Source organism: Odontesthes bonariensis, chromosome 11 (assembly GCF_027942865.1).
Source record: "Odontesthes bonariensis isolate fOdoBon6 chromosome 11, fOdoBon6.hap1, whole genome shotgun sequence".
Lineage (NCBI taxonomy): Eukaryota > Metazoa > Chordata > Actinopteri > Atheriniformes > Atherinopsidae > Odontesthes > Odontesthes bonariensis.
In genome coordinates, this window is record NC_134516.1 from 13,267,079 (window position 1) to 13,380,413 (window position 113,335).

A 113,335-nucleotide genomic window follows, 5' to 3' on the forward strand; every position below is an offset into this window, starting at 1 on the left:
TAGTACAAATTAAGAGGGACTTTCATGCCGTGGCTGGACTGCCAATCATAATTGGAGCACGAGACACATATACGCATCAAAGCACCCGTGCTGTCGTGGAGCGCACTGAGCTGAAGGCCAGGTGGGTGTGTCTTGATTCAGCGGGGGGCAAACTGCTCTACAGCCCAGAGAAGGCATGCCAGATTTGCGCAATATTGCCATGAACGAGGGTCTCCACCTGAACCAGCCGAGGCAGACCAGAAGGTGTGGTGCCAGAAGACCCCCCTCATGGACCACCCCATCAAAGTGCCATCATGATGAGGCAACAACTGATTGCACGGCTTTAGTTGCAGTCATCGAGCGCCTGCCCATGGCGAGACGGTTTTTTTTACATTACGAACTACAGGTGACATTGAATAAACAGCACTCGTAATTGCTTCCCATTTCTTGGCTTTAGCAGGTCCCGTAATTCCACTGCTGACACCGCTAAAAATGACAGATTTTCCTTTTTGGATCTCTGAAAGCAGAACTTCAGTCTCAGAGCCCCTAAAGTTGTTCTTTTTGCGCCTCGATGCTGTTTTCATGACTCAACACTCAACTTTTCCTGGCACAAGAGAGAGGAAGCACAGCCTTATATGGTATCATTTTGGGCGTGGCGTATGCAAATTTACTATCCTCGTGCATGTGCCCCTTAAATACGCACAGGTGTGATTCATCATTTACGCAGGTCGTTTACACACTTTTTCCGAAGATAAGAGCGCTTGTTGAATCTGACGTGGCGTGTTCGTACAAGTCCTTCGTACAAAAAATGTGAGAGAAATTTAGAATAAAAATATGAAAATGTTCTTGCATGAGGCCCATTGAGTGTAAATCCCTTATCCTGCAATCTGAACAAAAAATCTGTTAGTTCCTCTTTTCTGACGATCTCAGAAAACCAGTCCATGCATATTGTTTTCTTAAAGGGATAGTTCGCCTCTTTTGACATGAAGCTGTACGACATCCCATACTAGTAATATTATTTATGAACATTTTCCTACCCCCCGCTGCGTCCTGTGAGCTGAGTTACAGCCTCGTTTTGGCGGTGACGTAAGTAGTCCGGCTAGTTGGCTGGGGCTTCACAAATAAAGCGTTTTGCTTCTGAAAAGAATATGCATTCAAAACAGTAATACATTTGCATCACAAAATCGTATCTTCCGAAAAAGTTACACCTCACAATCGCTTGGCACTAGGAAAATGTTCATAAATAATATTACTAGTATGGGATGTCGTACAGCTTCATGTCAAAAGAGGCGAACTATTCCTTTAAGTAGCAAATCACAAGAGAACAGAGACACTGAGGGTGCTGAAACCTGTCAAATGCATGGAGCGCTGCCATTTTCAACCCATCTGTTCCTACCTTCAGGTCTACCGTGCTCTCAAAGGGCTCCAGGTCAATCTTTGCGCGATCGTACGTCCAGGATCCGAACTTCATTTTGCAGCTCTGCTGGTCGAACGGAAAGAAGGTGACGTCGATGGAGCAGGAAGACTTATAAATGGCCGGTGGCACCCAGCGGACCCGACCGGTGTGGAACAGCTGGGCCTTGGTCATGTGGGTGACGGCGAAGTCTCCATCAGCACTGGAAGAAGAAAAAAGGGTTAAATGGGCAGGGGAAACAATGAAGAAACGATGACAAGACACAAAGAGGATTTTGCTCTGTATCTCATTACGTTTCAACCTCAAAAGGTGAATCAATCAACTTGGAGCTGTGCCCATTTACATAGGAAGCTTAATAACTGATGAATGAGTATTCATGACACCGTATTCATGATGCAAGCTCATGTCATCTACATGCTGAAGGAAGAGAAAGTTTCATGTCCATACTGATAAATTTCAGAATTGATACTTCCTGGAGCCCTGAGGGATGGAAGCTTGCCTAACACCGTATGATGCAAGATCTCCGTGCAGCTGTAACAGAGTCGGGGCTTTTTTTTTTATTCAGCAGCATAATCTACAAGCATAACCAAAAAAAAAAAAAAAAAAAAAAAAGCAGAAATGCTGTGGAGCCATTAAGCTGCATGGCTCTATCGAAATGACCTTCACTACTTATAACCTCTTCAGCTGATGAGGATGTTGTTATGGATCAAGCAGGTAATTGATCCGTACAGATCATTTCCAGCTCCACCTACAGACATTCAAAGACTCCTCTGAGGAACAGTGCATGTCTGCTATTTGCAAGATATGAAGATTATAGAACAAAATCCCCTTTGTTTAAGAAATGAAATTGAGGAAGGTTGAGCTTCTGTTTTTACTTGTTGTACAGCACAATGTCAGGCACCCAAATGAGCTGAGAGGGAACTCTGATGGACGTCACGTTGTCAAAGTCAGCAGGACTCCACTTCAGTTTATAATCCGTCCATTCCTGTCAGTTTTTAAGACACATCCATTCATTTTCCAAGTATTCTAACACTTCACTTCACTTACAGCCCTTATTGAGCTTTGATTAAAGAGTTGCAGTAAAACCAATTCAATTCCTGCATGTCTTACTCACCTGTTTCAGCCACACGTTGGTTGTCATCATCTGATTTTTCTCATCCTGTTTTGGAACCAAGATTGACATAGTAAATGAGCCCTGCATTAATATATATCATATTGTATCACATTATATATCACATATATATATCACATTAATACATATCATATATCATATCCATCTAATAACCAAGTAAAACTGCTTGGTTATTAGATGGAAAATGATTTTTACTGATTTGATTTTGATTATATGTGGCCCTGCGATGGACTGGCGGCCTGTCCAGGGTGTACCCCGCCTCTCGCCCATTGACCGCTGGGATAGGCTCCAGCCCGCCCGCGACCCGATCGACGGATTCAGCGGTATAGATAATGGATGGATGGATGGATGGATTTTGATTGTGTCGAAAATCTATGACCGTTCCACATATTTATCACATGTGTCAAATCAAATGTTCGAACGTTTTGTTCTGACTTTCAGTGTATTTGTTTGTGTGATCCCACCACATCTATCAGCTGTGCGATTGAAAGGCCAAACTTAACGATGACCACGTCGGAGATGTTCTGTGCTGGTCTTGTCCACTTGCGGTAGCCTCCAAACAAGCTCCTGAAGAGGACATCCTCAGTGTGAACTCGAGTCCAGTCTTCTGCTGGCGCTGACGGAAGCAGAGGCGGTTTTGATGTAACACAGCTGTACTGTACTCAAAACTTAATTACATTTTAACTACTGATTTGTATGCTACACATAGCTAACAGCTGTACTTAGCTTATCAAAAACTGCAAAACTGGGTAGAAATGAGCCCAACACTGTCTAAAGACAATTAAATTCACCGACAGGCACATTTAATAAAAATTTAAAAAAGAACTTAAAACTAGGCATGACACCCTTGAAATGTCAAGTTTAGAAAGATGCTGTTCGGCTGACTGTAGCTTTCCCGCTGTTTCTATTCTTTTTGCTAAGCTAAGCTAACCAGCAGCTGGTCATAGTTTTTGACGCTGTGTTGCCTTTGCCATGGAAGAGAGTTTGGATCTGGCAATGACATTCAAGTCGGAGTTGACTGTTGTTCAGTTGCAGTTCAGATAAACTTATGGGATGTGCTCATTTGTGTGCTAATTGACCAGGCAAGCTAGTATTAGCAGTAAAAATTAAAAATAACACATTCCGCTTTTCTTGAAGACATAAACACTGTAGCTGCATTTTCTCTGATATCTAAGACAGTTGTGCATCTGGTTTAATGAGAAACCAACTAACAAAAACTAGAAGTGCTAATATACAGTTTATTATAAATATTCCAGAACTCACAAAGTCCAACTTCCAAGTTTAAACAGAAGACACGAGTGTCATCAGTTTGCCTCTGTGAACTTTAACGAGTTTGATTGTTGCTTTCAAGTCGAAATACGTTTTATAGCTGACCTATAGCTTAAATAAACACATGACGTCGTTGTGTCACAAAGTACAAACTTGCTTAATCATAGCAGACAAAGTCGTCTATATAAAAGAAAAATTTGATGTCTTCAATTTTCTAAAGGTCTTAACATAAACTGGGCACTGCCATTATAAAGATTACAGTGCAAGTTGATGAGATTGAGATCAGGAATGAGCAAAATATCTTTCAAGCAACAGCTTTCCACTTTCACTTAACAACTTTTTCTTTCCCCGCAGGTCATATATTTATCTCCTCACCTTTCTCCCCATCCAGGCTTTTCAAAGAACTGTTCATCACTTTCGCCCTCTACAAAAAACAAAGCACCAGCGATTGATCAGCATTCACACTCTTCACACTAAAGATCAGTCTTGACCGATCTTTATCTTTACCGAAGGATTTGATCTCCTATTCTTGGATTTGATTTTGTGATCCACACAAACCATTAGATAATTGACCTTTCTGGGAAACTTAGCAGCATCTACTCAGGATTTCCAGCAGTTATCAGTCACCTGAGGCATAATTTCATGCTTGGAATTAACCTCTTTAATTCCTGGTGTTTGACCTTTAGTATCAGTCGAGATTTGATTGAACCCGCAGGATAAAGGATCACTAGTGGAGGCTGAATGAGGTAAAATAGCCCTCTTTCCTCACTGCCTCTCTCAGCCCAAAGCTTTGAACTCTGGTGAGCAATCTGGCATCACCAGCAAGCAATTTAGGATTAGCCAGTGCAGAAACAGAGAGCCAAGAGCACAAACCGTGTGTGTCATGCCAGTTTTAGTGATTATATTGGTTATTTATAACTGACAAAATTGTGTTTCAGGTAGGGCTTTGCCAGTAGAAAATAAACTGGAAAATGGGGGATTATACTGCAGTTTGTGCAAAGTATTCAGCATGAAGACCACCCCTATGTCTTTCATACACTAATTATCCCAGTTTAACAATATTCTTTGCTTATTGTGAGGATATGTTGACATATTTAAGTTACTCTGCAGGATTATAGGTTGATCCTGACTGCCGAAATCATTTTAATATGTCATGTCCATAAGCTGTTGTTTCTTCGTTATGAAGTCTTCCAGAACAACAGCTCAACATAAAATGCTGTAATTAAAATGCACCCATTTACCAAAGGCATTTTAATTAGATGGGCCTGTTTCTGTGCGGTTGTTTTTCAGGTGGATCAGCAGAGTAACGGCTGAACGGATTGAAGTGACTAGCAACTGTCAAAAAAAAAAAGACAGAAAGAAAAAGAAAAACATCTTTGATTAAGAATCGTCCATAAACAACATAAAAAGTTTCTTGCAAATATGTACTCTTTTCAAATTCAGTGCCAGCAATGTGCTTCACAGACGTTTGGATAGTGATACCAAACAACCAGATAAGTTGTCTATTACTATCCTGTGGAACATATTTAAGTGGTGTAACACACAGTTGTGCTGAGATCCCTTCTGAGGACAATTAGTTTAACCGGCAGTAGGTCGGTGACATGATTGGGTGTAAAAAGAACAACTTGAAAGTTGAGTGTTCCAAAAATTCAACAATTTAACAATAATTTCTCAGCATAAAATTACCAAGAATGCAGGGATCAAATCATCAATCACATTCAAAGAAACACAGAGATCTCTGTCTGAAAACCAGTATTGATTGTCGGTGGTAACTCTGGTTTTCAGGCAGCGCTGTATTTAAACACGATTGTGTAAAGAAAACACTGTTTGATTAGGTTTTCTAAACCTAATCATGTATATTTGAACATGTCAACTTAATCGTGTACTTTTTACTCCTGATCATAACCGTTAGTAGGTGGGAACGAAGTAGAAAAGTGAAAGGAGTGTGGAAAAGCTTTTGGAGGGTTGGGATTTGAACCCACAGTCTCACACTTAGAGCAAGGGTTTGCCACCACCCGCCAACCCACAACTTGTTCTGTTGTCTTCCTCAGTAGTGGTAAATGCTCATATCATTACCTAACTTAGTCAGAAATGCAAGTTGAGTTGTACTGCAATACAGAACTGAGAAAGTGAAGCATAGCAACTGTACAACCGTTTAGCCTTTATTGTGAAATTTCTTTATATTTTTCAAGGGGCCGACGTGTGTATTCTACAATCTGTCATGAGAATGCATTAGTTTTAGTTCTTCAGTATGTCAACATGTCATACATCTCCGTACATGTTACGTTGTGAATGACCCCCACTTTCCGTGTCTGGCAAGTGTTCACTTGGCAACAAACATTTATTTGAAGAAAGTAGGGGATGATGGGAGTTCTTAATCCCTTAAAAATTGTCACGCCCATGGACTCATTTTCAGTTTTTCATGTTTCAGGTTATGCTTTTGTTCAGTCCATGTTTAGTTTTTGCCTTAGTTTCCAGTCACTCTGTTCATTTAGTTCACTCACGTCACCTGTGTTCTTTCCTCAGCTGCACTCACTCCCCAATCACTCTCACTCCCTATTTAGTTTCCAGTCTCCCCTGTCTGTTTGTTGGTTCCTTATCCTATGTCAGTTTGCAACCCATGCCACGATTCCCACGGTTTCATCAAAGCTAAGTATTTATTCCATGCCATGTCCTTGTTCTTTTGTTTTGCTTATAGCTCCGTTTTTCTCCGGCTCTGCCGCGTTTTATGTTGTTACTTTGCTTTTTGTTAATAAATCAACCTTTACTTTTTGAAAGTCCGCATCCGTGTCCTCCCTACACCACACTCTGACAAAAATCTTCCTTGTGCAAAAGATCGCTGGTTTGGGACTCATCTTGCACCGTTTTTTAACGTTAATTTTTTCCACTCCCCTCCTGGCTACGATTCCTTACTTTGATACTGTACTCACACCAGCAACTGGTTAAGGTTTAAATAAAAGTACATAGTTAGATCTTAATGGCACAAGGTACGCGGTTAGACGGTTACAACAAGCCACATGGTTACATTTACACATTTTTATATTCACGTGTTACGTTTCCTGTCGTGTCACATTCATACTGGCTGAGAGAATTCAGCAACCAAGTGATATCTCATAATCTTATAAAATGGATTGTCATAATAAGTATTAGAAAAGGGGACAAATGTACATATTACACGCTTTCTGGTAAGAGTGGGCTGTTGAAAGCCAGTATTTTTCAAGATATAACGATGTACTGCTCATCTGTGACAGCACCATTAATGTAGTTTTTGGAACAACACATGCCATCCATATGATTCTTTTTTTATGGGAAAGCTAGTTTATGACAAGAACTCAAACCACATTTTTTATGTTTAACCCCAGCATGACTGAAGTAAAATAGTCTGGATGCTAAACTGTCCTTCCTGCAGTTCAGACACATTTTCTGAGGGAAGGGGACAACAGTGGAATACAACTGAAACCTAAATCTTATATCAGGTAAGAATGGGTGTGTGAACGCCTTTCAGGACCCACTACAGTTTGCTTATCGTCCTGGGGTTGGTTTTGATGTACCTCATCATGTACCTGCTTCAGTGAGTTCAGGAAGACGCTGCAGAAAATCCGAGTGGGTGCCTCCACAACCGCTTGAATTATTGACCACCTGGCAGCACAGGAGTACCACAGGAGACTGTGTTCTCACAGTTTCTCTTTGTCATCTCCAGAGATGCTCAGATCCCTCTGTGGTCGTTGAGTGTATCAGTAATGGACAACAGCTAGTGTACAGGGACCTGGTCGATTGCTTTGTGGCATGGTATGGAAAAAGTCAACTCATCTTGAGCACAAACAAAACAAAAAAGATGATTATAGATTTTAGGAGGACCAGTATTAAGCCAAATACTGCCTCAGAGGAGATACCTGGGAATTTACCTGGACAGCAGAATAGACTGGAGATGTAACACAGAGGCTGTCTTCACTAGGGGACATAACCGACTGTACCTCTTATGAAAGCTTAGGTCCTTCATTGCGTATTTTCTATAAGTCTGTAGTGGAGGGAGTCAGTCTGCTGGGCCAGCAGCATCAGAGACAGTGACTCAAAGAAACTGAACAAACTGCTCAAAAAGGCTGACTGTGCTGGAGAATGCTTTGGACCTTGTGGATCTGATTGTACAAAGTAGAATGTTGCACATGTTAATGAATACGAAGAACACTGAACACCCTCTACATAAACAATAGAGAGTTCAGTAAGAGGCTTCTTCAGCTTCGCTGCAACACAGAACAATACACGAGGTCATTCCTGCCAGGAGCAGTATCCATTCATGATAAAAATCTTTTTAGTGTTATGAAAAAAGTATTTTTCATTTAATGTACTTTCTTTTTATTACAAATGTTTGAGAACACTCTGTACTTTGACCGTAAATAAGGTACGTAAAGAGGTACTAATTGTAAAAACCTCTACAAAACCACGAATTATGAGCAGAAAACATGGGCTTATATTTGCATTGTTCCGTGTAACTCTGAAACCTCAGAGAATAAAGCGTTGCAAATTTCATGTTACCGACTGACACACAGAAAAAACCTCTTAAATAATAATAATAAAGAAAAGAAGAAATTTGCAATAGCATTCTCATGTCAAGCCACTTGGATGCGATAAAAAAAAACAACAGATGCTCATTTAATGCTAATTGTAAAATCGTATGAATGACTAGTGTAATTGGGGATTTAAAGGACTCCTTCAGCACACACAATCCCCAAAAGGGGCAGAAAGCCAAAGGCGTAGCATGAGTGGGATATTTTAGGAAAGTTAATGCTCATTTCAACAGGGAATTTTAACCAAATAAATCCCTCTAATTAATTCTCAGTGTGAAGCGCAGCTGTGTGATGTTTCACAGCCTCACTTACCAGAGTTGATGAGGATCCAGCAGCAGAGGCAAAGCTGCGTCAGATGTATTTTCCGCTCCATTAGAAACGCCACCAACAGTCCTGGCTGTGCTCGCATCAAGCTCAGGCTGTCTCACAAGAGTCCACGCTTTGCTTTTCCACCACTCTTGTCCAAACAGTCTGTCCCGGTGGTCTTCACACAGCCAAACTGATCCCAGTCTCATCCTCCCCGTGCTCCCCCACCTCTGCCTCCTGCTGTCATCTGAGGTCTCATCATCCAATTGGAGCTCACAGAAGACATTACTATTCTTAATAAAAGCTCCGGGCTGCATGGTGTTCTGAATGCAACCCCCAATGATTGAGGGAAATGTCTCCTCCACGTAACGGCACAGAAATTAAATGTACAAAAATAACTTAAAACAAACTTAAATAATGTAAAACATTATTTTTTCATTCCATAAGACTACATGTGGTGTTTTAGAGTTCACCTTGACTGCGGGATGAAAATGTTCCAGTAAAGTGTAGCCAAAAACTAAAAATAAAACACGATGAAATGTATCAAATGTTCCCTGAATGTACTTCTTTGTTGAGCGAGAGAGAGGCCTTTTACAGGTCAGAGCCCAGAGGCTCGTTGTTTTATAATCCATTAGTTTGATACAATTTAGCTTGTTTTTTGAAATTACAATGAGACTCCTTTTTTGTCGGATCACTTAAGCGATCAATTATTGCTGAAAACAACTTCAGTTGTAAGATGAATAAAAGAAGCAAAGCATTTCCCCCCCAAAAAAGTCTGTCAAGATGTATTTAAAGTATCCAAACACCAAGTACTAACTATGCAGAATGGCACATTTCAGATTCAGAAAATTTGAACTAAAATGATTGATTCATTGATATGTAAATGTCTTTGTGTGTATCAACTGGAACAAGTTATTGGAATAACTTTATTTGATCCTGGGTTGCTTTATCTACATTGATATAGCATAATTCATGTGTTGGTTTTAGTTGTTAATTAATTAATTTTTGCCATTAAAAGAATAAAAAAAACCTCAGTAAAGGTTATAAATGTGACAAAGCGAGAAGATGTTGTCTCTTTGGCCTTCTTGCAAGCAAAAGAATGATTTGTGTTATGCGTCCGTAAGCTATAAAAGTAAGAAACCACTGTTCCAGAGTTGAAAAAGTCCTGCACATATAGAAAACCAGCATCAGCTATAAATCTAATAGATGGGAGGGAAAAAAAATCACGGATAAATACCAAGGGACTTGTCTTTACCCTTCTGGGGCTTTGTGTTTATGTCCCCCGCAAGAGGAAAGACAGGAAGTTCTTTTTGCAGATTGTGACTAACTGCAGGGACACACACAAGGTCCATCAAGGTCAGCCGTCTCCCAGCCTCAGTCAGGTGGTGTGTGACTTTCTTCCCTGACCCCAACTCTCTGTTTTTACACTTCGTACGAAGTGGTGTCTGGGGTTCGCTGGACTCAGCAGATTAAAAGTGCTGATATAAATGCTGCCTCTCAATTAGTGGAAATAATACCAGGGGAGAAAAAAGTGAAGTGTAAAATCTTAAATCTCAAGTTTGACTTGGCTGACTGCAGAGAGAATGAACACGGGTTTAAAGGCCTTTTGGAGGCCACTAGAATTGTGTCATTGTCTGTTTTTTATTTGTGATCAACTAAATTTTCTTTGTTCCCCAGCTCTTAACTCAGCGTCAACAGAGCTGGGAGCAGAGCAGAGCAAGTCAAAAAAAGGTGCAGAAGCCCATTTATACCACATTTATGTCTCTTAAAGCTGCAGTTCATAACAATAACAAACATCTAAATGTGAAAAATGTTATATAATTGAAAATTATTTTGTTGTATGTAACTGCTACATGAATTGTTATCATTTTTGATGACTTTTAAATAAACCGTTCATATCTACATATTTTTTTGAGCATATTACCAAATGGAGGAGAGGCTGCGTTTCAGTTTTATGCTCCTAACATCTGGAACAGCCTCCCAGAAGATGTGAGAGAGGCCTCAACTCTGACAATGTTTAAATCCAGGCTGAAAACAGTTCTGTTTAGCTGTGCATATGACACCTGAAAGTATTTTATCTGCACTCTTCATTTTTAATTGATGAGTATTTTTATGTTTTAATGATTTTATTTGCCTTCTTGTGATTTTATGTAGCTTTAAAGCACTTTGAATTGCCTTGTGTACGAATTGTGCTCTACAAATAAACTCGCCTTGCCTTTTCTCCTGGATAGGTGGTTTAGCCTTGCTATCTCCAACTTGACCACTAGACATCAGTAATTGTTACACATTTGTGTCCTCAATTTGACTATAGGCTCAACTGATTTGCCTTATCTCAACCTCCTCATCTTTCCTCTGCTATCCTGCCTATGACCTGGAAGTTTTTCACCGCCAGATATTTTAAAGGATGTTTAAAACGCACGTGGAGGAGAGAGAACGCTCGCCGGATGATCTCTAAGCAATGACTCATCAGTGTATTCTTTGACAAAACCTCTTTAAACATCTGTGATGTCTCCGAAGGGGCCGTGAAACATTAATCCACTGATGTAAGTTGTGACTTAAAAGTAACCAAAATCCATACGTTATCGCAAACCGATTTAATCAGTCAATTTAATCAGTCAAAATAAAGCAGAAGGCTACAACTAAACAATGCTTTCAAAGATTCACGTGTCAAATTGAACTGAGAGGTTGATTAGTTCATAGGATGCTTTTTTTTTTATCTCAGCATCTCACAATGTTAACAAATTTCCTATCTTACATTCAAACAATTAATTCATCATCATTTTGTTTTAAGTTAATTTTTGTTAACTGTCGTTTTGAGCTCATAGCTCATCATTTTAATTTTGGTTCTCACTCATTTTGGAGTGTTTTTGAGAAATTACTGAAAACGTTTGATCATGTTTTTTCTTTTCCTTGCAGTAATGTGCTTCAGTAAAATGTGTTTTAAAAAAAAAAATCAGAATGATAAAAAGACGGCAACAAATGTATCAATTACATGTATATTACAGGGGCCCATCTCTTGAATGAAACTCACATGTCTATCAATTACAGATAAACACAACCAAGCAATTCACATTTGTAACACTGCACGTCTGTTTTGGCTTCAATTAACAAGGGTAATTCCAAAGTCATGTTGCTTAATATCATTCTAAAGCTGACCGGACTGATCAAATCTTTACGAAACAGCTCGACCAGTACAGATCTTTTTAAGTTATCATTCTTGTTTACATCACTTGTGAACTAGTATAATTCACGATTTAAAGCCATTAAAATTATACAAAAGTGTTTGTTCACCACTTTAAGCCTTCGCGGTTCTTCTATTATGAGCCTTCTCTGGTTCCGTCGGGTCTGTCACAACAACAACAGAGCTGCAGCTGAGCGGAGACTGAGAGTAGCAAAGAGATAAGAGCTCTTACTCTGATGTTATTTTGAGATAGAGATATAGAACTGGCATACAGAGAGAGAGAGTAATGATGATGAGATTATGGATAATTTAATCTTTGTATGCCGGCTTTGTTTTGTAGATAGTACTTTCCTTCACATTTGGAATGAAATCTCTTACCCTGCTATTAAATCAGTGATACTTATAGGCCTCTGAATGAGTTATTTTGTGTATTCATACATTTTTTGTCTGTTTATGTGTTTTTGAAGAATCCTTTTCACATTGCTATGTATGAATTTGTCTTGGAAGATTATTCCAATCATTTAAAAGTAAGTGTGCGGTACTGTCACTTTAAGACACGCCCCTCTTTTTGTTGGTGCCCTGACCTCACTGCTGAATGGCTCTTCCTGTTAGTAGACGATCTTTGTAGTAAGCAGCTCCCCGTGTGTCAACAAGACGTGAACAACCAACAACCAGCGGCGTTTGGCTGCTAACCTGTTCATAGCCGGTTGTGTTACGGGTCTGTTTAAGTGAGCAGCCGAAGGAGTTTTGAGAAGAACCGACAGGTAGGCAAAATGACGCCTGTTATCCCGAAAACAGAGCTGTTACAGTTGTGGTTTGTGCTAGCTTTTTTTTTTTTCTTCTCTCTTCTCCTTTGGCTAGTTAGCTGAGATGATTGGCTGGCGCTAGCTAGCAAGATTAAAATAACAGATGGAAACAAGTGTCAGAGGCTGACGTTTTTAAAAATAATTTATTAATGCGTTTACTTTTTAAGGGTAATTTCTGTTCATGACGTGGTTAAGCGGGGAAACGACGAGTTTGAACGTTGAGCTCATACCTGAAACTATTGGAAGTCATAACAATCATCCAGAAATGCTTTCGTTTTCTTGGGTTTCCCCCTATTATTCATGTCAACTGTCATGCAAACGGGTATGAAGTCAGTTACGAACATTTTCACTGACAGCCAGATATGAGGAAGTTGGGTTGATAATGTGTGGACTGTGATTTATTCAGGGACAGCAGGAGCAGCAGCCCTGAGTGAACCATGCTGATGGAGAAATAAGCCCCGCTGATGGAAACCCAGAGGAAGAGGTAGGTCCACTCAAAGTCCTCCCCTGAGAGGATTATCCTGCTCAGCGGCTGCTTTCAGGCTCTTTGGCTGGCTGGATGTGACCACCATGTGACATCGCCTACGGATGGAGCACTGCTCACTTCTGCTTTCAGCCTCAAAACAACTGTTGTTCTGGTAAAAGAGGCGCTAGAATACAGAGGAGCCGCCTTATCAGCCACACACCTCTGCTCCTCGGCTGTTTCTTTTCATTATCAAAGCATCCCCGTGATTAGTTTTTCCTGTTTGTTTCATTTGATAACTTTCATTGTGCCTTTTGATGACACCGCTAAAGATCTTCAGCCATTTGTTGGCTGAGTATCGGTTTGTTATCAATAGGAAAGTCAACCTGATAGGCCTCTCTAACCCCACCCTACTTCCCCAGCTCTGAGGACGACTGTGGTGGAGAGCGGGGGCTCCTCCATACCTGGAAGGGCTACTCCTACAGCGTCACGCCGGAGAGGCTGCTCCTCCCGCGGCCGGTCCTTCAGGTCGCCGTGGGCGCACGGCACAGTGTTCTGCTGGCGGAAGGTGAAACTTTATTTTTGTTTAAAAGTCAAAAGTATAAAAGGGAGCACTCAGTAGCTCATATTCATTCGTCATGCAGAAAAATGTACGGTGGATACACCTCCTACTTCACACCCAAGGACTGGAGGACGCAGGAGCAGGAGATGTTTAATCCACAAGCTTTTATTGGAGGAGCAGGAGTTCCCAAAAACTCTCCAAGAGAGAACAAAACAGACTATAGAGGTTATCAATAATATATATGCTGAGAGAAGCATATCTATCAAAATTTATCGAAACAAGAATCACTCCACTGAGGAGGAAAACAAAAAGATTATCAAACTTTGATCTTTAACTTAAAGTCACTCCTGCTTGCGGAAGAAATCAAAAAACCTCTCCTGAAAAATATGAGGCACTACAATATGAAATCTTATCCAAAACAAAAGATCACTCCACTTGGAGGAAAAAGCAAGAACGCTATAAAACTTAAACTAGGCTTAATCAATGCTATCTTATTAAAGTTATCAAAAAAACCAAAAACTCTCTTAGAGAGGATTCGATCAGAACGATGACGTGGAACCTGGACTATGGTTTAGCAAAGGCGAGAGTGAAGCACGTTAGGACCAACAAATACGACACACTGGCACAAGACAAGGGGAGACGCAGACTCTTATACACACAGGGTTAACAGGGAACAGGTGGAATCATTCATGCGACAATCAGACTGGAACACGAGAGGAACGGCAAGTGACCTGAAACAAGAGGAGAGTTAAAAGAAAAACAGGAAATCAAATCAAAATCAAATCAAATTTATTTATGTAGCACATTTCATGTACAAACAGGGAGTGTAAATGACGAGACATGACATGGAGACGAGACTAAAAACCCGCTTGACCTCACCGCAGTGTGACAACTTCTCCATTTTCTGTCACTCTTGAATGTTTGATCATTTTTTAAATGTGGAGTTCTTTTTGACACACGGGATGCTTGATTGTAAGTATTTCTCTGATATGAAATGAATACGATCCTTTGATTTCTGGCTGTGTGACCTCGCTTTCAGGAGGACAGGTGTACAGTTTGGGGGAGTTGCCATGGAAGCAGAGTCAAGCATCAGAGGCAGCGAAGCCGACCCTGGAGAGCGCGCTGAGCGGGCAGCGGGTGGTCGCTGTTGCCGCCGGAAGCTTCCACAGTGGGGCCGTGACGGAGGATGGTGGTGTCCACATGTGGGGGGACAACAGTGCTGGACAATGCGGCCTGTCGGGCCTCAGCACTGTGCCCAACCCAACGCCGGTGGCTCTGGTGGACTCCGATTCCAGCGCCGCTCAGACGGTGCCGGTGCTGGAGCTGGACTGCGGGGAGGAGCACACCCTGGCGCTGTCGGTCCAGAGGGAGATTTGGGCGTGGGGAAGCGGTCGCCAGCTGGGCCTAAACGCCACCGTCTTTCCGGTCTGGAAACCGCAGAAGGTGGAGCACCTGGCAGGGAGGTATGTGCTGCAGGTGGCCTGCGGGGCTTCACACAGCCTGGCTCTGGTGCGCTGCCTGGGCCCTCTGGACGTCCACCGGCCACCTGTGGATAAATGCGGTCAGTGCAATCAGCTGCTGTACACCATGACGGACAAAGAAGACCACGTCATCATCTCTGATGGCCACTACTGCCCACTCGGTGTGGAGCCGACGGAGGACGAGGGCACATTGGAGGCACCTGCCCCCGCACAAGGGCTCAAAACGTCCCCGTCTGAGCCCGTCCTCCCCTCCCACGCCACCTCCACCTCCACCTCAAACTCAGAGTCGCCAGCCCCTGCTGCAAGTGCAGACCACACCTCTGACCCCTCCAGCACTCAGGACTCAGAGGAAGGGGAAGTGTGTTTGTCTAACGGAGTGCACCCACCCTCAGCTCAGGCTGCTGCAGGGGTCAAAGGTTCGCCTTATCCAGACGAGCAGGCAGTGAACGAGTACCTGAGGAAACTGTCGGACACCACGCAGGCGGAGGCTGAAACGGCCGCTGGAGGGCTGCACGCTCTGCTGGTGAGCTGGATCTTTTGTTTTGTTGTTTGTTTGTTTGTTTGAGGGCCAAACTTGACATAGAAATGAAACTTTGATACTTTTTCTTAAAAAAAAAAAGTTTGAGCCCTTAAAGTCTCCTATCCGAATTGCTCACGAAGGAATCTCTCTTTTCCAGCCCTCAGCAGGAGGCCTCGGCTCCTCCACCCCTTCCTCCACGCTCAACAACCTGGTGGCCTCCTGCGCCTCCGCCGTGGGCGAGCGGGTCGCCTCCACCTACGAGGCTTTGTCCCTCAAAAGGATGATGAACTTCTACCTGCCGTCGGGCGCGGCGCGGTCGGAGGGGGTCGTCGGCGTGGGCGATAACGCCCAGCGTGTCCGCGAGGAGGACTCCATGCAGGGGAAGAAGAGCTGCAGCACAGGCGACATCCGCAAGGAGGAGGCGGAGGGTTTGCGACGCCGCCTCTCGCTGCCGGGACTCCTCTCACAGGGTAGATACGCTGTTCACCTCTTATCCTCCTCCTATGCCCTGCTGCGTAAGTACACCTTGCGCATGCAGCTCGATGTCGGTCTGTGTTCGCTTCAGGCTTTCATCACCCTCCGTTGTGGCATGCTCTGGCACAGTTGTGTGTTTGACGCTCTTGTGTGTCACCTCCAACTCCCAAGTTATTGTCCATTTTGATCAAACTTAAGGCACCGCTTTGATATAGGGGCAATTTGTATCCCGTTTCTGGCTGAAAACAACTTTTCTGCTTTTTATTTGCACCACAAAGTCTCCAATTGCCTTCATATTTGAGCGAATTGAACCTGTCCTTATTCGGGTCAGCCAGGACTGTTTGGTTGTGATGATGCTTTAGATCAGAATACCTCAACCTCTAACCCATTTAAGCGTTGTAATGGAATTTGTACATTCGTACAACACTTGAGTGCTTATAAGATAAGACGAATGGGTTGAAAACAGTTAAAACACCGCAACAACAACAGCTATTGACAAATTAAACCAGCAAACCTTTAAAAGTGGGTTTAACTCCACTTTGATTGCAGCCAGCTCCTGATTCCACCCCTTATCACTTCAGAGAGGTCAAAGTTCAACACCTGCGTTGTTAAACATTTACAAAATTGTCCTAATCGATGAATAGCGTATCAAATATCTTCAGAAGTTAAACTCCTCGCACCTCAACAGCATATTTATTTAAAAAGGAAACCTAAAAGCATCTTCATTTCCTAAATTCCAAAGCAGCTGCAGTTTGGATCAGCTGTAAATGGTTGGCAGTGTTTTGGTTTAATGTCATCAGTCAGGTTATTTGTTTGCTATTTTTAGATTAAACTTAATTTAAACTGATAAAACTGACTATAATCCCAGGTTTGAGGAATGCAGACTGATATACAGCTGCTGGATTTGTCGATCGGCCTGAGGTGACGGGGGGCTGTTTTTCTCCCCCTGAATGCGCCACCCCGTCGATCCAGAAAACACCCGAGAGAACGGTGGGATTTAGCAGATTTAATAGAGCAGAATGAAGGTTTTAGATGTGATTAAAAGAGAAGAGTGGGAGAGGCTTTAGCACCCGAGTGTCCCCCGCGTAGGATTGAGCAGTAATGGCAAGATTGGGTGGACTTTTCCTGCGTTCACACAGACAGTCTGACGTGGCTTGCTTTGGATTTCATCATCTGTGTCAGAGCGGGTGCTTGTGTGGGTGGCATGAGGGGGAGGATTTCAGAGTTCCAGAGCATGTTCGGGAGTAAAATTGTGCGAGGAATCCTGCAAAAAACTCCTGTTTGTCTTCGTTTGATCAGAGATGGAGCGTTTGCTGCATGGGGCTTAACTGCTTGTTAAGAGAAACACGTCACCGTTTCACTCAGTTTTAAAACCCATTTTTATTCCCTGGCTTTTAACCCAGCATGAGACTCTGTTTCTGTTTTATTGTTTTAATATTGTTATTGTTTATTATTGTTTTTACATTGTTCTTATGTTTTATGCCTTATATTTAGTGTTGTTATTCATGTACAGCACTTTGTTTCAGCCACGGCTGTTTTAAAGGGCTTTATAAATAAAGTTGAGTTGAGTTGAGAAAAAAAAAATTTAAGAAATTTGTCCTCGGGCCCCGCAGTGTCGCCGCGGCTGCTCAGGAAAGCCGGCCGCCCCAGGATGCGCGCCGTCGCCCTCACCCCGATGGGAGGGGCTGTACCTGAGACCCAGGAGGTTCTGCCCACCCTGCAGACGGAGGTGTGGAGCTGGGGCCACGGCCAGCACGGCCAGCTGGGGCACGGAGACAACCTGGACAGGTAGGGCGCATCTATCATGCAAAGGCCTCTTTTTAAACAGTGACCACTCGTCAGATCGGAATATATCTTTTGCACAAAGCTAACTGGTGTGCAAACCGAATAAGATGTGCTGATGTTGAGAGATCAGCGTTCACCATGTGTTTGTGTCTGTTTTGCAGGCCGCAGCCGCTCTGCATCAAGAGTTTGAACAGCAAAGAAGTTGTGCGGGTCGCGGCCGGCGCTCGCCATTCCGTGGCGCTGACGGCTCAGTCTCAGGTCAGTTGGTCTCATCTACAGGCGCTGCTGCAAGTAGGGTTTCATTTGACTGCGATGGCTTATTAATGCACATTGGAGGGAATCCACAAACACTTACGGGCAGTCTTAAAGCAGGTAAAAGAGTCTTAAGGATCTGAAATCTTTCACATTTGCAGCAGTTTATTGAAACCGAAGAGATGTGACATACAGGTTCGACAGGTTGTGCAGGGATGCCAAGTTGAGTTAAAGAGGAATGGCATTTTGTTGGGTTTTCTTTCATTTGTCACCCTGTCGAACGCGCTCATGAAATTTTATTTTAGTTTCATGCAATAAGGAAGTGAAATGATCATTTCTAGTTTGTATGTACTTGTGAAGTCTATGCAATCTGGCACCGAGGTGAGGGGATGGAAAACAACAGCAACATTCAGGTTTCAGTTCCCACCTAAAGCGGCCCTCTTCCTGTTTCTGTCTGACAGCTGCTGATCTTACTCTCAAAGCTAATACATTTCAAGCCTAAAAAATCTGAGCAAAATCCATCCAATCAAATCTCTGAAACCTGCAGCCATCAGGAAGCTCGTTGTCTCTTTATCAGTCAGTTTCAGTTGAATTAGTTGACTTAAACATTTGTCCATTTCATGTTGCTAATGTATCTTATATCTGGACTGAAACAGCTTGATCCAAGAGATAAAATGTCATACATATGTCCGTGAAACGGGCATTAAGTGTGATCTTGCGTGGGAATGAAAAGGGTAGAAAAGGTCTGAGGATTTAACCTGACGAACAGTGTGTCCTATAAAAGAGAAAATACTCTCAAAAACCTGCACGTTTCCTTTAAAGGGATAGTTCGCCTCTTTTGACATGAAGCTGTATGACATCCCATACTAGCAATATTATTTATGAACATTTTCTTACCCCCTGCTGCGTCCTGTGAGCCGAGTTCCAGCCGAGTTTTGGCGTTGACGAAGGTAGTCCGGCTAGTTGGCTGGGGCCCCAAAAATAAAGCGTTTTGCTTCTCAAAACAATATGCGTTCAAAAGAGTGATACATTTGCGTCACAAAATCGTTCTCCAGAAAAAGTCAGACCTCACAATCGCTTGGCGCTATTTCTCTATACCTTCGTATCACTACGGGCTGTGCAGACCGAGCAGTAAACACCGTAACAGGTGCAGCTATCGGCAGGTGGCTGAACGCATTGATATGAAGGGAGAGAGAAACGGCGCCAAGCGATTGTGAGGTCTGACTTTTTCTGGTGAACGATTTTGTGATGCAAATCTATTGCTCTTTTGAACGCATTTTGTTTTGAGAAGCAAAACGCTTTATTTTTTAAGCCCCAGCCAACTAGCCGGACTACCTTTGTCAACGCCAAAACGAGGCTGGAACTCGGCTCACAGGACGCAGCAGGGGGTAAGTCGATGTTCATAAATGATATTGCTAATATGGGATGTCATACAGCTTCATGTCAAACGAGGCGAACTATCCCTTTAAGCACAGGCAGACATGTTGAAGCGACGCAGGTCAACCAGATGTTGACACAAGTACTCAGAAGAGCTCGTGTTTTTGTGCGTCCACTGTCCAGGTGTTCTCGTGGGGCAGCAACAGCTCCGGTCAGCTCGGACACATGGAGTCCCCCAGCACCGTCCCCCGCCTCGCCAAGGTCAGAAAACCAAAACCCTGCCTCACACGCACACACACACTCATCTAAAACCCGGAAGTTCATCCTTTTGACCTGTGAACTCTCTTGCCTCCCGGTCCAGATGTCAGAAGGGATCCGGGTGTGGGACGCGAGTGCTGGAGAGAGCCACACCCTCCTGCTGGCGGACGGCGACTGCATCCAGCCCATCATCTACTACAGCGGGGAGCAGGTGAAGGAGGGCGAGGAGGAGAGGGAGAAGCTCGCCAAGGGAACAGAACAGCAGGAAGGAGAAGAGGAAGAGGGGGAGCGGGCAGGTGGCTACACTCGGCAGCCTGTGCTGCTGCCCTTCTGCATGAATGTAAGGCCGGAGTCACTGGAAGGTTATTTCTGTGACCTTTTAGGATAAAACTCACTCATTAAGTTCTGCTTTTTTTTTTACTGTTCTGTTAGTACGTGGCCTTAGACCAGAGCAAGTAGTTCCTCACGTGTTGTGGGTCTTTTCACATATTTGGGGGCCTAGCAGCGAAGCTGCTAAGGCACCCATTGTGTTAGTAGCGTTTCTTATTATTGATCCGTTTCTGCTGCAATTGAAGTCTATGGCAGCCCCATGAACGCTATGGTAAAAAGTTGTGAAATTTGGCACACGTATTCAGCAACATGCCAAAGTCAACCTCAAGAATTTTCATGCCCCAAGAGTGTACTCTCTAGCGCCACCAACACATCAAAGTTCAAAGTGCATCCAGCTGCATAACTTTTGACTACTTGGTCCAAAGTAGAGGTACTTGGTCACAAATGAGGCATCGTTGGAATCCTTGGATCATGACAAGTCCATGACGAGTCTATGACGTCAATTTGCGTATGACTAGATTTTCCGCCATTTTGAATTTTATTAAAAACCTTAAAAAAACATTTCAGGTCACAGAGATTGTCCAATTTTCACGGGACATGGCACATAGACTCTTCAGACCAAGCCGCATAAAGGTTATCGTGTGGAATTTTTAATTACCCTTCCGTTTTTCCATAAAAGACAAACAAACTCGGTCGCGACACCACAAAACCGGAAGTGAGGCCATATCTTGGCAACCATTTGATGTTATGACATCAAACTTCTAACACAGACTCATGACCAGTACGGTAAGAGGCCAAAGAAGTTTGGTGATGTTTGGCCAATAGGTGGCGCTATATGTAGCAAAAATGCATCTTTGCTCATATCTTTGGACCTCTTGGTCCAAATTTCACAAATGAGGTACCAATGGAATCCCTGGATGCAGACGAGGTCAATGCACCTCATGACGTTATCTGCACCATCTTGGATTTTCCGCCATTTTAAATTTGATCAAAAACCTTCAGAAGGCATTTCAGGCCACGCAGATTGTCCGATCTCCACGGGACTTGGCACATAGAATCTTCAGACCAAGCCACACAAAAGTTATCATGTGGATTTTTTTCATTTTTGCTTCCGTTTAATCGTGGCAGCCAATCAAACTCTACGCCCACGCGCAAACAGGACGTCAGGACGCATCTCTGCGATGCTTTGATGTATCGATTGCCAAACTTGGTGCATGGACTCATGACGCATTCCTGAGCAGCCCAAGCCTTCCCTATTGTGCCATGCTGCTAGGCCCCCCCATCACTGTTTTCAGCTATATTTAGCAGAGATCTTTCTACTCTTAAACATTAGTTACTTTTACAGTTTGCATCCAGTGACAAGACATTTATGGGTGCCTCTGCTGAGATAAAAGTGAGGAATGTGAGCTCTGGGCCCTCTTCCATGTCACATGGGCCTTGTGTTCAGTGGTTTTTCTTCCATGCAGGATGGATGATGAGGAATTTTTTTTCTCCCAAATCTTAGAGAAGCGTGTTCTGGTGTGTATATTTCAGCTGGGTTACGTTAGCAGCGTGTTAGCCGGCCGCCAGACGTGCGTGGCGCTCTCGGACAGGAACGTGATGGGCTTAATTGCCAGCCTCCACGAGCTGGCATCAGCAGAGAGGAAGTTCTACTGTAAGCTGTGCGGCATGAAGTCGCAGATCATACGCCCCCTGCTGGAGCTGGGTGAGAGCATCGCTTTTTTTTTTTTATTTTCAAACCTGCAACTTTTTTTTTAGTTGTTGTTTCTCTTGGTCTTTGACTGACATCCGTCTGTCCGGCTCTTTCCTCCAGAGTGTCTGAGCGCCGCGCTCGGCCCGGTGGCCCTCGGGCTCCTGCAGACCATGGCTGGCCAGTTCAGCCTCCTGTGTCACCTGACCGGTCAGCACGCCGCCAGCCTCACCGCCAATCTGCGGCGCCGCCGCGATGTCAAATGCCTTCTCATCCTCGACCACGCCAGCATCTTCCTCGACTGTTACAATGAGTATGTGTTCAGAAATCGGCGAATACTGCGGCTAATTGCGGATCGAAAATAACGCTCATCTCTTGATCCAGTTACTGCAGCGCTGTGGGCAACTTCCAAGTGATGGGAGGCTTCCAGGCTCTGACCAAACCATCCCTGTGAGTTAAGCGATTTTTTATTTTATTTTTATTTTTTATTTTTTTCCCAGATTTTACAAAAACAGAAACAGCAGTTGTTGTTTTTTTTGCCACATTATTTTTATTTTCATTTTTAACACTTTTACATACAGCCTTTACATTTGTATATCTTCATTCAGCTTCCATACAAAAAGTCGCTGCATTTGTTTAAAGACAAGTAAAAGTAAAACAAAACATAACATTCAAAACAAGGATGCTCCTCCTGTTAACCAAGGTGATGATCTATATGCAAACAAGTATTATTGATAAATGCAAAATAAGACACAAATATAGAGAAAACATACAAATCTTACAAGGTCATGATCTGCATTGCCCACAAAGATTCGTCATCCACTTCTTCATCTATTAAATCCAAGTCCTTAATGTAGCTGATGAAAGGGCGCCACATGTCTTCAAATAATTGCCGTTTAGCCTTTAATATGTAAGTTATTCTCTCTGATGGAAGGCTTGCTAACATCTGTCTTATCCATTGAGAAGTACTCGGTCTACAGATCTTTTTCCACAATAATGCAACACATTTCTTGGCATAAAGCAAGCTGAGGTCTATAAATGCCCGCTCATTCCTACTATAGTTATGTTTCTCTGGGTATATGCTCAACAAAAAAAGTTTAGGGTCCAATGCGATTTGTTTTGAAATAATCTTCTCGACTATAGCTCTTACCTCTTCCCAGAATGTTTTAATCTTTCTGCATTGCCAAATGCAGTGAAATAGAGTTCCTCTGTATTCAGTACATTTTGTGCATACATCTGGTACATTTCTATTATATCTATTTAAATCTATTGGAGTTACATATGTCCGCATTAACCATTTGTACTGTATAAGTTTAAGATGTGAATTTATAGACATAGTGTGAGCCTTAGATAAACACCAGTTTTAATGTGGAAAGAGGTGACTAATTTACATGAACCGGTGTTTACTTCCCACAGAGATTTCTTTGGGAAAAGTCCCGAGCTGCTCCAGAGGCTGTCGGAATGCAGCGAGGAGAACCCTACCATGGCCGACCTCCTGGTGGCGCTCTTCTACCTGCCAACTCACCACATTCACGACTACGGCCGGCTGCTGCTCAAGCTCGCCACCTGTTTCGAAGTGGTACGGACACGAGCAGATAACGATTTCAGACGCTGGATTAAAGTGGAGTAAGCGGCAGAATCAGTGGTTTGTGTGTGTGTTTGTGTGCCGTTAGTGCTCGGACGACTACCAGAAGCTGCAGGAGAGCTGCTCCAAGTTTGAGGCTCTGACCCTCCTGCTGAAGAGGAAGAAGAAAGAGGCCGAGTACACCTTTCACTTCTGGAAGAGCTTTCCTGGAAAAATGACGGTAAACTCTCAGAGTGTGTGTGTGTGTGTGTTTTCAATCCCCGAAGTGTGGCGCGTAGCTGACCTGCCGTCCTCGTTTGTCATCAGGACTCGCTGCGGAAGCCTCACCGCCGGCTGATCTGCGAGAGCAGCAACAAAGCTCTGACCCTGCAGAACGCCGGCAGGTTCTCCGTCAACTGGTTCATCCTTTTCACCGACGCCTTGGTGCACGCACAGGTCAGCCCCCCCCCCCAACACACACACACAGATGCGCTCTCCTCACCTCTTTTACGTTTGTATTTCCTACACTGACCTGGTGTGTTTTCAAGGGTTTGTGTTTGCTTGCCTCCGTGCTGTCAGGGCGTGGCGCCTTGTAAAAATCTTGTAAGTATGGAGCCAGCAGCAGATAGCCCAGCGACCCCGACTCTTATCCTCCTCTTCCTCCGTCTTTTTCTTCCATCTGTGCGTGCATGAAGGGTTTAGGGCTGTGTGTCATGGGATTTATCTGAGCTGAACAAAAACACACACACGCACACACTTGCAGAACAGCTGTTAGGTTACTCACACATTTAGTATTTATACTTGTTTGATAACATCATGAAAGCATCAAAAGCAGGAAGGAAATATTCAAACTTAAAAACTACATTTTAAGATAAAAGACCATTAAAGTGAGCGTATTTTGTCAGGTAACCACGTTGGTTCGGTTTGAAAGTTTGGGTTAATGACATCACACCACAGACCGCCAGTAAACGGACGGTTGTCGGACCTCACTGACTCCAGTTTTTTTTCCATTGTGAGATGAGTTTAATCCTCGTCCTGTTTTGCTGACGTTCGCACGGTTAAATGACGTGGTTCCTTGGCAAAACACAGAGGGTTTTCTTACTGCATTACAGCCTAAATAACAGAGATTATTCAACTTTTCTCCTCTTTGATTTGAAAGGTCTTTAACAGTAAAGCTGCAGCTTCAGTCAATTTGTCATTTAGATACTTTATGCCTGTTTTTTTTAGTGCACGTTGAGATTTTTTTTTTTTTCTCCCATAAAATTGTACATTTTGCTCTTTGATATAACGTATAAAGAGATGGCGCATTAATGGGTCGTGAAGGAAATGCTGGCATATCAAATTCCCAACAGATCAGCAAGAAAAGCATAGATGTTAGAGCTGTGGAATGCACACACTTAGACGAAATAAAACGGATTCGGGTGAAGTTTCGAAGTCCTGTCAGTGTTTCCGGTGATACTCAGCCCTGTCCCGACCTGCCCCCCCCCTCTGCCTGCTCTCCGCCTGTGGGACGCTGCATGGGAGGATGAACTGACTTCAAACAAGGCTCAAATCCTTTGAAACCCTTTTAATTCATCGCACATCGCTCCCTCGTTTTTCCATTTCAGCCAAATTGCTACTATTGGAAGGAAGTTTTCCTTTCCTTTTGAAGCCTCCGTCTTGATCTGAATGACAAATTCTCCATGTAAGCGTTAAAAGCACCAACAGTTTGTGGTTCACTTCTCCGAAGCAGTTCCCCTCCCCCTCTCCCCTGTTTGTGTCCCTATGTCTGCACCGGTCCTGTGGTTGTCCTGCACATTTCGGTCCCCCGACGTCCTGACTGTTTGACAGCTGCCTTGGCTCGCGCCCCTTTTGGCCGTGACTTAGAATATGAGAGGCGTCCAGCAGTCAGGGCTCCTTGAAAGTGTTGAAACGCTGCCGTTAGAAGCCAGTTTGTTTGAATTTAAATGCCTGCAGCGGCCGGTAAAGTCAGGAGAGAGGAAGTAGGCGGCCGAAGACGTCTTGCGATGTAGATATGTGTGAGTGAGAAGCAGTGGGAACGAAAGCATGCATGCAGCATATGTGAAACATGTCGGTTTGCATGACGGATGCATCACATTTCTAAGACTTTCTGTGGTCAGTTTTTAACGGCCCTTTAAAAGTATGAAGAGGACCCGATAAGTCTGGACTCATGAGTGGCTTTTATGAAACGTTTCAGTCGGTTATTGTTGACCTGCAGCAATAAAAGACCTTCATCGAGTCGCTAAATCCCCCCGATTGAGCTCCTCTCCGTCACACTGTATCCTTATCGGTAGCTCTACGTGTTCTCTTATGACTTTGTGATGAGGAGAATAGGTCAGGCATCAATATTTAATCTTTTAAAGTTTGATAAGGGCGAAACAAGTTTAAACTTGACGAGAAAATGCAGATACGAGGACTGAAAAACAGTGTTCTGCCTCTGAAATGAGAAATGTAACAACTTGTGACTGTGTGAGCCTCTTTGTGAGACTCATGTGGCTCTGTCACTGGTCCAAAGGGCTCATAAAACAACAACGTCTCTTTCTCTTTTCCGGATCCCTCCTCATAACCCTCTTGCCTTTTTTTCTTTCTCGCTTTCTTCCCTCCATCCTTTCTCTCATTCAGTTCTCCACCCATCATATCTTCCCGTTGGCCACGCTGTGGGTGGAACCCATCCCGGAGGACGACACCAGCCTGTAAGTTGAGGAAAAATGAGACTGTAACGGCCTTGGGATTTAAATATATGTCAAATGTTTCACTTTCATCATGAGCAGTTGTTGCTCTCAAGAAGGTTAAGTTCAGCTATCTCGGTTTTATAGATCTTGCTTGACGACACTCAAACTGGCAGTTAATTTTGATAATGTATTCAGCTGGATTTCATCATAGAGGTGGTAGTAGACGTCGTTGAGCTGGTAATGATCTGTCCTCGAATGATAGTGTTACAGCAACAGAAGGGGGCCAAAAACGGAGCCCTGAGTGCGCCCCAACACGACGCGATCCGGTTTGCCTGACACCAACCTTTCTGAGCCAGACCGTCGCCACCAATTTATGAAGCCTTCTAATTAAGCTGATGTGATCAACACAGGAATAGAGATGGGGTTTGTGGAGTGAATCCAAAAGAAAAGTCATCCGTCTTTCCGAACTTCTTGAGGATTTTCTGAGCAGGTTTCGCCTAAAGTGGATGAGCCATAACTCACCATTTGTTTGGAAAGATGAAGCCTTCGATGGATGCTCCTTTTATACCCGGTTGCGACGCCCTCACCTTTCGTCGGCTTGTAGAATCTCCCGGAGCGCTGATACTTTTCTAATCTTAAAGCTTTTCTTTCTTGGCCTCACTCGTGTTGTCAGCACCAGATTTTAAATTTGTTTTATACGTAAATACAAAGAAGTTGGTCAGTTAAGACCTCCAAAACAGTTTCATTGGGCTTGTGTTTGTCGAATAAAGGTTGGAAGGAATTCAGCTGAAGCATTCTGATCTTTCCTGAACACGATGTCTCTTCATAGATCCACTTCTCTGTGTTGTACAGAGGTTTCTTAACTTGTGCATATCCATGTTTGCGATCTCACGTTTACTGCTGCATGTATGTTTGTTGTCCGTTTGTTTGCGTAGAAACGAGTTAAAGGTGGTCACGCCCGAGGAGACCTTCACCCTGCTGGCCTCGTCTCCCGTGGAGAAGGTGAATCTTTCAAAGCCGCCGCCGCTCCGCACGCGGACACAAAGTTCTCTGTGAAGGCTGCCTTTTCTTTTAAACCGCAGCTCACCCGGGCTGTGTTCTCATTCTCAGCCCAAGTGGCTCCGGGCCATCAACCAGGCTGTGGATCGAGCGCTGAGTGGGACGGGACAGGACTCGGCGTCGGGCGGCTCAGCACAGAGGTCGGAACCTCCGATCTCCAGGACGGCGTCCTACACGTTTTATAAAGACGGGCGGCTGAAGGAAGCGACGTACGAAGGCCGCTGGCTTGCCGGAAAGCCTCATGGCAGGTTGGACGAGCACGCTGTGGCTCCACATTGAAAGGGGAGCACTTTAAGGCTTGATTTGTGCAGCGGCTGCTTTTTCGTTTCAGAGGAGTGCTGAAATGGACGGATGGGAGAATATACACCGGTGCCTTCAAGAACGGACTGGAGGACGGGTGAGTGCCGCCTCTGAATCCTGAGAGTCGCCGTAGCTCCTGTTGCTTCACCTTTTCATGCGCGTATTTATGTGACTGTGCAGCTTTGGGGAGTTTGCATCTCCCAGTAAGACTCTCAACAAGAACGATTACTATCAGGGCCACTGGAAGGACGGCAAGATGCACGGCCCGGGAATGTACAGGTGGGTGGCACTAAAAAGTCCAACCTGTAGCTCGTCTTTTCACTTTTTTGTGTCCAACTCATTCATGGGGGCTTCAATAAGTTGGTATGTAGGGTACCGGGCCATTGCGCAGCTCAAGAAGGTGTAAGTCTGTCTGCTTGAGTGATCTGAGGTTAAAAAAAAAAAAAAAAAAACAAAGCTGGCAGGAGTAGAATGCAGCTGTTTAACATTGGTAGTATCAATTAGTATTAGTAGTATTAATTTCATCCACAAAAAGCTGAGTTTGAAACTCATTTTCGTTTAGCTCTGCTGTTGGGGTTCTCCAGTGGCATCTTCCTCGGCTCTGGACATGATTTTCTCTAAAAACTAGGGCTGGGCGAGTAAACTCGTTATTATCGCCGATAAATATTTTATTGCGCATTAACACAGGTTTTATTATTGTTAAAGCAATACTATGTAACATTTCTACCTTAAAATAACAGCTTGAAAAAAATTGTGCGGCTAGAATGAGTTTTAATATTACGATTGGCCTGTCTCCTATGCCCTTCGGGGGTCTGAGTTGGAATAACTGCGCTCTGTAACTTATCTGGAGCGGCCCGGGAGCTGAGCGGAAGTACTTCGACTTTCTTTCGGGCACACCTACTGCAAAAACAAATAGACCCCTCTCACTCTCCCAGGTACATTTGATTACTCTTACCTTCTCGGTCGACATAGCTTGCACCCTCTGACTCCTCGCCGGTTCGTCAACAAACGTGAAACACCGAGACCGTGAAAGCGAAAGGGTGTTGTATTTACGACAGTGTAACCGTACCTTACCTCCAAGCCTGTAGGGGGAGCTCCATAATGGGCTTTTTGAGAAGTTACATTGTATTGCTTTAAAGTCTGTTGAATGCATCACATTCACACAGTTACAGCAAACACCACGAAGCATGGAGTAATAACATAAAGATAAACTAGCAGGTAACATCACCGTTACAGGTGCTCCTCGGTCTCGGTGTGAAGCTCACGGAGCTAACCGGCGCTACTTCCTGTTTTACTTGTTTCAACATAAAAGCACATATTTCAAAATAAATTGAAAAAAACCTCCTGCATTTACAGCCAAGTTGAATTGTCTTCTCAGCGTAGTAGTTCCAGTCTAAAATATCACTTAAAGGCAAAACACACAACTGATAGCAGCAAGTCATTCAAGGAAACAGACAGTGGAGCGAGGCTTCTACATAAAAACTACATAAAAATGCTGATGTTAAAAGTGTGTTTGCACAACAAATGTTATGGCACTTTCATTCATATGGCAGCACATTTAAAATAAAACTAAATGCTAAAAGCTATACACTACTTTTGACTTGACAAATGCGATTAATCGTGATTAATCAGGGAAATCGTGTGATTAATTAGATTAAAAATTTTAATCGTTGCCCAGCCCTACTAAAAACAGTAGCCAACCCCAGATAAAACCAGCTGTAAGGGTGCCGAGCGTAAAGCTGCAGCCCAGATGATCAACAGCGAGGTTGATCAATGTTTGGAGGAGGTGTCGACTCGGACCAGACAGGCATTCGAAAATGTTTTAAGCTCTCAAACAAGTGGCTTGTTGAAAGACGGGATCTGTGAGTTTCTGCTTTGTGAGAAGGGAGCCGAACCTTTTCTGTCCGACTGCAGATACGCCAGCGGCGAAGTTTACGAGGGATCCTTCCAGGACGGGATGCGGCACGGCCACGGCATGCTGCGCAGCGGCAGCCTCAACACCTCCTCCCCGAGCGTCTTCATCGGCCAGTGGCTGCAGGACAAGAAGACGGGCTACGGAGTCTTCGATGACATCACAAAGTACGCTCACTGCCACTGTCGGGCGGGTTTTTTTTTTATTTGTTAAATCTGGCAGCCGTGCATGCGTGTTGTAGTTGTTTGTTAGCATTTCAGCACTCGCAGAAATGAAATCGAGCCTAAAAGAATGGGTCAGAGTGATGTTTGACTGTTTTTCTTCTCAGAGGAGAAAAGTACATGGGCATGTGGCAGGACCACCAGCGACAGGGCACCGGGGTCGTCGTCACCCAGTTTGGTCTGTACTACGAAGGGGCCTTCAAAGACAATAAGATGATGGTAAGAAAAGAGGAAAAGAGCTCTGCTGTCCCTTTCTTATCTGAGCTTCAAATTCCTGATCCAATGAAAGGAAACATTGTAACTTAATAATAAATGTTTTTCTCTCTTTAGGGCAATGGGATCCTTCTGTCAGAGGACGACACGACGTACGAGGGGGAGTTCTCGGACGACTGGACCCTCAGTGGAAAGGTGACCGACGTGATCTGCTGTCAACCAGTGCATCTGTAGCGACTGTAGGCGGTGAAAGCGCTCCATCTTAAGAGAGTAAACGTACTTCCTGTCCCTCCAACAGGGCGTGCTGACCATGGCTAATGGTGACTACCTGGAGGGCTCCTTTAGTGGTGAATGGGGCTCGGGCCTCAAGGTGACGGGCTCCTACTTCAAGCCGCACCTGTTCGACGCTGACAAGGACAAGAGCCGAGCCGTGTAAGGTCCCAAAGGGTCTGATTAGATTAGAGAAGAGCAGAAAAGAAACGTGTCATATCCGTCCTCTTATAGCAGTGATACTCACTATTTTTTTCACAAGAGCCACATTGGCAGAGCAAAATCAAGGGAAGAGCCACTTTTACGACAACATACTAAAGTCCCCTTTTGCAAATATGCATTTCTATATATAAAACATCCCACAAAAAAAGAAACAACACAGCCAATACATTTTCAATTAAGACCACATTTACCTTAATACTGGGATGAGCGGAAGCTGGCGTGCATGTCCTTGACTTTCTTCATGTTGTATTTGTAGTTTGTTGTTGTAATCATAGTGAGACATTCAGGATGAGCATAGTTCTTGTGCTGGTTTTTGCCATTTTTTAATTAAAAAAATGATCCATTGTGCCTGCATCTCGCGCTGGCTAAAGGAGCTAGCATGCTCTGCGGTCAAGTGTGAGGTGGTTTAAGCGCGCTGCGTTGCCAGGTTTAACAATGCCCCCTTTAGGAAACACCATTAAGCCTTAATTAATACTTAATAAAAATACTTAATACTACAAAAACCCAAACTTAATAAAAATACTTAACACTGTGCAGTATTCACTGTATGTTATTTGAAAAAAAATATTGTTATTGTTACCATATTGTTATAAGCTACTAGTGCGAGCCACCAATTAAAGCTTGAGGAGCAGCGCAATGAGTATCTCTGTCTTATGTGTGTGTCCTTTCTGCGACGTGGCAGGAAGCTGGGGCGTCTGTGTGTGTGCGCGGAGGACAAGTGGCAGGCGGTGTTTGAGGAGTGTTGGAGTCAGCTGGGCTGCGACGAGCCGGGACAAGGAGACCACCAGAAGGCCTGGGAGAACGTAGCTGTGGCCCTCACCACCAGCCGGCAACACATCCAAGACAGGTACGCACACATCTCGTCACGTCTCTCATTTTCAATGCGCTTTTTGTCACGTGTCTTTTCCTCGGAAACCTTCCAGTGAGCACACTGGAAAAAAAAGCAAAAATGAGTAAAAAAACAACAACAAATAAAAGACGTTTTTGCTTGAAATAAGCAAAAAAATCTGCCAATGGAACTAGTGAAAATCGATTTTTTTTTTTTTTTTTTTTTTTTTTTAAATAAAATGTGATATTTAGGACTTTTGAGTTAAAAGTGATCTTGAAATTAGCTTAAAAACCTCTTCAAATGAAAAAAAAGCTTGTTTCATGTGAAATATGACTCAAAACAAGATGTTTTCAAGACTTTTTCACTTAAAGTCTTTCAAGATGACATTCAAGATGTGATTTATTAAAACAAGTCCCTATATCTTGCTGAAATGGTACTTGTTAGGCAATCGTGTCTTATATCAAGTGTAATGAGATACTCAATGAGACAAATATACTTGGTAAGATTTAGATTTTTTCCAGTGCAAATAAAGTGACGAACGTAGAAGGAATTCAGTCAAGGCTGCTTTAAAAGGGCTTATTTTAAGATTCGGGATGTGTTTGTGTGTCTCAGTCCAGAGACGTTGTCTCGGAGTCACAGCAAAATCCTGGAGAGTCTGGAGGTCATTCCGCGACACGAGGGTCCTTTCGCTATGGAGAGATATCACACCATCCACCTCTACCTCATCAAGGTGAGTTCAGCAGGGTTGGAGGAACTGTGCATGAAAACTACTGCTGCATTTACGTGTAACCACCTCGGAGCAGTTTTCTCTGGATACATTCCAGAGAACATTTTCCCGATTGCCTGGTGCAGGCAGGACTTAAAGAATGTCCCCTCTCCTGCAGGCATGCGACACCCCCCTCCACCCTCTGGGCCGGCTGGTGGAGACCCTGGTGGTGGTCTACAGGATGACGTACGTGGGCGTCGGAGCAAACCGTCGGCTTCTGCCTCAGGCTGTCAACGAGATCAAGTCTTATCTCTATCGCATCTTCCAGATCGTCAGGTAGTTAAACTACTTTTGTAGAAAGCGACGCATGCGCTCCCTACAACAAAGACGAATGGGAGCAGTCTGAAGGTGGTTAACGGGATCATTATGTTATTATGCACATGACCGGCGTTTAGGTCTGAAAGTGATGTCTTTAAAGATCAGCGCAAAACAAAAAGATAGTTTATTCAGTATCACACTGGAAAAAATGCCCCTCCAAAAATAAGTAAAACTAGAAAGTTGCAAGCAGCTGTGAGCGGGACCGAGGTGGCGTACGTTGGGATGTGCGTACGTTGGGGCAGGCGTAGTCGCGCAGCTCTGCCAACACGCACGATACCCTCTGCGTACGTACGAGCACATAATAACCCCAATGCGGAGGGGTTTTTAAAATTTTCTAGGGGGCGCCACTGAGCCATTTATATCCGCCCACACACGATACCCTTTACATACATACGAGGTTGTCAGGGTGGACGTGTGTGCCAAGTTTCATGACTTTGCGAGGATGATAAGGCTTTCAAATCACAAACACCATCACAAAATTTTCACCGTCTGGCCACGCCCACACCGTTCAGAGTTTGGAAAGGTTTCTCCATGATTCTTTCACCTCAAGTTTGAAGATTTTAGCATGAAATCTGTAGGAGGAGTTTGATCAAATGTGAGGTGTGGAAAACAAAAGACGTTTCCGACCACCAGCAGGTGGCGCTGTAGGTGGATGTCACTATTTTATATGTGCACGTTCAGGCTGGGTCCAGCATTCACCGTATGAAGTTTGGGAAAGATTGGATAATGTATGTGGAAGTTATAAGCGATTTAGGTTTTTATGGCGAGTCATAACTTTGAGGCGTCGCCACGGCCACGCCCTTTGAGGTTTGAAAAAGTTTCTCCATGATTTTTTCCCCCCATGTCTTAAGAGCAACCTGGCCAAGTTTGAAGGTTTTTGCATTAAATATGTAGGAGGAGTTTGATCAAATGCGAGGTGTGGAAAAAAAAAACATGTTTCCAACCACCAGCAGGTGGCGCTATAGGTGGATGTCACTATGATAATATGTACACGTTCAGGCTGGGTCCAGCATTCACCGTATGGAGTTTGGGACAGATTGGATAATGTATGTGGGAGTTATAAGCGACTTAATTTTTTGTGGCAAGTGATGGCGAGTCATCAAACTTTGAGGCGTCGCCACGGCTACGCCCTTTAACTTTTGAAAAAGTTGGCCAATGATTTTTTTTCCCCATGTCTTAAGAGTAACATGGCCAAGTTTGAAGTAGGTAGCATTAAATCTGTAGGACAAGTTCGATCTTATGCAAGGCGTTCAATCGGTCAAAAATGGCACGAAAACTCACTTTCCATTCAAAATGGCCGCCTTCCTGTTCATGAGTTTTCGCATACCTTTTGCAAAGAATAAGAATAATCCTTACAGATACAATAGGGTCCTTGCAGTTTCACTGCTCGGTCCCTAAAAACAACAAATACAAGACGTTTTTGCTTTTAAAAAGCAAAAAAAAATCTGCCAATGGAACTAGTAAAAATCGGCTTGTCAAGATTTCTTGAAATAAGATGTGATATATAGGACTTTTGAGTTAAAAGTGATCTTGAAATTAGCTTAAAAGCCTCTTCAAATGGAAAAAAAAGCTTTTTTCATATGATATGTGACTCAAAACAATTTGTTTTCAAGAATTTTTCACTTAAAGATATTCAAGATGTATTGTCTTCAAACAATTCCCTATATCTGGCTGAAATAGTACTTGTTAGGCAGTTGTGTCTTATATTAAGTGTAATGAGATATTTTGACTAGAAATGAGACAAATATACTTGATAAGACTTTGATTTTTTTCCAGTGCATGCAAGATCAAACAGAGCAGTGGACCCTGAACAACTGAGAATGTGGTTGAAAGGGTTCAAATTAGTTAAAATAAATACATATATATGTAATATATGTGACAAAATGACCTTAATTTAATTTAAGAGGTCGTTTTTTAGCTGAGATTCTTCTCAATGCTTTGCAGGTTTCTGTTCCCAGACTTGCCAGAAGAGGGCGGTCTAATACCAGAGCCGACAGACAACCCTCAGGGCAAGAAGGAGCCAGCCGCCGCCGCCCCGCTGGAGTCACCCAAACCATGGTAGAGACCGGGCAAAGCGTCCTCTCACCGCAGCCTGACCGGGCCACACTGACCGGGCTACACTGACCGGGCCACACTGACCGGGCCACACTGACCTCCTTTCCTCTGTGTGTTGTAGCCGCGTGGTGAGCAGCTGCGCCCTGCTGCTTCCCGTCCTGCTGCCTCGCCTCTACCCGCCGCTCTTCACTCTCTACGCACTGGAAAAGGAGAAGGAGGACGACGTGTACTGGGAGTGTGTCCTCCGCCTCAACAAGCAGCCCGACCTCGCCCTGCTCGCCTTCTTGGGCGTCCAGCAGTACGTCAGGATCATCACACGTTCGAGGGGGGAGTCGATTCAGTGAATTCATCTGCTTCTTCTTTTTTTTTTTTTGTCTTGTTTTTCAGAAAGTTCTGGCCCGTCTCCGTCCCGGCGTCCCTGCCCACACCAGGAGAGAAGCAGCAGGTATTTCCTTTTTCTTGTTTTTTTTTCGTTTGTTTGTTTGTTTATTTGAGGACTTCATTACCTTTTGTCGCCTTAATCTTACCGCTGTGACCGTGTGCGTCGCTCTGTGCCGCTGCAGGTCATCTCCAGCACAAAAGACGTCTGCTTTGCCTCGGCGGTGGAAACGCTGCAGCAGATCAGGTGCAGCTCCACTCTCCGCAAAGCTTTTCCAACACAAGTCAAAGAAATCAGATCCGAATTGAACGAAAACGCGCAGACGTAGGAAATTCTTCTGCCTTCTGATCCCTGTTTCCTGCGTTTGCAGCACGACGTTCACCCCGTCTGACAAGCTGCAGGTGATCCAGCTCACCTTCGAGGAGATCACGCAGGCGGTGCAGTCGCTGCTGAAGCAGGACTTCCTGTGGTCCATGGACGACCTGTTCCCCGTCTTCCTCTACGTGGTGCTGCGGGCCCGGTCAGTGTACACCAAAATTTAAATAAACGCCAACGCAGGAACGAATGACGTCAGAATCAAAGAAAAGAGAAGATCAGAGGAGAAAAGCAGCATTTTTGGCGCAAAAACTGGAGATTATTGATGTAAAAAAGCTTCAAATACCAGCGTCATAATATTTTCAAAAGAGAATTTGAATACGTTTGTTGGTCATGCACAAGGCAACATTTAAAATGTTTGTCTGACATCAGGAGGATAATCGCACACAGCAAAGATTTTCCATCGGGCTGTGCTGAAAAAGTCAAGACGTACCTTTTTACGTCACCCGTCTTGTTTTCCTTCTTTCAGAATCCGGAACCTCGGGTCAGAGGTCAGCCTCATCGAGGACCTGATGGACCCCTGCGTTCAGCACGGAGAGCACGGGATCATGTTCACCACCCTCAAGGCCTGCTACTACCAGATCCAGCACGAGAAGATCACGTAAAAACGGAAGGCGCCGCCTCTTCCTCCTCCTCGGCATGCGGTGACGGTGTCAGGTTGCCGACGCCGGCCCTGGCCTCCACCAGCACTTTCACCCCGCCCGTTAATCGCGAAGGGCGCACACGAGAAAACTGTAACGCCCGCCAGCGATGAGGTGCTTTTCTTTTTTTTTACCGTCCTGATGTGGGTGGAGTCGGGGGGGGGGAATGATGGACGATTTGATGATCAACCATGTTGGTTAAAACCAGTGTTTAAAGTCGTGATGTCTGAGGATACCGGACCTTCATTTGTTCTCATCGTGAAAACCACAAAGTTAATTCCTTCATTTTCACTCGACACGAACCAGAGGTCAGAAGGAATTAATGTATTAAGTTCTTTATCCTTAGATACGGCTTTATGTGCAGCTAACAGACACATTTTTTAAGAAACCAGCCAGACTTAAATCCAAATTTAACGGGGATATCACTGCCCCCTGCTGGACGCACCATCATGGACCTGTTTTAAAGATTTAAAAAAAAAAAAAAAAGCACTGGAGGGCAAAGTGAGACCTTCATTATGATGCAGATTCACTGAAACCAAATTCCAGAACATCATAAAAGGACCAGCTGTGTACATATGAAATGAAGTTTTTAAGACTCCTCCTCCAATAATGATTTTACAAGTACGTAAAATTTCTGATGCAGCAACTACACGTCTCATACGGTTAAATAATCGTTTAGGCAGAACTGATCCTGTTACAGCTTATTAAATGTGTGTCTGGGCAGCACGCGCCTCCTTCCTTTAGCTCACTCACAGGTTGAGTAGATGTAAACTGACTTGACTCTGACTCTAAATGAAACACTTGAGGAGGAAAAATCAGTGTGAGGCGTTGCTGATGATCCCGCTGAGGAAAAGCGACCATTTGAAGGAGCTTCTTCTGAGCTCTAGCTTTGAGGCTCCAAAAATGGTCCTCGTTGCTTTGAAAACTTGAGTGGTTTTGGAGTTGTTGTTTTTTTTTTTTTGTGTGTGTGTGTGTCTGAGCCTAATTCCTAGATTGCCGAATACCGACAGGACATTTACACAGGTCTGAAAAATCTGACTGAATCTGAATCTTGAGCAGCTTGCAAAGCGTCAAAAAAAAAGGGGCGAAAAAGCGCCAAACGCATCATTCCTTCGTCTTATTTAAACATTAGCTGTCGGCGTGAAAAAGCGTGTAGAAAATTGTTCATTTGCAGCCTTCCACTGCCTTTCGAGGACAGTAAACACTAATTTCTTTCTTCCAAGGAGGCTCACTAACCACTATGAAAGTCTTCTCGTAACGTAAAACGCGTTTACTTTGCAAAAATAACGCGTTCACAAGATGAATAACAACGCGTCTCCTTGTGCGGGTGTGATGTTTCATCGCAAACGGACGCCGCTCAAAGCCGCGCGCCATCTGTTCACGCTAATGCTAACTGGTTGCTGCTCATGGTCACGCCCACTGGTCTGTAAAAGGGGTTTAGGAGGGGGATTTTCTTTTCTTTCCTTTTTTTTTAAACACCACAGACGGCCTTTGTGTTCTCAGACGGTTCGACAGGAGGAAATCTGTCTGATCAGACGTGGAGCTGTCGTCCCCCCCTCCCACACCCTGCAGGGTTTTCTTTTTTTCTAAAAAAAGAAAAAAAGTTCTTATTGGGTTAATATCGATTGGAAGAATAATAGCTGCTTTTAATGAAAAGGTTTTGCAATTGATTTTCACTTTTGTTTTCACTTTGTACCCAAAAGCAAACAAAAAAAAAAGCAGATTTTAGCAGTAATGATCTCCCCACATGTAGTAAAGAGCTGAGAGTGTAAGCTGCTGGGAGCTGGAGGTGAAGACCCCCTCTCATTCGACTGAAAGCTGACATCAGTTGCTGCTTTAGAACAGTGGTTGGACACAGCCGACGGTTTCTCCTCAAATCCAAACTTTTGCTATGAACTGGAGCTCGTGTGATATGTGAACTGACTGTACCTCACGTGTTTGTATGTGAAAGTAAGTGTGGAGTCGGTGGCGTTTCCCCGCTGATTCGACTCTTGACCTTGTTTGTCGTTGACGTCCTGTTAAATGTCCTGAACTTTAAGATGATGACAAAGGGCAATAAACGTGACAAAGCGACCTGCTCCAGTGTTTGTTATTTTTGGTGGGATTTTGATATTTCGTCACGGTTCCAGAAGGATGAATGTCACCAGAATCATTGTGGAGCACATTTTTGAGCTGGCAGTCGTTACAACTGAATGGGGAAAGAGTCACTGACAAAAATCCTCCTAAACTGGAGTCCCAGAGGTTTCAAAAGTATAAGCCAGACCTCATTTCAAACCGTTTCAGTGGAGGTTGAATGAGGGAAGGTAAGGAAAAAATCCCATCGGTTATTGAAATGATCATTTAAATGTTGTTGATGTTGAAAAGCCCAAATATTCTGGAAGAATTTGACTGAGCCAGAAACTGAGAAACACCAAAGGACGCAGCATTTATGTATTTAGTCCCTTGTCTAAGCCAGCTACTTGCGAAGCATTTATGGGATTGAACAGAATTAATCACATGGGTATCCAGGAAGTGGGCTGCACGGTGGTGTGGTGGTTAGCAGCATCGCCTCACAGCAAGAAGGTTCCAGGTTCAACACCCAGCTGGGGCCTTTCTGTGTGGAGTTTGCATGTTCTCCCCGTGTATGCGTGGGTTCTCTCCGGGTACTCCGGCTTCCTCCCACTGTCCAAAAAAATCATGCATGTTAGGTTGATTGGCATCTCTAAATTGTCCTTAGGAGTGAGTGTGAGCGTGTATGGTTGTTTGTCTCGTTTGTCTCTATGTGGCCCTGTGATGGACTGGCGGCCTGTCCAGGGTGTATCCCGCCACTCGCCCATTGACTGCTGGGATAGGCTCCAGCCCCCCCCCCGCGACCCGATCGACAGATTCAGCGGTATAGATAATGGATGGAAGGTATCCAGGAATATAGCGAAATCAAACTTCCAAACTTTGGAACGTCGTCTGCTTTGTATATACACTATATTGCCAAAAGTTTTCACTCACCCGTCCAAATAATTAAATTTAGGTTCCAATCACTTTCATGGCCACAGGTGTATAAATTCAAGCACCTAGGCATGCAGACTGCTTCTACAAACATTTGTGAAAGTACCGTGAAAACAAGCCCAGTCGTAAAATTTCCTCGCTGCTAAATATTCCACGGTTAACGGTCAGTGGTATTATAACAAAGTGGAAGCGATTGGGAACGACAGCAACTCAGCCAAAAAGTGGTAGGCCACTCAAAATGACAGAGCGGGTTCAGAGGATGCTGAGGCACATAGTGCGCAGAGGTCGCCAACTTTCTGCAGAGTCAATTGCTACAGACCTCCAAACATGTGGACTTCATATAAGCTCAAGAACAGTGCGTAGAGAGCTTCATGGAATGGGTTTCCATGGCCGAGCAGCTGCATCCAAGCCATACATCACCAAGTGCTATGAAGAGCATCCGATGCAGTGGTGTAAAGCACACCGCCACTGGACTCTAGAGCAGTGGAGACGCGTTCTCTGGAGTGACCAATCACGCTTCTCCATCTGGCGATCTAATGGAGGAGTCTTGGTTTGTTGGTTGCCAGGAGAACGGTACGTGTCAAGTTTGGTGGAGGGAGGATTATGGTGTGGGGTTGTTTTTCAGGAGCTGGACTTGGCCCCTTAGTTCCAGTGAAAGGAACTCTGAATGCTTCAACACACCAAGAGATTTCAAACTTTGCAGAAACAGTTTGGGGAGGGCCCTTTCCTGTTCCAACATGACTGCAGCACCAGTGCACAAAGCAAGGTCCATAAAGACGTGGATGAGTGAGTTTGCTGTGGAAGAACTCGACTGTCCTGCACAGAGTCCTGACCTCAACCCGATAGAACACCTTTGGGATGAATTAGAGCGGAGCCACGCCTTCTCGTCCAAAATCGGTCTGACCTCACAAATGCGTCAAAAATTCCCATAAACACACTCCTAAACTTTTAGGAAAGCAAGCCCAGAAGAGTTGAAGCTGTTCTAGCTGCAAAAGGTGGGCCGACGTCATATTAAGCCCTATGGATTAAGAACGGGATGTCACTTAAGTTCATTTGCTTGTAAAGGCAGATGAGCCAATACATTTGGCAATATAGTGTATTTGTTCTTATGATAGATATACGACTCATTTTTCCTCTTAGTCTTATGAAACCTCTAAAGATACTCAATGATTTAGGGAAAAAAATAATTGTAAAAATTCTATAAAAGTAGCTGAAAACCTGATCATTTTTCCCATTGTGCTGATATGTGAGATCTTCCATTTTATGGAAGCCAAGAACTGCCGAAATAATTCTTTAATGATAACAAGTTAGGCAAAGGGATGTTCTCTTATGGACATAAGATGTCACAACCAGTGGTGGAGGAAGTACTGAAGTGTAGTTCTTAAGTAAAAGTATAAATACCCAGCAAAATATATACTTAAGTAAAAGTAGAAGTACTGCGTCAAAAATCCTACTTAAGTAAAAGTCATAAGTACTGACTTTTAAATTTACTTTAAGTATTAAAAGTAAAAGTACTCACGCTATTGGTTGTCTTTCAATGTCTAGGCCATTTTGATGAAGAATGCAGGTATAGCTACTGGTAATACTTAAGCCTCTACAGAAGTCAATGTTAGTAAAAACTATAAGCAACATTGAAGCTGACAGAGCCACCTGATTGGTTTAAACATATTTTTGTGTAGCAGGGTGTATTCAGGTATGAACAAGTTAAATTTAAGACTTTTTAAAACCTTTTAATACCACTTCTAAATTAAATTTAAGACCAAACGTACGATGGAAATACCAAGTAAACACACTGACAGTATGGTAAAATGACGGTTGAGTTTAAGAACACCCTATACCCTGTGTAGGCAACATTATGGCGAAACTGCATTTATAAAATGTAACGAGTAACAACACATATTGTTGAAATGTAGTGGAGTAGAAAGTATAGATAATAGCTGCAAAATGTAATGGAGTAAAAGTCGAAAGTATGCATTATTATTTTTACTTAAGTAAAGTACAAATACGGAAAAATTTACTTAAGTACAGTACCGAAGTAAAAATACTCCGTTACATTCCACCACTGGTCACAACTGACTAAAGCTACTATTAAGCTCCGCTTGAGCAGCTGTCGGCTGAAGCAGAGAGGTGGACAACCCCTCATTTATACCTTGACTAAGTTTTTACCGCTTTTATCTAAATCTTGAGCTAAAAAAAAAGGTCAAGAAGAAGGCAGCTTTGGAATCATTGGTGGTCAAACTTGGCTGTTCTCTGCTTCTGTACGTAGGTGAAAAAGGAGGCTTTCCACCAGATAACTCAGAGGGTATTGCTCTTTTTTTGGGGTTTCAAAGGAAGGCAGTAATCAACAGCTATTTGTGCGCGTAAATGTTCCCTAACAAATGTTAGGGAAGGAAGGCTCGTCTTGGCCTCGAACCATCGACTCCAGCTGCTGAGGCCAATTGGCTGTCCGTTTGACACTTTTCCTCTGAGGTCAAATCAAGTTTTGCTTTTATCTCCGGAGGCGACACCTGGTCTTCCCCCGCCTTTTCCGCAGAGCTCCTCCTGCCTGCTGCCTACAGCTGAAAGAGTTAAGAAGATTTGGCAGCTCCGTGGCAACCAGCCAGCCAGTGAGGGAAGACCCGGCTTCCGGTGGCCATGCGCAGGCGGATCTTTTGCCCAGGATTAAGTGGGATCGAGAGAGATTACAGCCCTCTCTCCCTCTCTAGCTTGATGAAAGCGTCGCACTCCATCCAGTCTCAGGGGAAAACTTTCCCCGACATACATGTCCATTTTCCTGCATCCGTTCTGAAGCTGAAACCTGCAGAAGGTGGCAGACAAAAGGCGCGACGAATCCCTTCAGGTGTCGAGGTAAGATGGTTGATTGATTTGAAGAGAGAGGAGGTTGGAGGAAGGCCGCGGGGATCATCCTCCTCCTCTGTAATGGCACAATTTTGCCACCTCTTGTCGTTCACCTCGTGATGATCTCCTCCTAGTTACCAACACTTTTCCAAGAGCTGTTTCTGCAGCGCGTTGTCTTTGCAGGACGCTTGTGACACAACGTGCTCAGAGTCACTTCTTTGCCAAATTGAGCAAATGTTGGTCAAACTACCATCAAACGCTGCTAGGTTTCTTAAAAATTGTTCGAGACTTTCTGCTCACCGGCCAGAAGCATTCACATCTGTGCTGCTCGGATGTGTGCCATAACCTCCTGACCTCATTACCTGGTGGAGCTGTGGCTGCACGCTCCTCCGTGTGTCAGATGGTTTCAAAAGTTTAATCAACTGGTCACTTGTACAGAGTCGAATCTAATGAAGCTGATAAGTTCGGAGATATTTGTCACATCGTAATGATGCTGTGTGTCGGAGGCTAAAATGGCAAAAGAACTGTATTCACCTAAGTTTATTTGAGTAAAACTTCTAAAGAGATACTTCTCTTTAGTTCTAATTCAGCTTACAGACAGAAAAAAGGTCTGAGAGGTTCTTAAAAATGACCTCGAATATCTATCATTTAAGGAGAATATCTCCTCACATCTCGACTGGTGCAACTGCATCTGCACTCTCTTCTTTTTTCTTTTTTTACACTTGTTGCATTGGCTCCCAGTATGTTTTTAGCATCTAAGCTCTTACTCTTGGCTTTTACGGCTCTCCATGGCCTCCCGCCTTGTTTTTTTTATCTGTCTTTTCAGTTCAATATGAACCTAAGCGTCGACCAAGATCCTCAGGCAGGGGACTTGTATTTGTTCCTGAGACACAGCTGAAGACCAGAAGTGATGGCGCATTTAGGGACGAAGCCTTTAAAGTCAATAAAATCAGTTCTTAAAACACAATTTGTGGCTTCAGAGAGCGTTTCATGATTTCCTGACTTTTCTTCTTCTTCTTATCATTACTATTTTTCCATCATGGCAATAAGTGCCCGGGCTCTAGAACTCTTCTTCAAACCACATCACTGTATTCACAAATGAAGTTCACACGTTTCCATGCAAAGAAACCCGAGCATTGACGGGACCCAGAATCGGTGCCACCATCTCTGGGCATGAGTTCATTTTTACATAAAACGGAGTCGAAGCGTGAAACTGTAAGTGGGAGTAGAAGTGCGCTTGGCATGAGCAACATAAAACATGTAAAGGAGCACTGTGTTGGATTCGCAGCTGAGTTGCAGACAGCATCCTGTGTTGTGTTGGAGAAACTGTGGTCGCAGTCAAAACGCAGAAAGGCCCTCTTGAGTTCCAACGTTTGGCTTGTCCCTGCTGGGCTTACGTAGAAACATGGCGGACTTTGTGAAGGAGGCACAAACAACACAAAACAAAACAATTTAATTTGTTCGACAAATATCGTCACTTGTTGCTTTAATGTTTCATACAAGAAATATATGATGGGCAAAGCAAAAACAGCTGCATTTTGATCAAGTTTAAAACTTTAATAGTCTCAGAATCTAATATTTTAATCAATCATTGCATCTACTTTTCTGGCAGTGCTAGACGACGACCAGTATTGATGCTTTTACTCAAGTCACTTTCAGCCCACCACATTTAGATCATAGTTTAATCTGTGAGGCTGTGTAACACTGGCATGAAATCTTAGTGCTCTGTCAAATCAAATAAACCTGATCTCAGTGCAGCTCTGATGATCATTCTGCAGATTAACAGAAAAAAGGAGTGAAGTTCGTAAATTTGGATTACTGGTTCAGCATTAAAGGGGATGAGGCCAGCTTTCCCTCCAGCCCTCTGACACAAATCCATTTATCTCCAGGTTTACCACCCGTCCCGGTGAGTAGTCAGCAGGTGGTCAGGGGTCAGGGGTCCGGTGACCATGAGGCAGGCAGCGGAGGCTCAGGTGTTAAACCCCCACTTTGAGCTTGGAGAGCAAGGTGGGTGAAGGACATGTTCACATACTCCCCCAGCCTCCCGTTGAGTCCGATCTGAAGGTGTTTGCCCCGCAGGCCTGCGTCAGATCCTGTCAGATGTGATCGAGGAGGTGAGGCGCTCGGTCAGTCGGGACATCGACGGAGCCGAGATTCTCCACAGTCTGCTCAACTCCCCCTGGCTGCAGTCGCTGCTCAAGGTCTGAAAAAGGATCTTTTACTCTGCATATTTCTGTGAAACTTTCACGTATACAGCCTCTTATTCACTTTAATCACACCCTGTAAAGTTGGGAGAGCAAGAGACTGCATGAAATGGTCAAATTGGCACTTGTAGAGATTTATTTTTTCCAGCTATTTCACGGCATTGTTTTCAGGTATACGAGTGTCTTCAAAGGTACCTGAGAGATTCTCCAACGCCGGCTCTGGATTACGGCTCAGGACTCTCGCTTCAGGTTCATTTTCCAACAACAACACTTTGCTGACAGATGATATGTCCGAATGTGTTTTACATGCTGAACGGGTTGTTCGCTGTGCAGTTGCTGATTGACATCAGATCGTCGCCGTGCCTCTCTGAAGAGGCCAAAGAGCTGTACCATCTCCTGCAGCAGCCCCACCTGCAGGTGAGACAAACTAAACTAAACTAAATGCATATGAGCTTAATGGAGGTTTTGTCACCAAAACAAACAAAAAAAAAACTTCTTTACACTGTGTTAACATGACTTGACACGTCACAGAAGCCGTCTAAGTAGATAAGGGGAACCGAAGTTAAACAAACGGAGCAAAGATATTGCAGCCAAACGGGCCCAGACCATGACACTACCGCCACCGTGTTTCACAGATGGGACGAGTTATCCTATCCGATCAAAACTTCTCCTTTAAACTGTTTTGGTATCATCTCTCTACATTCAATATAAACACAAGAAACTTGTGCTAAAGAAAAATAAAAAAATAAACCACTACAAACCACTTTCCCAACAGCCTTCTGGCTCGTCCACATTTAATTTGCGAAGCTTCCGGCAGGCAGCAATGTTCTCTCTCCACGTTGTTGTCGTTGGGAGTTCTACGGATGATTGACTAATGAACGTTAAAATAAGCCATAAGGAAAGCTTTTAAATTTCCTCCATTTGTACACAGTCTAACTGGGGATTAGTTAGACAGCAATGCTGGTTTTCTAACCTTCAGCGGCCTGAAAAGCATCAACGAAGGTTTCTTCTGAACTTTTCAGAAATGCTCAGAAATCTCCTTTTTGGTATCCCCCGTCCACAAATATGCCTCATTTGGATGATGGATTTTTGTTTTTCATGTTCTTTTGTGATCCCAGATCATTTTCCTCAATGAATAAAGTCTCAGCTGTTTCGTTTTAGTGTCGTGTCATGTAAATGCAGATGTGCAGACGATTTTAAAGGGCTCAAAAGGACCAAAACACCCCTGTGATCGACCTGTTTAACAGGTAGCCTCATCTTACAATGTCAACTGATTTCTGCAATATACTCTGTTTTTCCAGGCTCTTCTCTCAGCTCACGATACGGTGGCCCAGAAGGACTATGAGCCTGTGCTGCCGCCGATGCCGGACGAGCTGCCGGATGATGAGGAGGCCACCCGGATCGTCTGTCTGGTCAAGAACAAACAGCCTCTGGTGAGCTGTGCAACTCACACTTATGTCGAGTTAAAAAAAATGCAGCCTTGCAGGTGCTTTTCTGAGCCCCGAAAAACTGGTCGTCAATCATCGGGGGAGCCAAATCAAGCCAACTTATTTCATTCTGAGACATTCTTTTCTTTCTACATCATTTTTCCCACAAAGAACAACAGATATTTGGAGTGTTTTCTTTTTTTAGAATAAAATGCTGAAATATCCCATTTACCACAAGCTTGTCACACCTTTTCTTTGGAGGGTTCTCCCGTTTTTCCGAGCAGGTTGGATGACGACCATCAGAACATGGGGTCGATCACGGGGTCACTCTTCTTTGTTTATGTTCTGAGTGGTCTTTTAGCACCCGTTGCAGCCCCAGCATGATGCAGCCGTCACCGTGTGTGATTGTGGGGATGTTATTAATGAAAGGATGCTCCATATCTGGCTTGGAATTGTAGCCAGTCAGTTCCTTCTTTCTTTGTTCGGATCAGAACAGTGGGTCAGTGGGTGGTTCAGGCCCAATGGGTGAAGTGCTGCACCGATGACTGTCCTTCTTTAAAGGGTTCTCACTACCTAAATACTGCAAGTGAGATATTTCAGTCTTTTATTTTCAATTTTTTTGAAAAGATAGATTTAAAAAAAAAAAATCCATATTTGTGGTGAATTGTTTTAAGATTGAACACAAAAATTAAATAAATCAATTTCAACATTACAGCACAGCTGTTTGATAATGAACCACTCACATGATTTGTTGTCAGGCTTCAGAGCCTCTTCCTCTGAGTGACTCTGTTGTCTCGCAGCTGTGCGGACACTGTGGAATCGGGCTGCCCGGTGCTTCCCCTCCCCGTGCCAAAAACCCCGGAGAGGGGATCCAGAATCACTGGCGCACCGTCCTTCACAGAGACGAAGGGTTCGGGGTGAAGGGCCCCGCAGTAGATTCGTCATGGAGTGGCATTTGGAGGGGCAGCTGCCCGCGAGCTGAGTCGCAGTGTCACCCAGCGGCTCGGCCATACCCGCCACCTCAATACAAGCCGATGGGTTGCTGTCAGGTGTGCTGCAACAAGCCGATGAGCCAGTGTAGAGTTTGTCACGGCGGCCTGCTCTGGGAGCAAAGGCTGAATCACTCCGCGCCTTCGGTCTACAGCCATGTTCGGATCGGTAAGAAAAGATATGGGCCTTGTTTCCAGAAGCGATTTCTTCTTAAAACTTAAAAAGTTGCTTTTGAGAAATGTGGCCTTTATTATTCGTCATTGCGCCCTCTTCATCCATCATTCATCCATCTGCTCTTGCTCTTTCATGGATTAACAGTGTCTTTTTGTCTCATTGGAGATGATCATGTAGAGGACGAAGCAGGAGCATCCACATACCTTCTTCCCACATCGTGTGGGTTGAACAGGTCTCCTTCCGGTCGCACCGTACCCTGCTACCCCAGCGTGGGTGACTACCTCCATCCAGGCCTGCCTCCATATCTTCGAGGCCAAAGTCCTCGCATCCGCACAGCTCCCCCGAGCCCGATGCGCCCTCACCGGCTGCTGGAGAAGCCCCCTGTGGAGCTCCCTCAGCAGGAGAGTCTGCATGAGCTGAGGACGACCGTGCCACTGGCCGCCAGCTCCATGGAGAGCAGCACCAAAGACATCAAACTCCTTGGGGAGAAGGTGGCAGCCGCCATGGAGCACATGACGGAGACAGTGCAGGATAACTCACAGGCCCTGGGACTTCTCACGCAGGTGGTGGACCGGCTGCAGACGCTCCTCGCCACTACCAGGACTGAGACGAGCCCCCTGAAAGCTGCAGATCTTAAGCAGTGTTCATCGTTGTCACCGCGGTCCAGATCTTCCTCCTCCCGCTCCAGCAACAGCTCCCTGAACGCTACCTCCGCCTTCAAGGCCGCAGGCTTTCTCTCGAGGTCTCGTCATGGATCTCCTCGTGCTGCCCTGAAAACAAAAAACACCCCTCTGCAGCAGATGGAGAACAACCGCACTGATGTGGAGGCATCCAGGCATTCTCTTACAAACGGCCTGCGTGATGAGCCCAAGGAGACATCCAACTCTGTGATGGGATGTTGGACGAAAAAGAGAAAAAAGGAGACACGAGAGCTGACGAACGGCGTCCGGAAACCACTCTGAGTCCTTTACCGGCAAAGTGGCAAACCTGCAAAAGCACTACATGTGGTAGTTACTGCTTATTTTGCTCCTTTTATTGCGTCGTCATCTTTCATTTTTGCCACTCCTGCTGTCTGGAGCCTGATTCAAAAACTTCAGCTTTCGTTTCCTCCATCTGACCTTCCAACGTCCTCATCCTTTTCACTTCAGTGTGTCCTCATTCTGTCGCACAGTTTAAAATCACCACATCTGTGTGACTCAGTTTGATCCCAAAGCACGCGTGCTGACCCCCATTCACAGCATGTGTTGTTATCTTTTCTGTTTTAGGGAGCGACTATCAAGAGAAATGAGATCACGGGGGAGATTTTTGTGGCTCGGGTAATTCACGGAGGGCTGGCTGATCGAAGCGGTGAGCCTCTTCTCTTTCTAGACATTTGTTTTTTGTTTGTTTTTAGCTTTAGGCTTTGTGGTTCCTTATCAAACTGACTATTTCATTGCCAACATGTTGACCTGTCCCACTGTGTAACTTAGGGCACAACCCTTTTATTGTCCACAATACAAATTTGAACAGACATTTAAAAGTGTCTTTGGTAATAGGACACAAATATTGAGAGAATTAGATGACTGGTTGGGGAACCCTAACTCTAAATGTGTTATTTAAGAATGGTGCCGAAAGCATTCAAGTCTCCCTTCACTAAAGAAAATCTAGTTTTTCTCCGCATTGAGGTCAGATAGCCCTAATATCATAAATCAACTATTCGAATCTGACTCAATGCCTTTCTTATACTTTTAAAAGCCATAGAGAGTGAATATTTTATCACTCTTTTTCTTCCACTTGCATGAGATCTTGTATAATTTAGCTTCCTCCTCACGAGAATCCCTCTCTGGCTCAAACAGTTACAGCTGAATTACCCTAATATTAGGCAAGGCAAGGCATCTTTATTTATATAGCGCATTTAATACCACAGGCAACTCAATGTGCTTTACATAAAGACAAGGCATTTAAAAGAACAGCATAAAAACAAGCAATTTAAAGAGAAAAAAAATAAAATGAAAAATTAAAACACCGTTAAAAGCAATCAAAGAAGAGGGGAAAAAGAAAAATATTAACTCAACCATAAGCACACTGAAAGAGAAATGTTTTTAACCTGGATTTAAAAGTGCTTACAGTTGGGGCTGATTTCAGTTCTGCTGGTAGTTTGTTCCAGTTGTGTGCAGCATATTAGATGCTAAACAGAGCACAGTTTCTTCTTTTCTTTCTTTTTCCACCACTGATTGAGCTGGTTCTGAATAGGGCACTGGTACCGCATTATTACTTAGACTGATTGTTAGGAATAAAACGTAGGACTTACAGTGTGTGTTTTGTTTGAACCATGATGAAAGCCCAGTTTTATTCCAAAGTGTTATGTGTTCAGGTCTGCTCCATGCAGGAGACAGGATCATGGAGGTGAATGGGTTTCCTGTGGACGGGATGGAGCCTGAACAAGTTATCCAAGTTGTGGTGGGTAATGACTGCAGAATCCCAATGTGTCCAGATAAATGCTGGTGTTGAGCCTGTAGCCTTGACCTAAGACCTCAGAATCACCAAACACATTCCTAATTTTTCCAATTAATGCAGTCGAGTGCGGCTAATTTACCATAGCCTCTCTCATAACAAGCTAAAAATGAGTTGTCATTCATCCGTAAGTTTGCTTAATAATCCATATTTTTCGTTTACATCCAATCAGCAAACCCGGTCCCATGGCACCATCATGTTTAAGGTCGTTCCCATCACAGAGAGGCCGGTCCACAATCAAACGATGGTAAGTCATTCTCCTCTGCTCACTGTTACCCTTTTTTGACACGCTAATACATTCTAACAATTCAACCTGTTGTGTATAAGCTGTATGTGCGAGCCATGGCCGACTACAGCCCACAGCAGGACCCCACCATCCCCTGCGCAGATGCCGGTATGGGTTTCAGAAAGGGCGAAGTGCTGGAGATCGTGGACCAGACTGACGCCCTCTGGTGGCAGGCCAAGAAACTGCCCAGCAGCACAGCCTGTGCCGGCCTCATCCCCTCCACTAACCTGCTCAAACGGTCAGACTGAGAACTATGGAAGCCCGTTTCCGCCACTTAATAAAAATAAATTTAGAAATACTATCTCGTAATTATGAGATACTAAATCGAAATTATGAGATAGTATCTCACAATTATGAGATACTATCTCATAATTTTGATTTAGTATCTCACAATTATGAGATAGTATTTCTAAATTTATTTTTATTAAGTGGCGGAAACGGGCTTCCATAGCTAACAAATTTGAAATTTCATAAAAAAAAAAAAAGGAAAAGGGCCCAAGGCAAAGCTAAATCAGCCTGAATTATTAACACAAACACCTTCTACAGGGGGAATCACAACTTCTGAACACATTTTTCCAGGGTCTGAGCGATTTTTTTTTTCTTTTTTTTTCTTTTGGGTCATGTTGCATGCAACGCTTGTTTGATATCTGTCCATAGATTCAGATTTTAGCGTGATTCAGACAGTGAGGGCAAAAACCTTACGTTTGCTCTCTTTTGAGGTCATCCATTTTAGATTTTGAGTTGTCCTGAGGATTGGTATCCCAATGCAGAAGCCATCCTTTTTCCACCTGCAGCTCTTTCACAGTTTGGGATTTTTTTCTCCTTTTTCTGATATCAAATCGAAGCAGAATATTTGCCCTGAAAGCTGTGCTGCGTTTTCCAGCTGAGCTTTTAACCAGAACCTGCTTGTTGTAACAGGAAGCAGAGGGAGTTCTGGTGGTCTCAGCCCTACCAGCCTCACGCCTGCATGCAGACCTGTGAGTCCCCCGCATTTTTCTAACACTCACCTCGCAACCCTAGATCCTCGATATTTCACAGACCTGTTTTCTTTGTGTTTTACTCCATGCTTACTGCAGTGAGCACTGTAGATGAAGGTAAGGAGAGATGACATTTATTGTCACTGCAAATCAGGTTGTGTTTTTTTAATTTTTTTACCACCTTTCTTCCCCCCACAGAGGAAGACTTGATGGCCATTGATGAAAGATTTGTTGAAGCAGGTAAAGTTTCTCTAACCTGCTTCTTTTCTCTTTTATGCGCACACATTTTTTGCTCTATCGTGTCTGATTTCCCGCTGTGTGTTTTTGTTTGGGGGCAGACGAGGAGGCGTTTGAATCCGGTAGGTAAGTCTTTGTTGATTTGACCCGTTTTGCGTGTCCTATGGGAGCGTCCCTCTGCCTCCTGTGCGTTCACTGAAAGCATTTTATTCGTTTATTTTCCAAATCTTCCTGATGTCTGACATGGAAACGCCAGAGGAGCTCAGAGAAGGTGAGAAAACCCAGAGTTTCCATTGTTTCTGGGTTCAAAAGCAGCTTTCTGGAGCAGACGTTAGGTTTACCTGTGAACTCTAGAAAGCCTGTGTTTTAAAGCACTGTGGGTCTGTTGCATGATGGGAAAAATAGGATCTACAGTGTGTACAGCTTGACCCAAAAAAGTTCTGTACTTTCCACACTTTCGTCCATTCTCTCTTCAATTTACCTCCACATTTCCCCCCTTTACTCATTTTCTTGTCCCAACAGAGGAGGATGACTTCAGCAGCAACATTGAAGGAGTATATTTAGGTAAGTTTCTAAACTCCTACACTGAAAAAAACAACTTGTAAGATTTACTTTAAAAACTCTTTTTAAGTATTTGCACTCAATTGATTTAAGTAAGATTGAATGCTGCAATATCAAGTAAATTTTATTTACCATAAAACATAACAGTTTTGAAGATATTAAGTAACATTTACTTACTTACATCTAAGTTTTAAGTTATATTTATTTAAACAAATTAAGTAAAGTCTACTTGTTTTTCATAGGCAGGAACATCATTTTACTCAAAATTTTAAGTAAATTTTATACATCTGTAGTATTTGCTGTTATGAAGTAACTAAGTAGATTTTAACGATACACTTTCAGAGTAAAGTTTATAGTTCTAGGTTTATGTACATACAACAATTAAACATTTAAATTGTATGAGGACACCTAAGTAAAACTTACTCTTCCCCCATAATTCATGTATAACGTTAATGAAATGTTTAATTTTTCTTAAGAAGCTCTAGTTCTTATTGAATCTTAAAAATACAAGGTAGAAATGATGACAGTTACTCTAATAGAGTCCTGATAATTCCTTATCTGACATTCTTTATCTGACCGTCAGCGGGCTTCAGGCGCAGCATGCGTCTGTGCCGGCGGCGCTTTCACAGCACCACCCAGCCGTCCTGCCACACCCGCTGTCCCACCACCTGCTCCAGCACCCTCAACAGCCCCTACGAGGAGGTGGTGCGCTACCAGCGCCACCCAGAGGACACACACCGCCTCGTCGCCCTCTTAGGTACAGGAAATTCTTTGGAACTTCTTTTTAGTCTCACTTTAGATGAGGTTCCTTGTTAACCAAACAGGTTTAAACAAAAGAAATTTGCTTTTTTTTCTCCAGGTGCATCTGGTGTGGGTGTGAATGAACTTCGGAGGCGCTTGATTGAGATGAACCCGAACCTCTTCCAAGGCGCAGTGTCTTGTATGTACAAGCTTTCATTTTCTATGGCATTACCTGCCACTTTGAATGATGAAGTAGTCGATGGTGGATCACAAATTTTCAGTTTTTCAGCTGTCTCTGGTCTCTGCTTTTGTGTCCGTGTGTCATTTTGGATGTTAATCATTCCAAGTATGATGATCTCATCAGACGTTTATTCCTCTTTTCTGTCACCAGACACCACGAGAGCACCCAGAGGATACGAGGAGTCGGGCAGAGAATATTACTTCACCAGTCGAGAGGTCTTCGACAACATGGTCTACAACAACAGGTGCAGCTGTCGTTTCTCTTCTGCTACATGATCAAACCCCTTATTGATGATCTGGTTTCAGAGCCTGATACTAAACACCGCCCTTTACTCTTAAATGAAATGTTAATGCAACTGGTTTGGATCAATTCTGGGGTGATGCTGATGTTTGGGATCCTGTACGTCCACAGAAATAATGGTTGAAAGAAAACGAACGAATTCAATTCAATTTCAATTCATTTTTATTTATATAGCGCCAAATACAACAAATGTCATCTCAGGGCACTTAAATAATAAAGTCCAATTCGAATGAATTGTTGATTTTTAAGGTGAGGAAATGTTTTGTTAAAACAGGTTTTTGGAGTACGGGGAGTACAAAGGGAATCTGTACGGCACCAGCATCGAGTCTGCGCGGGAAGTTTTGAACAGTGGAAAGATCTGCGTCATCGACGTCGAGCCAAACGTGAGTCCAGCCCGTCTCAGAGCATCAGTCTCAGCAAAAAAGGGCGCTCGTATAAAACATAGTGCAATTTGGTTTAATTTGACTTTATCTGTCTATTTAGGCTATTCAGGCAGTAAGGACCCACGAACTGAGAGCCTACGTGATCTACGTGAAGCCCCCGCCTCTGGAGCGCCTCAGGCAGACCAGACAGGATTCATGCATCACCACCAATTACTACGTCAACCGACCATTCAAAGTACAAGGGTCATGTTATGATATTGACGTTTGATTTGAGTCGTTCTTTCCTACAGCACTGTGTAAAACAGGGCCACCCAAATCCGGTCCTCGAGGGCCGACGTCCTGCAGGTTTCAGATGTTTCCCTGCTTCAACACAGCTGATTCAGATGAAATGGAGCTCTTCAAAAGGTTGTTAAACCAGCTGATGAAGCATCGATCTGAATCAGGTGTGATGGAGCAGGGAAACATCCAAAACCTGCAGGACGTCGGCCCTCAAGGACCGGATTTGGGTAGCCCTGGTGTAAAAGTCTGAAGTCACCCCTCATTTCTTTACATGTTACCAAGAAAACGTCAATTTATTGAAACATGTGTGAACATAAATGGAAAAACAGTATAAAAAGCTAAATCAGAGTTTATACAATTCTAACAGACATGAAAGTCACCATTTGATAGAACCAGATTTATTCTCCAACGCAACCTGAACCCTCTCAGACCAGCTTTCTGTCATTTCTTTAAGTTGTCTTCAGGAATAGTTCTCCAGGCTTCTTGAAGGACATCCCAAAGCTCTTCTTTGGATGCCGGCTGCCTTTTGTTCCGTTCTCTGTCAAGATGATCTCACAATGCTTCAATAATGTTGAGGTCTAGGACCAAATGGGGACTATGTGTCTTTGTGACGGGCTGCTCGCCTAAATGCCTAAAGACGTCATTTAAAATGAGTTATTTTGCTTGAAATAAGCAAAAAAATCTGCCAATTTTGCCAAATTTCTTGAAATAAGATGTGATATTTAGGACTTTTGAGATAAAAAGTGATCTTGAAATTAGCTTACAAACCTCTTCAAATGTCAAAAAAGCTTGTTTCATATGACATATGACTCAAAACAAGATATTTTCAAGACTTTTTCACTTAACAAGATATTCAAGATGTATCGTCTTAAAACAACTCCCTATATCTGGCTGAAATGGTACTTGTTCGGCAATTGTGTCTGATATTAAGTGTAATGAGATATTATGACTAGAAATTAGACAAATATACCTGGTAAGATTTTGTTTTTTTCCAGTGTTTAGACGCAACACTAGTTCATTGAGTTAGGTGCCATTTTAAAGGGATAGTTCGCCTCTTTCGACATGAAACTGTACGACATCCCATACTAGTAATATTATTTATGAACATTATCCTAGTCCCCGCTGCGTCCTGTGAGCCGCGTTATAGCCTCTTTTTGGCGGTGACGTAAGTAGTCCGGCTAGTTGGCTGGGGCTTTTAAAATAAAGCGTTTTGCTTCTGAAAAGAATATGCATTCAAAAGAGTAATACATTTGCATCACAAAATCGTATTTTCCGAAAAAGTTACAACTCACAATCGCTTGATACTAGGTTGCAGTATCAATGCGCGCTGCCGACAGCCGCGCCTGTTTCACGGTGTTTACTGCTCGGAAAGTTAACGTAATCATGTCTGACTACGACACCAATGATGAAGACATCCCTTTTACTACAGAGCTAAAGGGATATCTTTATGAACCAGAATATACAGATGCCGAACTTCGCCAGATGGAGTTAGAATGGGCAGAGAGAGAGAGGAGGGATATAGGAGTGGTCCCAGCTGAAGTTGGAGCCACAGCTGCAGCTATGAGAGACAGGGTGACCGACAAATGGTGGTGCACTTGTTCGAAGATTGTTTGGGTGCTGTTAAAACCTCACTTTTTAAAAATTTTCTCATCAATATCCCTTGTAGTCTCTGCTCAGGCACCCTATTGCACATCACAAATAATTTTTTTCCTTTATTCCTCTCCAGATTGCTTCCTTAAGTCGTTGCCGCAGCAGCTCATTGCATTTCTCAGACCCAGACCGGTTTTCAGGGCCATCTGGGCCCTGAAAGTAGCAGCTCCAAAACTCTGAAACGGTCTTCCTCATTTAAAAATATTCAACTTTCAGCGGCTAAACGTATCTTTTACGCAGCATGACCCGTTTGAGTTCAGATTCAAAAGTTTTTGTCACCGACAACAAGTAAAAAAGTTGAAAAATTCTGATCTTTCAAACATACTCAGCGGTAGTAATCTATATGCACCCCATAATGAACCCATTTTAATTTATTTGAAGCTAGAATCAGTATTGAATTTGATTTTTTTTTTCTGAACAGGATGAAGACTTCCAGGAGATGGAGGAAGCCGCCCGCAAGATAGAGTCCCAGTACTCGCAGTTGTTTGATCTTGTGATCGTCAACGATGAGCTGCAGGACTCCTGCGTCCAGCTGCTGACGGCGGTGAGGAAGGCGCAGGACGAGCCTCAGTGGGTTCCTGCCAGCTGGATAAGACCCACCGCTTAATCATGAGAGAAACAGAGGAGATAACGGGGCTCCTGGCAAGAAATTTGGGAGAATCCAGTATTTTTACACTGCAGGGAAACAAACTTGACATGCAGAATAAATCAATAAATGTTTGAGAGGAGCATGGCAGGAAAAAAATACTCTGATCTTTGTGTTTGTTGAAAGCTTGATCTGGGCCTTCAATCACTTCAAATCCCCGAAGATGACGTAAAGCTGGACTCAAGCCCAAAGAAATCTCTTCAACTGAGTCAGAGTCTGTCACGTTTTCATTTGGTTAGAATGTTTGAAACGGTTTTGTCTGGTGTGCTTTTGGAGCTTTTGGGTGTTTAAAATTAGAGAGTAGGTAGTTATCTGCTCTGAATGTGTTTTGAACAAAAAGCAGTGATTTCTTGCCACGCTCCACTTTTTTTTCTTTTCCAAATTGATTGTTTACGTATGAGAAATTAAACAATTTTTATCTTCAATCATGTTACCTTGTGGTTTGTTGCAGCCTAAAATCTCTCTCCCATGTTAAATAAATTAATTAATTAATACGCAACCCGTGTTTTTCAATGTAAGGTGCAATGCAAGTGCAACCTCAGCAGTGACATTTTAATATTTGAACCCATTTCTGACTTAAATCAATGACATTAACAGTCACTTATTGAATATTCTATTTTACTTATTTTTTTTGTTTGTTTGTTTTGTTTTTTACTTTAAGCTTTTATTTTTGAACGCACCGGGGGTTTGATGTGCGCCTCCTAAATACGTCCGGGCAACACGCTCCCGCTTCCAGTGTGTAAACAAATCAAAAGCGGCGTTTTATTCGATTTTTAACAGATTTTTGCTGTTAAAATCTTCAGACAATGTAGCTGGAATACTAGTTAATGCCGCGGTTTTAGGGGAAGTATAGAAGAATGGACACGGAAGGCTCAAAGGTGGGAACATTCACAAATAACGGCTCTCCTTAAACCAGTTTGAATGTTGCTTCGTTAATTAACCCCAAACTTCGTCTTAATCTTCGTTGACAGTGTAACGTAAACGCTGCATTTGAACGTAAAGTTGGCCTTCTGTTGACACAGAGTTGCTTTCTTGAAACAGATGAATATTTATTTTTGTTGTTGTTGTTGTTTTTCAGAAAATGAGGGCCAGGGAGCTGCCGCCTCTTCCTCAGGTGAGTAAATCATTCCTGTCTGACGATTAACTTTGAATCACGAACACCGTCTCTACAAGTGTGAGGCTTTAAATGTTGGGGCGCGATAAACAAACTACCGGGTTCTTTACCAGGTCTAAAAATAAAGTTAATGTTAACCTTAGATGAACGACAACTCGAGTCAAATCACAGACCTCAGACCCCGTGGCACCCTGGCAGCTGCCAGAGGATGCCACCGGAAGTGCCATTGTTTGTTGCCACTGACACGATTTGAGCTTTTATGTCTCTCTAGTTTTTCGCACAATCCTTTTGCATTTTTGGTTTGTGTCGTGTTCAATAAACGATGACATGGTGCAATATGTCATGCGTTGCAAATTTCAGGACCCGGGGGAAGTGGGACACATTTGTATTCTGCTCCGACACTTCAACCCTGAGAGTTGTAAATAGGGTTTGCTTTTATTTTTTCACACGATTTGTTCACAAACTGTTGGGCGGACGACTTTAACCATCACATTTGGTCTCTCAAGGCTCTTGAAGTAAAAATATTGGGAAAGGAAGGACCTTTGAATTAAAGGTAAAATTGGTGATGTCACTGGCTTGATGGCGTGCAAGACTTTGGATAGAAAAGAAGTTTGATGACAAGCAGTCAAATTCTAAGAATATTGATAAGAATGTCAAAAAATGCTCTTTGGATAAATTATTTGTGCCTGTTTCTTCTTTTCCCTTTATTCCTCACTTCCCTTTTCTCTTGATTTGGTGTACTTCTAGCAAAGGGAGTGCATTAAGATGAGTCTTTGACTTAAACAAACGAACAAAAAGGCACCGTACTCCCTCCCATGTACACATGGTCAGATGGAACCAGATTCTACCCCGACGCTCTTCCTCTGTGGTTTTCCCACACTGCCTAGTCTTTGATAAGTAAATAATCCTCAGTCCTGGCAGATTTAGCCAAGGATTTAGCAGTCAGGATCTTGTGTGTCACTTCACTCCGCTCTTGACTTGATTCTTGGGTGAAATGGCCAGAAAGACGACGGTAAGGTATTTATCGTCTGGCGCTCTTTGATGGGACTCTGTCATTAAAAGAGATTTCTCTGAATTGTCTGAATGGAAGCCCGTACCGGCTCGGGTGTTACGTAAGCGTCCACGATTAAATACAGCCTCTTAACAAGGTGTTTGTCCTGTTGTGTTAAAGCAGCTCGTGAGAAATTTGCATTTAAACGTCTCACTTTTCCTGCTTCTTATCCCGGAGAGTGCTCGGAAAAATGCGCTGAAAAGTGTCTGTGAGTTCAAACTTGTCTCTCTGTGTGTCCTCAGCGAGGCCAGCGTGCGTTTCCCAGGATGTCCAGGTAGGAAACCGATTCATTTCTGACAACAATTGTGAAAGCGCTCAACCACTCAAACAAAGCTTTTCTTTCCCCCCTTTTTTTTTCTCTTTCGTTTCTTCTGATGCGATTCTCCCTGCGCTCGTGCAGCCAAGACACAACCGGTGGGTCAGAATTAGTCGAACAAATCGTCCCTCTTGTCCTTGATTCATTTCACTGACCTTGATGTATTAATCGTCTCGCACAGGAGACGTTCCAGCACCAAAACGGAAGAAGAAGAGGACGAGAAAGGAAACCGATGGAGTCGATGACATGGATGGTTGGAAATGCAAACGTCTGATAAGATTCATCATTCGATTATCAGAAATTTGGCAGGTGTACAGCTTCCATGTTTGCTCCCTAGATCAGGGATTGGAGATGGGAGGCGTCGGCAGCCGCAGAGCGTCTGAGGTCGGAGATCAGCTGACCCTCGAAACCACGACGGATGTGCCGTCGCAGAGGAGGAGGAAGAAGAAGAAAAATGCCACGATAGGTGAAACCAGGCTACGTCTCAAGTGTCCCGAGCAGCCCAGAGGGCGTCGCCGGTCTCAAACAGCCGTAACTTCGGGGTCTTGTCTCGGTTTCAGATCTCGAAGACGACCAAGCCGACCTGGTGAACGGAGACACGGGAGATCAGGCCACTGACGGAGAAGAAGTGGTCAGGAAACCCCGAAAGAAGAAGTAAGAAAAGCCTAAAAGTGTTGGAGTTTCAGTCATTTTTATGGTCTAAAAATGTAGGTAAATGGTGACTGACACTCAAAGGTATTTCATTTACAATCGGTTGTTGCAAAGAAAAGCCTCGCATTCAAATCACTGAAATGATGTTTCTCATTCTGATGTTGGGAGTATTTGGACACAGCTATGTGTTGTTCTCTCTCTTTTTTTTTTTTTAATACAATGAAACGTAGAGTTAAATCGCGTGTTTTCTTTCAGGAGGTCAAAAGTGGCCGAATCGCAGCTTCCTGACGAGTTGGACGTCGAAGACGACGACATCATCACCAACTCCTCGTCCCCGATCCCCCAGCATTCCCTGTTCTCGGCCCCGCAGGGTCAGAGCCAGCCGGTCGGGAAGGTTTTTGTCGAGAGGAACAGTGAGTGACTGAGGAACAAGACGAAAGCGAGGCTGTTAAACGGTCACTTGAACTTCTAAATGCCTCCGTGTGTTCACGTGTAGAACGATTCCAGGCCGCGGAGCGCTCAGACTGGAGGAGGACCAGCGACCAGATGGAAAACGTGACGGACTACCAGCACATGCAGCCGCTGTGGACCACCAGAGACGTCTCTGTCAAAGTGCACCAGGGCTTCAGGTGGGGGGGGGGGGGGGGGAATAGGGCTGAACGATTATGGAAAATAATCTAATTGCGATTTTTCGCGCCACTATTGCGATTGCGATGTGATATGCGATTATTTTTTAAGGTCTTTGTCTTCTGTATTATTAAACAAAGACAAGCAATACATCATACAGTATGGCTAAAACTATATTACATTAATTTTAAACTGTTCTTTCCTGGAAGACAGACCTCTGTTATGATGACATGAGGTGATGCATGAATTGATGACTGACATTTTTATTTAACAAAACAGTATATTTGAACATACAACAATAGTATATTTTGAGCTTACAAACATCTGAGCATAAAGTGTTGACAAGGAACAAGGAAACACATGCCATGAACCAAACTTCTACAGTAGTACAAATATGGTCTGGACTCACAAAACGATGCATTTAGAAGTTTGTACATAGTCCAGGAGTTTATTATTATCAACACAAGCCTAATAGCTTCTCTGCTGCTAAAGCTGCGTCGACGTCACTTCCTTGATCTGGGTACTTCAAAGTAAGATGAGGGTTGATCTACTACTGTAGACAACAAAGTATATGCTATATTCTACATGAATTTTTATGTTGTAGAGTTGTGAATTTATTTTATCAATGGAGAAATTGAGCAGCCTTGCTTTGTTGTCTACAGTAGTAGATCAACCCTCATCTTACTTTGAAGCTCCCAGAAGTGATGTCGACGCAGCTTTAGCAGCAGAAAAGCTATCAGGCTTGTGTTGATAATAATAAACTCCTGGACTATGTACAAACTTTCAAATGCATCGCTTTGTGAGTACAGACCATATTTGTACTACTGTAGAAGTTTGGTGTCATGGCATGTGATTTTAGTGTGGTAATTTTGGAGATACTGCCAGGGTCCGTTAGCGCTTGTAGCCTACTAAGCTATTCGGGATAAGCTAACTCGGCTAAGCTAACTCGGCTGATGTTCGGCCAAGATCGGAAAAACTTCGGGTGGGCTACTTGGCTGGATGTCACGGTTCAAATGACCCGGTGAATCTACTCCGAACCATCACTTTAAAACCAAAATAGTCCCACACGACTGATGTGCAGTTCCTCTTTGAAACTAGCATCCCCGCAGGGTCTGGTTCTGTTGAGCCTGAGGCCATTGTGTAGGTTACAGCTTTGCTTGCGAGTTCTCTCCGTAGACTGTTTCATAACTTTGCTCCCCGTGTCACGTGACCTGAGTGCAGCCTCTGTGGTTAGACAATCTCGTTTGATCATATCACATGTTTTACTCGCGCATGTCACGTGAACAGAGTATAATCGCAGCCTTTGCGATTAGAAAATTGCACTTGGTCATATCGCGATATTATCGCAAATGCAATATATCGTTCAGCCCTAGGGGGAAACCAAAAAAACGTCTCTTTTGCAATGAATAACATTTAGTTTTGTGGTTTCGCCGCCTCACGTTTCTCCGTATGTGGCTCAGAGTGTTCGGCCTGTACTGTCACGGCTTCCTGGCGGGCTACGCGGTGTGGAATGTGGTGGTGGTGTACATCCTTGCCGGGCAGCACCTCACCGCTCTGTCCAACCTGCTGGAGCAGTACCACTGCCTGGCGTACCCCTCCCAGTCTCTGCTCTACATGCTGCTGGCCATCAGCACCGTGGCCGCCTTTGACAGGTAAACCTCTTCCCCCGAATCCATCGTAATCGGCCTCGTTGGCAATTGCAAAACAAAATTTCTAAAAAGACGAAGAAGAAGAAGGGAAAAAACAATTCTTGATATTTTCTGAAAGTTAAAGGAGTCACTGATTTTTGCATGTTTTATGATTCAAGGAAGTTTTTGATTTGTATCTCTGCTGCTGTCGTGGTGCATTCAGTGGCGACTGGGAGCTCTGAGTTTCTGATTTCTGTTTGGTAAATCACTTCAAAAGGTCTGATTTCCTCATTAAGAACTCTGTAAAGTTTCCCAGAAATACGGTATAAATTGTAAACGCAAGCTTTTTTTAGAAATGATTATCATCTTAATCCTGAAATGACATTATTTTTGAGTTTGGGCCTTTTGAGATGCATCGGATTCAGAAGTACTCTCCTGTAAAGGGAGGGGATGTACAAAGAAACCGCTCGGTGTGCCTTTTTTAATGAGTGGGAAAACTTTAAGTTTGAGCTTTAATTAAGCAAAAATCAACAATATTTCTCTTGTGTCTTGTGTAAATGTTTTTCGAAGTTAGTTGTGTTTTCCCATCTGCGTGGGCACAGATCACCTGGATAACTGCGGCACAAAAACATCCCCAAGTTCAGTCAAAAACAGCTCCACGACTGTGAGGCCAAAAGGAAAAAGGACAGCAGGTTCTCGGGGGACTTTTTTTTTTTTAGATGCAATAAATCTTCTTGTTCAAATAAACTGAAACTGTTGTGTTGTCAGGGTGAATATAGCCAAAGGCTCCGTGGCTCTGCGGGAGTTCATCACGCTGGATCCGGTGGCTCTCGCCTCATTTTGTGAGTCCACGCCGTTCGTTCGAGCATTATTAAGGACTGCGTCTGCGTCTCTTTGGCTCAGTCTCACGCTGCTTGTTTGTTACGCTCAGTGTACTTCTCGGCGTTGATCCTCTCTCTGAGCCAGCAGATGACCAGCGACCGGATCAACCTCTACGCATCCTTCAACACGACGTTATGGTGAGTAGTCTGATTTATTTATTTTTTATTTTCCGTGTGATGTCTCTATGAAGCATGGATTTATTTCCCGTGGCTCTCATATTTCTCCTATAGGCCTCCAGGGTCGGAGCAACAAATTCTTCACCCGTGGGTGACCATCAACCTGGTGGTGGCGCTGCTGGTGGGTCTGGCCTGGGTTTTTATTGCCGCCAGACCTGAGATAGACTACACTGAGAGTGAGCGCGACTAGTCAGTGCAGCGGAGTGTCACTAATACCCTCAATCCACCCTAAAACACCAACTTTTATGATCTTTTTCCTTCCTCCTTCAGGTTATCTGATGGCCATGGAGATTGAGCCTCCGAAGCCAGAGGACAAATCAGAAATGACTGCCTGAGAAAAAGAAATGGCAGACTAGCTGCAGCTCTGTTGACGTGGTGAATGTATCCTACATTATTTTTGTATTTTTGAATTGTGCTCGTCTCTTTTTAAATAAAGGCGTTTAACTCATCCAGTCATGCCTCTGATTATGCTCTGAAGGGAAGTGTGCTGATGCAGAAGAATCCGTTTGAACGTTTAGCATTTTTAAGGCATTTTGCCTTTGAACGGCAAAGAAGTGCAAGAATATTGGCAACAGATTTATTATTTATTTATTTATCTTTAAAAGAGAGGCTTGCTCTGCTGAATGACTTGTGATTGAAGCCTGTAGTAAAGAGCTTCAGGAAATGGGATACTTTTGAAATTGAAATTGCCAACAAAGAGGCACTGAATTTAATGACAGATCCAGGTGCACAGAGTGAAATATAACGCAGCTGAAGTGGAAGAGTTTTTGATGAGGCTTTTGTTAAATTGAGAAAATCCTGAAACCAAAAAGGATTCAAATTATTTAAATTTGGAGGTGAGGAGAAGCATGAGAATAAGCATGTCAGTTTAATTATAGAAGTGTCGGACAAAAACACTTGCAACCAATAAACTGGAGAGTTGAGAGTGTGATATCTGAATGTAGCTGAATTGAACACCAGTGTGAGTGAAATAACCTGAACTGTCATGTTGAGGTCACAAGTGAAAACACTTCATGACTGACTTGACAAAAGTCTTAATTCTGAATATCTTTTGAGGGGGTGCTTTAGTTGACTGTAATGGCAGTTGAAATGTTAGTCATAACAACTGCTGTCCATTAAAAGAGCCTAAGTGGAAAGTGTGGTATCTAAATGTAGCAAAATAAGTCCAAATACACGTTAGTCGAATAAAAGCCGTTGAAGCGGCGGGCGGCGTCCAGATCGATTCCCTCCGAGTTCGATTACCTTCGCGTGTCCGCTAGGCAGTCTGCGCAGTCGAGCACAGAGAAATAACGTTGACGTGGTAACAGTGGTTGTTGTCAGTTTGATGGAAATCTTTACTCTTTCTGCAAGGAATTGTTAGCAGCGCAGTCATGCTGGACTTTGCCATCTTCGCCGTGACGTTTGTCATCATTCTCGTCGGCGCAGTTCTTTATTTGTACCCGGTAAGTCACCGCAAGTTTGGAGTTGGTTGGCGACGTTAGCAGACTGTTATCTGGGGGGCACTGGGTCGCCAGAGACCGTCCTGAAAACACTCAACTAGTCTTTTCTGTTCTCACCCACGAGCCGTAGCGGCTGATATGACATAATTGAAGAATTAACACATATTTGGGAGCTTTTTTCGATTTTCGGCTGTCATTTAACGCGGCTACGTGTGACTCAGTTTGATTAAACATAACTTTTAGAAGTTAAAGTGAGCGCTAACAAAGTGAAACGTACGTAGAAATCCAGCGTTACAGACTTCCAGTTGTGTGACAAGTAGCCAATGTCCCTTAATTGTTTCTTAAAGTGTGTGCTTTTTATTAGACGAAGAGCTAATAGCAGAATAATCAGATTTTTTTTTAAGGGTATGCCCAACCTTAAGTATATATATGTGCAAATAAAATGACTGGATTTCCGTTCATGTTTTCAGTCATCCAGAAGGGCCTCTGGCATCCCAGGTCTCTACCCTGCAGATGAGAAGTAAGTGATCATACCTGCATGCTGCAGTAGAGCCTTGAAAAAGTCATATGCAACCTGTTTAGGTGGTTTCCTAAGGGTCCCATTAGAACTGAACTGAACAGAAAGTAAGTCTAATACTCTGTTGACATTGAAAAGTCAGACAGGCAAGTGTGGATCTGTTTAAATGTTGTGTTTCGCTTCCTCAGGGATGGAAACCTGCAGGACATCGTCAACAAAGGCAGTCTGCATGAGTTCCTTGTCAGTCTGCATCAGGAGTTTGGGTCTGCGGCTTCGTTCTGGTTTGGCGGTCGGCCCGTGGTCAGCCTGGGTTCCGTGGAGCAGCTCCGGCAGCACATTAACCCCAACCACACCAGTAAGGGCATCGGCAGGGCCGGCCCAAGCCTTTATGGGGCCTTAAGCAGAATTTCATTTGGGGCCCCCCTACCATCACCTCATCTCCAGATGCCTCATTATTCCATAGAGGCTACACTGTTATGTGTGTAACGGACCCACAATTAGCATTATTTGTAATCATCTTTATACAGGTGTCATTCTTGTTTTTAACCTTAAAGGGATAGCAAACTCATAAATATGGTTTAATTAACTTCTACATAAAGAGTGATGTATAAGTATGGCTCATTAATTTACTTATCTGAAAGTAACATCAGCAGGCTGGAGACTGCATTTATAGTAAACAAGTTAAATAGTTTAATTTCTTTCAGATGTGCAATGGTGTGCAAAATGTTCAAAATGCATATACAAATTAGAATCAAATGACATTCACATTATCTTACAGAAAAATAAAGTTGTAATCAAAATTAAATACTTAAATAATGAATACAATACTTAAATAATTTTGCCCAACGGTGGCAGCAGCCAACAGGAGGCATAAATTAACCTAGTATTAGTATTTTGTCAAAATTATTATTATTTTTTTCTGGTGTAATACAATTTCGTTTAAATTATTCAATGTTATTTTAATTTCATGTATATATTTACTTTTTTATCACAACGTCTCGGTGCTCTCTGGGGCCCCCTGGTGGCGTGGGGGCCCTAAGCGACCGCGTAGTTGGCATGTGCCTTGGGCCGGCTCTGGGCATCGGTCTGGATGTGATAAATGCTAAAGGCATCATCTCTCATTCACGTTATCCGAACTCGGCTTCTTCTTTGTCCCTCAGCTGACTCCTTTGAGACGATGCTCAAGTCGTTGCTTGGCTACCAATCGGGGATCGGAGGCGGGGCCAACGAGTCTGTGGTTAGGAAGAAGCTGTACGAGAGTGCCATCAACAACACCTTAAAGAACAACTTCCCGCTCATGCTCAAGGTTTGCACCGCTGCTGAAAACCAGTAGAAGTCACACCCTTCCCACTGACTGTTATTCTGTCCTCCAGGTGGCAGAGGAGCTGGTGGGAAAGTGGGAGTCCTTCCCAGAAGCTCAGCACATCCCACTGTGCGCCCACCTGCTGGGTCTCTCCCTGAAAACTGTCACCCAGCTGGCTCTGGGAGAGCGCTTCAAAGACGACGCCGAGATCATTTCCTTCCGCAAAAACCATAACGCGGTGAGAGAGTTTGGCTGTGGTTTGTCGTCTTTCCCTCTGCTCGAATGTTTCTTTGCAAGTTGTGGTTTCCTAACAAGTCTTTGCGCCGACGCAACCAGATCTGGTCAGAAATCGGAAAGGGCTACATGGACGACTCCTTGGAGAAGAGCTCCAGTAGGAAAGGACGGTATGAGAAGGGTGAGTGGAGACACTGGACTATTGTCCGTCATTCATTATGGAGCCTTGTGAGTCACACCTGCTGCGCATTTACATTAGGGGAAAAACAAGATGGAAAGTCTGCAGATGCTAGGTTGTTTTCTCGCTTTAGGCCTCTTGGCTAAAAAATAGAAACAAAAAAAACGGCACATTCAGGAAACTGGATGTTGACTTGAAATGCAGTTATTTTAACCTGTAATCCCAAAATGAGTGCCAAAAGAGTTATAGAAAACGTCTTCACTCACGCGGAATGATTGAGCGCCAGTTACGCATGTCCTCTAAAATTAAGGCTGTGTTGGCATGATGCAATACGGCGGTGACCAGTAATACAGGTCTATTACAAAACTTGAACCCTCTTAGACAAAGCTGTCATTTCTTTCAGTCGTCTTCAGGAATAGTTCTCCAGGCTTCTTGAAGGGCATCCCAAAGCTCTCCTTTGGATGTTGGCTGCCTTTCGTTCCGTTCTCTGTCAAGATGATCCCACACTGCTTCAGTAATGTTGAGGTCCGGGCTCTGGGGAGGATTCATCCAGGGGTCACGTTAACCGAATATTTTCCGAAAATGTTTTTCCCCTCACCGAAAAATCTGAAGGTATTTTGACAGATTGCAATTCACACCCCTGACCACTTGGTGGCCAGTGAGCACGTTAATTAGCTATTTTCTCTCTTGATGCATGACCTCGTTGGCCTCCCTTGTTCAGAGAGTCTTGCCGACTTCTGATCACTTCACTTGGAGAAATGTTCCCTGATTTCAAAACTTTGGCTGAAGTGGCGCTGGTAATTCCGGTCTCCTGTGTGGCAGCAGAGCGCGGATTCAGAACAACATCAAAACAGCCATGAGAAATCGTCTGTCCGAGCCAAAAGCCTCTGCAGCAATCCCACTTGAGACATTTGATTACGCACAAGTGGTCATGAAATTCAAGTCCATGTGAACCAGGAGGAAGGGGTGAGACTGTGCGTTCAGGCCACAGCAGGTGAACTGTTCACATTTTAAGTGTAATCGTTTAATTTCATTGTTCATATGTAGCTACTGGGGCCACAGTCAGTGTTTTTGTCTGCTTTACATCTGCTTGATGTGTGATGGCGCGCTGTGGATTCTCTGTTCAGCTTGTTGGGACTGAGTATTAATGAAAAATGAATGAATGAAAATTAAATGCTATTGAATATGTCATTATTAGCACAAGACAAATACAACTCGGAACAAGACCATTTAAACTTCTGTATTTATAGTTTATATCATTTTTAGAATTAAAGCGACGGGTAAGAACAGATTATGACGCGATTTTTACGACCCTGTCAGTTAAAATGACGGACAACAAAAAAGTCTAGCGCAACCTCTGGATTCATCCCTCCATCAGACCTGTTGCCGCTGATTTTCAGTCCACTTCTTGTGTCATTTGGCACAGCTCAGCCTTTTTTCCCTGTTTCCCTTCCTTAAGAATGGCTTCCTGACAGCCGCCCGTCCATGGAGACCATTTCTGATGAGGCTTCAGTGACCAGTAGATGGATCAGCTGAAGGTCCAGATGCATCTCTCAGCTCCTGTGTCAGGGCTTTGCTGGATTTTTCTTCCCTCTTTTTCTCAAGGACATCACTTTTTAGATAACGTTCATCTGCTGTGGATAGTTTTTTAGGTTTTCTCTTTATCCTCAACTTGTCCAGTTTCTTATAATTTTTTAAGAACACCATGCTTTCAGCTAATAGCTCTTTAGGATTTACTTTGTTGGTGCAAAAATACTGTTTCATGCCAGTCAATCTGTGTTATATTCAGTATGTTTCATAGATGCAACGAAAGAAATTGGAACAAATGATGTGTCTTCACAACAAGTTGCAAGTTACAAAGTAACTAAAGACACAAAAAGGACATTCCTCTGAAAATTTATGAAAAAAACTGCCAATGTCTAAAGAACTTTGAAAAACCTTTAGAAAACCTGGATTTTATAGCTAAAGGCTACTTTAAACGATTACCGGCAAGTCTTAGTTCTTCGAAACAAAATATAATGAAATTAGGGGTGGCTCAATACTCTTTCACAGTACAGTACTACATATGAACAGAGTCTGTTGCCTTTTTATAGGGTTAAAAAACAAATGTGATTCTGACTTTATAGGGATAGTTCGCCTCTTTTGACATGAAGCTGTATGACATCCCATACTAGCAATATCATTTATTAAATTTGACTTACTCCCTTGCTGTGTCCTGTGAGCCGAGTTCCGGCCTCGTTTTGGCGTTGACGAAGGTAGTCCGGCTAGTTGGCTGGGGCCACAAAACGCATATTGTTTTGAGAAGCAAAACACTTTATTTTTTATACAGCTTCATGTCAAAAGAGGCGAACTATCCCTTTACGGGGAGAACTCAGACCTGAATAATGCTTTGCATCACGCTGAGATGGTCTAATGCTGATATATGGTATTTACCTTCGATATTTATGTGTTGATATATGTCAGATATCAGAACAAATGCCTGAAGAACATTAAAAAAAAATCACTGTTTCAGAAAAAAAAAATGTCTTAGTGTGTGGAGTTTAGGGACATCTAGTGGCAAAGTTGCAGACTGCAACCAAATCAACATTGAAAAAAACTACTGCAGCACCATACAGTTTGGACAGTATATGTAAATATGCATCCATCACGTCCAGAGTTGTCAGGTTTTGGAGCATTTTAGCTTTTCCAGCAGTTGTAAAAGCAAGATTTATGAAACTTATGTGATATCATGTAATAAGTCGCCCTACCAGAATGTGTTTCATCAAATCTTTCCTGCTTCTCTTTTGTCAGCCCTGTCAGAGATGGAGTCCATGCTGCTGTCGGCAGCGAAGGAGAGGAAAGCCCAGAGGAAGCAGACGGAGTTTGTGGACGTCCTGCTTCAGTCCAGCCTCACGGAGCGACAGGTTGGATCGCGATGCCCTCTTTAAAACCTCCACCATTACACAAACGTCTTCTGGAATGAATGTTTTTGTTTGCTTCAGATCATGGAGGACTGCATGGTTTTCACTTTGGCCGGATGTGTCATCACTGCAAACTGTAAGTGACATGCATCAAAGCAGATCAAGCCCCCCTAAAACAAGTTGATCACATTTCTGGCTACAAACATGTTTCCTAAAAGCAGTTAGTTTCTAACCTATGTTAGAGCAGTCGGTCAAAACCCTTCATTTTCTTCTGGATTCCTAAGCCTGAAATGGAAAATGTGTTTCGGCAGTGTGCATCTGGGCCCTTCACTTCCTGTCCACCTCCGAGGAAGTCCAGGACAAGTTGTACCAGGAGCTTGAGGACGTTTTGGGTTCCGATCCAATTTCCCTGGACAAGATTCCTCAGCTCAGGTAAGACCCGGCTTCATGTCTGACCCAGCAGAGGTGGAATCTCAGACCCAAAAAGGAGACATTGAAGGCTTTGCGCTCTCTGTGCTTTTAAAGATACTGCCAGCAAGTCTTGAATGAGACGGTGCGGACCGCCAAGCTGACCCCGGTCGCTGCTCGGCTTCAGGAAGTGGAGGGCAAAGTCGATCAGCACGTCATCCCCAAAGAGGTATCCCGTTCCTGCCGTTTGTGGCTGGCAGCCTTTTCCGGCAGATATTTACGCCTTTTTGTGGGACCAACACCGGGCGCCACACCAGCAGAAACACATTTAGTAAAAAGTCAATAAAAAGGAGTCGTTTGATATATTTTCGTGCATTTTTAAGAGGTTATGTTTTAGTTTTGTCTTTCTTGGCTCCACAGCAGAGGGCGATTGTTTTAAAGATGTTGCGTGTTGCAATCTTTCAGACTTTGGTGATCTACGCTTTGGGGGTGGTCCTGCAAGATTCTGACACCTGGAGCCGCCCGTACAGGTACACCAATCACACATATTTATTTTTTTTAGCTTTGGCAAGTCCTCGGCTACTTTCTGATATGATTCTACACTCTCATAAAAGTCTTCTCGAGCTGGTTGCTTCACCAAAAAAGGAGTGGGGGAAAAAGAACGAGTTGATGATTGCTTTGACATCTGTTAGGTTTGATCCAGATCGATTCGAGGAGGAATCGGCCAGGAAGAGCTTCTGTCTGCTTGGCTTCTCGGGGAAGCAAACGTGTCCAGAGCTCAGGTAAAGGCACTTTTTTTTTTTTCCCCTAATAAACATTTAAAGCTTTATTGGAACAGGGAAACAATTGGCTTGATGAGATCAGGACTCAGCTTTATTTGGTCTGCGTCAGGTTCGCCTACACTGTGGCCACGGTCCTGCTCAGCACGTTGGTGCGGCGGTTGAAGCTTCGCCAGCTGAAGGGACAAGTGGCGGAGGTCCGATCTGAGCTGGTGTCAACACCTAAAGAGGAAACCTGGATCACTGTCAGTAGCAGAAGCAGCTGAAACTAAGTCGGCAAAAGCCCGGCGGAGGGAACGAAGTCAAAGTGTCCTGCTCCAGAAAAGCAACAATTGTAACGTCAGGAGTGAGAAATGACCAGCAACGTATTATGCTTCTGTTTCCAACATCATTAAGCTCTGGTATCGCTTTAAAAATTATCTTTTTTCCCCCCCAAGTTGCCTTCCAGCACGTCACTAACTCGTCTGTGTGCAGGCCAAATTCGCACTTGCTGTGACTCCCCTCTGATGCAGGAGGGGAACTCTGTGCTCTCGGAGTCTTTGTGCTGTGAAAAATGACAATTTTTCTTTTCCTTCCGTTTCTAGAACAACTGCTTTTAGTCCTCTTCTGTCGTCTGGCTTGTTTGTTTCAGAGCCACGCAGTATTTGGACATTTCATTTCTCTCTTTCTTCTCTGTTCTTTTTTTTTTTTTAAGACATCTTGTGAATTAAATATGTTTTAAAAAAGTTAGGTTTGTGTCATTTGTTCTTCAACCGGTTTGCCTCAAACGAGGTGTCTGTGCGCTCTTAAAGCCGCAAACTTGGCTTATCATGTCTCTGATAAAGATTTCAATAAAACTGTCCTCAGAGGCTTTTTAATTCGACTTTCAGAACTGAGGAGGGATCTGAAATTTTTCATTTCATTAAGGGAAACATGGATAAAGACTGAAGATTTATCGTCGGCCTATCTGTGGAAAAATATTCATAATTAAAGTAGATCGGATTCTAATTATTCATTTGTTGCTTATTAGATCAATTATTAGGTCTTTGTGCCTGAAAATAGTCCAATTACACTTTCTAAACTCTGCGGTGACACCTTGATATGTTTTGTTTTTGCTTTAGTCACTGAATACATTCTTCACTGATTCATCTACCGCTTAAATGATTTGGTATTAAAGCTCTAAATTAATACCCCACAAAATGCAGGCTTCTCCAAGCAAGGTCATATTTCCTCCGCATCTCTAAATTCAATCTAGAGAGGGAGTAAGACTTGATTACAAGCTTTTTATTACAAGGGTTTAAAGTACAACATTGCTGAACTGAAAACTAATATTTTGTAAACCACATAGGCGTTCAGCAGTGGGGAGTCGGCTTTAATGCGTTTCTGTTTTAAACATGATTCATGATGGGAAAACCCTGCAGTACCACACATTGCCGTGGAGGCGCTAGCGAGCCCACACACCTCTCCGCTAAAGATGTGAAAATGGCGGAGCTACAAATGCTTCTTGAAGAGGAGATTCCAGCAGGACGAAGCGCATTATTAGACAGTTTCACCAATTTGGAAAGAGTTGCGGAGTACTGCGAGAGTAACTATGTACAGGTAGGCTACCACGAGTGCGGACAAGGAGATGGTGTAATTTTTTTTCTTTTTTTTTTTTTCTTGACGGGCATCACTGGCGACACCACGGTTGTGCGAGCCGTTCCTAACGCGACCGATGCAGTAAAGCTAGCCTCGGCTAAAGGCAAAAACAACCCGCTGTCAACACATTTCATCTGATTTGAGAAATAGTAATTTGCCATTCCTCCCACTACATTCAAGCCACTATACATAAGCGTTGGGGTTTGGGTTTACGTTCACAGCGAAAGGACAATGTTTGAGACTTGTACATCCATTTGTAGGCTATGCGTTAGCCGGTTAGCTTGATGGACAGCCGCACGCTCCAAACAACCAAACAGACGCCGTGAAAATCAATTCCTGTGATCTGTGCGGGATCAAACTGTGCGGCTGCAGCAGGAAGCCGATCATGCACCGGTCGGAGATGAAGGATGTTTAGCAAGACTAATCTGAGATGAGCTTTGGCTGGCAGTAGTTAAACCGCCGTGACCGCACGATAAACACCTCTGATTTATGATGCTGGACTGGAACACTCTGGAGCTTAGTGTTGCAGCCACCGAAAACACTTTGATTGTGTCACTGAAAAGCGCAGTCCACAGACTTTTAAATATGCAGTGGTGTTCTTATAGAAGTGAGCTGTGTTGTGATGCATTTCTGTGTCAGCATATTCAAATATTGCAGCTGATTTGGATAGCGTGTGTGTGTGTGTGTAGTTTGAGCGCAATGAATTCCATTCAGAGCTTTTGATATTCTGCAGGTGCGATCCAATCTTTCCAGCAATATGAGCTTTATCGTCCCAGGCCCGCCTGCTTGGATAGGTGAGAAATTCAGGGCCGAGGTGTTCGGGGGGAGGATTTGACAATGTGTGATACTGAAATCTTGACATCCTTGATGAACGGTGCTGATCAGGTCTGACAGGTTGCCCTGAGGAGGGGAGGTGGAGGTGGTGGTGGGCCTTGGATGTTGGCAGCTTGCTGTCTGGCTGGCTGCCCCACTCTCCTCTCGCCCTGCATGGTTTTCCTAGCTGCTGTCAGATGGGTGCCATCACTTATAGATCAGTCGGACAGTAGGATATCCGTCCGATGTGTCACCTCTGTCTCTTTTTTAATTCATCTTGGTGCTACAGGCCAGGTTTCGAGTAATTGTCATGCAGGAATTTACACTTGTTAAACTCGTAAGCTGATTTTCCTAAGAGTGCACGATGGCTGCACTTCCTCAATGTTTCCGGCCCTAAATCACATGCCACAGGTGTGGGACTCACATGACCTCCCCGCTTAAACCGTTGCAGCAGGTATTAGACGGATGCCAGCTGTTGTTTTGTATTTGAATGTTCCTGATTTACTTAAAAGCCTCCCTTCTTTCACAACCACCTGAGGAGTAAAGCTGTTTTGCACAAAAAAAAGGATGTGGGAGGATTGGAAGCCTTGTTGAACAAAGGTTGCTTTATATTATAGCAACTGACTGTAGCTCTATCTTTGTTCCTACTATAAGAGACAGGATTTTTGTTCCTGCTTGCTGAAATCATCAATGATTCCAGATCGTTTCCAGGGGCAAACGACACATGATCTGGTGCAATAGGTCGGTCTTTGCACTAATGTTTGCCATGCTTTTATAAACCAATACGAATGGAAGTCTTATTTACTGTTTCCCGATTTTAAAAAGCCACATAACTCTCTTTACTAGCTGGGTTTCCATTGCTGTTTAAGGTTCACGTTTAGGTGATGTGTATGAGAAAAGGTGAATGGACATTGTAAAAATTTAAAAAGCATCCTTTAATGCACTAAAAAAAGTCCACACTCTTGGTTGAGGTGGTTTTTATGCCAGTTTTGAAGAAAGATTTTATGTGAGTCCTGATCCCCAGATATAAAATACCATCCAAGATGTTCCCAGAGATTAAAGTAAGCCCTGAGGAAGAGCACAGTCCAAATTCCTTTTGTGGATGTCCACCGCTGTTGTTCTTGTTTTGTTTTTGTTTTTTTCCTCCGCCTCAATGTTCGTTTCCAGTTAGCACAACTACATCTTCCACTGAATAGCAACCCACTGGTTACATAGCTTTTACCACCGCTGTCTGGCGACACCGTACAGCCCAATCTTTTCCTCTTTTTTTTTTTCTGCTTTAAAGCAGTCAGTGGAAATATCTCGGATTCAGATTTCAAAAGACAACCTTCCGTTGGCTTTGCTGCGATTGGAAACCCAGATGGTGACTCAGCTTGAGGTGTCATGGCACTGGTGTATGACTCAAGTGTAAGAAAAGGGTTGTACCGATGTTAGGATAAAGAAAATAGAAATAATGGCATGGATGAATTCTCCAGGCTTCGAATGACGAGGATGATTAAGGGCCTGATGGCCATTATTTAAAGTAACAGCCTGTGCTGGGAGTAACGGAGCTGGGTGAAACTAACCCAGGTGTCACATTTCCATCTTTGTTTCCATTAAGGTGCTTAACTTCTACTATTTGCTTTTTCCTTTGATGCCTTGGACTAAATTGCAGGACTGCAGCCGTCTCGGCACACGTACCGACAGACCATAACATTATGACCACCCTTGTTGCACTGAGTGGGGCCTCCTCAAGCTGCCAAAAGAGCTTTGACCAGTCAGGATGTGGACAAAGAACATCTGAGGGTGTCCGGTAGTGTCTGGTTCCAGGACTTTAGCTCTGCCTACTTGCCTTGGTGTAAATGTGGAGGGTTCTTTGTGGATTGGCCTTGCTTTCCACAGATATAGTCAGATACTGTCACTAACCGTCCTGCCTTCTTTCTTAGTGAGCACACGGCTGACTTTCACCACAGAACCTGTTTGTCCTCCTGCTCCAGCAGAGCTGCACCCTCCGCACCCCTTTAAATGAAGCCATTTGTTTTCAGGCTGTTTCACATTAGTCAGGTGTGCGATATGCGATTGCTCATAAACTTGTCTTGCCTTACAAGAACACTGTGTTTCATTGTTGCATCGGCAATGACTTCAGCTCCGAGCTCAGCCGCATTGACAGTGATTTAAAAAAAAAAAATTAACAGACAGGTGCAGTGAAGGGAACTTCTCTCGGTTCGTATCTGACAGGCTCAGTCTCGGGCCTGTGATCAAGACACAAATTCATTTCTGGAACGGAAGCGTACGGGCTTACAGTGCTGCTCTGGGAGTTGACATTTGCACCATGACAGTAATTTTAAATAATTTTTAAATAATCTGTCAATAGGCTGCAGATTATTTTCCAGACTTATCAATTAGGCGTTAGAATTTGGACTTCTCTCTTCTTGGGGCGGTCTGTGGCGTAGTGGGTACAGCAGACGCCCCATGTACAGAGGCTATAGTCCTCGCTGCAGCTGGCCCCGGTTCCAATCCCGCATCGGACGGCCCTTTGCTGTGTGTTATTCCCCCTCTCTCTGCCCCCTGCTTCCTGTCTCTCTCCACTGTCCTATACAATAAAGGCATAAAAAGCCCCCCAAAAAAAAAAAAAAAAAATATATATATATATATATATACATATAAAAAAAAAGAATTGGACTTGTTGATGAGGCTCATTTCGTCTGACAGTCACTCTAGAACACAGGGGGTTGACATGTTATCATGTATCAAGCAACCATGGAAGGAATCCATGACGACACTTAATGAAGATGGTTGCTTTTACATCATTAGAAATAGGAGAGAAGTTCCCTGCATGTAGACTCCTCACTCATTCCTGCCTGCTGTGAGATATGCAGTGTCAGGGAGGATTAAGGTACACAGTTTCCCAGCAGAAACCTTCACTGATCCATGTGCCCTTTGATGTTTCTGTCGACTTGCCCACGCTGTGCCCACGGCTCTTAAGAAGCGTTTCACACCGGCTGCTGCTGCTGCAGCACCTGCCATTAAAAACAGGTTGTTGTTTTTTTTTTTTTTACCTTAAGTTACCTTTTGGCACTGAAAGCTTTCAGAGACCTTGTTGCATTCAGGCTCCTGTTAGTGTGTCGGAGCCACAGGGAACTCGTTTCTGTCCAATATCTGACGTGTCAGCAACTAAGTTTGAACTTGTGCAGCCAACTTTTTGGAAGAACTTCAATGGAGATTTCTCAGTAAGTCAATCAGTAAAGACTTACCAAGCAACTTTTTGGATACTCGAGTCGTGAAGTCAAAAATGTCAAAATTAAATAGAGAATCGGCCACCTCTGTTTGCCTTTTGTTACGAAGCTGAGTTTGTTATGATTTAAGGACTGATGGGCAGATAAACCGAAAGGCTGATAAGGTTGTTTGTATGCCTGAATAGCATGAATAATAATAATGATGAACACTAGTTTGCTGTTTTATGAAGAGGTGGGGAGGGAAACCGGAAACAAGTCTCCATCTCAGTTGTGTATCTGTCAGGTAGCCGACTGTAGTCAGTAAAAACTTTGTTCTGTCATTTGTGACTCCCGAGATATCATGATTTATGTGTGTAACAGCCCCATGTTTTTTTTTAATATATATATATATATATATATACTTAGCATGTCTACGAATACACCACAGTTGGGTGAGTTGCGTACGTGACATCAGAGGGTGTGTTCAAGATGTCCGTGTACCCACGGTTATATACAGGGAGTTTGAACAAAAGGCTCTAAAATCTTTCTAAAGTCTTTCTCCCGCCTCTCGTTCAGTCTCCAGACAAGCAGAGGGCGTTGGAGGAGACCAAGAACTACACCACCCAGTCTCTGGCCAGCGTGGCCTACCTGATCAACACGCTGGCCAACAATGTGCTGCAGATGCTCGACATCCAGGCCTCGCAGCTCCGCCGCATGGAGTCCTCCATCAACCACATCTCACAGGTGGGGTTGGCCGACAGACACGATGCGAACACATCTGCTTCTCAGCTCGCCTGCCGGGAAAAACCAGTCGAGTGATGAAATGAATGAACTTGAACAACTTTTCCTGATGTCTTTCTTTTAAAACCCTGATAAATTAACCATCCCATTTTTATTTTTTATTTTTTTTAAGCAGTTGAAACTCATTCAAATGTAAAACGGCTTTAGTCAATATTTATACTACAATTCAGTTTCTATATTTCAAGCTTCACTCAAGGTTAAAATGTGTGTATTCACACATTTAGACATTCTAAAGACACGTCAGGTGTGACAGGTTTGGAAAGAAGCGGCGTGCGATCACAACAAAAAATAACGATTCTCCCTTCACACCTTTAGACGGTGGACATCCACAAAGAGAAGGTCGCCCGGCGGGAGATTGGCATCCTCACCACCAACAAAAACACATCCCGCACACACAAGATCATCGCCCCGGCAAACCCCGAGAGGCCCGTGCGCTACATCCGCAAGCCCGTCGACTACAGCCTGCTGGACGACATGGGTCACGGAGTCAAGGTGCTCATCGCCATCTTTCCCCCTCTTCTCTTCATCTCGCTACAAAGCAGCGATTTCCACGCCGCAGCTTAAGGCGATTTCATTTGTTATCTTCAAAGGTTACCGCGCTAAATATAAAACGCTCTCCTAACGATCTGCTCCTTGTGATAAGCAGTCACGAGTGGTTTATTTTAATGGGACTGCGTCCGTGCGGTCAGAGTAACGCATGCTGCTCGCAGCAGAATTCTAATAGAGGGGACTCGTGGAGGTCGATCACATGGGAACTATTGGGTTTCAGAGTCGAGTAATGTAAGAAAAGGAAGAAAAACAGAAGATCAGTGAGTCAGGCTTTTCACCAGGAAGCTAAATATAAAATCTGTCACCTGCTGCTGGTAACAGGTTACCGTCCTGTTGTTGTCGTTTTGGATAAAAACCCGTGAGGAGGGGTTTATTTTTGGGATGCTGGTTTCCCGCTGACTGTGGTGACAAAGACAGGCTTGTTTCCAAGAAAACGGACTCCTCGCTCCGGCCTTAGAAAAGTCACAGATATCAGATTCCTCAGATCTGAACAATGAGCCATTGTTGCCTGAATCGCACCCGCTTTTCGTTTAGTGCCACATGCATGAATAATGACCGTTTTCCTCTCCTCTTTCATGCACTAACCGTCTGATTTCCTCTGTTTCTCTCTTTGTGCTTGCCTAAACTAATCTTTATTGTCAACCCCAGTGGTTGCAAAGGTTTAAGGTAAGACTTTCAAGCTAAAGCTTCAAACAGGGGGGAGGGTTGTGATTACTAATGGGTGGAGTGTTTTTCCTTTCTTTCTGTTATCTTTTAATTAGTTTGTTGACCGCTTACTATTATCTGCTTTCTTTCTTACTGAGAGTTAAATGAGAAGATGTAAGGCAACAAGCCATCCATCAGCACCTCTAAAGCTCACTAATTGGCATTACATCGTGTTTTCTTTTTGCTATTCTATAGTAACACCAAGTTGGATTTTATTTGAATTTTTTGGGTATGTGTGTGTGAATTAGATAGACAAAGATACTGGGTGATGATTAAAGAATTTTGGAGGTGCTTGACGGTTGGTTTTTGTGACTTTTTTTTTTTTTTTTCCACCGAATTTGGCTACCTTTTCCCCTGCATGCCCAGGCTGTATGTGACACTAAGCTAACTAGCGCCTGGCAAGATGATGTTGCTGTTTCCGCGTGCTGTCCGCCGTGTTTTTGAAGTGCTTCACCTAACCAACAGGCGTCTGCACCCGTATCTTCCTTCCACAGGCCAGCGCTCAGAACATGAAGGCCGGAGGTGTCACGCTCCCTCGCACCAACCCCCCCACGCAGAAGCCCCCCAGCCCGCCCATGACAGGCAAAGGGACCCTCGGGTATGTAAGCTGCCGCGATGCGTTCAGATGGAGCGCGCAGAGTTGTGTCCGTCCCAGTCTGAGTGTGTGCTCGTTGCTTTGGGAAAGCCTCCACAGGCCGTTGGCACGGGCCCTGTTGCTCACAGTTACATCATCACCCCCTTCAGCTCTTTGTTTTATTCGTTTCCTTGCAAGGTTTGTGACGTAGGTTTGCGCCGCTTCACATCGCAGTGGTGGTCTCTGCTGGTGAGACGGGTTTGAAGCAACTCCTCAACCTGACTTCACGCAGGAGGGATTCTTTTTTTTTTTTCCAACACCGAGCTGCATGTTGGAATGTATAATTCTTTATAAGTACAAGTTTTTAGGACACGAATCAGTCGCTTTAATACATTTCTGAAAAGAAAGTCACATGACCAAAAGATGTAGAGCTTCATTGGCCTCTCACCATCTTCACGTTGGAAGGGCAGATAACGAAAGTGCCTTTACTTTAAATAAATAAATAAATAAATGGATGTAAGCGAGATGGATGTATTCTTGCTTTTAATTGGCAGATTTTCAGCAGCTGTACTAGAGTTCCCCGCAGAAAGTGGTAAAAAACGTTTTCTTCCAATCTGTTTAGAGAACATCTGGTGCCAGTTGTTTGAAGCATGAAACTATCAAAATCACTTTGATTTGATTTCAAAGAGTTGTTTGGTGGAATGCTCAGCAAGTCTTTTTTTTTTAATTGGTCATTTGTCTATATTTCCACGTTAGAATGTAGATGTTTGTTTTTGAGCTGGAACGCCACCTTTCCTGAGAGCCTCCTCCCACCCTGTCTGCTTGTGCTCGGTGTGCTCGGGACAGCTGTCGGGGGTTTTTGTGCTTTTCTCTTCTGTGTCTGACTGTTGAAGGTATCTCTACCCCGCAGGCGCTCGGGAAGTGCAGCTCATACATGTTGTGTTGTTGTCACCTCACGGACCGTCCTGGGGGTCGACTTCTGCTTGTGCTTTCTGTGTGAAAACGTGCGTCCGTGCTCTCTGTCTCTCCATAACCTCGATGTGTGTGTGTGTGTCTCTGTGTTGGTGAGAGATTTAGCGCGTCCCCACCCTCAGGTGTGTGTGTGTATCCCTTCAAGACGCATGTCAATCCACCACAGCTCCAGCCCTCATGATGCACCGCAGCCTGTGGCTCCGGGCAGACATCTTCCTTGTGATTTTCATTTGTTTCTCCTCTGTTACTTTGTTTTCTTTTCCAATTTTACTTTCAGTTGTGTGTTTGTTGCCCAGCTCGTCCCACCCCCGGCTGCCCCATATTCCTCCATAGCAAAGTTTTGCCATAGCAACAGTGCTCAGAGATGTGTCACCCCCCCCCACACTGTATCAGCTCCGAACTTGACACGGCTGCAGATCAGTGAATGTCAGGGTTGGGTTATTCTTTTCCCCACTTTAAAAGTCAAGAAAGTCACCTGCAAAGCACTGCTTTTGGGCCCAAAACCACTTTTTGTGAATGATTTTGCAGGTGTCTGCTCAGGCGCGCTTTAGCTTTGATTCTTTTATTGCCTCAGGCCCCTTTTTTTTTTCATAAAAAAAACACGCTTAAGCACCATTTTGTTATGGAGACACGGTTAGCCGCCTCTTCTAAAACAGGGGTCTTCATCGTTTTTCAGGCCAGGGACCCCCAAAACTGATGGAGCGTTGGAGCAGGGACCCCCTACTATTTATATGGCATACAATTGTGTTTTATATTTAACGGGGCCTAGTGCCGTCTATAAACATAGCTACTCTGTTATTGTACATTCAATACTAAGCTATTTATTGTGTTTTTATTATTTAAAGTTATTCAACATATATTTCTTATTTTCTCCCCCCCACCCCACCATGCTGCCTATACAAAAAAACAGCTGAATAATAAAAATAAACATAGTGAGTGAAAAGTACACCCCAAATGTTACACTAGAAAAAAGTTACAGACATGAAAATATACAAGATTAAAATAATAAAAAAGACAATAACTATACAAAATAAAAATAATAAAAAAGGAAATAAAGAAAAAGTGGATATTCAGGACAGTACCAGTAGGCTATTTGCTTTCTTTAATTGTCACTACACAGGTCTTCTGAGGTCTCTGAGTCTTCATCATGTGGGAGGGCTTCAAGCTTCTCAAAATAAGATAAAAGTGGGGCCCAAGTTTCATGGAATTTTTGGGTCGATCCTCTAAAGCAATATTTGATCTTTTCTAACTTAAGGAATAGAATCAGATCTTTCAACCAGGAGGAGGCTTTGGGTGGATGTGCTGATTTCCACTCAAGTAGGATTCTTCTCCGGGCAAGGAGAGTTGAAAAAGCGAGCACATTTTAAATTTTATTTGTCATTGGTATACCCTCCCCTGGGACTCCAAATATAGCCATTTCAGCACTGGGATAATGTTTTAATGAGATAATGTTTTAAATATCGTAGTCCAAAAATTATATAGTTTATGTACTCCCTTTTTAATGGAAGTTTCGAATTAACAAGCTTCTAATGTGGTGGTAAAGTGACGGTCCCAGCTGTTTTTGAAGGAACGACTCAGGATTTGAAAGGCCTATTTCATTTTTAATTGCAGGTGGTTTCTGTTAAGTATTTAGAAGCAGGTTGTTTTTAAACCTGTCGTGGGCGGCAGTCAGAGTGCTCTCAGTTTAGAGGATCGGGAGACGTTATGACCAGGTCCACTTCATTATGCCAAAAGGACATGATGTATTCTTACCAGCAGTTCAAACGGGGATGATGTTATTGAGGCTTGAGTTGCGTCAGATGGAGAAAATCCCCCGTGCTGATCATCTGTTCGCTTCGCTCCCGCATCAGAAATCCTCCCCGCCGCCTTCAAACTGAGAGCGCTCAGTCCGACGACGCAGAGCACCACTTCAAAAATAAATTAAATATGCACCCTAGGTCAGTGCCATGACAAAAGCTCCAGAAACCAGTTTAGAATCAGACGACGTGAGCAGGCAGCTGAAATATACCGAAATGTAGATTTGAACACGCGGAGAGCAACTCTGTGTTGAGGTTTTTGTTTTTGGTTTTTTTTTCACATTCGAGAAGCGAAAGTGCGCTCAGCATGTGGCATGACGTCCTGAATCTTTAGAGCCAGATTTAAGCCAGATCCTTCTTTCGGAGAAGTTGGTTTTGTACAATTCCACATTGTCTGAAAACACAGAATTATAAAGTGTGTCCTTTTTTTTTTTTTTTTTTTTTTTTTTTAGCCAACAGCAACATCCCCTGTGGACCCCAGCCAGCCCCGACGTTCACCACCTGTCATACCCCAAGTTTTTTTAAGTTTGCACTTGTTTGTTTCTTACTCTCTCCCTTCACTTCTCTGTGGATGACCCCCTCCACCTCCCCCCTTCACCCCTGGACCCCCCCCCCCCCCCCCCCCCCCCCGACCCTCTCGCAGGCGCCACTCCCCCTATAGGACGCTTGAGCCGGTGCGTCCGCCCGTTGTCCCTAACGACTACGTCTCGAGCCCGACTCGCAACATGGCGCACCCCCAGCAGAGCCCTGCACGCACTGCATCCGTTAATCAGAGGAACCGCACGTACAGGTACCCCCCCTTTCCCGTTTCCCGGCATGCCTCTTTACACTTCTTAAACAAGCGCCCTTTCCCTCCACTTCTCCTTCTTCTCCTCTCCCACACTTAACTGCAAGCAAGCTGCTGCGCATCCTTCCCCTTCTTCCGCCTCTTCCTCTCTGAAAGGACTCCTCGCGGAGAGTCCAATCCCCTTTTTTTCTTTCCGAGCTCTTAGAGAGATCAGGACGCGGTAGAGAATCTAGGTGCAGGTTCCTATGGTGATAGCCCTCACATAGGTAAGGCACCGATGCCCCCAAAGTCCTGCCAACACAACCAGACAGCCAAAGAGATCCATAGATTCTGCTGCCTGACGTGAAAGGTTAAAAAATTAGAGTTTGGGCGGGGAGGAGGGGGCGTCTTTGCACTCCATCTGTTGGCCAAATGTTTTTAGGATTTCTGGCCCGTAAATGGAGAACTTCCTCGACTCTCCTCTCAGCACGAGTGTTTATCTGCAGCGCTCCATCCACAGCTTGTCCTCTTCATCCCTCAGCCACGCGGTCTTTGCTGCCACAACAAAGTCTAACCCATGAGTCTCCATTCCTCCTGCCTTCACCCCGCGTCATATCTGTGTCTCTGTCTTGTGTCGCTTGTCCTTATTCAGGCTTCCAGCTGCTTGTCTCTTCTTCTTTTCTCTTGTTCCCCCCCCCCCCTCCTTTTTTTTTTTTTTATATCGCTGTTTCATAGTCATTTCGCAGGCATACAGCTCACGCTAACGAATCGATGCTCTCGAGGGTGCCGCATTGATAAACGGAGTCGGCGAGGAGCCAGAAGAAGACTTTGACGTGTCGAACTGTGTTGTTAAAAGCTGGTTGCACATTTGTTCTGTTGGAAGTTGAGTAAAAGGTCATCACCAGGGCTTAATGTTTCACTAAGATCTGTTTTTATCAACACCACAGGAACTGTTTCAGGACTTTTTTTTAAAAAAAATTTAATTTTTGTTGGTTCACTCCATATCGGTCAATTATTAAGAGTTTTTTTCCTTATTTTGCTTTTTTCCCAACAGTTTTTGACTTTCCAAAACCACAAACGTAACTAACAGTCCCTGCACCCCCCCCCCCCCCCTCCCCCCCCCGAGTTCCTGAGTTTTATCTCCTGTGGCTCCGTAGTTCCTGAACTTGACCGAACATTTAGCCCGCTTTGTTTTCATTTGAGAGAGTGTGTGCTTGAGTGTTTGTGGTCTGACGCGTTTTGCCGCCCTGCCACCAGCAGTGGGAGCAGCGGAGGCAGCCACCCCAGCAGCAGTCGCAGCAGCAGCCGAGAGAACAGCGGCAGCGGCAGCGTGGGCTTGCCCATCGCCGTCCCGACCCCGGCCCCGCCCACAGTGTTCCCAGGTAAGGCCCGCTTCCTGCCTCTTGGAGTTGACAACGCGCTTGAAACTAACTTTGACTAATCTAGGAGTGTCCAGCGTACTGTGCAGGAGCTCTGGGTCGACTTTGTTCCCGTTTCACACTGATCTTGTCTTGATCCCACCTCCCCTCACCTGACTTTTCTCTCTTTCCTTATCTTCACCACCTCACTCCACCCCTCAGGTTCAGTCCCTGCCCCACCCAACCCGGCTAAACCTCCCCCCAACACTGCCACAAGCCCTGGGCCTCCTCCTTCTGCCCTAGACGGCCCCCCACAGGCCCCCAACCCCCCTGTAGAGATCCCGCCTGTACCCCCACCCCCTCCCCAGCTCCCTGCCTCTACGGCCCCCACTGGCACCGGCCCCGCTACTTATGGCAACGCCGCACAAGGTGAGTGCGACCCGGCGGGAGAAGCTCACCCCATTCCCACTCCATCCCACCTCCCCTCATTCGCATCCCCCCTGCTTGGTATGTGCTCGTCTGCGCCCGCCTCCTCACTGGATGCTCAGTTGTTTGGCCGAGCAGCTGCATCTGATGCCTCGAAACATGTGGATGAAACAGAACTGGCTCAATGTTTATACAAAAATGCAAAAAAAAGTCTACATTTAGATATAAAGATTGGGTACTTTCTGTTCCTGCAGCAATAGAAATCAAGTCCACAAGCTAGTAAATGTGGCAGTAAACCATTCCAAGTAGTTTTTCACCTTGTTAGACTTCAGAACCCTGAAGTCTTTTTTTGTCCCAATAGATTTGAATTCGTTCAAACTTGTAGCTTCTGGCCAGGTGGACACATTTTCAGTTGATAAGTAAAGCTGCTTCATTCAGAAGTCAGAGACACTGGAGATATCTCCCTCTGATAAGCCGCACGCTTGACGGCAGGATTTTGACCACAAGATAACAAAGGCGGAAAGGAAAAGAATATCTCATCTGTAAGACTGTGCGTTTTCATCAGTCCTGGGAAGTCTCAGCTTTCCTCTGCTGGATCACTTCATGTCAGAGTAAACACCCGGCCTCAAGTTCTGTTCCCGAGCAGCTCCTCTGCCGCAGACTTCCCGTCATCCCTCTGCTGCCGGATCCTCCACTCATCATCCCTCGCAGCATCTCATCGGCCGCCGGCGTCTGTCGCTGATGATGTTGTCCTGATGTTTAATGCATGAGCTGTGTGGTGAAATGCTCCCTGTGCTTGCTTCGTCTTCTGTGGCTGCATATTAAAAGTGTCTGTGAACGTGCAGTGCCTATAGTAACAAACAGCGTTCGATGTAAGGTTGGTTTCTTGTTTCGAAAATGCTGCTTCACTTCATTTTCTCCAACATTTAGAGGCTTGTTCTTACAAGGAAGGATCAGCGTTTGGCTTGGAGCCAAGCTTCTAAAGTTGTATATTCATTCATTATGTGTTTTTATTTGTAAAAGGGGGTTTTACTGAGGGGAACAGTGAATTTCCTCGTTAATTTATGCACAGTATTAAGTATTTTTATTAAGTATTAATTAATTAACAATGGATCGGTTTTTAATTAAAAAAGGGCAAAAACCAGCAAAAAAACCATGCTCATCTTGAATGTCTCACTATGATTACAACAACAAACTACAAATACAACATGAAGAAAGTCAGGGACATGCATGCCAGCTTCCGCTCATCCCAGTATTAAGGCAAATATGTGTGTTGTTTCTTTTTTTGTGGGATGTTTTATATGTAGAAATGCACATTTGCAAATGGGGACTTTAGTATGTTGTCGTAAAAGTGGCTCTTCCCCTGATTTTGCTCTGCCCAATGTGGCTCTTGTGAAAAAAAATAGCGAGTATGACTGTTCTAAACTGTTCCCCACAACCTCCCCAGAGTGAAATGACTCTCTGCTGCCCCCTGCTGTCGTCTCCTCTCAGGTGCTCCTCAGTTCTACAGCATGAATCGCCCTGCGCAGCAGCCCCAGAACCCTCCGGTGGGAGGCTCCCTGCCGTACCGCCGGCCCTCGTCCGTCACCGGTCAGCCGAACGTGGCGCACAACCAGAGCCAGCTCAACGGGGGACCACACTTCGCTCAGAACCAAGGTACAGCTGAGTGTGCGCCGCCAGGGCTCAACCATTTCTCTTCCAGTTTGTGCCATCAGTGCCACTTTCAGTCTGATTTTCTTCTTCGTTAACTCAATGAAACGCTCTCTTTTTGGAAAATTTAAAGCGTCTATTAAATAAATATGACATAAAAAACATGTTCGTCGACATAAAAAACATGTTCGATCCAGTCTAAGACCACATTCCTGAATGTATTGATTAAATAAAAGGTAGTTTACGCTTTTTCAAGCTTATTTAAGTAGTTTTCATTCACTCAGACGTGAGTCGGACTGCTGGGGTAAAGCAGACTGCCCCCATTTGTTTTTGTTTTTCTTCTTCTTCTTTTTTAAAAATGATTTCTGAAATTAGTCCAGGTTTCAGATCATCAGACTCTTCCTCCTTTATTAAAACCCCTCCTGTCTGCTGTCACGGCGTAGACTTCTCGTCCCTCTCTGCAGCCTTCAGTATCGACTCATTTGTCTGTCCCGCCTCACGCCAAACTGTGATCTCTATCCACGCGTTCGTATTTGAAATCAAACTGAAATGTTAGTCTGTATTCAAATACAAAAATTGTACCGCGGGAGACCATTTTCAATTCAGAAAGCCGTTTTGACTGTATTTCTCCCTCAGGACAATTTTAAAGACCGCTTTGGCTAAACAAAAACCTTCCAAAGCGGCATGTTTGAAGTCAGAGACAAAAATGTTTTTGAATCTAAAGCTAATCTCGCCATCATCAGACACTCTGGGACGCAGTTTAACACAGGAGCACGAATCCTAAAGGCCTCGGTATACTTTTCTGTCGCTATCCGTCAATCCGACTCCGTGGTCAGTAAACCTTTTAAGTTATCTGTCAGGATGTCGGATACGCAAGGCACTTCACCTCCCGATCAGTAGGCGTCGCTACATTAAACGACCCAATCTCACGACGTCTATTGTGAAAGTCGTTGATTGATTGTTCACCTTCCGGCTCCGTTCCACTCCTCACAGTGAACGATGGCGACCGAGAGAGAAAGATTGTTGTTGGAGTTAGAGATCATTGAAATTGAAATGCAAATAATTTTGACCAAATGTTGACCGGCACACAGTAAACTCTTTCAAAAATAGCGGTGTCGTTGCTCTGAGAGGAAGGAGCTAAACCGGAAAAGTGATTCCAGAAATTATGTTGTTAGCCGACCAATCACAACCCTTGCGGTCTCCACGAGTCTCCGTCGCCTCGCCGGATAGATGGGCACGCAAGCGACGGAGAGCGTCTCCGGGAGGGTCTCCGTGCTGTCCATATGACGACCATAAATCAGGCTTAATAAGACTCGAGAGAAACTTGAGAGCTAATTCTGAGTTTCAGGACAAACGCAGTCTTTCATATCTCGAGGACGTGACTTAAAGTGGTCCCAACAAAAACCGCATTCGGACAGAGCCGTTCTAAGAACGGTCCTCTTCGAATTATATTCTGATAACTGTCCTTCCCCAGGCAAACTGTTTCAGTCTGCATTCGCACATGAGTCGGGACTGATGCTACGCAACCGTCTGCGACAGCGACGTGTTACTGTAGCGCCACATTCAACAACAAAATACTCCAAAATACAATACTTCTTTGTTTCATGAAGGAAGGAGAGCAGAGCGCCGCAGACAAAGGAGACCACGTGTAAGTTTAACTTATTAAACACGCGCAGGTTGTGTCCGTGTCCTATGAGTAAACATTTCAGCCGTGACAACATGACAAGGGGCGGAGCTACCGACCACCAAACACCTCCGTCAGATGTGTTCCTATAGAACCCAGAACAGACCCAGCTGAGGAGAAGGAGCTGAAATGTTTATAGGAACTGAGGGCCATGGTCCCGAGTTCCTGTATGTGCGAATGCAGGAAAAAAACGGGCCGTTCCTTAAAAGGTTATAGGAACTGCCAAAGGTTCCTACAGTGCAAAAGGGAGCAACTTAACTTGGGGAATGTTCTTCACTTCAGAGGGATTTGGGGTGGAATTCTCAAGGCTGGACATGTTAGGTCCAGCACACAGACGGCTGAGCTGCGGCTTTACAGCCGATTATTTCCATTTGATGCTCTAAAACGGCAAAAGCACGTGAGATTCTACGGAAAACGGGATGGGTGATTGATTCATTAGCGTTCAGTGTCATATAAAGTGTGAAGCTCAGTGAAATGATGACCACAAAATGTCTCCATTTTTAGCTGTTTTCTAATCGAATTAATTCCCTTCCTTATACATGTATAAAGTTTTGTCATGAGGTCAAACTTGGATCGGTCATGTCTGTGCTTTCCTACATTGTTCCTACTTTGCTTTTTTTTTTTTTTTTTTTTTACCTCTGCTCTTCTTCCCCTTGTTTATCTTGTGTTTTCTAACCTGCTGTTCTTGTGTCTGACTCGGTTTGGTGATAGCTGGCCCACAAGCGCCCCCTCCCCCCTCCATGCAGATCACCCCTCAGCTGCCTCTGATGGGCTTTGTGGCCCGAGTTCAGGAGACGAGTAAGTGGCTTTTAGCTCCTCGCCCCCCTCTGCATGACCCCCCCCCCCTCTCGATTATTTTTCCCCCCCTGCCGGCTGTCGGTGTCAGCGAGTCGACATTCAGCCGCCAACACGAGCTCGCTCAGGCAGCCCGCTGCCTCCACCTTCAGATTTCTGCTTCTGATCTTAAACTGATTGTGTAATTTCCTTTTCAGGGGCTTCCACACATGCTGCTGGCGGTCCAGTGTGGTTAACCGTAACCATAACTCCCAAGTTGATGGCATTCAGAGTGTTATTTTGTATTGAAAACAGCATTGTTTGTACATGTAAAGGAACACGGCTTCTTATATTGTGTAGAGAAGCGGCTTTTTAGGGATTTTGAGTTTATTTCTGCTGAGCGTGTCGGCTCAAGCAGCTTTTTAAAGCCGTGCGCGTCTGCCTGCACTAAGCAGTAGTTGCTAAACTCTGAATGGGGTATAAGTGCTGGTTCCCGTGGCAGCAGATGTTGGTGGTTGGCTGCTCGTTAACAGAGCAACTTGTATAGATGCACAGCATGTGAAGCCTCACTCGAGTAACGATGCATGTCCTCTTTTCTTATTTCTCATAAAAGTGCTCCTACTTTCTCTGACCGCACGAGCGCACCCAGCACGGAGCGTGTCGTATCCCCCTCTGAAATGCACGTCTTCCATCGCCTCTCCTTCCCTTCTGATTGGTTGTCTTTTTTCTTTTTTTTTCTCCGCCCCGAAAAACTGCCTTTTTTTTTTTTTTTTTAGTCTCAGACGTGCCGCCTCCACCTCCGCCTGCCGACGAGCCGGTGTTCGAGGAGCCCACGCCTCCCCCGCCGCCACCCGAGGACTACGAGGACGACGAGGATGAAGAGGAATCGGCGGTGGTGGAGTACAGCGACCCGTACGCTGAGGAAGACCCGCCGTGGGCACCCCGGACCTACTTGGAAAAAGGTTCAAGCCGCCTTAAATTCATTTAGAATGTCATCATTTTATTGTTGAACTGAAGCGTGTTCAAACATATATAGAGTCGCAGGATATGAGGCAAATACGGTTTGAGTTTGCACAGTTCTAACAAGTTTGAAAGTCAATGTATGAGCCCCTTTATTCTTCAGCACAGCCTGAACCTTCTTATGACGCGATTTCCACTAGCTCGGCACGGCTCGGCACAGCTCGGTTTGGTTGTGTTTCCTCGACGTGGGCGGGGTCGTCGTAACACGGCTGCGCGAAACCTCCGTGACGTCATTTACACGGCGCCGAGCAGCGTACAAATCCGGACCTCCTCGACCGACCAAGGAGTGGATTTTTGTCTTGTATTTATTTACATTCTCGTCGGTCGTTGCGCGGTTATGACGCTTCCAGTGACGACACTCATCGGCCAATCAGTGGAAGGCAGTCGGCTGACGTCACGTTTTAGTAACGCTTCGACTCGCTTGGAACCAGGGCTGAGGTGATACGGAAACCCTACCCGGTTGCAGGTACTGCGTGCTAGTGGAAACACGCCATTAGACGAGCTCTCTGTCATTAGCAGGCGACTTTAGACTTTATTAGGGCCGGACTACAAACAAGTTGGCACCTATTTAGTATCTTTGGAAGCTTTTCCTTGTACAGTCGAATTGGAAACGGCACCCGAACGAGCATCCCAACCAATGTTCCCTCTAAGCTGCTCGCACATTCTCAGCGCACAAGAAAATCTATGCAGCGCATAAAATAAAATTCACCATAAACGTATTAATTAATATCTAATACTAGACCTAATCTAATCTAAGAAATTAGACCAATAATGTGTTTTTCTGTACCATTTTTCAATGTAACGCAGTGAGTGACAGGTGTTCAGCCAATGATACGATACGGTTTACTTGCGCTATGCAGCCAATCAGAGCATTGATAGTGCTTGCATATGTGCCCTGCCCATACGCGCCGTGCAGGTTAGCTAGCTAACAACAGTGCGGCAGAGTTAGGAGTTATGAGACGCCCCTTATCATGGCGAAACGAACGGGCAGCGCCAGCGACACATCCACTCACCAAGCCAAAGTAAAAAAGAAATGCGGTTCTTTTAGGATGGAATGGCTGTCTGAGTATGTGCAAACAGAACACATCTGATGTTGCTCACAGTGGTCCTCAGGGAGCTTGTGAGGGAACATTGGTCCCAACCACAATTCTGCCTCTTTTCTCCCTCAGTGGTGGCCATCTACGACTACGCTCGCGACAAAGAAGACGAGCTTTCATTCCAGGAGGGCGCCATCATCTACGTGATCAAGAAGAACGACGACGGCTGGTACGAAGGCGTGATGAACGGGACCACGGGCCTCTTCCCCGGCAACTACGTCGAGTCCATCATGCACTACGCCGACTGAACAACCCTCCCCTTCCTCCGAGCGGGAGAAGCGTCCGATGGGGAAGGGAAGGAGAGGAAAGGAGGAGGGGAGCCGAGGGTTAAAGGTCTCAAGACTTTGTCCAGACAGAGCATGATCACCTCCGGGCGAAGAGGGAGACAAGACGGAGGGAAGCAGTTTTAAAGGACACGACAAACTGATGTCGTTCTCTTGACATAGTCGTCGCCATTGTAAAACAACCACTACTCTCGATATATCCTTCCCTCTAATATTTCTTTCTTTGACCGAGAAGGAGTGGACGGTGATGGATTTCTTTACAGAGTTTTGTGTTGCATTATGAAGCCACTACATTGATATATATATATATATATATTTTTTTTTTTTTTTTTGGTGTTTTACCAGTTTGCCCTTATTTTAGACCATATTTATTAGTAGTGGGATAAATGGTGAGCAGGTCGCCGGCTAGAGGGATCCAGCCGACATTTACAAGCGGCCGCCTCGGAGAAAGGGCTGGAGGAAAATGCCTTCATGTGTAGGTTTTCTCAACACTCACGAGACAACAGTTATCCTCAGTGGGGGGTGGGGGGGTTGGAGAGATTAACGGTCGGGTACCACAGCAGAGACGGTGCCAAAGCTGAGCAAGATAAGCACATCGGATGTCTTTAAAGTGGCACGAAGCTAAAGTGGGTCACAGAGGACATTTGGAAGCAACCGGGAAATCCCCCAAGAGTGCTTCAAAGTAAGATTTTAGCTTATTTTGCGCACAGTTGATTGGATTGAAACGTAATGGTCTGCGAGGTCGGGTTGACAAAGGGGTGCGGTCACGATTCATGCTTCAGTTTGCAAGCCGGCGTGCAGTTTTATGAGGCGAAGGCCCGTCGTTAGTAATCAAAGTGTATTAGCTGAAGTGGCGAGGACTAATCAGACCTTCCATCTTTATTTTCTACCACAAGGTCCGGAGTCGAGTTTGTGCTCGCAAAGCGGCAGACTGCATGTTTCGACGAGGGAGGGGTGGGAACACTTTTCTTTTCTGCTTTACCGATGATTACCGTCTTAATATTTTTAGATATGGTGTGGTTTGTTTGTTTTTTTTTATATTCACCCACGACACACGACGACAATGCATTTAGGTCATTTCTAAGATGCTTGTGCCATATTGAAGTGCGTGTTGCTGTTCAGGTTTATTCACTTCATTTGCAATAAACTGGCCGGAGTGGGGGTGGAGTGTAGTTCGAATGCGAATCCTTCTTTCAGTGCCCCCCCCATCCCCCTTCCGAGTTGTTTTGAATCGAAAGCACATACATTTGTTACACAAAGAAAAAAAAAAAAAAAAGGCGTAGAAGAAGAAATAATATAAATGTGAGATGTATTATGTCCTCATAATGGGACTTACTGAATATGAAAAGAAGCCAGCTGTTGTGTTGAAATGGTTTTAACTGTTGCAAGCCCCCCATTCTAGTTTAAAAAAAAAAAAAAAAAACATGAAAAGCACCATTCGTCCTCCATATAGTTTAAAAACGCTTGGCCATTGGGTGTTTGCCAGGGCTTAGTGCTTGTCCTTATGTCCGAATCTTTATTTTCTATTTGAAAAAAGAAATGTGTGTGTGTGTGTGTGTGTGTGTGTGTGTGTGTGTGTGTGAGTCTTGCATGCCATTGTTCTTATCTGTGCTGGTGTCCCAAAAAGCCTACGTGGAAAGATCACTCATTTCTAAAAGGACGAGCAGCCCTGCAGCTCTGACCAGGTACCACCAGCCTCATCCAAAGAGACTGTACAACTCAACTTCAAGCCCACGTCTGAGGAGTCGCTCTCTGACCTGTGGGAGAGGAGGGAGGAAGGAGGGAGGGGGTAGGGAGAGGGAGAGGGATCTGGCTTCCTCCTCCCTGGCGGTAGCCGTCATTACGTTGTCGGTGGAGTATCGTTTGTGTTGTTTAAGCTGCTAGTGAATCCTGTGGACAAGCAACAGGCGGGAGAGCAAAAGTCGGGATTGGTCGCAAAGCTCGGCTTGCATAACACTCCCAAGGACGACACTAAAAGAATCTTAAGAATCTCACACATAAGCCTTTGGTCTGCAGGATTCACAGCCTCCTGGAGTCGCAGATGTCCCGTCGTTGGGCGTCAAGTTTAACAGTCCATAATGCCATTGTGTTGCACAGTTTGAAGTTGAATTGCAGAAGTATCATATTTGTAAAATCATGAGAACAAAGACAATAAAAAGATATTAAGATTTCTGGGTGAAAGAAGTGCATTTCCTTTGATGCATAAAGGTCACTGCGGGCACTTAACGGGTCAAATTCTGACTCTTCGGGTCACATAATTTCAAAATATATTTCAAAGTTTCAGGCTAGGATTGAGAATAAAACAAAAATAAATCAAGTTGTGAAATACTTCTTAAAAAAAATAGGAGCACAAAGTGACTGTTTGACTGTCTTTGGATGTTTAAATAAGGCTGCAGTCTTAATAAGAAAGTTGGATTTCTTGACCACACACCGAAAAGACGAATCTTATTTTCGGAAAAGTTCATTTCTGCAAATAGAATTTAGAAAATGGTGGCACGATGATCCTTTCAACATGCTCTTTTGACTTTGAAAAAAACAAATAAATAAATAAATCTTCCTATTTTCCCTGCGCAGCTGGTTAAGCCAGACTTGATGTTATGAGTCGCCATGACTGAGAGCCCTCCTGTAATTTTGTCAAAGCCACCAAGAATGAAAGAAAGAGTGAAATGCTCAAAGAAAGAAGTCTACTTGTTTGCTTCAACAGCTCAGGCTGTTAGCAGAAGGCTTTAAGTCTGAAAGGGATTTTCTGAAGGCTGAAGTTTGCTCAAGAAGCATCTCAGCTGTGTGGTCACAGCGCAAGCTGTTAGAGATCAGGTTGGGAAGTCTCAGGGATCGAGTTAAAGTCTTTACCAGGTTCCATTTTGAAGGCGAAAACTAAAAAAAAAAAAAAAAAGGAGACGAAAGCTTCAAGAAAGACTAAACTACTGTCAGGAAGAACATCTGTCTGTTAGAGAGCAGCTCGAGAAGCCAGAGGGACGGAGTTCAAGCCTTTTCCAGGTTCCACTCAATTTTTCTCAGCCTTTAAATGTTGAAACCAACAAGTCAGAGACTTTATTGGGATACAGAGCATGAGACAGAACAGTCCCAACCCAACACGAAGCAGCTGAGAAAACCAAAGACAGTTGATGAGCAAAGCTGCTTCACAGGAAACATCTTGGAAATGTAAAATATAGTGTCTGTAGTCATCAGTCTCAGGTAACAAAGTGCCAAGAAAGCAGCACAAACAGGCGGAGTCGTAGCTCAGAGGGTCAATAAACTGCCCTGTGACTCATATGTTTGAGTCCTGTGAGTGCTGCTTAAAGAGTTTACATGTCTCCAGGTTTTAGAGGCCAAAGTAAAGAGTGAAAAGCTTTAAGTTGGAAAGTTTCAGTCTGATTTAATGGCTCAAAATGTTACTGTGCAGCTTTTAGTTTGTGAAGATTAGGGATCAAAGCTCTTAAAAGAATGAACTCTGCAGTTCAGCATCCGAACAGGAGTGAGTCAGGGTTGATTTTTAAAAGGCGCAGCAGCTTGGGAGTCCATAGTGAAGATGTACGAAGCCAGCAGAAGATTTAAAGGGATAGTTCGCCTCTTTTGACACGAAGCTCTACGACATCCCATACTAGTAAAATCATTTATGAACATTTTCTTACCCCCCGCTGGGTCCTGTGAGCCGAGTTACAGCCTCGTTTTGGCCGGCTAGTTGGCTGGGGTTTCACAAATAAAGCGTTTTGCTTCTGAAAAGAATATGCATTAAAAAGAGTAATACATTTGCATCACAAAATCGTATCTTCCGAAAAAGTTACACCTTCTCTTTGACATTCTTCTCTTTGACCCAAATGTGTTGGTTTCATAAAATCCCCTAAAATTAAACCAAATTGGGAGAATTGAAACACTATCACTCTGAGCTATCTCAGCGCAGTGATAAACAGCCTTTTCCCTTCATTTCTTTCTCAACTGTGTGCTACTGAGCTATAAATAGTTTTTTACTGCCTGGGGATTGAGTCATAAACTTCTTAACACCAGACAAGCGTTCTAACGCCCGGAGCTAACAGGTCAGATGCAATATTCCTGGGAATTAACTCGAAGCTCAGCTTCACAAACATTTCTTTGGATGCTGGAACACTTCCATTCAGCAACCACCTCCTCTGATTAAATACAAACGCCAAACCTTTTCACTCCTGATCGCACTTACAAACACCATTTCACTGTTTCCAGCACTTGGCTGGATTCTGACTCTTCTGTGTGTGTGGTGGAAATTTCTGTTCACACTGAGACCATATCCACATTTGATTTCTACTTCATGAAGGCAAATAGCAGCATTTGCTGTAGCTCTGAAGGAGCCTCACATTTTACAACTTACTTATACATACAAAAACAGGGTGTTACACAAAAGCTGCATGGGACAGATCAGTTTCTCTGTCGCTAACTTCACCTCTAAAGCCACCTCAGTTGCAAACAACAGACGGAACCCCTCCTATAGATAAACATGTATTTATATACAGAAAAACACATTCTTTCTCTGAACTACAGAAAAAAAACCACATAATAATAATAATAAAGTCTACAACCGGAGTTTTTGCAGGAGTTTGAGCTCAAGTCGTGGCTGACAGGCTTTGGAATAGCCAATGCACTTTTCTCTTTTCCCTGCGTTCTTTTTAAAAGTGACAAATGTGAATTAACGTGGACGCAGTCAGGACAAACCGACTTGAAGCAACTCTCCGAACGCATCAAGAAGCACGAACAATCAAGAGTTTTTATGGAAAACTGCGTCGACGGACACTGCGTAAGCCTGATGTGGTGCTGGTAATGTGAGTTGACCTGAAAAAAAAATACCAAATAGTGTCAGATGACTTCCTGCTTATTAATTTACCCATTGAACTGGTCACTTTAGTCATCATCGCTACTGTTGCCCCCCCCCCCCGAGAAATTTGTCAGGAGCCTCCACTGCTCCCTCCCTACGCACTGCATTACGCTTTAAAAAGATAAAGAATCTGAATTTAAACTACATTTGTCTGACTTGCATTTATCTCTTTCATATAATTAATGCATAGATCTATGCTTTTGATGTGATATGCAGCCTGACTACATACAGTAGCCTCGGCAATCTGTCTCGGCATCCGAGCGCTCTTTCTCAGCTTTGCGCAGGCCGAAAACCTGGCTGCGCTGTGCAACACCACGACGCAGGAGAGACTTAATGTTTCGCCATTATTAACCATGGACAGGCCCGCAGATAGGGGGGGACAAACGGGTATTTTGTCCCGGGCCCAGCCAAACCTGTCAGCGGCCCTGACCATGGATGTATCGTTATTATAACGCTCACAGTGACCATGAAAGCGCTTAAATTTGTCATCAGTCGGTCAACTGAAAGAAGGTCCACTGTTGGAAATGCATGAAAGCCCTGAGTCATGAGCGCGACTTTTTTTTTTTTTTCATTGGTGGTGTATTTGATCTGCTATGCCTGGATATGTTAAGTATCACTACTGAATAAACGACACATTCAATAATGCTGTTATGTTCCTTAAATGGCTTGATTTAGTTATCAAAGTTTTATTTTCTTAACAATAACGATGGCATGTTCATCCATTCTTGTTCTCTTATAACTGCGTGCTGTTATAAAATAACTTCAAATCAAATCCTTAATAATTGCTAAGTGTGCGTGCTTTCCCCGCCCCTCCCAACATGCGCAAGAGAAAAAAAAAAGGATGAGACATAATGCGAAGGGAAAAGAAAATTGCGTCATGACTTGGATTTAAGCTTAGTTTTTGTCTTCATACCTGGCCGGTGCACTCTCCGGGTCTTTGTCCTTTGAACGTTTCACAAAAATCGAGAATTGCTTGTGAAGTCGAAGTGTGTCAAATGTATTTATTTGTTTTCCGGGAAATGCTGGTGGTATTTACTGTCCTGGCCGGATTTCAGCTATGTATTTCGGTGGACTCAGCTCCGTCTGTATGGACTGCGTCTTCAGGCTTCACGCGCATCTGAGAACGATACGGTCCCTTAGCAAAGAGTAGTTCATTCAAGTGTACTACGAGTATACTTATTTAATACTAAAACCGAGGCAGTATACTTGAAGTTTACTTTTTATATACTATATTTTTTAAGAAGTACATTAATACTAAGACTCACACTTATACTTTAACACTAAAGCTTATACTTGGACTTTTATATACATTGTCTACTTCTTTCTGCCACAAAGTACTAATACTTAGTTTATCTTGATCCAAGTACAGAATAAGGTCAAAGGCAAAGACTTGATTTCATAGAGGCTCTTTGTTTTTGAAAAGCACGTATTTAATTATTTAAGCAGGTATTTGTAAATACACTGTATGGTATCTTTTAAAATGTTATATTGTTCTCAACATTCTGTCTTGTGATTTTGTACGTACATTGCAGTCTAGTATACATACAGTGTTACAGTTTTAACAACTCGTAAAATAGCAAAAAGTAGTATTTTTTTTTAGTTTTAGTAATTCTAAGTTCATAAAAGTATACGTAAAGTATACTTAAATAAACTAGAATGTGGACTGGAAGTATATACCTTGTACACTAGTAGTATATAGATGAGTGTACTTGTTGTACAATTGAAAGTGTATTTTTGTAAACTTAAAATGACCTTGTAATGTATACTTAAAGTATACCTTTAAAAACTTAAAAATGTTCTAATTTAGTCCGAAGAAGTATTCAATTAGTATACTTTCTAGTACACTACAAGTACATGGTCCGTAGTGTACTTGCTATAGTTATACTTATACTCAAGCGTACCTAATAAAATGAACTTCATGCATACTACTTTTTGCTAAGGGGCAGCGATACTGGGCCAGAATATCCTCTCTGCCGTTTAAAGAGGAGTGGCCACCACTACGATAAGTAAGAGGCTAAAGCACTATAGACAACCTGGTGTCAGCTTCTCGAGTTAAGAACGTGTTCCATGACTGATCAGAGAGCACAGCAGCAGAGTAAAGGATGTTGGAAGGTTAATATTAAAAACTGGACCAGGACGGTGATGTTTTCTGATTGAAACGCAGAACAGAGAGCGGAAACTGTGAAACGTGCTCATTCTTGATGAATGAAACGACTTTAAAGCCGCCGATTTGTTGATCTTGTTGTTCATCTAGCGGCCGATCAATTCTGGAAACGGGGAGCCACAGCTGTCCTCTCCCCGGGTCCAGTGGCTGAGGAGATAATCGGTGTAACCTGGAAACATGGATCTGATGTCGCCGTGGAGTGTATTGGGGATGAAGTGACTAGATTAAAAATAAAAAGTGGGAACAGGAGCAGATTTTTGATCATTGGTCTCAAAACGCACCTTTAGGCTTTTGTTTCGATCCCAATTTCACTGAAATATCAAAACAGCAACACACATTCCCTTTAACTCGATATAAAGTATGTATTTGAGAGCATTATTTTGAGTATACTTTAACAAGTGGGCCGGAAGGATCAGATTCCGCAGTTTAGTAGATTTTTAGCGAAAACAACAACTTGTCGATTACACCGAGCCGTATCAAAACCTCTCGTGACCTTCCTCGGATTTGTAACTTTTCAACACGCACAAGGTCCATCCAGGTGCCGGAATCCGAGTCGAGGTTCTGCATCTGGGTCAGGGATTTGGACCAGTGTGTGGATCTATGTTTGGCTTGGTCCTTGGCAGAGCAATTCAGTTTCTCCTGGTCGCTTCTCCCTCTCCCTTTCCTGTCTTTATTTCTACCTTCGCCCGTCTTTGGAGGACTGACACCGACGAAACGATGTGTTATTTCCACTTTCGTCGTTATTTCCGAAGGCGCGTTTCTTCTCTGTGTGCCCTCTTTAAATGTCTGTGAATGAATTTCCATTTCTTCTTCATTAGCTTATTGCATCACCAGAGAGGAAACGCACAAATACCTGTGCGCGTGTCATGATCGTGTCATCACGTCTGTGAAGAGAGGCCTGGACTTGATGACATCATCACGTTATGGCTTCTTAACCACGCAGACTGTTTTTTTTTTGTTTGTTTTTTTGTTGCACCAAGAAGTAATAACACACTGAAGGAGCAACGGGCACCCAAAAAGCTCAACAACAGTACGTGACTCATATTCAGATCGCTGTGAGTTCAATAGGTCAACCGGTGATCTGAAGATCAAAAACCTGACTCGAATGGACAGCGGCATTTACACAGCAGAGGTCAACGGCAAAGTCAGAGGCACCATTGAAATCCGGGTCATCTGTAAGTGGAGGAAGTTTGGCTGACGTTTTGTCTTAGTTTTCCTTCTGAGCTCCAGTCGAATGCACTTTTTGTTTTCTATTGTTTCTGTTCCTATCAGCTCCTGTCCCCACACCCGCTGTCCTCACCGAGTGCAACGCCGAGATGACCCGCTGTGTTGTAACCTGTGAAAGCAACATCACCACCGACATGGAACCAGTCGAGTATTACTGGAGAGATTTAGACATGGTCGAGCGTTTACCCAGGCAGATAATCATAACTAAAGTATGGACAGAATTCTAATGTTTCGGGGTCATTTGACCTGTGTTGTAATGTCGTTTCTACTCTGATGGAAACCTTCGAATTCTTTTAGAATTTAATGTTGGTTTCAGTTTCGAGCCCCAAGCTAATTTAAGGCTGTTTTCTCCTGATTGATTAGGAGAGACTGGACAGTTCAGTCGGCTGTATTTCAGAAAATCCTGTCAGCTACAAGTTCAGCAAACGCGTCAAGAACCCTTTGTATACTTGTGAGTCATCACACCTGCAAATATCCGAATATATCCATCCAGATAGACCACGAATTCTCCACATTCTGACACCTGTGAGAGTACTAATGTTTCAACACACTTTTCCTTTTCTCTTAGGGGCTCCAAACTTAAGCATTCTTGTTATAATATTAGCTGCCGTGGTCGTGGTCCTGAGTGTCGCCGTCGTTGTTGTTGTTGTTTACAGAAAAAGTAAGAATCCACGAAAATATACATACTTATTCCACTTAATTGAATAAACATAGACGTAAGATCATTTAAAACATATTTATTGTTTCTTTTTGTCGGGTTGGTGCTCTCTGTAAGATTTCTGGATTCACACAAAGATAAACTGTTGAAAGCCGAAGCTCAACCCCCTTTCAAGGGATTTTATTTGACTTTTGTAATTCGGGCAGCTTTCTCGAACACGAGGATATTCCTTGAAGGGAGGCAAAGTGTGACGCAAGGCCGAGTCTGCCCGAGAATCTGCAGAGTTTTCTGGTTCACTTGATATCAAAACAGCCCAGCGACAGTTTGTTTGTCTTAACAATTTTCAGGCGCCTGAAGGCCAACCAGTTCAGTCAGTGAAGAATCAGCCAAACTTCCTGTGCTTCTATGTTGCAACTGCAAACATGAGTCACAGCATCCGTTCTGGAGATATGACCTCAGCAGCTATTATCTGCCGACTCACAAATAAGCCCGGATTGCAAAACAAGTCTAGTTCATGATCAGTGATGACATACAGTGAGTTAACACAAGTATTTTCTTCTTTAATACAGGAAGAAATGTACAAAAGTCAGAGGAAGGTAAGATACTAAATCTTCTGTTCACATCACACAATGAAAAACTGTGTATACTGACAGAGAGTCCAGCAATCATGTCAGAGGTGCGAGAAATACCCACCGTGGGTCAAACATCTGCCACGTCCAAAGAGACCAGCAGCGGACCTGGTGAGTTAAAACTGTGACACAGTGCTGATGACCAAACTCAGTACATTATAACTCATTACAGTTTTGTTTGTCCTGATCACTATGAAGCTGCGAGTCACTTATTTAGTTGGTTGATTAAAAATAAAATGAACATGCAGAGATTGTGAATTAAAATGAATGATGAGAATGTTACTTTTAAGATACGTTTCCCCCAGAAATGGTTGATTTGGCTGATTTCTCAGATTGTAAAAGATACGATTCTGAATGTGCGTCGCAGCAACTGTTCCACTATTTGACAGAGGTTTTATGAAACATGAACGTGTCAGAGGATGAAGAATCTTCTGGCCAAATGTCCACACCTCCCTGTGTCCCCACACGCCAGCACTGAAACACTTAAAGTAAATGTTATTGTTCCAGATAGGTAAAGGTGTTTTTTTTTGGACTATTTTGTAGTTGCAGCACAAATTTAATCTGCAGGTATTTTGAAAATCAATTGATGATTTTTCAGAGCTTTTTCCGAGTTCAATATGTAACATTTTAAATTTTAAAACAGTATCTGCTGTCCAAAGATTTGGATTCCTGGCTGTTCAAATATGAGGATTTAATGCCCTCCACATGTTGAAACCAGTGCACATGCAGGTTTCCGTCATATATGAGGTGTTTAAGGGATTTTGAGCTGGCCGTGACAATTCTGTTATTATCCAACAGAGGGCGCTGCAATGCTTCGAACCAACGAGAAAACTGGTGAGTGAAATGTTACTGGTGATGGCAAAAGCATAAATAATAAGCATTAATAATATGCAGAAAAGATGTTTCTGCATATTATTAAAGTTGTGATGATAATGATTGTTTGTTATTCTGTGACCAACACCACACCTGGTGAGTAAAGTGTTTTTTCTCATCTGACAGGAGGTGTCAGACAGACCACCATCTGCAGCCTCTTTTATTAAATTAGCAGAACATGTGCTGCGAGTCAGATTGTTTGGGTTTTGACAGTGTTTCCCCCCCCCCCCCCAATCAATTAAGAGAGACCTCTGAGGTGCACGAAACACCCACTGTGGGTCAAACATCTGACGTGTCAAAAGGCTGACCTGGTGAGTCAAAACTGTGGCCAAAGAATGGCACTCCAGATTCCAACGTGAGGATTTCATGCTGAGAATATTTCCTGATATTTTGCCAGCAGAAATAAAAATGGGCCTTTAGATAATATGTGAATTGATCATCGACAGTGGCTTTTCTTGTTTTTGTCAATAAATTTGATTGAAAAGGAGAGTCATTTTGCTATGGAACCCAAAAATAAGGCTGATGCTGCTTGTGTGATATTTTAGACCCTGCGACCGGGGTCCAGGCAGCAGGGGAGGAAACACAGCTGAAACAATCCCGCCTCCTTTTAAACACAGCGTCTTCAGTGTGCTGACCTCCTCCCTGTGGAAGACCAGACAGGTGCTCAAAGCAGTGTTACACGCAGACAGCTGCATCTGGTTGTTTTCTTTTCTTGCATAACTCCTGTTACTGAGGGATTGTTTGCGGTATGAACTCCTTCAGCCCAATCCTCTGCTAATGAACAGCTGCTTGCACACAATCAGTTTTGTATTTTAGAGGTGAGCAATGTGGGATGGGAAATGTCTATTAACCAGCACCTAAGCACTAATTAGATACGTGAATGTCCCCATCTAGAGTTTTAGAACTATTTGTCAAGCTGGAAGTGACTGAACACTTAAATGGTACACTGCTGCTTTAGATAGCGATCCATGTTTCCTCAGGTACAGTTTTTTCCTTTTCATGTACTCAGAGGGCACACAGAGCCAGTGTTGTCATAGTCTGCAGCACTTTTGTAGATCCCAGATGTAAGTCTACTTGGTTAAGGATCTATTTTTTATAGGTATTATTTTTTTTTGTTATTATGGACTTGACGATATTCTGAAAATGTGTTGCAGCTGATCCCCATCGTGTAAAGTGAGTTTATCAAATGATCTACGTTTTCTACTTCCAGTACGTTCCAAATACTTTATTCAATGGTTGCTGAGTCCAGTTTTAATGCGATTCATTGCAAAGCGTAAAAATGTGCAGGCTTTAGAATCCCTGCTTGTGTAAATGAAATGCTGTGCTCGTGTTACAGTTTTATACGTTTTTATGGTGTTTCTTCCATTTGTCATTAACGACAGAGGATCTTTCCTCAGATATTGAGGCTGGACTGTGACATTCATTATGTGATTTATTTAGCATATTAATCCCATTAAGTATACGCTAATTGTTGAAATGATAACTCCTTAAAGCAGTTTGTGAGTCTTTACTTTTAACTGTCAGACTCGTCTAATTAGAACTGAACTATTGTAATACTTTTAACATCTGCTCATAGATTAATTTTGAATTCGTCTACAGGCAGCAAACTGCACTGAGAGGTCACTGTGGTCTCAGATTTAGTTTCAGACACAATGTGTTACTGTATTGTACCATCATAGGACAAAAGTTGATGCCACACCTCCATCATATTACAGTTCATCCCCACCCTTTGCTTCACTGCCACAGCTTCACTCACTCAGCACACTATCATATAACAACCGTTTCTCAGTTTTTTGGTGTCGTTTTACACTGTCGCTGACAACTAGCTCGTTCGAGCAGTGGATGTATGGGATCGGATAAGTTGGGAAAGATTTTGCACTTGTACAATGATGTTCACATGTGTAGTAAAGTTTTCAAGTTTCACTAGTGGTGGGCGAATAAAATCAATTCATGTACATATCGCGATTTTTTTTTATGGGATGATTTTAAAAATCGACTTTCTCCCCGGAATCGATTATATTACATCAGATCCGTGTCCAGAAAAACTTCATCAATTCATTACATTAAGTTGTGTTAAAACTAGCCCACATTTGTGCCGTGTGGACATTTAAATTATTTTGTAACTGTAAACTTTAAAAAAATGCATGTTAAGTACCTCTTTTTGTCTGAGTTGAAATAAATGTCAGCTGCTGGACTGACTGACACAGACTGATGTGCATTGTTTATGGGAACGACATTCATTCTAGAAGTTTGATTCAACTTGTTTGTTTTTTAAAAAGGAAGAAAGTTGCAATTACTGATTATATTGAATCGCAATACTTGTAGAATCGCAATTATCAATAATCGTGATACAGATCAAATCGGTACCTTAGAATTGTGATACAATCGAATCGTGACCAAAGCATATTGTCCCACCACTAATACTCACACAGACCGTCCTCTTTTGAATCTTTCAGTGTACAAAGAATGGTTAAAAATGTTACTTTGCTTTTGTATAAGTTATCTTTAACTTTATGTTACGGGTCCCAAATATGGAACCTCGTTACAAGTAGAATTGTCTGTGAAAACAGACAGAATGAACGAACAATGAAGACACGGAGTGATGCCTGTGCCGTCCAAGTTGCGTCTCTTTAATTCTCACAAATGCAAAATATAGTTTTAACTCTCCAAATGTAATATTCTCATCCGTTTCAGGTAAGTGGCATATATCTCTACTTATCACATGCATCCAATAACTTAACACAAATTCAAATTAGACTGATAGATTGTTACACTGTAACCTGACTGTACCAAAGGCACAATATATACTATGTCTATAGTACCAATGACAGTATCATTTTACTGTGGCCATCATTCGCATGCTGTGTTAATGGATGTGATACACACTTACTCCACAAATTAGCTCACGGAGGAATATAAACATTTTCATCTGTGCAAACCTTTCTTAAACATCTTTAAACTCTTATTATTCAATTAACATATATTAAATTAAACCATGTGCCCGTTGGGTGTGTTTCTTGTTTACAGGTGCGGGACTATGTGTGCGTATAATAATTATGAGCAGTGTAAAGGCCTCAGTATGCTTCTCCGTCTCTATCCGAAAATCCGTCTCCGTAGTCACGGAGAGGCTCTCCGTCCTTTCGAAGTTCGTAGGTGTCGCTACGTTTAACGACCCAATCTCGTGATGTCTGTCGTGAAAGTCGTTGATTGATTGTTTACCTTTCGGCTCCGTTCCACTCCTCACAGTGAACGATGGCGAGCGAGAGAGAAAGACTGTTGTTGGAGTTCCTCGATTTTATTTATTTATTTATTTTTAAATGCTGACCGGCACACAGTAAACTCTTTCAAAAATGGCGGTGTTGTTGTTGTGAGAGGAGGGAACTAACTAACCAGAAAGTGATTCCAGAAATGATGTTGTTAGCCGACCAATCACAACCCTTAAGCTGGGCATACTCTGTGCGATTTTTTTCAATCACGGTATTCAGCTGCTGCTCATATTGTACGAGTGAATCGCAAGGGATAAAACGTCACAGCTCACGATTCCTGTTCTCACACTGTACGATCCGATGGTCTGATGCGATCTGGCTGCTCACACTACACGACACGTTGGACTCGGTCGCCGGTCGCTGCCATGCTGTTCTGTTGTCTTTTTCTTCTTCTGTTGACAATTTTCTCTTCCGTACCTATGTTTGCGCATGCGTAGTGTGACAGGATGAGGTAAATCGGCTCGTCCAGCTGCTTCAACTGTGCGAGAGCCTCACGAGGAGCGACCAGGATTTCAAACAAGTTTGATTTTCATCCGATCGATCGGGAGGTGGTCGGGAGGGCTTAATCGTCTGTTGTTACCCCATGTATACTACACGATGCGAGACGCACGATTGAGCCAAAACTCGGCCCGATCTCCAAAATAGTCGCACGAGTGAAAATCTTGTCGACATCGGGCCAAAAATCGCACAGTGTATCCCCAGCTTTACGGTCTCCGTCGCCTCGACGGATGGATAGGAATTTTGGCCGAAGCACGCAAGCGACGGAGAGCGTCTCCCCGTAGAGATCCATTGTTCCGTCACGTCAACTTAACTCGCCGGATTGGATACCTAGTGTTGCCGTGTTGCTACTACAGTGGGCGTGTATACGAAGTTGTAGATAGAACATACGGTAGAATGGCTCCGGGGGAAAGTAAATAACTTGTGATTTTAACCAACCAAAGTTTCTCCCTCTAAAAATTTGAGTTTTGGAGGGAAATTAATGTGTATAAATCGTCACCAATGGAACATTATTTCATATTGCACCATGGATCTGGAACTGCGAGCGAGGAGAGCTGCTATTGTGCTGCTGCTGCTGCTGCTGCTGATGTGACACAGGAGATCACCTAATTTTTGGGTGCATCCCATCAACGCTGCCCGGGAGGAGTATGGGGAGTATCACCGGCTGGTGATGGAGCTTCGGCTGCACCCCGACCTCTTCCAGAGGTACTTTCGCCTCTCCGTCGAGCTCTTTGATGAGCTCCCGCTCAGCGCCTTGCTATTTGCCTCCGGTAAGATTCTACATTCCAATTCTAGAATAATGTCATGATCATAGTGTGATTTTACATCATGCTCAAACCATGTAGCGTCAGCGTCTTTGATATTTGCACAAAAACATTGGCTTTGTGTTGTAAGACTGGACAATTGTACTCTATCAGGTCAGCATAATCAATGTTATTATAGCTCAGCCTGAATATGCTAAATTTTAGCAATGTGTTTTAATGTAGTTGTAATGTGTGTTCTTGTTAACATTGTAAAGTGGAACTAACATTCGTGAAAGTATTGTTTTTCACAGATGTCTTGTAACAGGAGATTCATTCTCCACCATAGCTTTCAGCTACAGAGTGGGCAACTGCACTGTGGGGAGAGTGGTGAGAGAGGTGGCATCTGTCATCTGGGATGCCCTGGTGCCAGACTACATGCCCAAATCATCTACTGAAGACTGGCGTGCCATTGCGGAGGGGTTTGGCCAATGCTGGAACTTCCCCAACTGCGTGGGCTCGGTGGATGGGAAGCATGTTGTCATCAAGACACCTGCCAACTCTGGGTCCTTGTATTTCAACTACAAGGGAGCCCACTCCATCGTCCTCTTGGCTGTGGTGGATGCCGACTACCTGTTCAGGGTAGTAGACGTCGGGGGATATGGCAGGACCAGTGACGGTGGGTCCCTGTGGGCATCAGCATTCGGTGAGGGTCTCCGTGATGGCAGCCTGGGCCTTCCTGAGGATGCCGTCATACCAGGGGTTGGAGCATCGTGGACCAATGCCCTTCGTTTTTGTCGGGGATGAGGCCATTCCCCTGCGCCGGAACCTGATGCGGCCCTTCCCAGGCTGTCACCTTCCTGGTGAGAGGAGGGTGTTTAACTACCGCCTCAGTCGTGCCAGGTTAGTGGAGGAGTGTGCTTTTGGCATCTTGTCTTCACAGTGGAGAATGTACAGACGTGTGATGGGTGTCAACCCCACCACTGCTGAGACATGTGTCAAAGCCACCTGCGTGCTCCACAACTACCTGCGTGTCGAGACACTGAGGAGGGAGCAGAGGGCACCTGAACCACACCAGTCGACAGAGGACCCTGATGACTGCCTGCAGCGCTGTGCCAGGATGGGGAGCAACAATGCGACTCGGGAGGCGATGAGGGTCCGAAACCGCTTCGTCTCCTATTTAAGCGAGGAGGGTGCTGTTCCCTGGCAGATCCAGCCATGATCCTGCTTCATCCAGCAAACAACGGCTCTTTTAAAGATGAACTGAAACGAATGTTCATCTATCATTCAAATTAAATTTTTGTCGTTTTCTAAAACCATCAATCCAACTTGAACTAAATTTTCCAGGCATAACTTGTTAAAACGGCCATTTAAAAGTGTGAATTATATGGCCTTTGGTGCGAAATTGGCCACGTGACCGTGACGTCATAGGGTTGACTCCCTTATTTGCTAGTATGGCTGGCTGCGAAAACAACATACATTTGATGGACCTATATCTCATAAAGGAACCAAAATTCTGATACAAACATCAGCAGGTCGAAAGAACACACCTCTAACATTATGTGGAAAAACTTTCGTTGAATTTAAGCCACACAAATCGATTTAATATCTATATTGTAGAGGCTCTCTGCACCTCCCGTATGGGTAATGGAAATTAAAGAAAGTTACCATTTTCGGCACAGGATCGGCGGGCACAAAACAGCCATCGCTCCTACTACACGCTGATTATTATTAAGATGTTATCAATCAAATGACACAATAGTGTATGTTTGCTGTGATAAACTGGAAAAGATTTGAACATGCCGGTTTTGCAGATATGGCATTCTGCTGCGCTGTCTTTGACACGTTGAAACCTAACGAAGGGGCACTTTGAAATCCAGCCACTTAAAAAAAACGTATGTGATAATAACATGGTTTTAATGTAAGCTTAATAAACAATGGCGTGGATTAACGGGTCGGAGATCCTCCAGTGCGCGGCCCCATCTGCGGATCCTCACGGGTCGGCGGCAGGGAGATGGGCACCCGGCCTCGGCACGTCTGACAGCAGCCATCGGTAAGAGTAATCCTCTGAGCCTCGGATGTCGTAGCCGGCGCAATCACCGGAGAGACCAGAAAGCAGATGGCGAGCGTTGTTGGTGGAGGGCAAAGCCAGGTGGGCTTTCAGCCGGCATATTACTCACCTCTCTTTCCACGTCTTCTGCGACGGCTGTTGCGTGGCAACCGACCAGGTAGATGCCATAGGTAAGAGGGTACAGACGCCAAAACAGGTGGCGGTGGCTTTGTCTGATCGTTGACGTGATCGATTTAATGTCCACAGAATCTCTGATTTTCAAGAGACTCAGGCGATCATAGTGATGAAAACGATAAAAACATGACAAAACACAAAAAAAGCTAGCAGAGGTAGACGGCCAGCCACTCACAACGTCGCCAAATTCTAGCTGGATATGTGTGCAGACCGAAGAGCAGAGCGAGCAGTCCCCTGCTTCCGAGCAGCAAACACCGTAACAGGTGCAGCTATCGGCAGGCGGCAGCAGGCAGTGATACGATCCACCGTGCTCTTGTCTTTGCCTTCTCCTTGTCAGTCTCAGTTCCAGTATTTTTTAGTTGGGAAACATGTGCAGAGAGATGCCTTCAGTGAAGCTGTTATTTTTGCAACTAACACCATTTGGCCGAGCAACACAATATTTTCCACCGTGCTTTGATGTCTTAGCCATAGACGCCGCCATTACAGTTAGACTACCAGAACTTCTGTGTCAACCCTATGACGTCACGCATAAAAAAAATAATTCGCACAAAAAGACAAAATGTGGCTCCTTTTGAGCCCGTTTTAACATGACTTCCCAGATAAATTATTATCCAGACAATATCTCATTTTAATCGCAAGGCTTGGAACCTTTAGAATCAGCAGCAAAAACTGTGAAATTCCAACAATTAAAATTCGTTTCATAAGTCCTTTAAGAGCCACTCCATTAATCAGTTAACAGCTGAATTCCAAGTTGCACAAGCACTACACATCACTACACACATCAACATCCATGATTCATGAATAAAACATTCTTCTTCTCACTGATGTAACACCTTCACAGAAAATACTTTCACCCTTATACATTTTTAAACTTTGAAGGTGACGGTGTTTTCTATAGAGGGGTCACATCAGTGAGAATAAGAGTTTTTTGATGAAACATGGATATTAATTAATATTATGTCCAAGTGTCTTCAATACAAAACATTTTTATTCTAACTTATTTGACTCCTCTACAGAAAATACTTTTCTCTACAGGGGCACATAACACACTGACATTATGTTTGATACGATATAATATCCATGTCTCATCAAAAAAATAAGTTTCTTATTCTGACTGACGTACCCCCTCTACAGAAAACACTTTCACCCCTCCAAAGTTTAGGGCACTTAAGAGTTTTCTGTACAGGGGTTACATAAGTGAGAATAACAATGTTTTTATGGATGAAACATGATTATTACTTCCCTCCCCTTCTTTATTTGCAATGGCCATCTAAATATCAATACTATAATATAAATAGCTAATATATGTATGTGACTGGAAACATGTTGGCCTACTGCATTACCATAAGTCACTGCAGGTTCGTTGTGTTGGGATACTGATAGGCTGCATACACTGCTTTAGGTTAAAAGGCTGCTTTTCAGGGATTTACAGTATGCATGTGATGCTTTATATCTTAAATAAAAGTGCTACCATTTAATCAGACTGCATTTTAAATCAAAATTGTTCCTAGGCTCAGTGTAATATGGCATAAAATAGCATAGGAAGAACTGTGATTAAAAATTCACATTTGATTTGGTTTGAATGGTTGAATAATGAACCTGATTTTGATTAAGTGATACGAGTATGTCTGTCTTGTGCAGTGATACACAACTGAACATGTTGTACAGACTTCTTATGGAAAATATGATTTGTTTTCCATCTGTCTTGAAAAAAAAAAAATCACACAGGTTTAAATACACAACATATTTATTAAACTATTAACTGTTGCCCTTGAACAATGCCCATAACCCCACACCGCTTTGTAAAAAAATAATAATTATAAAATAACAAAAATGTCAGCAAGTGTAATGAAATATAAATAACTGAATATGAACTAAAATGAACTGAAAAAAAAACCCGTATTCATTCCCCTCGCTTCTCCCTGCTTGCTCCGCTTCAAATAAAAGTTTGTGGATGTAAAATTTGACCTCTGCCTTCTTCGGCCCAGGTAGGCGCCTCATGGTGGGCAGCAGGCTCCAAAAAAAAAAAAAGCTCATCCTCGTCCGAGGATGACAGTGCTGGCAGTGGTGGTGGTGGTGCTTGGAGTGGTTGTTGCAGGGCCTGCAGCACGGACCGCTCAAACGGGCTGAAGGCGGCAGCCCCCCTCCTTTTACGAGCCACAGGTGCTGAGGCCGCAGGGGTGGATGTGGCTCCACTGGTGGCAGGGGTGGATGAGGCTCCACTGGTGGCAGGGGTGGATGAGGCTCCACTGGTGGCAGGGGTGGATGTGGCTCCACTGGTGGCAGGGGTGGATGTGGCTCCACTGGTGGCAGGGGCAGGGCAGTGACCCTCTGTGGTGCCGGGGAGGTCGCCATTGAGGAGGGAATTAAGGGAGTCCTCCTCTACCTCCTCCTCCTCATCATCCTCCTGTGCTTCTTCCCTGGGTGGCTGGGTGGTGGAGGGCAGAGGCATGGTGGAGGTTGAGGAAGATGCCATGGGTGCTCTCCTTGGCAGATTTGACGAGGTCTCCCTCGTCTCAATAAACTGTGCCAGGAAGTACATGATTTTTGCATACTTCCATGGCCTGTGTGAGGAGGCCCCAGAGCCACTCCTCTGTCTCTCCTTCTCCTTCTTGCGCTCCTTCACATATGTGTCCCTGAGGGACCGCCACCTGTCCCTGCACCTTTTCTCTGATTTAAAAATGAAACATGAACAAGACATCTTGTGAAAACATGGCCATGGGTGTGATTTGGTTCTTTCGTTGAAAGATATGCCTATCACAATTATTGATAACGTTTCATCCACTACTCCACCTCTGCCCATGAAAGAATTTGATGCACTGGATTGAACCTCTATTCCTTGATGGTCATTACTTTACTAAAAAAGTGGAGATGCTCACACAATTGCCTGATGTTTTAGGTGTGTTTTATTCGCCTACAATCGTTTTAGCACAGCCATTCTGGCCACTGCTGCTGTTCATTTTGCCCGCAATAGCAATGACATAATACCCGAAACGTTCAGAGGTGAATAAACAAAGGGAAAAAAAACTGAGTGATGCCCTTCATTTATTTCATTCATTATTTTACTACATGATCTAACATATCTAGCTCATCACCACGAAGACAACCAGGGGCATGACCTAGCCATTTACATTAGCATTCATTACTGGCCATGATGTTTGCAAGGTGTTCATGTAATTTTGTACAGTTCACACAGATGTCAACCCACCAGGGACACCCACAATCTCCGCCACCTTCCTCCACGCCTCGTCTTTAATGTTTGTATCCCTGTATGACGGCAGGGATGGGTCAAATAAAACGGGGAATCCGCTAACCGCAGTAATTAAACACTCCTCCATCTTTTTTCTTTTTTTTTCTCCGCGATGCTTTCCTCACGACAAACCTATCATGACACGCCTACATGATCTACTGTCATTGGGTAACGCACTACGGCTGCCGTGGCAAATTTGCATAAACTTCGGGCGAGCCCAACATTTTGACGTGCCGGAGGTCCCCCGCTCGCCGTGCCGGAATCCCAGCATGCTTTGCGAGCACGGCGACAACGATCGGCCGGATTTCATTGAAAATTAATTGAATGCGTTGGATACTGCTTGTGTTGACTGAACAATGGACGACTAGCGTCCGGGAGGGTCTCCGTTGACGGAGAGGGCTCTCCGTAGGCGACAATAAATCAGCCTTAAAGGAAAACGCCGGAAAGTTTCAAATTTGGTACATGTTCCCCAAAATCGATTTCTCACCTTGTTTACATTTGTCAGCCCGAGAGAGTAACATTCGCGAATGTTTGAAATTCAAGTTATACCGCTCTGGCTCTCCCTCCCTAGCGCCGCCATGTTCACTCAACATGACGTCAGAAATGCAAACATTTTTTCTACAGCAATGGAAGACACTTACGAACTGTCTTGGTCTGACTCGGACCCGGAGATAGAATGCGAAGTTTCGCCTGAGTCCGAGTCAGATCATGATCAGCCTCTCGATCCAAGTTATGTTAGCTTATAGCCATCAGCCGAGATGGTCGGATAAGGCTAAAAATAAGGATGGACAAGTGGCTGTCGCAGCAGCCGCGACACCGCCGCCAAATGCTAACGACTCACCGGTTGTATCCACGAGCTGTGAGGCGTTTCCGGACCCCATACCCAACCTTGTGTACCGTTTCCAGGCCTACCGGCAGGTGACCTACTTTCTCCATGGGAGACTTGGGAAGCGCTTCCGAAGAGTGATTCCCTCCTGTGCGGTGTGGGCGATCAGGGATAAATATGAGTCGCAGGACGGGACCTACAAGGGTTTCCTTCACGCCGACGAGGCAGTTGTAGACTATCACTACAGATATATGTGAACATACATGTTGAAATAAAAATAATTTCTAATTCTACTATATACAGGTAGTATTCAATCATTGTGTATTTCCAAGTTACACTCTACACTTTGTTAGAGCACACTCCCGCCACACAAGTAGAATTTTATTTCCGCTGCATAAGTAGAATTGCATTTCTGACGTAAAATATGCCCGGATGTGGCTGAACATGGCTGCGCCCATGGCCAGAAGTGAAAAAATCTGGGAGCGCAAGGTTATGGGTTGAATAATGTAAAACAGTGTGAGAAATCGATTTTGGGGGACAGGTGTCAGGGAAAATAGGAAAATTGAAATTTTCCGACGTTTTCCTTTAAAGCTACTTGACTGCCTGCAAGACAAAGGCAAGGGGGCAATGAACCCAATGAACCACCTGGAAGAGTGGCGGTTTTTCAACTGTCTTAAACATTCATAAACATATGCAAATGACCCTTCAACTCACTCTCTTAGCGTATGTACACACAAATAAAAGCATAAACGACTTAAAACCTACTTATCAACTTATTAACAACTTATCAACTTTTGTCAAGTACTGACCTGTGAAAACAGACAGAAAGAACGGAGTGATGCCTGTGCCGTCCAAGTTGTGTCTGGAGAGTGGGCGGAAGTCCACACCTGAGATCACCCGGATAGCAACAGTTCCGGTCTCAAAGGTCCCATATCACATTACCGGGGAATCACATTCAACCCGTAAAAATTAACAGAAAGATTAATTTAATTTTTTCCCCCCGATGAAATTCAATTCAAATTAATGTGGTGACACATTCTAGGTTTCACTACATTTATTCTTTTCTTTACAAACTTTTTCAACATTCCCAATTTTGTCAAGGATGAAGGTGTTTTTTTTCTTCTTACATTTATTATTAAGAGTAATTTTCCTGGCTTTTATGACAAAATCGCATTCATCCGTTTTCATATCCTCGTTAATGTGCTGCTTTTTGAAACCTTGGAAGGTAGCAGACTTCACAGGCTGGCAGAACATGTGAGGTGTCATCCATCTCAATGTCTTCAGAGCCATTTGTCGGGAAATGGGATGTTTGTGACAGTCCCTTCTGTGCTGTCAAGATGGAATAGTTTCCGTCACCAGGCAGCCTGGGATGAGTAACATTCTTCTCCCTTGCAGGTTGGTGGAAGGACACAGTCATATTTTGTTTTTGCACAAAAAAATGACAAGCTTTCTTGAGTTTTGCACTCGTTTATATAAGTGCTACCTTCAAGAAGCGTCTTCCTGAGCCTGGATGGCTGAGAGCAGGGGAGATGATGGATGGAATTTAAATTGAAAGTGTGAGAGTGAGGAGGGGCGAGCAGCTGGCTGTGAAGGAATGACATTGTAAAGTGGACTTATCTTTACATGTGCAGACAGGATAGACCAGGGGATCCAAACAGGGAGGGATTTTTCAACTCAACCTTATGGTTGAGGACAGGGAAAGCATGTTCTTACAAACCCTGTTACACCCATACTTTTTACGTATTTTGATCAATTAAGTGTTTTTAAAAAAAAATAAAATATGTAGGCCTATGGCTTTTTTGGGACTCCACTATTCAATTCCATCTCAATTCTTTATTTATATAGTGCCAAATCAAAACAAATGTCATCTCAAGGCACTTCAATGATACAGTCCAATTCAAGCCAATTAGAATCCAATTCATTGTAATCCTAATCCAATCAAATCCCATTCATTAAATGAAAAATTAGTCCCCATTCATACATATGGAGCCAATTTAATATATATATATATATATATATATATATTCCTAGCTAAGGAGACCAAAAGATTGCACGGAAACCTCTCTTCGGTCCAATTTCCTGCCCTGAGCGTGCATGAGGCAACTGTGGAGAGAAACGACTCCCTTTTAACAGGAAGAAACCTCTGACTCAGACTCGACCAGCTGGGGTTTGAGAGGACAGAAAAGAGGGGACAACAAACACCGTAACACCATTCAAAGTATACCTGCTGAGACAAGTTAATGACAACAATAATGCCAAATGTACATAATGTCATATGAGGAAATAAAGGGGGGGGGGCAAAGTGAGAAAAGTTGTGTCATAGGAGAAAAATGGAGCTAGGTAATAAGAGCTTTATATGTGAGGAGAAGAATTTTAAATTCTATTCTGAATTTAACAGGGAGCCAATGAGGAGAAGCTAAAACTGGAGAAATATGACCTCTCCGGTTAGTTCTCATCAGAACTCTGGTATCAGCATTTTGGATCAGCTGGAGGCTTTTCAGAGAATTCGTGGGACAGCCCAATAATAAAGTATTACAGTAGTCCAATCCTGAAGTAACGAACGCATGGACCAGATTTTCTGCATCACTCTGAGACAGGATGTTCCTAATTTTGGCAACATTTCGAAGGGGATAGAAGGCAGTTCTGGAAACCTGTTTTATATGTGCATCTAATGATAAATTCTGGTAAAAAATAATAGGTTCCTCACTGTAGAACTAGAAGGCCCCTTCTTAAAAAAACAACTTTCTCCTCATTGGTCAGCTTCCGGAAGTCTGCAGCCGGTTT

At 43.8% G+C, this 113,335-nt stretch overlaps 7 protein-coding genes across 26 annotated transcripts in view; 5 read left to right on the forward strand and 2 right to left on the reverse strand.

Moving 5' to 3' along the window:
* The window catches only part of LOC142391354 (neuronal acetylcholine receptor subunit alpha-2-like), a 12,494-nt gene extending 3,762 nt beyond the window's left edge, over positions 1–8,732 (reverse strand). The window contains exons 1-5 of the mRNA XM_075477121.1: positions 8,672–8,732; positions 2,990–3,141; positions 2,508–2,552; positions 2,269–2,378; positions 1,376–1,595 (exon numbers count right to left, since the gene is read on the reverse strand). Of these exons, the coding sequence (XP_075333236.1) occupies positions 1,376–1,595; positions 2,269–2,378; positions 2,508–2,552; positions 2,990–3,141; positions 8,672–8,732 (588 nt within the window). The remainder of the gene's footprint in view (positions 1–1,375; positions 1,596–2,268; positions 2,379–2,507; positions 2,553–2,989; positions 3,142–8,671) is intronic.
* A 3,565-nt stretch (positions 8,733–12,297) lies between these two features.
* On the forward strand, positions 12,298–37,713 carry als2b (alsin Rho guanine nucleotide exchange factor ALS2 b). 4 transcript variants are annotated; one of them, XM_075477604.1, is made up of 35 exons: positions 12,298–12,373; positions 12,462–12,610; positions 13,059–13,136; positions 13,538–13,683; positions 14,717–15,681; positions 15,836–16,193; positions 17,766–17,940; positions 18,099–18,195; positions 19,750–19,827; positions 19,928–20,164; positions 21,688–21,859; positions 21,968–22,157; positions 22,229–22,294; positions 23,261–23,423; positions 23,518–23,649; positions 23,736–23,864; positions 23,988–24,011; positions 26,031–26,101; positions 27,016–27,082; positions 27,191–27,387; positions 27,471–27,536; positions 27,620–27,718; positions 29,354–29,518; positions 29,680–29,791; positions 29,903–29,980; positions 30,084–30,217; positions 30,960–31,124; positions 31,719–31,836; positions 31,991–32,148; positions 34,135–34,248; positions 34,367–34,543; positions 34,633–34,690; positions 34,809–34,870; positions 34,995–35,144; positions 35,469–37,713. In XM_075477604.1, exons 3-35 carry the CDS (start codon positions 13,117–13,119, stop codon positions 35,602–35,604), a joined length of 5,079 nt encoding a protein of 1,692 aa, XP_075333719.1. In that variant the 5' UTR covers positions 12,298–12,373; positions 12,462–12,610; positions 13,059–13,116; the 3' UTR covers positions 35,605–37,713. The 4 variants fall into 4 exon arrangements, with proteins under 4 accessions (XP_075333719.1, XP_075333721.1, XP_075333720.1 ...); XM_075477606.1 differs by having other exon boundaries at positions 12,305–12,373; positions 15,836–16,148; XM_075477605.1 differs by lacking the exon at positions 23,988–24,011 and having other exon boundaries at positions 12,305–12,373.
* Positions 37,714–39,158: 1,445 nt separating this feature from the next.
* mpp4b (MAGUK p55 scaffold protein 4b) lies at positions 39,159–55,474 on the forward strand. Its single transcript, XM_075476975.1, has 22 exons — positions 39,159–39,195; positions 43,375–43,467; positions 43,540–43,661; positions 43,836–43,913; positions 43,998–44,081; positions 44,966–45,097; positions 47,521–47,602; positions 48,609–48,694; positions 48,921–48,995; positions 49,076–49,272; positions 49,953–50,011; positions 50,111–50,128; positions 50,210–50,251; positions 50,350–50,370; positions 50,505–50,519; positions 50,771–50,812; positions 51,393–51,566; positions 51,669–51,749; positions 51,942–52,035; positions 52,366–52,474; positions 52,575–52,709; positions 54,825–55,474. The coding sequence occupies exons 1-22, from the start codon at positions 39,159–39,161 to the stop codon at positions 55,008–55,010; spliced, it is 1,962 nt and encodes a 653-aa protein (XP_075333090.1). The 3' UTR covers positions 55,011–55,474.
* A 272-nt stretch (positions 55,475–55,746) lies between these two features.
* Positions 55,747–61,946, forward strand: LOC142391658 (transmembrane protein 237B-like). The gene is made up of 14 exons (XM_075477603.1): positions 55,747–55,927; positions 56,128–56,163; positions 57,457–57,488; positions 57,615–57,628; positions 57,712–57,783; positions 57,868–57,996; positions 58,091–58,184; positions 58,437–58,594; positions 58,678–58,810; positions 60,269–60,460; positions 61,205–61,278; positions 61,368–61,455; positions 61,549–61,670; positions 61,765–61,946. The coding sequence occupies exons 1-14, from the start codon at positions 55,907–55,909 to the stop codon at positions 61,827–61,829; spliced, it is 1,230 nt and encodes a 409-aa protein (XP_075333718.1). The 5' UTR covers positions 55,747–55,906; the 3' UTR covers positions 61,830–61,946.
* An 804-nt stretch (positions 61,947–62,750) lies between these two features.
* Positions 62,751–69,959, forward strand: cyp20a1 (cytochrome P450, family 20, subfamily A, polypeptide 1). The gene is made up of 13 exons (XM_075477608.1): positions 62,751–62,936; positions 63,404–63,453; positions 63,639–63,805; positions 64,611–64,756; positions 64,824–64,991; positions 65,090–65,168; positions 67,956–68,068; positions 68,147–68,201; positions 68,377–68,497; positions 68,591–68,702; positions 68,939–69,003; positions 69,166–69,255; positions 69,365–69,959. The coding sequence occupies exons 1-13, from the start codon at positions 62,865–62,867 to the stop codon at positions 69,516–69,518; spliced, it is 1,392 nt and encodes a 463-aa protein (XP_075333723.1). The 5' UTR covers positions 62,751–62,864; the 3' UTR covers positions 69,519–69,959.
* Positions 69,960–70,681: 722 nt separating this feature from the next.
* abi2b (abl-interactor 2b) lies at positions 70,682–90,511 on the forward strand. Of its 17 annotated transcripts, none has more exons than XM_075477609.1 (12): positions 70,682–70,830; positions 75,453–75,620; positions 75,993–76,169; positions 76,875–76,892; positions 77,426–77,529; positions 80,917–81,063; positions 82,297–82,421; positions 82,620–82,826; positions 84,315–84,479; positions 86,869–86,955; positions 87,708–87,893; positions 89,121–90,511. In XM_075477609.1, the coding sequence occupies exons 1-12, from the start codon at positions 70,714–70,716 to the stop codon at positions 89,294–89,296; spliced, it is 1,677 nt and encodes a 558-aa protein (XP_075333724.1). In that variant the 5' UTR covers positions 70,682–70,713; the 3' UTR covers positions 89,297–90,511. The 17 variants fall into 17 exon arrangements, with proteins under 17 accessions (XP_075333724.1, XP_075333725.1, XP_075333728.1 ...); XM_075477610.1 differs by having other exon boundaries at positions 82,300–82,421; XM_075477613.1 differs by lacking the exon at positions 86,869–86,955.
* Positions 90,512–108,251: 17,740 nt separating this feature from the next.
* Positions 108,252–111,409, reverse strand: LOC142391355 (uncharacterized). Its single transcript, XM_075477122.1, has 2 exons — positions 111,361–111,409; positions 108,252–109,145 (listed from the first exon to the last, which is right to left on the reverse strand). The coding sequence occupies exon 2, from the start codon at positions 109,015–109,017 to the stop codon at positions 108,412–108,414; it is 606 nt and encodes a 201-aa protein (XP_075333237.1). The 5' UTR covers positions 109,018–109,145; positions 111,361–111,409; the 3' UTR covers positions 108,252–108,411.
* Positions 111,410–113,335: the final 1,926 nt, after the last annotated feature.

Coding starts and splice junctions, on each gene's coding strand:
- als2b (XM_075477604.1), top strand. CDS start 13,117: ATGGAAACCCAGAGGAAGAG. Junction 27,388..27,470: donor GCCGGAAAGCCTCATGGCAG/GTTGGACGAGCA, acceptor TTTTCGTTTCAG/AGGAGTGCTGAAATGGACGG. Junction 27,537..27,619: donor AAGAACGGACTGGAGGACGG/GTGAGTGCCGCC, acceptor GTGACTGTGCAG/CTTTGGGGAGTTTGCATCTC.
- mpp4b (XM_075476975.1), top strand. CDS start 39,159: ATGGAGGAGTCTTGGTTTGTTGGTTGCCAGGAGAACG. Junction 43,468..43,539: donor CTTTGAGCTTGGAGAGCAAG/GTGGGTGAAGGA, acceptor TTTGCCCCGCAG/GCCTGCGTCAGATCCTGTCA. Junction 47,603..48,608: donor AGGGCTGGCTGATCGAAGCG/GTGAGCCTCTTC, acceptor TTATGTGTTCAG/GTCTGCTCCATGCAGGAGAC.
- LOC142391658 (XM_075477603.1), top strand. CDS start 55,907: ATGGACACGGAAGGCTCAAAG. Junction 55,928..56,127: donor TGGACACGGAAGGCTCAAAG/GTGGGAACATTC, acceptor GTTGTTTTTCAG/AAAATGAGGGCCAGGGAGCT. Junction 58,595..58,677: donor GGTTTTTGTCGAGAGGAACA/GTGAGTGACTGA, acceptor GTTCACGTGTAG/AACGATTCCAGGCCGCGGAG.
- cyp20a1 (XM_075477608.1), top strand. CDS start 62,865: ATGCTGGACTTTGCCATCTTCGCCGTGACGTTTGTCATCATTCTCGTC. Junction 64,992..65,089: donor TCCGCAAAAACCATAACGCG/GTGAGAGAGTTT, acceptor CGACGCAACCAG/ATCTGGTCAGAAATCGGAAA. Junction 68,069..68,146: donor CCAGCCTCACGGAGCGACAG/GTTGGATCGCGA, acceptor TGTTTGCTTCAG/ATCATGGAGGACTGCATGGT.
- abi2b (XM_075477609.1), top strand. CDS start 70,714: ATGGCGGAGCTACAAATGCTTCTTGAAGAGGAGATTCCAGCAGGACGA. Junction 82,827..84,314: donor TTATGGCAACGCCGCACAAG/GTGAGTGCGACC, acceptor GTCTCCTCTCAG/GTGCTCCTCAGTTCTACAGC. Junction 86,956..87,707: donor GGCCCGAGTTCAGGAGACGA/GTAAGTGGCTTT, acceptor TTTTTTTTTTAG/TCTCAGACGTGCCGCCTCCA.
- LOC142391355 (XM_075477122.1), bottom strand. CDS start 109,017: ATGTACTTCCTGGCACAGTTTATTGAGACGAGGGAGACCTCGTCAAAT.